Raw genomic sequence first — 116,132 nt, 5'->3', positions numbered from 1 at the left:
GTGTCGTTAAACAAAACAAACTAAAACATATTACGTAATTAAACAGAAATGATGATCGATTTAATATTGTTCTTGTTTTATCGACAAAATTATAAGAGATGTCAAAGATGATGTATATATGTAATATTATTTTCAGATGTTTCTATTCGATTTAAAAACAATGTACACATCACAAAGTAACATTTTAATAATGCACGTCTGGAAACAATACCCGCCTACTGCCAGAATATGTTTGTTGTATACTCTTTATTTTCTACTTCAGCAACAACTATACCACCTCCTACTGTCACAACCACAGACGCACCATCGACTTTGTCACCACTTGAATCAGCAAATTCCAATATGTCTGCTCTTCCAACATCAACTGTTAAATCGAAGTTAGAAAATAGTAATACAAATGTATTTACTCGTTCTACATCTGTATCAACTTCTTTACTCTTCCAGTCAATGAATGCCGATGTATCTACTCGTTCAATACCAACTATTATGTCACAGGCAGTACATACAGATGTAGCTATCCCTTCAGCATCCGCTCCATCACCACTCGAGTTACAACACAAATATGCATTTGTTCCTTCAACATCAACTTCGTTACCGCTCCAGTCTGTGTTGTCCAGCGATATATTCGAAAACCACGCCCTGCAATCTCTACACAACGCCAGCAAGATCCTGACATCAAAGTCTAACCCAAGGAATCCAGGCTTTGATTCTGTGCCAAAGACTCCTTCTGTTAAACCTGACAGGCCTTTAGCAAACAGACACCCAGCTACTGTCGTGTCATCTAGAACCTTTCCTTGGATACGTAAGCACGTTTGGGAGACTGTTATTACAACCGGCAGGACTATTTCTAGCACTCAGTCAACATTGTTCTCCACTACAGAACCAAGAAATACTGTCATGATTAGTTTACAAACTACTGTACCAGCAAACAATCCCGTGACAAATACTAAACTACTGAGCATCGATGTTACAGCTATAACGCCTACAACGCCGGTTATATATGTGTCAGGCAAGGACATTCCCTCAACAAGCATATCAAACAAAGAAATTCCAAAAATGAAGGTGTCACACAAAGAAATCCCAAAGACAGACATATTACGCTCAGAAATTCCTATATCACGCAAGGAAGTCTCCAAAATGAATGTATTACGTACAGAAATCCCAAAGACACCAATGTTACGTTCGGAAATCCCCATACTGCGCCACAAAATCTCCAAAACCAAAATATCACTAAGTCCCCAAGTCCCTGACTACAGAATCGAATCTTCTCCTACTGAACGAGGATCTGCAGGACAGAGAGTTTCTGTTGACAAGTTACCTACTTTTCGTCACAATTTGCTAGCTATGTTAAAGAAATACAACTTCGCGAGGTCTGCGAAACCCAGAGTGGCGAAATCACCAATCGAGAACGTGATGCCCTCACAAGGTGGATCTCTGAGGTCCCAGTGTCAACACACGGGGTGTGTTAATGGAGTCTGTCAACAGGTGATGTCAGGTCTCTTCAAATGCAGGTGTTATGCAGGATTTCAGCTATCCACCACAACCAATATTTGTGTACCACGTGAGTCTTTTACACAGGAAGATAGGGACGTTTTTCGGCACATTTTAAACTACAGCGGTTAGATTGTAGTATATGTTTATTTCAACACTTGGTCGATAGAGATAAAGATAGGTAAATCGCTTCTGCCGCATAACGGTCCTCAGTGGTGCCGCGGTTAAGCCACTGTACATAAGGCTGGTAGGTACAGGGTTGACGGCCCGGCACCGGCTCCCACCAGAACGAGTTTTAACGACTCAGTGGGTAGGTGTAAGACCACTACACCTTCTTCTCTCTCACTAACCACTAACAATTAACAGCTAACCCGCTGTCCCGGACAGACAGCCCAGATAGCTGAGGTGTGTGCCCAGGACAGCGTGATTGAACCTCAATTGGATATAAGCACGAAAAATAAGTGGAAATGAAATGAATGTTGCCGCATGGTCTACTGCTACCGATAAAATAGTTTTGATTTAGTGAACTACTCTGTGAGTGACAGTCCTCTTTGTGGTAGTCAAAAGGGTGTATTCGCCAATATAGAATCTCCTCGAGAGTGGCTGTCCTCTTATAGATTCTTGAGATTCACGGAATCGACCAATATTTTTACAAATGCCCATTTGACTCTGCATTGTGCAGGGATACGGTTGTGATAACGGATAACGGTTGTGTCGTTCAGATTTTATATACTTTCTCATAGACAGGACAATAGTCGCCAGGCCTTTCATATGCCAGTCGTACATAAGTATTAGTCTTTATACTGTATCGTCATTAAAAGTCATCAAGGTAGTTCCACTGTGCAGTGCTTATAGTCTTGAATAAATAATATATGAAGTGTTTGTTTTGTACAATTTTTATTACAATTTGTTAAATGACATAATTATCGTTCACCATCAATAATATAGCACCAAACAAAATCCCCACAAACAGTATAGTTTATGCATTGAATTATTGTACTCACTTAAGCAGAGCCAGTGCTAGCGGGGAGGGGGGGGGGGGGAAATCCGGAAAAAAATATAGAAACTTAAAGAAAATTCTTTTCTTAACCGTTTAAGGAGTTTTAGACTATTAACTACTTAGTCCCCCCCCCCCCCCCCAACTAAATATCCTAGCTACGGCCCTGTTAGGTATGCATCGAACTATTTTATTTACTTACTTACTTAAATACGTACTTACTTACTTAGTTTATTTATTTATTGTGTCTGTTTATATCTCACAGATAAATATGGCATATCTAGCTGTAGCTTGGATAGTACGTGTATCAATGGTCGGTGTGTCCTTCGCGGTGGTGTGTCTGTCTGTCAGTGTAACCCAGGCTATAAGTACATCGCATGGGCCTGTGTAGGTATGTGATTTATGTGTTGTTGTCGTTTGTAGTTGGTGTTGTTGTTGGGTGTTGTTTTGTTGTTTATTTGTTTGTTTGTTTGTTTGTTTTTTTGTTTTGTTTTTTGGGTGGGTGGGTGGAGGGTATGTAACCAGAAATAATTGTCATCAGGTGATAATTAATACTTCAAAATTTATTAATATAGATTTATATTTGATGAATTTGTTATTCTTGTTTAACAATTATGAAAGTATTAACGATAATACTAAGTGTAATAGTAGAACCAGCAATATCAATAACAACAGTAATAGTTGTCTCTGCTTTGTTTCGTGATAATTCAAGATAGTTTCTCTTTTTCTTCTCCAATAATTAGGATCAACCAATTACTTCATATATTTTAATATAAAAGAATACATTATTTTAGACATCAACGAATGCATGGACGAGTCTGCGTGTCGCGATGGATTTTGTTATAACTACCAAGGAGGATACAACTGCAATTGTTACCCTGGTTACTATTTGCACAGACACAGGATTGGCCGACAATGCAAGAAAAAAGGTATGTAAAATATTTAACCTTTTCAGCTGCATTTTAGCGTACCGACAGTCAGACATAGACATCGAAAACGAAGTAGGGGCAGCAACTCTGCAGAGAATGCATTTATTAATGTACCATCCACAGCCTACATCCCCCACCCCCACATGTTGACATTTTTTAGCAACATGTTATATAATCACAGTAAATTTTCATTACTGATGCATGTGCTACATATTTCATACTGATTAATTAATAATGAAGCCAAAACCAGGTCTGCCTAAATGGTTCACTTCTAATTAAATTGTCAATAATCACATGTTATCACTGTGCATATATTAAATATGTAAAAGACACTCATCGATGTGTTTTGTTTATGCGATATAAAGAAAGAAAGAAAGAAAGAAAGACGTGTTTTATTTAACGACGCACTCAACACATTTTATTTACGGTTATATGGCGTCAGACATATGGTTAAGGACCACACAGATTTTGAGAGGAAACCCGCTGTCGCCACTACATGGGCTACTCTTCCGATTGGCAGCAAGGGATCTTTTATTTGCGCTTCCCACAGGCAGGACAGCACAAACCATGGCCTTTGTTGAACCAGTTATGGATCACTGGTCGGTGCAAGTGGTTTACACCTACCCATTGAGCCTTGCGGAGCACTCACTCAGGGTTTGGAGTCGGTATCTGGATTAAAAATCCCATGCCTCGACTGGGATCCGAACCCTGTACCTACCAGCCTGTAGACCGATGGCCTGCCACGACGATGTGATATAAATAAAATTCACAATAAAAGTGTTATAGGCTAATGTCTTGTGATAATACTAAAGTTGTATTAATGTCCTGTGATAATCCTAAAGTTGTATTAAAGGGACATTCCTGAGTTTGCTGAAGTTTTTAAGATGTTATCGACTAACAGAGACTTTTTGATGATTGTAATTACATATCAAATATATTTTTCTGTATAATATATTAGTGGCTGTATATTAAACGTGTTTCTGATTGATCTAATATTTGTACTAGCGTAAAGTTCATTTTATTTCCTAAAATGTATTTTTTCGTACGTACGAAATTATTTGAAGACAAAATCCGGTTTGGGCTTCCTACAAATATTAAAACGACGATAAACACATTGAATCTACAGACACTGATATTCTAAACAAGAAAATATATTTAATATGTAAGTTTAATCGTAGAAATATTTTATTAGTCGGAAACATCTTACAATGCAGCAAACTCGGGAATGTCCCTTTAATTTAGCCAGATGTGTACATTTTGTTGTTGCAGAAACGCCGATCACTGTTATAAGTTTACGTCTTATTTTTTAACAATAGTATACCGTTAGGTCTTGTTTTCTTTTATCACAGTAATCTGTTCTTTAATAGGGCATCAGTTGCTAGGATCAGTGTGTATATTACACGACATGTTTATCACAATTATTTGTTTTCTTTGACAGGGAATCTGTTTTTAGGATCAATGTATATTTTACATAAAATGAAATGTTTATAAATAATTGTTTGTTCTCTCTGACTGGAAATCTCTTTCTAGGATCAATGTGTATATTACATAACATGAAAAGTTTATAATAATTGTTTGTTTTCTTTGACAGGGAATCTGTTTCTAGGATCTTTGTGTGTATATTACATAACATGAAATGTTATAAATAATTGTTTGTTCTCTCTGACTGGGAATCTTTTTTCTAGAATCAGTGTGTATATTACATAATATAAAATGTTTATAACAATTGTTTGTTCTCTTTGACAGGGAATCTGTTTCTAGAATCAGTGTGTATATTACATAGTATAAAATGTTTATAACAATTGTTTGTTCTCTTTGACAGGGAATCTGTTTCTAGAATCAGTTTGTATATTATATAATAAAAAATGTTTATAACAATTGTTTGTTCTCTTTGACAGGGAATCTGTTTCTAGAATCAGTGTGTATATTACATAACATGAAAAGTTTATAATAATTGTTTGTTTTCTTTGACAGGGAATCTGTTTCTAGGATCTTTGTGTGTATATTACATAACATGAAATGTTATAAATAATTGTTTGTTCTCTCTGACTGGGAATCTTTTTTCTAGAATCAGTGTGTATATTACATAATATAAAATGTTTATAACAATTGTTTGTTCTCTTTGACAGGGAATCTGTTTCTAGAATCAGTGTGTATATTACATAGTATAAAATGTTTATAACAATTGTTTGTTCTCTTTGACAGGGAATCTGTTTCTTGAATCAGTGTGTATATTACATAATATAAAATGTTTATAACAATTGTTTGTTCTCTTTGACAGGGAATCTGTTTCTTGGATCAGTCGGTTGGTTATGGTTGCTGTTCATGGGAGATGTACTGTGAGATAAGACAACAAGGAGTGAGAAAAACATTCTCAGTTGGAGCCACGAAATTCTCACGAAATCGTCTGATTCTCGGCACTGCCAGTACTAGCCAAATATTGTTTACAAGGCTATAAATTATAACCGTCCCGATACTATACGATTTGCTCAATAGTGAATGGATGACGCCACTAAAGACTGAATGTAACAAAATGAAGAAAATGACATCACTACAGAGGACAAAATAAATAATGTCTGTGTGTTCTGCTTGCATTGTTAATATGTTTCAAAATTAGAACAATGTTATACAAACCGTGACCGTTCTGTGTAAATTAGTTCTTATTTCAAAAACAATGTATACACTGCATACTTTACGCCAACCTGCGAAGTTGAAAAACAAATGTTATTATAGTTCAAAGAAAATCTAATGTTATGTTTAGATATGTTGTAAAGATCGCGCTGGTAACAAATAAAATGTCTGGTAGTTCTGTACGAGCCAACAATAAACTGATCTCGAGTACAAATCAAACGTGGTGATACCAGGGTTTCAAACTCCTATTACATACATGCTCTTAAGGGGACATTCTTGAAATTGCTGCAATTTTTTATGATGTTATCGACTAACGAGACTTTTTAACGATTGTAATTACATATTAAATATATTTTACTGCATAAAATATTAGTGTCTGTATATTAAACGTGTTTCTGATCGTTCTAATATTTGTACTAAGTTAAATTTCATTTTATTGCCTAAAATATATTTTTTTCGTATGTACAAAATTATTTGAAGACAAAATCCAGTTTGGGCTTCTTACAAATATTAAGACGACCTGAAACACATTGAATATACAGACACTGATATTCTAAATAAGAAAATATATTTATTATATAAGTTTAATCGTAGAAATATTTTAGTTTTCGGAAACATCTTACAATGTAGCAAACTAAGGAATGTCCCTTTAAGTGAAACAAAATGTGCATATGATATTATTAATAATACATGTTTAAAACACCCGCCTTAGTATTTCTTCAGGATGTTCCATAACCAACGGTGAATAAACAAATTATTTCAATCAATCATAGTCAACATTTATGATACCAGGTGTTAGTCAAAGGTTAGCATACCATATCCCTCCTAAATGTCATGGAAACGCGACGGATAAAAAGATATTCCGCAGTAAATGTATGCGTTTGTTGTGGGTTTTTTTTTTCTATCTTTGTTCTTAAGTTTTATTACCAATTGCAGGATTGGTAGTCTGAACTGTGGGATGAAACGTTGGGTGCACCTCGAACTTTGACCTTTTGAGATATTGTTTGATGTACGGCTACCTAAAGAAAACCTTGGATATTTTTGTGTCTCACCTATACTAAATAACAAACGGAAAGCGAATTGTTTAAAGGGACATTCCTGAGTTTGCTGCAATTTTTAAGATGTTATCGACTGATAAAATGTTTCTACGATTAAACTTACATATTAAATATAATATTTTCTTGTTTCGAATTTTATTGGCTGTATATTAAGCGTGTTTTTGATCGTTCTAATATTTGTACTAGGTTAATTTTCATTTTATTTCCCTTTTTTTTTTTCTTTTTTTCGTACGTACGAAATTATTTTAAGACAAAATCCAGTTTGGGCTTCTTACGAATATTAAGACGACCAGAAACGCACTGAATATACAGACACTGATATTCTAAACAAGAAAATATATTTAATATGTAAGTTTAATCGTAAAAATATTTTATTAGTCGGAAACATCTTATAATGCAGCAAACTTAGGAATGTCCCTTTAATGTATATGATATGTTTTATTGATAAAATTAATTCGATAGAGTTTTAATGTGTATATGTTTTATTGATAAAATTAATTCCTCAAATAGATTGTAAAACTTGGCCTAACAATGATAATTTTAATAGACACAAAAACTAATAATTTAAAATAAATTAAAGAAAATTAAATTAACATTCATGTTTCTTTTGTTGTTCAGTATATACAAAACAGTTAGGTCGAAGGCATATCTGGATCGATCCCCGTCGGTGGGCACATTGGGCTATTTCTCGTGCACCGACAGTGGTATATCAAAGGCCGTAGTATGTGTTATCCTGTCTGTGTGATGGTTCAAATAAAAGATCCTTTGAAACATTTAGCGGGTTTCCTCTCTAAGACTGTATTCCAAAATAACCTAATGTTTCACATCCAATAGCCGATGACTAATAACTCAGTGAGCTCTAGCGGTGTCGTTAACAAAACAAACTTTAAAGCATATATGTTTAATGACATTTCAAAGCTATGGGTATTTGGTGTCTAACATATGATTATTTTTACGCTTGGTCGAAAGAGAGAAAAAGAAACCCGCTACATAAGCTATTCCCACTACAAACCCACTTTCCAACAGACACGACCGTATATACCACGGTCTTTGGTGTATCACTCCCGGAGAACTGGTCGGGGATTATTTCTTGACTGGTGTGACGCGATATAAATATTGATGAAAGTGCGTGCAGGTCAGGATGTGACGCCAATAGTGTGACATTCGTTGAGATTTATGGTTTGTCTTATTGACGTTAATGAAACGTTTGTCAGTCAAGCAGGTACGAGATAGTTCGAAAAGTAGGTGAGACAGGTGAGGGTTGTGTTATAAAGCAAACAAAACATCAGCACCACAATGTCAATCAAAATGTCACCACGTCCATAATAAAAAGTTAAAAGTTTGTTTTGTTTTACGACACCACTAGAGCATATTGCAGACATATCAGGAATGCTGCTTGGTCGTGTGGAGTGGCAGAACACATGGCAGTGGAGTTTTTTTAATTTCATAATATTGTTGAAACGACATTTTGACTCTCCTTTGTACAGACATACAATTTTGATTTGTAGTAACGGTTGTGTCGATCAAATTTAAAGATCGATGGCTTAATAATAAATATGAATTTTTAAATTTCGTAAAATTATTCCACACAAACGTGCTGGGATGATATTTTTAATACAATAAAAGGCTACTCCGTGCGACCTTTTATAGAACATATCTAACCATGTGTACCGAACGCAGGAACGGCGGAAGCAAGTAGACATTGGGAGAGGGGGTTAACAGATCGAGGGTGCAACGCAACGTTTCTAGGAGGATTCGGGGGTATGCTCCCCATTAAAATTTCGAAAACTACATTGTAGATGTTCTGAAATGCAATCAGTCACCCCAACCCCCACCCCTGCTCCGCAACTGTATGGAGGAAGATAAGTAATGTCAAGTTTTTTCATATTTTAATTTAGTGTAGAACATAATGAAAACTGACTAGTGCAGGCACGTAGGAATTCTATGTGGAGTGTGGGGGAACACACACTTTAGTGGCCGGTTCACAGTCTCAAGCGGGGGAGGCAGAAACCGTATTTTTATCATTATTTATATAGAGTTGAATAAACCAAAACGTACATTTTCGCCCTGAAGTGTGTGTGGGGTGGCACAGGCCCCTAACGCTCCCCCCCCCCCCCCCCCTGCCGGTTTCTACAGGTTTGTAGTGTACTGATTTTAATTATAATTAAACAGTTATACATTATCCAACCAATTCAGATTATCATATCACAAAACGTTTATCACATTCCAAATCGGATACATCTGTATAAAATATAATCCTGGGGATCATTCAACAGATATAGAACAATAAAAACATTTCGCGGAGGAATGTCTACAATGCAACTCTACATTATTTCAACTCCAAATAACTACGGTTACAAGGCAATTATGTGTTCAGTGTTAGTGATTGCCGTATTATTTAATTTTATATGAATAAGAACCGGTTTTTCAGAGTCCTCGCAACTCTAGTGTTATTTATTTCACGTGTACATCTGTTGAATATTTTGTTGAAACGTGTCACTTCCCCGGTAAACACAAAGACGATATTAATGAGATATGACAGTAACCCAGTTGTTTTCAGATTAAGACGTCATAAACACAGACCAACAGATTTGACCGACACGAATTCCAAAATATTTAACAAATATCATGACAACCGTTGTGGTTGTCTGTGTTGTTTTATTACTCTTAAAATACAAACACCCCATGGATACTGCCACTTAGTTATCTAAAACTCTGGCAAGTGTTTAGGTCATATTGTAATTTCATTTCTAAAACTGAAACTAAAACTATGATTGCAGATAATTTTGTGGCACTATTTGCTTGTGTTTTGAGTTCAACTTTTAAAGGTAAGGCATTTATTTTTTAGTGCTAAACATGTCTGACAAACTTTACTGAATTTTACTTTAGTATTTTGTGATAAAATGAAGTTAAAACAGGTGTATGTACTGAATGAGCAGGTTTTATATAGCAGTATATAGAACTGGATGTAGATAAATGCACAGAGCGCCACTAAAGCACATTGATTAATTAATAAGCAGTCACTGGATGGCAAACGTTTGGTAATTCTGACCTGTATATCAGTCGTGGGGCTATGATTTGATTTTATTCGTCCCGATCATGGTCCTGGTATGGGTCCACATAGGCTTTCGATCCTATTACCCCAACACCTCAGTCATTTTCATTTATTTATTTTATTTCAACTTATTTTCGTGCTTATATCCAATTAAAGTTCAAGCACGCTGTCCTGGGCACACATCTCAGCTATCTGGGCTGTCTGTCCAGGACAGTGGTTTAATTGTTAGTTGGTTAGTGAGAGAGAAGAGGGTGTAGTGGCCTTTCACCTACCCATTGAGCCCTTAAAGGGACATTCCTGAGTTTGCTGCATTGTAAGATCTTTCCGACTAATAAAATAGTTCTACGATTAAACTTACATATTTAATATATTTTCTTTTTTAGAATATCAGTGTCTGTAGATTCAATGTGTTTATCGTCGTTTTAATATTTGTAAGAAGCCCAAATCGGATTTTGTCTTCAAATAATGTCGTACGTACGAAAAAATACATTTGAGGAAATACAATGAAATTTTACCTAGTACAAATATTAGAATGGTCAGAAACACGTATAATATACAGCCACTAATATATTATGCAGAAAAATATATTTGATATGTAATTACAATCGCCAAAAAGTCTCTGTTAGTCGATAATATCTTAAAAATTGCAGCAAACTCAGGAATGTCCCTTTAAGAACTCGTTCTGGGTTGGGGCCGGAACCCTGAACCTACCAGCCTATAGTCCGATGGCTTAACCACTGCGCCGGTCACCTCAGTCACGCGCTTTACCGACTGAGCTAGATCGGCATGTTTATGTAACGGTACATTGGCACATTTCTAAACTTATGATTATTTGATGTTCAACATATAGGGTTACTTGGAAAGAGAGAACGCATATACGTTGCCGTCACATAGGCTACTCCTACGGGAAAAGGAGGTGAGGGATAAATTTATATGTACCATCCCATAGTTAAACAATATACATGTACTATTATCACGGCCACTGATATGCCAGTCGACGGGGCACTGGTTGGTATTGGGGGAAAACGAGTCCATTGATTCTGTGACCCATGACACCTGCCGCCTCGTGGGGTGGGTGTTTTTGTTTGTTTGTTTGTTAGTTGTTGGTGGTGGTGGGTGTTTTTTGTTTTGTTTTGTTTTGTGTGGTTTTTTTCTTGCTTTTTTTGGAGGTGTTTGTTTGCTAATGACGCAGCAAGGGATCTTCTATATTCACCAATTTACAGACAGGATATTATATACCATGGCCTTTGTTACACCGGTTGTCGAGCACTGGCTATAACGAGAAATAGCCCAATGGGTCCACCGACGGGTATCGATCCTAGACCACTGAGCTATGTCCCGACTCACCTGTTTCGACAAATTGAAACCCGTATGAGAGAAAGAAAGAGAGAGGGGGGGGAGAGGCATGCATGTAGTGACGTTAGTAGTTAGTAAGAGCGAAAGACAGGGGAGAGAGAGAGAGAGAGAGAGAGAGAGAGAGAGAGAGAGAGAGAGAGAGAGAGAGAGAGAGAGAGAGAGAGGAGAGAGAGAGAGGGAGGGAGAGGGAGAGACATGCACGTAGTGACGTTAGTAGTTAGTAAGAGAGAAAGACGGGGGAGAGAGAGAGACAGAGAGAGAGAGAGGGGGGGGAGTGGCAGGCTAGGACATGCACGTAGTGACGTAAGTAGTTAGTAAGTAGAGAGAAGAGACGGGGAGAGAGAGAGAGACAGAGAGAGAGAAGAGAGAGAGAGAGAGAGAAGAGAGGAGAGAGAGAAGACATGCACGTAGTGACGTTTAGTAGTTAGTAGAGAGAGAGAAAGACAGGGAGAGAGAGTGAGAGAGAGAGAGAGAGAGGGAGAGAGAGAGAGAGGAGGAGAGAGAGAGAGAGAGAGAGAGGGGGGAGAGACATGCACGTAGTGACGTTAGTAGTGAGTTAGTAGTGAGTTAGAGAAAGACAGGGGGAGAGAGAGAGAGAGAGAGAGAGAGAGAGAGAGAGAGAGAGGGGGAGACATGCACGTATAGTGACGTTAGTAAGAGAGAAAGAGAGACAGGGGAGAGAGAGAGAGGGAGAGAGAGAGAGAGAGAGAGAGAGAGAGGAGACGGAGAGAGAGAGAGGAGGGGAGGGATAAGAGAGAGAAGAGAGACGGAGAGAGGAGACGAGAGACCAGAGAGAGAGAGAAGACACAGAGACACAGACCACCCGAGAGAGAGACGAGAGAGAGAGAGGATGGAGAACGAAAGCCGCAACACACACACATGTTTGTTGGGTTACGTTTACCAAACCCGGGTCACATTTTCTTGTTTTATAACCAGTTTTAAAGGATGGCAGTTACCCAGTATTCTACATTTTATATTAATTTTTAAACCGGACTATATATTACACTCATCACAAGTAATACCGACATACAACTACTGAATTTTGTTTATGTCCATATCTCAGGACCGGATGAAGAAACAGAAAGCGTAATGATATTTCTGTATCCTCTGCTAGAACTAATTTACTTCAATCGTCATTTATCCATTCGACAATAAAACTATGGAACAACCTACGAGCTGAAATTCGAAATTGTCAAAACATATCTTCATTTACAAAAAGCAATAAAACCCAATGTCCCATGCGTTGCACCATACTATTCATTTGGCAATAGAAGAGAAATTGTATTGCATACCAATTTAAGTCACGGGTGTAGTAATTTGAAAGCACATGTATATCGAGTTGGCCTTAGCATCGACTTTTCGTGTAGTTCTGAAAATCATTTCCAAAACAATTTTCTTTTTTTTCTGTGAATACAGTTTATATGAAAGACAAAGAAAGAAAGAAATGTTTTATTTAACGACGCACTCAACACATTTTATTTACGGTGATATGGCGTCAGACATATGGTTAAGGACCACACAGATTTTGAGAGGAAATCCTCTGTCGCCACTAACTGGGCTAGTCTTTCCGATTAGCAGCAAGGGATAGCACAAACCACCTACTGCTTTCTACTTCGGGTTTGGAGTCGGTATCTGGATTAAAAATCTCATGCCTCGACTGGGATCCGAACCCAGTACCTACCAGCCTGTAGACCGATGTCCTAACCACGACGCCGCTGAGGCCGGTATGAAAGACAAAGATGCATTCTCTGGAATTTATTGCAAATATTTCAGCCTATAAATTGACATGTCATTTTTAATGGCAAACATGCTCGTAGAAGTGAAAAAGGCAATAAAGACAGTTTTTCATGTACATAAATGTATAAATAAAACAAAAGGTTTCCCTAAATTAGCAAATAACGTATGAAAGTGTTTGGGTTTGTTGTTGTTGTTTTTTGTGGGGGTTTTTTTGGGGGGTGTGTTTTTTATTGCTTCATTTATCTCTTTCCTTCACTCATTCTTTCTTTCTCTCTTTCAATAATACTTATTTGTGTTCAAATTTAAACTGCATAAATATATTACTGTTATGACATGTATGTATTATGGAGAAGGCCTTGTAAGTTATATAACGTGTGCTTAAAGGGACATTCCTGAGTTTGCTGCATTGTAAGATGTTTCCGACTAATAAAATATTTCTACGATTAAACTTACATATTAAATATATTTTCTTGTTTAGAATATCAGTTTCTGTATATTTAGTGCGTTTCTGATCGACTTAATATTTGTAAGAAGCCCAAACTAGATTTTTTAGGAAATAAAATGAAAATTAACCAAGTACAAATATTAGAACGATCAGAAACACGTTTAATACACAGCCCCTAAAATTCGAAACAAGAAAATATATTTAATATGTAATTTTAATCGTAGAAACATTTTATTAGTCGATAACATCAAATTGCAGCAAACTCAGGAATGTCCCTTTAATTCATTTGTTGTTGTTTTAAAATGCAATAAAATATATTTTTTTAAAAACAATTATCGGATGCAACCAGTGATGTGTTCGCTAACAATTCGACTGGTACCATCGTCATTTAGCCTATCTAATTCATCCAGCGTCAGGTGCAAAAATCAGTGTAGCTCGCCCTCCTTAACATGCCTCAGAATGCAAAACGCCTACGTTGAATTATTAAATACAACCTTACTGACATCGATTCTGGAAAAACAGACTAGACAACTGAAATCTGTGACCAGCAGAGCGTACTTCAAGCGTCAGTGGATATAAACATAATACTATGTTGAAGTCAAAGAGGGATTGCCATAAGAAGTGTCAAAAGGTTAGGTCAGTTTTTTTTCTAAATTTTTACTTTTTTACACTTTTTTTTACCCGAAACACACAAGTTTTATTTAGGCTAGGATGGTGGTACGAAAGTGTGTCTTTTTATCCTTTGCCAATAAAGATATTGTATTTTGTTGGGTGCCCAGCCATGTTGGCATCAGGGGTAATGAAAAGACGGATTCAGCTGCCAAGTCTGCTTTGGATTTGCCTCATGCCAGGGTTGGTGTACCGTATACTGATTTTAAATATAGTATTAACAAATTTATCTTTTCGACTTGGCAACATGATTGGGACGGTGCGGTTGCAAACAAGGTTCATGCCATCAAGCCGGTCTCGGGAGAGTGCCCGCATCGGTCATACTTACTTGACCCGTTCATTTATCTTGAAGAAAGATCCTCCACCTCAGTGTCAGCACTGTCGGTGTACTCTGACGGTGCGACACATTGTGGTGGAGTGTAAGCATTTGTCAGCAACTCGAAAAGATGTATTTAGACAAAGAAATGTGATGGATTCATTTCGATTCCATCCAGAACTTTTATTGCAGTTTTTAAGTGATACTGACTTTTATTCTAAATTTTAATTTTACATATCTGTGATATTTGTATTTTTACAGTTCTTTTCACAGTGTTTTTATTTAACTGTTGGATTTTATATTGATGGGTTTTTTAGATTTGCGTTTACCATAGTTTGACACCCAATAGTCGATGTATTTTTCGTGCTGGGGTGTCGTTAAAGGGACATTCCCGAGTTTGCTCCATTGTAAGATGTTTCCGACTAATAAAATATTCCTACGATTAAACTTACATATTAAATATGTTTTCTTTCTCAGAATATCAGTGTCTGCATATTCAATGTGTTTCTGGTCGTCTTAATATTTGTAAGAAGACCAATCTGGAATTTGTCTTCAAATAATTTCGTACGTACGAAAAAACAATATTTTAGGAAATAAAATGAAATTTAACCTAGTACGAATATTAGAACGATCAGAAACACGTTTAATATACAGCCACTAATATTTTGTGCCGAATTTTTTTTTTATATGTAATTACAATCGTTAAAAAGTCTCTGTTAGTCGATAACATCTTAAAAACTGCAGCAAACTCGGGAATGTCCCTTTAAACATTCATTCATTCATTCATTCATTCATTATCGTTAGGAGTAACCATGTGGTGGCCGCGGGTTTCCTCTTTCTTTCGACCGCGTATCGAAATAAATATAATAGTATATGCATAATAGTTGTAGCCGTGGGGCAGGATTTTCTCACCTTCGCGAACACCTAATACCAGCACTGCTATGACAGTGATTCATGAGTGCATGTTATCACAGCTGCCCGGTGCTAGTTGGCGGTGCAAGAGGGATGAAATTTCCCGAAAAAGATCTACTCTGGTGTGGCTGACCTCCTATATATGAGGCAGTTCACTTACATATAAAGGGCACTAGAAAAACATTCATGGAATCGACCATTATTTTGCCAAATGCTCATTCGATACTGCACTGTGCAGAAATACGGCCCTGATCATGTATTACGGTTTTGTCGTTTAGAAAGAAGTGTTTTATTTAACGACGCACTCAACACATTTTATTTACGGTTATATGGCGTCAGACATATGGTTAATGACCACACATGTTTTTTTAGAGGAAACCCGCTGTCGCCACATAGGCTACTCTTTTACGACAGGCAACAAGGGATCTTTTATTTGCGCTTCCCACAGGCAGAATAGCACAAACCATGGCCTTTGTTGAACCAGTTATGGATCACTGGTCGGTGCAAGTGGTTTACACCTAACCAATGAGCCTTGCGGAGCACTCACTCAGGGTTTGGAGTCGGTATCTGGGTTAAAAATCCCATGCCTCGACTGGGATCCGAACCCAGTACCTACCAGCCTGTAGACCGATGGCCTAACCACTACGCCACCGAGGCCGGTTTGTCGTTCAGATTACTGTTATTTTATTAAAGTGCCTATATCCAAAAGAGGTTCAGGCACGTCGTTCAGACTAAATGTGCCGAGGTGTCGTTAGGCAAACATTCCTTTCCTTTCTTTGTCTTTTCCACGGTCCATTGACAAAACAATAACACGATCTGCACAAGTGACGCAATTGCTCGACGTCTCATTCATTATGTGGGTGTACTGGGTAACGCCCGGCTGTCCCGGGTTTGTGTCGTGAACACAGACAATCTGAATCAGAGTCTGGTACGTATTAATAATACATATGATGATGACTGATGGCGTCTGAACGTTTGGCTGGTTTCGTTAATTATACAAGCATGTCGCTGTAATTCATGTTGGTGAGTAGTTCATGTTAGTGTAATCGGCGTGAAAGAGTAATATAACCACGAAAGTTTATACACACACAATGTGTGGATGGATGTTAAAAGCAACTTTTAAAAGGAAGTTGAATAATAGCAGTGAATGCACTTTAAATATTTTTTCGTGCTTAGAACACACCCAGTCTCTACCTGGATTTAAATCTACTTCCTCTGAGGGGATTCGAAACAGGGTCCATCTGTGCATGAGCTTAACGCTTTGTTAACTGAGATAATAAGAAACTTCCGACTAGATACTGATAGTAACGGACACTTTTTATGAACACTATAGCTAGTTAAATGTGCTAGATGGTGTACTGTTAAAATTGGAACACATGAACTGTGTGAAGCTTATGTCTGATCGGTGGTTCTGTCTATTTTTGCAGCTTAAATAGGATTATCTGACGGGGTCGATGCATATCATCTTCATGCCATAATTTAAGTTTACTAGTACCAATATCCACTTACAATAGTATGTCGCAATATATTAAAGTAGTTTGCTTCTTTGTTTCTTTTTCTTCCTTACTGTGCTTTTAAGGAATGGTCAGTATCATTAATTACTGATTAATCTCGCTTACTGTATATTTTATAGCACCGTCCTGTGACTAATTACTGACTAACCTCGATTACTGTGTATTGTAGAGACTTGACCTTGTGACTAATTACTGACTAACCTCGATTACCGTGTATTTTAGAGACTTGACCTTGTGACTAATCACTGACTAACCTCGATTACCGTGTATTGTAGAGACTTGACCTTGTGACTAATTACTGACTAACCTCGATTACTGTGTATTGTAGAGACTTGACCTTGTGACTAATTACTGACTAACCTCGATTACTGTGTATTGTAGAGACTTGACCTTGTGACTAATCACTGACTAACCTCGATTACTGTGTATTGTAGAGACTTGACCTTGTGACTAATTACTGACTAACCTCGATTACTGTGTATTGTAGAGACTTGACCCTGTGACTAATCACTGACTAACCTCGATTACTGTGTATTGTAGAGACTTGACCTTGTGACTAATTACTGACTAACCTCGATTACTGTGTATTGTAGAGACTTGACCTTGTGACTAATTACTGACTAACCTCGATTACCGTGTATTTTGGAGACTTGACCTTGTGACTAATCACTGACTAACCTCGATTACTGTGTATTGTAGAGACTTGACCTTGTGACTAATTACTGACTAACCTCGATTACCGTGTATTTTGGAGACTTGTCCCTGTGACTAATTACTGACTAACCTCGATTATCGTGTATTTTAGAGACTTGACCTTGTGACTAATTACTGACTAACCTCGATTACCGTGTATTTTGGAGACTTGTCCCTGTGACTAATTACTGACTAACCTCGATTATCGTGTATTTTAGAGACTTGACCTTGTGACTAATTACTGGTTAACCTCGATTACTGTGTATTTTAGAGACTTGACCTTGTGACTAATTACTGACTAACCTCGACTACTGTGTATTTTAGAGACTTGACCGTGTGACTAATTACTGACTAACCTCGACTACTGTGTATTTTAGAGACTTGACCTTGTGACTAATTACTGACTAACCTCGATTATCGTGTATTTTAGAGACTTGACCTTGTGACTAATTACTGACTAACCTCGATAACCGTGTATTTTAGAGACTTGACCTTGTGACTAATTACTGGTTAACCTCGATTACCGTGTATTTTAGAGACTTGACAGTTTGACTAATTACTGACTAACCTCGATTATTGTATATTTCTCAGTCGCAGTTGGCTCCACGGACCGTCAGCAGGTATGGAACGCGGGTACCTCTGCCGTGACGTCAAACAGCTGGCGAAGTGGTGGCGAGTATATCATCAAACAAGCAAACACAGGTAACCAGGTTTCTAGTGTTTAATTAACCAAAACACTGGTGTTTATAGGCAGTCTACTTACAAAACCAATGTTTGTGTTTGTAACATGAGGGCAAAACTTATAGAACTGAGTTAAGGAAAGACTGAAATATGTTAAAGACACCATTACAGCATGTTGGTTCATTTCTCATTGGCTATTGGATATTAAACATTTGATAATTCTGACATATAGTCTAAAAGGAAACCCGCTACATTTTTTCATGAGGAGAAAGAACTCTTTTATATACAGCATCCAACAGATAGGACAGACGGCCTTTGATATACCACTGGCGACTGAGATGGAAAAATAAGTATTGTATTGCTAAAACAATACATGCCCCCTACCGGGTCCAACAAAACTTCGTATCTCTTAAGTTAAAGGGTCATAACTCTGTGAAAAATGGATAAATCGCTATGAATGTTAAACTTTATCTGTAACAGAACATGATAAAGCTAAATAAAACATTTCAGCTCGGTATCTTGAGGTATTGCAAAAACATTTATACAAAAACAAAACAAATTTTCGTATCTCCTAAGTTCAAGGGCCATAACTCTGTCAAACATGTACATACATATGTATATCGATAATTAGTTGCCAGATAAATGATCAGTTGAGAAATTTTAAATTCACTAGACAAATGCGCACCCGACTTGTGAAAAAAGGAAATACATGCTCATCATTTATTTTCAGAATGAAATCGAAAGTACAGTTGTAAATATATGTTGACAAATCTCTTTGGTTCTCTAGCTCCTCGGTTCCTCACACTGGTGGAATGAATGATTGAATGAATGAATGAATGAATGAATTATAGCTACTAATAATTTTTCGTTCGAATCTCCATGGTGTGATTAATTACAATTATTAATTTTCTTTGTCTCCATTTTCTAAACTTTACGATAAAACTCAGATGCATGCCAACGCACACACATACCGCACTCGTCACATTCGCATTGCAAACAAAATGCACACTCAAACTCACACACAACATATCCAAACACGCGCGCGCGCACACACACACACACACACACATACGCCATAAAATAATGAAACGCGATAGCTCAAACGCACGACATCTATAACGTACACAAATGGTTTTTAGTTTTAAATCTGTATTCATTTAACATGGTTATGTTTTGTTTTTCAGTTGACAAACGTGGTTGGTTAGGCGGTGATGAATTTGTTGTTGGTAAACCAATAGGTGGGAATTTTTATCCTTTGTATAATCTGAATAAACTCGGACACACATCCATAGCAACACTAATACAGTCAAACACTGGATAAACTCGCACGAATGCGCGCGCACACAAACACACATAAATTGTACACACACATACATTGGTTTAAAAAAATAACCTTAAACTAATAAAAGTTTGTTTTGTTTAACAATACCACGAGAGCACATTAATTTATTATTATGTGTTTGTATTTGTAACTGTATTTTACTGTGTATTTGTAACTGCTTTATTGTGTATTTTTAAGTATGTTTTACTGTGTATTTTTATCTATGTTTTACTGTGTATTTTTAACTATGTTTTAATGTGTGTTTGTAACTGTTTTACCGTGTGTTTGTAACTGTTTTACTGTGTATTTGTAACTATGTTTTACTGTGTATTTGTAACTGTTTTAATGTGTATTTGTAACTATGTTTTACTGTGTATTTCTAACTATGTTTTAAAATGTATATGTAACTATGTTTTAATGTGTATTTGTAACTATGTTTTAATGAGTATATGTAACTGTTTTACTGTGTATTTGTAACTATGTTTTAATATGTATTTGTAACTATGTTTTAATGTGTATTTGTAACTATGTTTTACTGTGTATTTGTATCTATGTTTTTACTGTGTATTTGTAACTATGTTTTACTGTGTATTTGTAATTATGTTTTACTGTGTATTTGTATCTAGGTTTTACTGTGTATTTGTAACTAGGTTTTACTGTGTATTTGTATCTATGTTTTTACTGTGTATTTGTAACTATGTTTTACTGTGTATTTGTATCTATGTTTTTACTGTGTATTTGTAACTATGTGTTACTGTGTATTTGTAACCAAGTTTTATTGTGTATTTGTATCTATGTTTTACTGTGTATTTGTATCTATGTTTTACTGTGTATTTGTAACTAGGTTTTACTGTGTATTTGTATGTATTCAGCCACTAGGAGCTGTGCTACTCTGTCCTGTGAGAATGGCAAGTGTCGTGAGATGGGTAACGGTTACGCCCAGTGCGTCTGTAACCCTGGTTTCTACATATCCCCGACAGACCGCACCAAGTGCATACACAGCGGTGAGTCGTGTTGTTATACATTTACTTTAAAGCTGCAGTCTTTGTTATTTTCTTAATATTAAAATTTAAACATTTACAATAAGTCATCTAGTTTAATGTTGCAGACTCTAGTATTTTTAATATTAAAAGTAAACATTTATAATAAGTCATCCAGTTATGTTTTCTTCGTGTCACTCACCATTCTTCGATTTTCTATACATCATGTGTACTTATTTTCGTGGCTATGTCCAATTAAGGTTCAAGCATGCTGTCCGGGGCAGACACCTCAGCTATCTAGGCTGTCTGTCTAGGACAGTGGGTTAGTGGTTAGTGAGAGACAAGATGGTGTAGTGGTCTTACATCTACCTAATGAGTCATTAAAACTTGCTCTGGGTGGGAGCCGGTACCGGGTTTTGAACCCAGTACCTACCAGCCTTATGTCCGATGGCTTAACCACGACACCACCGAGGCCGGTTGTACTATCTATGTGAATCTATTCTAAAACAGTTTAGTTAAATAGACAATGCTTGGCGGGACGCCACAATGGGATGCGATTGCTGAATTCCCATGCAACAGGCGTCGGAAGACGCCATCAACTGGTGGGGCCAGTAATATTAGCATATGTTCGTTTCCTTGCTTTAATCTATCGAGATACAAGGGACATAACCCTTATAAGCAAATCATACTGTCAATTAACAGACAGACAGACAGATAATGTATTAACTTCTCACCTTATGTATATCACACATTTACAAAATAAAACAAACATAAAAGTACATAAGCCATTCCTTATGGATTTATGAGAGACAGTATAGTTAAATAATACAAGTATGTATCAATTAAAATAATAATAATAATAACACTAACACTAATGTGTATATAAAATCTCTGCGACGTTGTCAAATATAAAACGAGGTTTTGGCTGTTACAAATACAAGGTTAGGCTCTGACATTAAAACACATAACTTTTCTAAATCAGGTAGCAGCATAAACGTTTTACAACATAAATAAGCATGTTCGAACAAATTAAAACGAAGATCCTCATACATGAATTTCATCCTCAACAGATTGGTTATCACATATGGACAGAATCATTGTTTCGCCGGCAAATTCTCATATCGGCCGGTCTCTAACCGTGTCTGTAGGCCTACTGGACTGTTTGGCACAAAAGAGCTAATAGAGTTTTGGGATATATCAAAATGTAAGAAAGAATAAAAGTGGGTGGATGGGTGAATTTTAACATGCTCATATACCACTACGGTTTCCAGCATGAAGGTTCCGAGTCCCGTCTCTGATAGCCAGAGGCCCGATCAGGAACAGAAGAATAAAAGTGGGTGGATGGGTGAATTTTAACATGCTCATATACCACTACGGTTTCCAGCATGAAGGTTCCGAGTCCCGTCTCTGATAGCCAGAGGCCCGATCAGGAACAGAAGAATAAAAGTAGTTGATTTTTCAAATCACATTTCAGTCAGGTCGGTTAACTTTATTGTATTTATTACGACAAGAACGGCATAAGGGAGATAACTCCAAGCAAATCTGAAAGTTTACAAGCACAGCGTGAAGTATATGTGACATATCACTGTAATATACCAGTATGTAGTAATAATAATGATACACTTCGATATGTAACGTTTCTCGTGTTGTCTTTTAACAATTTATGATAATAATAGGTGTGTCCTAGTAGAAATTACTGCAGGGACATGGAGAGTGTTTAAGTGTGATGCTTTTTTTGGAGGCCTGTCTATTTCTTCTTTTTTTTTTCTTCTTTTTTTTTGCTGTTGCTCGCTAGACCAGATGACGTTAAATGAATGTGAAAAATGCTACTGAAGGTAGTTTAATTATTCACGAGCATTAGATCCTGAACACTCCTGTATATCCCCAACCCACCCCCATCCACCCCACAAATGAATATAATTATGTTGATAAAATTTCCTTTAATATTGAGATATGACTGGTTTTAGGATGTTTGTTGACGGGTTGTAAGAATGGCAGGTGTTACAGGGAGGTGGACGGAAAATACAAGTGTCAGTGTCTGCCCGGATATCAGCTGGCCGTATTATCGAAGTTCGTCTGTGAAGCCAAATGTAAGTTTGATTAATATAAAAAACCCACAATGAAAATGGTGTGTGGAAAAACTCAACCAATGGTGTGTGTGTGTGTGTGTGTTTCTGTGTGTGTGTGTGTGTGTGTGTGTGTGTTTCTGTGTGTGTGTGTGTGTGTGTGTGTGTGTGTGTCTGTGTGTGTGTGTGTTTCTGTGTGTGTGTGTGTGTGTGTGTTTGTGTACTTATTACCTACATACATTTTGTAACTTTCCCCAATCTAAAACCACCTGCATATATTATTTTATCCTTTAGATCTTTTATATGCACCATTCCACGTACTGGATAGTACATACCACGGCCTTTAATACCAGTCGTGGTGTCTTCATACACTGGTTAACATCACTAATCTAAAACCATTTATATACATTGAGTAACATTTCTAATAATAGCAACTGGGATTTGGGGGGGGGGGGGGCACAATTTTCATCGAGGGAACAGTGTATTATCTTCAGAGTTGGAACAAGTGCTTTCCTAACCCGCAATGTTTCCACAAGTATGTACCATCTACATTCACGGTTTAAGATCCCTATATTAACATTTCGCATAAATGTCTCGCCTACAACCTACATCAAGGGTTAACACCAATTGTCTTCCTTTTTGTTTGACGTCTTAGCGACAACATCACCACAGGTCTCCACGTGTTCTGTGTGCATCAACGGACGCTGTGTTGATCTAGACGGCGACGGGAACACAGATTTTTGTCATTGTAACGACGGCTTCCGGAAAGACCGCAGCGACCCCTACAAATGCGTCAGGGCTCAAAGTTAGTGTTGATTTTACGTAGCAATTTGAGAATGGCAGGCCTCTTATATGCGATGCAGGAAGGATGAAATAGTATTTCTTGTGACTGCATCGGTCATATATATATATATATATATATATATATATATGTTATCCCACTGTCCCGATTCCTTTCTCTCCTTTTAATTCTGTCTCATTTCTTCTCGATCTGGTGACTCCTCATATCTTTCAACTTCTTTTGTGTCCACCTGCACATCCCAGTCCTTGTCTCTCGAACCGCGACAGGTGCTTGTCTCCTGTGGCTATCTGTGCCACACACCTGCCATTCCCATCAGCTTTTAGCTGTGGGCTTAGTCTGATCACTTCGGGGAGAGTTCAGTAGTTACTTCTGGCATTATTAAGAGGCACTTACTCTACACCCCTACTACCGGCGGTCGTTAGTTAGTACTGTGGGTCAGACCAGCTTTATTAGCGGCAGCGGAGACGAGGATACCAGATGGGTGCAATGGTCATATATATTTGACTCATTCATATATCTTGAAGAAGAATCCTCCACCGCAGTATGCGCAGTCTCGGTATACTCTCATGGTGCGTCACATTTTGGTGGAGAGCAATCATCTTAAACTAGAAAACATATGTTTGGTAGCGGAAATGTAATGGAATCATTTCGAGTTCATCCTGAACTTTCGTTGGAATTTTTTCGCGATACTGAATTTGTTTGTAAATTTAAATTTTATCTATCAGTGAATATTTGACGTTTTTTGCACATGTTTTTACACTGTGTTTTAATTTAATTCTTTAATTTTTGTATCGATGTTGATCATCAATTCATTTACGCACTTACCTTGATTTAACACCCAATAGCCGATGTCGTTAAACTTTCATTCATTCATACGTACCAGTTTGAAAAATACACCTTAGAAATTTGTTAGGTTCAAAATTGATTAGATGAATTATGTGTGGACATACCAACAAAAGATGAATCTTTATACAACTTGATGCTACTTTGTTTAATAAATAGCTAATATGTCAGTTATGTTTGCAGATGTGGACGCCATATTTTGTTTCAATAAAGAACTATTTCAAAATATGATTTTTGCTACCAGATGCATTAACAAATCAGAGTTTTCAGCACTTATAAAAGATACAAAATGCGTACACACTTTGAAAATGTTTTCCTAGAATAAATAAATTTTAAAAGTAACGAAATAGTTTACTTAATGCAAGATGGCTGCTACACGCACTCATAGGTGATCCAAAATGTTATATAATGATAGTGATAATGACGATGATGGTGATGACGATGATGATGATCGTTCTAATGATGATGATAATGATGATGATGATGATGATGATGAAGGAGATCCAACATTCTCCATAATGATAATGATGATGATGATGATGATGATTTGATTTGTGTATATGAGCAGAACTCCCTAGTGAGTATTATTAATTTGTTTTATAAAACAGTCACCCGTGATTATTTAATTTCAGCTATCATATCAGTTTGTCAGCGACTAGGAAGAGGTGTGTGCTTGAACGGCCAGTGTGTCGATATAGGTCCCACATACAGGTGTATTTGTAACCAAGGCTACACTCTGTCCAGAAACGGAAAACATTGCACACGTGAGTCAATTGAAATGTATTACTGATTTCATGAATTATTAAATTAAGTTTAGGTTTCAATTTCCCTTTTCTATCATTCGGGTACGAGACTCCTCTTTTTGCTAAGCAAATGAAGCTCTCTATTTTAAATCAAGTATCTGTCTATTATCTCTGACTATAGTTGCCCCCCCCCCCCCCACCAAAAAAAATAAATAAAATCAACACACACACACACACACACACACACACACACACACACACACACACACACACACACACACACATACACACACATACACACACACGCATTGGTGATTCACAAAAAATGTCCAAAGGTTCAATAGCGAAAACATTGTGCTATACAGAACATTGACGTTTCGCTCAAAACCATTTCAAACATAGCTTACTTTTAAAATGGTGCGTTGATGCAAAACGGGGCGTGGCGTAGCCCAGTGGTAAAGGGCTCGCTTGATGCGCAGTCGGTAGGCCCACTGGGCTATTCCTCGTTCCAGCCAGTGCACCACGACTGGTATATCAAATGTCGTGGTATGTGCTATCCTGTCTGTGGGATGGTGGATATAAAAGATCTCTTGCTACTAATGGAAAAATGTAGCGGGTTTCCTTTCTTAGACTTGGTCAAAATTACCAACTGTTTGACATCCAATAGCCGATGATTAATAAACCAATGTGCTCTAGTGGTGTCGTTAAACAAAACATTTTTTTAGATGCAAAACGGGGACGGGATTTAGCTCAGTCGGTTGAGTGCTCGCTTGAGGTGCTTGCGTCGCAGGATCGAACCACCTAGGTGGATCCATTCAGCTGATTGGGGTTTTCCTCGATCCAACCAGTGCACTACAACTTGTCAAAAGCCGTGGTATGTACTTTTTGTCTGTGGGAAAGTGCATGTAAAAGATCTCTTGCTGCATTAGAAAAAAATGTAGCGCGTTTCCTCTGATGACTACGAGTCAGAATGACTAAATGTTTGACATTCATTAGCCGATGATTAATTAATCAATGTGCTCTTGTGTCCTATAAACCGGCCTCGGTGGCTTAGTGGTTAGGCCATCGGTCTACAGGCTGGTAGATACTGGGTTCGGATCCCAGTCGAGGCATGGGATTTTTAATCCATATACCGACTCCAAACCCTGAGTGAATGTTCCGCAAGGCTCAATGGGTAGGTGTAAACCACTTGCACCGACCAGTGACCCATAACTGCTTCAACAAAGGCCATGGTTTGTGCTATCCTGCCTGTGGGAAGCACAAATAAAAGATCCCTTACTGCTAATCGGAAAGAGTAGCCCATGTAGTGGTGACAGCGGGTTTCCTCTCAAAATCTGTGTGGTCCTTAACCATATGTCTGACGCCATATAACCGTAAATAAAATGTGTTGAGTGCGTCGTTAAATAAAACATTTCTTTCTTGTGTCCTATAAATATTAATTTTAAAATATAGTTCATTGGTCCACTATCCCGAAGTGTTTCTTCTTTTATATTTTATACATACATACACATATACAGATACATATTCACATACACAACATACCCATACACACACACACACACACGCACGCACACACACACACACACACACACACACACACACACACACACACACACATATATATATATATATATATATATATATATCAGACATGGGGTAATCGTAATCAGTAATCGTAATCGATTACAATCGATTACATATTTTCATGTAATCGTAATCGTAATCGATTACTCTGTTTGAGAATACCATGTAATCGTAATCATAATCGATTACATTGCTAATGTAATCATAATTTATGATTACTTCCGTGATTACTACACTAGGATTAAAGTTTCAAACCGTATGGACTTGCACTTTTTTATGATTATACATTAGTAATTATTATAGCATCCTTCAATATACATGTATCTTTAAAGTAATAAAGTTATTACCTACTAGCAATGTAAACAAAGTATGTAAGTTAGGAAAATATTGATACAAAATAATAAGAAGGCGTGAATCTATGGTTACGTAGTTTTAAATAGAGTTCTGTACACATATTATCATATTCTCCTTAGCTGGTTTATACCAACACCTTCCATTATGTCTGTAAATGGTTATATTATGTACCATATGTTATGTACACCTGGTAAGCTATAAAACTTCAAAGGAAATGAAGAAGGAAAAAGTAAATTGAATATAACGTACATAAGCTTTTGAAAACATGCCTATTAACCAAACCTTTTTGATATGCTTGGTAACAACTCAAGTAACAGTGCTAGCAGTTGGGTGCAGCACTGAGCAATCAGTGTAGACAATAGAGCAGACTTCCCATTGTTTTCTATTATAATAAGTAGAACTATAATTTGACTTGGAAACGACCAAACTAATATCGAAAGAAACTAGGAGTTAGTTACACATTGCCTAATATATTTTTTTAATTAAAAGTTGTGACTTTTTTTCCTCTGACGTTTTGTCCTGTGTGGGGTTTTTTTTAATGGCTTTTTACCTGTCAAGTGAATCAGTTAATTTACAAGTTGACTGAAATAATTGATTCTCCAGAAGTCACGTGGCAAGAAAGTGCTGGAGCAAAATATTTTCTGAACCGGTAGAACACTAGAAAAATATCCTATTCTTTTAATCTTTCGTTTTTTAATTTGTGGGTTATATTACTTTATACCAATGGTTACCTAAAATTGTAACGATTGTAGTGATGCTTTGGAGGGAGGGGTTATATATGTTAAATAACTTATTGCTGTGTGTAGATTTGGCTGCCCAGTCAAGCTTACAGACAAGAGATTATGGTTGTGCGCTGTCTGTCTGCAGTCATTTAGACTAACAAAAGCAAAGAGTTTGCCACAGTACAACCGATCGCATTTAACACTTTTGATGTGTTGTCAAATGATCATAGTTGACAACTCGGACCTTTGATAACTGTAAACTATATGTCTTGTTTTATGTGACACTGAACTAGAACAGTTCGGCGATTAAAGGGGCGTGCTTTGGTTTCTTTTAGCAGCTTGGGGATTAACACACATGTAATTACATTTTGTCGTTAAATATAATAATATGTTTTAAATATTCATGTAATAAGTAAAGTTTGTTTTGTTTAACGACACTACTATAGTACATTGCTTAATTAATTATGGACTACTGGATGTCAAACATTTGGTAAATTTGACACATACTCATCAGATGAAACCCGCTACAGGTTTTCCATTAGCAGCAGGATAGCACATACCATGGCCTTTGATATACCAGTCATGGTGCACTGGTTGTAAGAGAAAAACTATAAGTTGAACTAGTCCACCGAGGGGTTTTGAAAATACAATTACATGTTTTAACTATAATATATGATGTAATAAATAATCTACAATTATCCATTATTTGTTCTTATAATTAATGAAATCAAGTGAACAATTTCATGTTGGTAACATCACCTCAAAAATAGTTCATATTTGTGAAAATGTAATCATGATTGTAATCATGATTACTGGGCAGTGTAATCGCAATCATAATCGATTACTTTCATTTTCCTTGTAATCGTAATCGTAATCGTAATCATGACATTCTGAAGTAATCGTAATCGTAATCGATTACTTTTGTCATGTAATCGCCCCATGTCTGATAGATATATATATATATATATGCATTGTTATTTCGCTATTTTACATTATTTCCTTTTGGATATCTTGTTTTGTAGCGAAGCAGCAAACGCAGTCCCCATCGCCGTGGTGGAACTTATTTGGAAGTAAGAACTGTTCCAAATAATCACTCTTATACATATTTTAAAGGTGCTATGTCAAAGTTGAAATTACAGTGTTTCGTTATTTTCACATTTATTTGTAATAAATAACTATAAATTAATCGATACCACACATAATATTTCAGTAATTAACTCAAGAATGATATTTTGTTAAAAGTCTTATACTGGACAACAAGAGGGGTTCCAGAATAATTGTTGGCTAACTACAGCATGGTCACCATCTTTATTTGTTTGTAAGTTGTCTGCAAAGAATACTGCAAAACCATTAGTATGTTGAATGCGTACGCGTAAAACAGTGACGTCACTAGTTAATTCGTGTGACACACTCTCAAGGTACCCCCATAAAATGAAACATTTTCTAGTAGTAAATGGAATTATTTAGTTGTAATTTTTTACAGGCACATAGGTGAAGGTATAAACTTTATGTTTCAAAGCAAAACGTAATAAATATACTCTTCAAAAAAAGAAACGCATAACTGGTATATGTTAGGATTGGATTGCAAATTTATAGTCTTTGCTCAATACCAGAGCAGTAAAATTGAAACTTGTTAAACATGATCAGATCATCACTTGGAATGAAATCGTCTATCAAATCAACAGGATTAGGCCACCGTATCAAGGTCACGGTCATGGACACTAACATCGAGTATGAGCCCCATGAGCAGCAATGACGGCTTGGCACCTCCTACGCATGGAATCAAATAATGCTTGAATCACAGGCTGGGGAATTGTAGCCCATGTTTGTTGCAAAGCCTGAAGCAGCTGGGGTAGCGTTTGTGGCGCAGGGTTACGTTGCCGTAAACGTCGATCTAGTTCATCCCACAGATGCTCGATGGGGTTAAGATCAGGTGATCTTGAAGGCCATGGCATCACTTCGACATTGTGTTGATTCAGGAAGTCTGTTGTTATACGTGCGCTATGTGATCGTGCATTGTCGTGCTGGAAGATGACATTTTCTGCGTTGATGAAAGGTATGGCGTGACGCTGGAGAATTTCGTTGCAGTAACGTTGGGCTGTTAGATGACCTGGGACATGTACAAGGTCTGTTCTTCCAGTGTAAGTGATGGCCGCCCATACCATAACACTCCCCCCTCCATATCTGTCCACCTGTCGCACACAATTATTGGCATAACGCTCGTTACGTCGTCTGTAAACTCTGCCGTCGGCGCGTTGAAGCAAAAAACGCGACTCGTCGCTGAAAGCCACTCTTCGCCACTGCTGTCGACGCCATATCAAACAATGTCTGCACCATGTAAGCCGTAGACATCTATGTTGCGCGGTTAAAATTATCCGTCTAGCTGGTCTTCTAGCTCGGATATTGGCTTCACGTAAACGGTTTCTTACGGTCTGGTCCGAAATTCTTCGCATCCCAGGTATGGCAGAAGTTGATGATGAAGCAGTTAGGAATCTGTCACGTAAATGTCGTAGACGTATGTATCTGTCGTGCGCCGGTGTGGTAACTCTGGGACGACCGGATCTGGGGCGGTCACGTGACACTCCAGTTTGCTGATAATGGTGCTAAAGCCTAGATATTGTACTTTGAGATGTGTTGAAAAGACATGCAACTGTTGATTGCGATTCCCCGGCTTCCATCCGGCCAATTGCGTTGTTACGTTGTGGTTCTGTCAGCCTGGGCATAATTTCAACGTTACGTAGCGACACTATCGATAATGCGTGTGTGAATGTAACTCAATTTTCTGTCAAGGGGTAGTGCACGTGCTGTACGTGCATGATTTGTACGTGATAAATGTGAGCTTTGCAACCATTATTATGGATATTGTGAAAAACATATTTGCACGTGCTGACGTCAAATCATGCGTTTTGTCAGCTTCAGAATTGCATGATATCATATCCACTAGTTATAGAATAAGATAATACTAAAACATTCACTATTGTGTTATTTCAAAATTAATGTTATGAAAAATATGCTCTATGCGTTTCTTTTTTTGAAGAGTATATTTTGGCGGAACTGCCATTATTGTAACTTTGGCATAGCACCGTTAAAGGGACATTCCTGAGTTTCCTGAAATTTTTAAGATGTTATCGACTAACAGAGACTTTTTAATTATTGTAATTACATATATTTGTCTGCATAAAATATTAGTGGTTGTATATTAAACGTGTTTCTGATCGTTCTAGGTTAAATTTCATTTTATTTCCTAAAATATATTTTTGAAATTATTTGAAGACAAAATCCAGTTTGGGCTTCTTACAAATATTAAGACAACTAGAAACACATTAAATATACAGACACTGATATTCTAAACAAGAAAATATATTTAATATGTAAGTTTAATCGTAGAAATATTTTATTAGTCGGAAACATGTTACAATGCAACAAACTTAGGAATGTCCCTTTAATTTAACGCCCATATTGCACAAAATATTACTTTGTTCTGTATTGAATTTCAACCTCTTTTTATTTCGTTATAAACTTGTTTAACCTCAGAATGAATGCCATTTAGGCTCTTCTTTAACTGTTTATATGAATGAGACCCAAGGATAAGGTACGATTGTTGTGAAACTGGCTAAGGTCCGTCTGAAACTTGTTTAACTAAATACTTAAAATTATGAACGTCAAAACCGTTATTGACAATACAGAGTCGAATGGGCATTTGCCAGCTAGTGGGGGCGTGACGTAACCCAGTGGTAAAGTGCTCACTTGATGCGCGGTCGGTTTAGAATCGATCCCTGTCGGTGGGCCCATTGGGCTATTTCTCGTTCCAGCCAGTGCATCATGACTGGTATATCAAAGGCCGTGATATGTGCTATCCTGTCTGTGAGATGGTGCATATAAATATCCCTTGCTACTAATTGAAAAAACAATATAGCGGGTCTCCTTTCTAAGACTATATGTCAAAATTACCAACTGTATGACATCCATTAGCCGAAGATTAATAAATCAATGTGCTCTAGTAGTGTCGTTAAACAAAATAAAGTTTATTTTATTGCAAACTAGAGGTTGATTCCATGAACATCTATCTAGTGCTTTGTCACTAGGATGACAGCCACACCCAAGCGGGATCCTCTATTGGACAATAATTCCTTCCGCCAAGAGGACGTAATGTTATATCATTTACTTAGTGGTTTCTAAATGATCAGCTCATGAGAACTCAAACATTGTGATGAGCTCCAAACTGTTCCACCCAGCAGCTAGTGCCGGACAGTAACATATCAAAGCATCAAAGAATGAAAGTCATTTCAGTAAGTGGTGGATGTTAAAGGCATACTGTCACGGATTTAAGGACCTTATTTCTCTAAAAATGGATAATAAATAAAAATTACATTAATTGTTGAAAACCAAATCTAGCTATCGAATTACCTTAACTGAACCATGATGGAGTGAACTCCATGTCATCCCTCTCGGCAATTTTAGTTTTTGAATTATGGACCATTGCCATAATTCAATTATTTTTACAAAATGTCATTAATAAATGGAGTATGGTGATTATGAAGATGGTTGAATAAAGTACATTTAGGTACAAATCAAATTATTTTTGTTCAGGTAATACTTTGTTAGACCATTAAATAGGTCAGTTGTCTGTGACAATATGCCTTTAAACCAATATTTCACCTCTCGTATCCACCCTTATTTGTGAACTGTTCGACACGAAATTTGGTTTCTTTGATCGTTTTACTATCATTATGTAACGTGGTAGCAACCATAGTGTTTTATTGATTTGAATATACAGTGTGTATTATTCACTCCTGGGCATAATAACTACACTTTCGTCAGATTACAATAAATACTTAAGAATAACAAATATTCGTATATTTGTATTCTCACGAAATATGTTTTACTTGTTCGTATATTGCAGGTAATAGCGGCCAATTGATGAATATGATGTTTTGGTACATGTTCATGGACCGATGATGCGAACAACAGCAAGTCAAATGTGGAACGGGACATGTTAAATTAGTAACAAAATAATTGAAATCCATTAACCAGATTTAATAAAAAAAATTCAGTGCATGCTGGCTCCATGACCAGATTGTGCTATAGTAAAATGTACGAAGCGAATTTTTATATATCACAAAATACAACTTTGCTCAACATCACTTCTATCCCTTAAATCGAAATTTGTTTAATGTATACATATTGTGCATAATTTTGTTTATCGCGTTTAACAAATTAAACACAATGTGTATATTTTGATGCGTTTGTTATCCTTGCTATTTATCTGCCAATTTTGTTTCTGTGTAATGTGGTTGAATTAAGGGTCTCAATATCACTAACATCGTTGTTTTTACGTAAATGTGAAGTACAAATTGATTAAGTCCTCCTTAAAAATATATTCAGATGTTAGACATTCATATTTCACACTACTGTTTATATATATATATATATATATATATATATATATATATATATATATATATATCGCTCTCTCACTCTTTCTCTCTCCCTGTCTCTCTCTCTCTCTCTCTCTCTCTCTGTCTCTCTCTCTCTCTCTCTCTCTCTCTCTCTCTCTCTCTCTCTCTCTCTCTCTCTCTCTCTCTCTCTCTCTCTCTCTCTCTCTCTCTCTCTCTCTGTATGCAATGTTCCTAAAATGTATGGTAGGGACCTCAATATCGGTTTTTAATTAAATCAATACTATTGTACAGTTTAATATTATGTAACTAACGAACTAGCGAGAAGACGGTGTTTGATTAAATTCATTTGTGCTTTTTTCATAATGGTGTTTAACTAAATAATAATTTTTCCGGTAACATAACAATAACTGTAGACAAACAAGAGGATAATAAAACTTCATTTATTTTCCTAATGATGATATTTTGTACAGACGGAATGCCAAATAAATCAAACGACTGTCTTACAGTAGAGTTCATATCTAACAGATAGATGTCAGCACGACGACAGGTAACTAACTCGAGTCTTACTGACGGCCGACCGTGTCAATTCCTACCTTTACAAAGGTGTGAACAATAATAGTTTTATCATATACGCATTTTAAGTCATCTCTTTTGTCTTGAAATTGCATTCGAAGCACATTATGGAATCGTGATGCCACCTTTTAGATGATGTTTACTCTTAAGAGATACACTGCACTTATATAACTCGGTAACACAGGACTGTTCTAGCAGATAGATCTACAGAACGAAACACAGGTTTCCGGGTATTCTAATAATGTAAAAACAATTGATAACTCTAAACGTGAATCTCAGATGCAAACACAAATCGTGGGTAATAGTAGTCTAGTCCGTTGATTTCCTTCTCTGCCTCCTCTTATGTACACGTGATATCGTCTCTTGAGTAGTTTCACCAGAGCCAGTCGCCCATAAACATGTATGGCCAGAACGAGTTACCAGAAAACATGTCATAAGGTTTCTCTGAAAAATAACAAATTAATAATTAAATAATTAAACTAAACGATTTAAACATTACTCATGCAATGGAGTACGTCATGGTAAAAAGTAGCTCGAATGTTTTCTGACCGTAATCTGTTCAGATTTGAGAACTCTGGTGTTTATGGGTCAATATCAAAAATGGTAACATTTCAGGTCCCGGCTCTAAATGAAACAACATATATTTGTAATATATTTCACACATTATTTTTAAAAAATCATTATTTTATTTCAGAAATTATGCCGAAATCTCATATCCCTTGCAAGGTTATATACATTTTAATATTTTGTTAAAAAATATATTACTCTTTAACATTTTCATGATTAACAGTATAAGACTATAAGACAATTTTACAATATTTTAGCAATTATGTAAACAAGGTCAAGGTCAAATGTAGAATGCCTGGTTGGTACACGGTGTGCTCTTAGACAACATAATTTACTTAAATGTTTTAAAATGTAATTTCTAATTTTGGCATATGCAAAGACAGTAACAGTATGGATGCTCAAAATTTGTATGCAAAGAAATATACATTCAGACAGGAAGTGAAGATCCTTTGTAGGAAGTACAACAAGACCAAGTTCATGGGGCATCAGTTATGAACATTTTATGATGGAGGTTATCAGTATGGACATATATATACATGTATGAGAATTCTGATATTTTTATGTGCTAATACGTATAAATAGAATGTAGCCTGAGGAATCTTCAGCTAGGTTAAGAGGAATGCATCGATGTTTTTCAAGTACTTTCCAGATAACAACTGGCTACGCTGCGATTAGCAAGGAACTTCTGTTATGCATATCACAGTTTGATATACAAGACGTGGATCATTTGTTGGAATGGGAATATAACGTGTCCTACGGGGTGACCAATCCCACCACTGGTCACATCTGAATGAATGAATGAATGAACGAATGAATGTTTAACGACACCCCAGCACGAAAAATACATCGGCTATTGGGTGTCAAACTATGGTAAAGGTCACATCTGAAGAAAGCACTCTACCATAGAGCTATAAAGGACTCCTGCGTGTATGAGCTATGAAGGACTCCTGCGTGTATGAGCTATAAAGGACTCCTGCGTGTATGAGCTATGAAGGACTCCTGCGTGTATGAGCTATGAAGGACTCCTGCGTGTATGAGCTATAAAGGACTCCTGCGTGTATCTATGTACAAGGCTGCCTGTATATCTGTACAAGGCAGAGTCAAACGGATGTTTGGCAATGTCTTGATTGCACCCACGTATTTAATAGAAGGACTGCAACTTCCTAGGACTAAGCACCATTTATACTTAGCCTGCTGGAGTAATGTCACTTTTTAGGATGATGCATCCTTTGAATTTTGCTTACAGGACTGCAAATTCTCAGAACTGTATTATTTGTTGTTTGTCTATAAGAGGACTGCAACTATCTAGGATGAAGCATCCTTTCTCGTTTCTCTATAGGAAGACTGCCCCTCTTACGATTAGTCGGACAAATCTAACCCTACGCAAAAAGAGCTCATTTGATAGTTAAACAATTGTTTGTCATGTGTTAAATAGAGAATACTACATGAGCGGCCGTTATCTACCGTGTATCTTACAAAGAGTTGTTTAAAAACGTATCGAACGAGCAAAAGCGAGTTGGATACGTTTTGAAACAAGGAGTTACCAGACACGAATGTAGTATTCTGTTTCTTACATTTCTTCAGAAAACAGTTTTAAAATAAATTTAAACGCCTATTCCAACAGAAACGTAAGTATGGCCCTAGCGCTTATAGTTAACGTGTGTGTCACAGACAATTAAATTTCAGGTTAATTTGTACGTCACAGATTTATTGATTGGACCGTGCTTTTGTTTTCATTTGATGGTATGACATTCGTGACCTGGTCGTCACCTAGAAGCAGCCAGTCGTATTTCTTTAAAATGTTATTGCACGTATGTGTGTTAACGAAAATAACGAATGATATTCTCACCAAAGAAAGATAATATACGTGTGTGTGTGTGTGTGTGTGTGTGTGTATGTGTGTGCGTGTGTGTGTGTGTGTGTGTGTCTCTCTCTCTCTCTCTCTCTCTCTCTCTCTCTCTCTCTCTCTCTCTATATATATATATATATATATATATATATATATATATATATATATATATATATATATATATATATCAATTATTGACCGTCATTGAGGAAAATATCATGTTTTATGGGCCGAAAAAGTTGATATTGACGAGGCCAACGGCCGAGGTCAATATCAATTTCTTCGGTCCATAAAACATGATATTGCCCGAAATGTGGTCAATAATTGTTTTATTACATAATGTTATCCATAAGACTCGTACATTCCTGCTTTGTTTATCAGAATCTAAATACGCCAATGCTTATAATTTCCCGCAATGCGTTAAAACTGATGGGATTTAGTGACGTCACGTAATCCTATGACGTTGTATGACACGCAGAGGAATGCGGAAATAAACAGTTGAAACGTTACCAAGACAAAAAATCAAATTCGAGACATTATAACCAGCAAGAGTGCCAAAATCATATTAATAGCAAAATAAAACACAAAATGTGATAAATCTGAACATATATTTATACTGAACAGTTACCGATTACCTTCAAATGCATTTTTATTTGTAACATAAAATACTGAGAGTGCCGATTCCAAATGCATTTTGATGTATCGTGTACTTTTCTAAATCTGCGATATATTCCATACACAATTTGACGATTACTGACCTTGTTTTTGTCGTATTTGCGGAATTAAACTCGGTATGACTAAAGATGTTATCTTTTTGCTGAAGAACAGCAAAGCGTTTTATCACAAGTTTGTGCTTGTTTACATTAGAATTAGCAGTTGACGTTGCATTGCGTTACCTACTCATTAATTGGATAAAATTTTGTCTCATCTTTATTTTCACTGGTCAGGGCAATATCACTTTTGATGGACCGGTGAGACCGTCTCAGGGCAATATCACTATTTACGGACGGTCATGTGACTGGTTTTTGACCAATAAGAATACAGATATATTTTCATTATGTAATAAATAAATAAATAAATAAATATATATATATATATATATATATATATATATATATATAATGTACATTGTCCCACACAGTAGTGTTATGTAACATTCACTTACCTACACACTTCTGTGTGAAGAAATCGAGCTGGGCGTTGGTGTAACATTGACACTGGTAAGTACCAGTGGTCGTAAAAATACACCGCCCAAACTGCGGGTCTCCGCACCCGATATACCTGCACCCATTAAACTTGGGGGCACTCGCTGAAAAATAAACAGATTAATTCGTTATAAATATAAATTATATTTTCTGTTGCAGCCATGAACCGTTTCGGTTAAGGATAAAGTTGTTTTGTTTTGTATAACAACATCACTAGTTGACATTAATTAATAATCGGCTATTACATTTGGTAATCCAGATGCACAGACTTAAGACGAAACCCGCTACAGTTTATTTTTCCATTAGTAGCAAGGGATCTTTAATATGCATTTTCCCACAGGCAGTACAGTACATACCACTTCTTTTAATATACCAGTCGTAAAGCACTGACTGGAGCGGGAACAAACGCAATGGGTCCGTCGAGAAAGCGTGATCCGACAATCCAAGCACCTTGGGTGACGAGCGCTCTGCCGACTAAGTTAAATCCCACACCTAAACGGTATCTGTGGTGTTTCGCACCAGGAAATAATTCATAAAAATATGATCGACAAACTTATTATATTTAAGTGTGCATGTGCAAGATACATATATTCAAAATGGGACCAGTCATGTTCTATGATTTATAATAGGGAGAAGTCACTGTTCCAAATTAACACTGATACACTACAGTATCGGAAAATAGTTCACAGAGTATAGAAAATGCTAGATCCGCCTCAGATATGACGTGTTAATTACCTTTACTACGAATACATTCCGAGTTCTTGTTCGGGTTCTTCTCGAAACCGGCTTGACACATGCATTCATACTTCCCAGTCAATTTGTTTTCCTTGCAGTCCGCATGGGCTCCACATCCCATGAAGCGACACCCTGACGTCACGAGGATAGCTGCAGTTTGATAGCAATGTAGTAAGATAATATTATATATAAGATAATATTATATAACACACCAGGTGTAGAGCAATAGTGTCGGTATGGAAGTCATAGGAATAGACAGATATAGACAAAATTCATATATTTGTTTATAGAACATTTTTTTATAGAGTAAAGATTGAGAAACAGAACTCATACGGTGCGGATTCAGGGTCTGGAGGGTCTCGACTGCCCCCCCCCACCCCCCCCCCCCCCCCCCCCCCCCCCCCCCCCCCCCCCCCCCCCCTCCCTCCTCGCTCCACAATTCACATTTATTTGCATTTATTTTTAGCGCAAAACGTGTTTATTTTTGGTTTTGATTTTATTTTTGTTTTTGATTTTTGTTTTGTTTCGTTATTGGGGTTTTTGTTGGGGGTTTTGTCATGTACATGTGTATAAGTACTTTTGGACACACACATGCACACACACAGAGAGAGAGAGAGAGAGAGAGAGAGAGAGAGAGAGAGAGAGAGAGAGAGAGAGAGAGAGAGAGAGAGAGAGAGAGAGAGAGAGAGAGAGACACAGACAGACAGACAGACAGAGAGACGTACCTGTTGATTATGTCCAAAGTCATGTTACTGAGGTATTATAGGTAATATATCTTTGCATCATTTTTATTAAATGTATGTACCCTAAAATATACATTATTAAAACGACCCTAAAACAATACAAAAGAGTGGATCATTCGCATTTTCGCAAAAACTGGACAAAGCAAATTATAGTTAACTTAGGTGCCATACAAGTCGAAACGTGTAGTACCGAATTCTATAGTTTCCCTCTTTTCCTTTTTTCTCTCACCTTCTTTCCCATATCTATCGTTCTATAACGTCTATGGGCTTCCTATGATTAGTGTTAGTTATTAGTCCCCTATCGTCCTTCTGTCTGTCGGTTTGTCCGTCCGTCTGTCCCACTTATAATTTTCCGGATGTTTTTTACGCAATGCCTTGATATTTTGAGCAGAAATTGTGCGCGACGCTTTATCATATACTATTTTATGACAATTTACCCATATTTGACAGAGTTATGACCCTTGAACTTAGGCGGTACGGAAATTTTCCCCCAATGCCTCAAGATATCGATCCAAAATTTTGTTTGTGGATTTAGAATGTACTATTACAGATAAAGTTTGACTTTCATGACAATTTACCCATTTTTCACAGTTAAGGGCTTTGAACTTGCCAATGTTTTACAGAGTTATGACCCTTGAACTTAGGATATACGAAAATGTGCAGGGGGACATGTATTGCTTTATCAGTACTCTCAGAATGTCTGTTATATTTTACGTGTTCACGCGTTTAATCAAGAGTACCGGTGCCTTAAATGGCAAACTCACAGGATGCAACACACGAGGTGGGATCTCCTGGTGCTTGTGAGAATCCAGCTGAACAGGAGCAGTACATAGAACCCTGACCATCGTCTACACAGATCCCTTTCGTCGCCTGGCAGGCTGCACCACACTGAGCTGAAATAGAGATTAGAATAATACACCTATCCCTTTAGTCGTCTGGCAGGCTGCACCACACTGAGCTGAAATAGAGATTAGTATAATACACCTATCCCTTTAGTCGTCTGGCAGGCTGCACCACACTGAGCTGAAATAGAGATTAGTATAATACACCTATCCCTTTAGTCGTCTGGCAGGCTAAACCACACTGAGCTGAAATAGAGATTAGTATAATATACCTATCCCTTTAGTCGTCTGGCAGGCTAAACCACACTGAGCTGAAATAGAGATTAGTATAATACACTTATCCCTTTAGTCGTCTGGCAGGCTGCACCACACTGAGCTGAAATAGAGATTAGTATAATACACAGATCCCTTTAGTCATCTGGCAGGCTGCACCACACTGAGCTGAAATAGAGATTAGTATAATACACCTATCCCTTTAGTCGTCTGGCAGGCTGCACCACACTGAGCTGAAATAGCGATTAGTATAATACACAGATCCCTTTAGTCGTCTGGCAGGCTGCACCACACTGAGCTGAAATAGAGATTAGTATAATACATAGATCCCTTTAGTCGTCTGGCAGGCTGCACCGCACTGAGCTGAAATAGAGATTAGTATAATACACAGATCCCTTTCGTCGCCTGAGTTGAAATAGAGATTAGTATAATACACAGATCCCTTTAGTCGTCTGGCAGGCTAAACCACACTGAGCTGAAATAGAGATTAGTATAATACATAGATCCCTTTCGTCGCCTGGCAGGCTAAAACACGCTGAGCTGAAATAGAGATTAGTATGATACATATATATTTGACACTATCTGAAATATAGATTATTATAATACACAGATCTCTTTAGTCGCCTGACTGTGCTAAAATGTAGATTAATATAATACACAGATATAGATTATTATAAAACTCACATCCCTATAGTCTCCCGACAGGCAGCACAACACTGGAATATAGATTATTATTAATAGTAGTAGTAGTAGTAGGTAGTAGTAGTAGTAGTAGTAGTAGTAGTAGTAGTAGTAGTAGTAGTAGTAGTAGTAGCAGTAGCAGTAGCAGTAGTAGTAGTATGCCAATACTTAAATTGTTGCAAGATGTTAACCCACCATAATATATGAAACAAAAACACATATGTAGATATGTATGTGCATGCATGCGTGCGTGCGTGCGTGCGTGCGTACACAATTGCTACTTGGACACTGACACTGTTAGCCAAACACTAACAGGACCAACACAACCTTGTGGTATAACTGCATGAATACTAATATGACTAGATATTGTAGTGCTGTTATCTGGAACCTCGAGAGACGACCATACAATTGAAGTCAATGCTGTATGTTGGAATCCGGTCAATAGACAATTTGTTCGGTTTTTGTTACCCATACCGGGTCTGTATTGCATACTGGGTCTGTATTGCTGCTGATAGATTGCCTAATTGTAGGGAGCTGAACAAACATTGACGCAACTCATTGATTGCTGAATACTGTGTCTTGCATTGCGTTTTAACTGAATGTTTGGAAATACAAATTTACGCTACAATTAATTGATTAACTCATTGATTGCTGAATACTGTATCTTGCATTGCTTTTGAAATGAGTGTTTGGAAATATAACTTTACGCTACAATTAATTGATTAACTGACTGATTGCTGAATACTGTATCTTGCATTGCTTTTGAAATGAGTGTTTGGAAATACAAATTTACGCTACAATTAATTGATTAACTGACTGATTGCTGAATACTGTGTCTTGCATTGCTTTTGAAATGAGTGTTTGGAAATATAACTTTACGCTAAGATTAACTGATTAACGGACTCGTGAATTGCTGAATACTATGTCTTGTCTTGTTTTTGGTAATACTAAGCTGCGCTAGGATTAACAGATTAACTGACTCATTGATGCCCTGCATTGATTTTCAACTGAGTGTTTGGAAATACGCGTTATGGTTAACTTTTAACTAATTAATTGCTGAATATTATATTTTGCATTGCTTTCGAACTTAGTGTTTTGAAGTACAACGCTACGTTAGAATTAACTGATAACTTATTTTTGTGGATTAACAGGTTGGTGATGTGCTCACGGGCTATCAAATGCTATTCACAGTAGGTTCGAATCTAGTCTATGTACATCTTGTTGGGTTGGTTTTTTTCATACTTCCGGTAATTTAAATCATCTAACATGACATTATCTGCCAGTATAAACTAGCTGTGAAAATTATTAATATTTAATGACTTACCCTGTGATCTGGTCGACCCGAACAAAGCTGCAAAAATCAGTAAGAATACCTTCATTATTTGACCACTAGGAAGAAGAACGTCTAGTAGTGAAGCGAGGTTTGTAAACACTAAAATTGTTTTCGTGGGTTTTTGTTAACAAGAAAACAATACAAAACTTCTCGCACTCTAGACACCGTGTTAAACGTCAACACGGAGACATATGTTGTCTACCCACGACGCTGCCAGCATATATTATCTCCTGCCACACGTCTTCTTTATAGTTGTTTAGTAGCGCCAACAACAAGAAGATGACATTCCTCCCTTTGATGTCAGCCAATTTGAAAAGTATGAAATATGAAACGCTGCGTAGTAAATCAGCTCGTTTCGGATATTAGATGAAATATGGTGATTGGTTGTGTGGAAGGTGAACACCTAACAGCAAGGTTTTGAAAGCAAGATAATGTTACATTTTATTAATGAAATAATGTTTCATTTCATCTTATTTTGAGTTACCTTCTTCCTTATATCTAATTAACGTTCATGCACACTGCCCTGGGTTGATCATCGCTTCATTGAAACATTTACCTCAGTTTGACACCCAATAGCTGGGGTGTCGTTAAACATTCATTCATTTATTCATTCATTAAAATATCAGTTATCTGGGCTGTCTGTCCAGGACAGAGGGTTAGTGGTTAGGTGCTAGTGATTAGCCAGAGAGAAGTCGGTGTAGTGGACTTAAGCCTAGACCTACTAATTGTGTCGTTAAAACCTGCTCTGGGTTGGAGCCGGAACTGGACTCGACCAAGTATCTACCAGCTTTAAAACCGATTGCTTAACCACTACATCATCAAGACAGTTATATTGTTTTAAAGTGACAGACCCTAGTTTTTAAATAATAAATGGTATTCTTTTTCTATTAAAATCGTTTTTGATAATTGAAATCAAACATTACTTAGATTTTATTCTTTTAAATATCTGTATTCTTACACAATATATTGATATGTGTAATTGTATTTGTTTGTGTATGTGTGTATGTACTGCAATTAATGTATTTATTGTCAACCATTTAGAATTTGTTACAGATCGTCCAATATGAGTATCATTCAACGTAAGTTGCAGCTTTACTTGAATAAACATCATCAGTGGGCAACTGACAATGGCTTTCGATTCTCAAAGGCAAAAACGGTTTCTATGCATATCTGCCAGAAAATAGGTCTCCACTTAGATCCACAGTTGTTTTTGGACAAAAATCCAATTCCAGTTGTGGAGGAGACTAAATTTCTGGGGTTTATATTTGACAGGAAGCTATCGTTTGTGCCTCATCTTAAATATGTTAAAAAGAAGGGCTTAAAAGCTCTCAATATTTTAAAAGTTATTGGTAATACGGAATGGGGAGCAGACCGAAAGGTTATGCTCAGTCTGTATAGATCTCTTGTGAGGTAAAAATTAGATTATGGAAGGAAGGAAATGTTTTATTTAACGACGCACTCAACACATTTTATTTACGGTTATATGGCGTCGGACTAGATTATGGATGCATTGTGTATGGGTCGGCACGCAAGTCTTACTTGCAGATGCTAGATCCTATACATAACCAGGGACTTAGGCTTTGTCTTGGTGCATTTCGAACATCACCTGTGGAGAGCTTGTACGTTGATGCACACGAACTTTGTTTGGGTGTTAGGCGTGTAAAGCTTTCTCTACAGTATGCTACCAAGATTACATCATTACCGAAACATCCAACACATCGAGCGATGTTTGATAACAAATATATGAAGTTGTTTGATGCAAGGCCAAATGCTATTCATCATTTGGTCTTCACATTCAGCGTTTTTGTCGCTTTCCAACATTGATTTAACTGACACTTTGGAAACTCCTTCATATTTTGTTTTACCGTCTTGGTGTATTACACCACCTACAATTGTGTTTGATCTTGCGCATCTGAAGAAAGATCTTACACATGCTGTTGTCTATAAACAACTTTTCATGGAAATTCAAGACATATACCGTGATTACATTCCTGTTTATACAGACGGATCACGGAATGGGAATTATGTGGCTTATGCTACAGTTTTTCCTTCAGACACAATCATTTACATGAGATTGCCTGACTCAGCATCGATCTTTAATGCTGAAGTTTGGGCAGTCATTAAAGCCTTAGAAGAAATCAAGCATTCAATTGCATCCAAATTTATTATTTTTACCGACTCACTTTCGTGTCTCCAAGCTTTACGAAATATCAAGCTGGACCATCCCTTAATTGAGATGGTGATACGAAAGTGTGTCTTTTTATCCATTGCCAATAAAGATATTGTATTTTGTTGGGTGCCCAGCCATGTTGGCATCAGGGGTAATGAAAAGGTAGATTCAGCTGCCAAGTCTGCTTTGGATTTGCCTCATGCCAAAAATATAGTATCAACCAATTTATATTTTTGACTTGGCACCATGATTGAGATGGTGCAGTTGCGAACAAGCTTCAGGCCATCAAGCCGGTCTTGGTAGAGTGTCAGTCCTTCTATAGGCAGTGCAGGAAGGATGAAATAGTCTTGTATCGTGCTCGTATCGGCCATACTTACTTGACCCATTCATTTATCAGATCTTCATTGCAAACTGTTTAAAATATACTTTGCATTAAAATATTGTCCGCAAGTACTAAATAAAAGAGACCCTCCAGTATTCGGAAAAACTTTCTTTAATACATAGGGTCGGGTTTGTCTGATGTTTTACATGCAATGTCATTTTCTTGTTATAATTATTAACTTTCTTTCTGTTTGTAAAATAAACCCAGGATGGATCCAGTAATTGGCAAAAGAATGCCCTCGTTTGCTTTTCCTCTCCTTCTGTGCAATAAAGTTATATATTAATTAATTTACCTGGATTTAGCCGTGAAGCTGCCAGACTGGTATTTGCTCATTTCTATTGACAGACAAATCTCGTGCCATTTATATATGACATGCACGATCACCTATATAATTCGGTTAACCTGTTCAGGCGCACATTCAGGAGTAGGGGTCATGGGGGAGCCCCCTCCCCAAATAACAATTGAATCCCCTTCAAATTTGCTAATGTATGTGCTTTATCTATGTCCCCCTTAAAATGTAACATCCGACCCCCCCCCCCCCCCACCCCCATCCCAAGTGGCATCAATTAACTATGTTCTTTGGTTTGTTGCAGAGTTAAACTTTGTTTTGTTTAACGACACCACGAGAGCATATTGATTATTAACCATCGGCTATTGGAATGAATGAATGAATGAATGAATGAATGTTTAACGACATCCCAGCACGAAAAATACATCGGCTATTGGGTGTCAAACTATGGTAATGGAAACAATGGTGATGATCAACATCAACTGAAAAATTCAAGATATAAATAAAAACAGTGTAAAGAACTGTGCAAAAATACAAATACAAATATCACAAATAAGATACTGACTTTTACTCTAAACTTCAATTTGTGCTGTATTGGCCATTCTCGACGAGAATGTTACACCCCTGCACCACGGTGAGGTTACAGCACGCACAGGGGACGGCTGTTGGATGTCAAACTTAGATAGGAAATCCGCTGCATTTTTCCATCAGTATTAAGTTATATGTTATATTCACCATACAACAGACAGGATAGCACATACCACGGCCTTTAATATACCAAACGTGGTGCACTGGCAAAATTGTTGCAGAGATTGTTGTAAGTTTGGTTTTATTGTTAATATGTTTTCCTTTCGACTAACAGGTCCTTTTACGACCACAATTAATGAACGAATGAATAAATGAATCAATGAATGAATCAATGAATGAATGAATGAATGAATGAATGAATGAATGAATGAATTAATTAATTAATTAATGTTTAACGACAACCCAGCATGAAAAATACATCGGCTATTGGGTGTCAAACTTTGGTATATGCAAACATTAAGTGATGATCAACATCAATATAAAAATGCAACTGTTAAATTAAAACACAATAGAACGACCACGATTACGTATTAATTACATTGTGTTGCTCAGAATATCAGTATCTCTATATTTCAATGTGTTTCTAATCATCGTACTTTTTGTGGTAGCTCAAATTTCATTTTATTTTTCCAATCATATTTTTAATTCGTACGAAATACTCGGAGATACAATTGAGTTTAGGCTACAAGAAGCAACAGAACAACAATAAACACCGACACTGATATTGTAAACAGGAAAATAGTCCTATATGTAATATGTAATTTTAGTTGTTAAACCGGCCTCGGTGGTGTAGGGGTTAACCCATCGTATTTAAGCCTGTTAGGTATTGGGTTCGTCTCCCGGTATCGGCTCCCACCCAGAGCGAGTTTAACGACTCAGCGGGTTGGTGTAAGTTCACTGCACCGAAGTCTCTCTAACTAGCCATTAACAACTAACCCACTAACTCACTGTCCTGGACAGACAGCCCAGATAGCTGACGTGTGTGCCCAGGCCAGCGTGCTTGAACCTTAATTGGATATAAGCACGAAAATAAGTTGAAATGAATGAATTAGTTGTTAAGATGCCTCTGTTGGTCGGAAGGGCGGGGTTTAGCTCGGTGGGTCGAGTGCACGCTTGAGGTGCTTGCGTCGCACGATTGAACCACCTCGGTGGATCCATTCAACTGATTGTTTTCTTTTGCTCGTTCCAACCAATGCACTACAACTGGTCAAAGGCCGTGGTATGTGCTTTCCTGTCTGTGCGAAAGTGCATATACAAGATTGCTGTATTAGGAAAAAGGTAGAGGGTTTCCTCTCATGATTACGAGTCAGAATTACCAAATGTTTGACATTCAATAGCCGATGATTAATTAATCAATGTGTTCTAGTGGTGTCGTTAAACAAAACAAACTGTTAGTTGGGAAAATGTTACTATTACAACTAACTCAGGAATGCATCTTTAAAGGGACACGCCCTAGTTGTTAACCATTACGCCGTTGTTTTTCGCTATTAAACCCATTTTTCACAAATAAAATTACATTTTATTTACATTTTATTATTCAGAATATACGTTTCCATTCTCCTGAAGTATTTTTTGGTAATTCTGATGTTTGTAATACCACGAAATGCATTTTTTGTATTTCTTAAAAAGGCACGCGCCACTGAGAAAAAACCGTTGAGCAGACGAGGTCCAATCTATTTTTAGAGGGGATCTTCCCGTTTCAACGTCACAGATGTCGGTATACCACGTGACCGTTATCATTTTGGTTCGGTTTGTTTTCTCGTGCACGGTTCGCGCAATCAACATCCGATTTGTTGTCGTTTGCTTGTCGTTCATTTGTGAGGTTTTTCTTCACAGTTCGTGCACATTTTCATTAACAATAAAGTTCAGACAAGTAAGTATCTCAATACAAAATGTTACAAACTCTTAAAACCAATAAGTCTTACGATATCTGGAGAGGACAGAACAGTTGGAACATGCCCAGGAGAGGTGAAAGGAACGCACCCCAAGTCTGTGTGCACTCTGAGAAATTTGTCGCGACATAGGCATTTATGTGCTTCGAGTGACATCTACCGGTGACATCAGAATACTAACTTTCAAAATTATTTCAAGTAATTGAGTCACGGGGATTCCCATGGTATTTATCGATATAAAATCTTCCTTTTTACTCCATTTTATAAAAACGTGATCTAAGTGTGTTACAGGTTTGTAGATTAACAAGAATTATAATTAATTTTCGCGGGCTGAAAATAGGGTGTGCGACTTTAACGACAAACAGCAGAAACACATTGAAATACAAATTGTAATATTTTATTTTATTTTGATTATAATCAATAACAGTAGCAACAACATGTGTGGAATGAGAATAAAGTACAGTGACAGTTTAAAGAAATCACGTGATCATCCACTCCCAGAATGCCAGTCTGTCACGTGATTTTCATGCGCAATGCTACTTGAATATGTCCATCATCAAGTTGCATCTCATTTGCTGCATTCTCATTCTGTAACAAACAAATATATAGAGAGAAAAAACGAACACAGCATTTGTCTGATGCAATATAACACACAATGTGCGTAAAGTAACGTATATAACACAGTTTTCCTGTAACGTACAATATAATACACAATGTGCGTAACGTATATAACACAGTTTTCCTGTAACGTACAATATAACACACAATGTGCGTAACGTATATAACACAGTTTTCCTGTAACGTACAATATAACACACAATGTGCGTAACGTATATAACACAGTTTTCCTGTAACGTACAATATAACACACAATATGCGTAACGTATATAACACAGTTTTCCTGTAACGTACAATATAACACACAGTGTGCGTAACGTATATAACACAGTTTTCCTGTAACGTACAATGAACATTATTCTCGTACATCAAAATAAAAATTTTGCATAACGTAAACTAGGTTTTGTAACGAATAGTATACAGTAGCCTTAAATAAAACATCTACAGTATTGTTAGCTGATACAGCAATGTATGTGAACAAACGTAATTAATACATTTACTTAATAAGTGCATATGTAAAATAATAATTTTAAAATGTGTTTGCGATATGTATGGTATGTAAGCAACAGGATATAATTTATTTTAGTTGATATAAATGCAAATAAATCAACAGCTTTTGTATAGCCTAAAATTATGGATTATGTCATATTGGCCGTTTGCACTTTATGTTCTAGAGTGTTTGAGAATGCCACCATGGGTAACAGCTGGATGTTGTTTAACACAAGAGAGAGAAACAGACAGACAGACAGACAAAGACAGAAAGAGATAGAAACAGACAGACAGACAAAAACAGAAAGAGAGACAGATATGAAAACGATTGTATATACATTCGAATAAAATGTATGTAAAAACTGTAGTCAGAATGAGTGTACTTACTGCATCATGCCGTTCATTAGACCGCCTCCCATCCCTCTTCCCATACCGCCCATGCCGCCACCTCTCATACCGCCCATTTGGCCAAGAGATGCCAACGCCATCATTGCTGTAAGAAACAAGAATGAATGAGTGTTCAATAACACTCCAGCGCAAAAACACATCGCCTATTGACACCCCAGCACAAAAACACATCGGCTATTGACAGCCCAGCACAAAAACGTATCGGCTATTGACAGCCTAGCACAAAAACATATCGGCTATTGATACCCCAGAACAAAAACATATCGCCTATTGACACCCCAGCACAAAAACATATCGGCTATTGACACCCCAGCACAAAAACACATCGCCTATTGACAGCCTAGCACAAAAACATATCGGCTATTGACACCCCAGCACAAAAACACATCAGCTATTGACAGTCCAGCACAAAAACATATCGGCTTGACACCTCAGCGCAAAAACATATCGGTTATTAAAACCTCAGCACAAAAACATATCGGCTATTGACACCCCAGCACAAAAACATATCGGCTACTGACACCCTAGCACAAAAATACATCTGCTACTGGAGGTTAAAAGCAACAAAACTCCATCAGTGGTGTAGCAAAACGGTTGTAATTATAATGGATCATATCAGACATGGGTGTGCATGCTCGTGTGCTCAATAACCGATATACCACACAAAAACTTACTTTGGAACAAATATTACTTCACATACCTCTCTTCACACAAAACTTACATTGGAAAAAATATTACGTCACATACACATACACACACACACACACACACACACACACGCACACGCACACACACCACCACCACCACCAACAACACCACCCCACCACCACCAATAAAAGCTAAAAAAAAAAACATGACGTATTAAGTTATATGTTATATTCACCATACAACAGACAGGATAGCACATACCACGGCCTTTAATATACCAAACGTGGTGCACTGGCAAAATTGTTGCAGAGATTGTTGTAAGTTTGGTTTTATTGTTAATATGTTTTCCTTTCGACTAACAGGTCCTTTTACGACCACAATTAATGAACGAATGAATAAATGAATCAATGAATGAATCAATGAATGAATGAATGAATGAATGAATGAATGAATGAATGAATGAATTAATTAATTAATTAATTAATGTTTAACGACAACCCAGCATGAAAAATACATCGGCTATTGGGTGTCAAACTTTGGTATATGCAAACATTAAGTGATGATCAACATCAATATAAAAATGCAACTGTTAAATTAAAACACAATAGAACGACCACGATTACGTATTAATTACATTGTGTTGCTCAGAATATCAGTATCTCTATATTTCAATGTGTTTCTAATCATCGTACTTTTTGTGGTAGCTCAAATTTCATTTTATTTTTCCAATCATATTTTTAATTCGTACGAAATACTCGGAGATACAATTGAGTTTAGGCTACAAGAAGCAACAGAACAACAATAAACACCGACACTGATATTGTAAACAGGAAAATAGTCCTATATGTAATATGTAATTTTAGTTGTTAAACCGGCCTCGGTGGTGTAGGGGTTAACCCATCGTATTTAAGCCTGTTAGGTATTGGGTTCGTCTCCCGGTATCGGCTCCCACCCAGAGCGAGTTTAACGACTCAGCGGGTTGGTGTAAGTTCACTGCACCGAAGTCTCTCTAACTAGCCATTAACAACTAACCCACTAACTCACTGTCCTGGACAGACAGCCCAGATAGCTGACGTGTGTGCCCAGGCCAGCGTGCTTGAACCTTAATTGGATATAAGCACGAAAATAAGTTGAAATGAATGAATTAGTTGTTAAGATGCCTCTGTTGGTCGGAAGGGCGGGGTTTAGCTCGGTGGGTCGAGTGCACGCTTGAGGTGCTTGCGTCGCACGATTGAACCACCTCGGTGGATCCATTCAACTGATTGTTTTCTTTTGCTCGTTCCAACCAATGCACTACAACTGGTCAAAGGCCGTGGTATGTGCTTTCCTGTCTGTGCGAAAGTGCATATACAAGATTGCTGTATTAGGAAAAAGGTAGCGGGTTTCCTCTCATGATTACGAGTCAGAATTACCAAATGTTTGACATTCAATAGCCGATGATTAATTAATCAATGTGTTCTAGTGGTGTCGTTAAACAAAACAAACTGTTAGTTGGGAAAATGTTACTACTATTACAACTAACTCAGGAATGCATCTTTAAAGGGACACGCCCTAGTTGTTAACCATTACGCCGTTGTTTTTCGCTATTAAACCCATTTTTCACAAATAAAATTACACTTTATTTACATTTTATTATTCAGAATATACGTTTCCATTCTCCTGAAGTATTTTTTGGTAATTCTGATGTTTGTAATACCACGAAATGCATTTTTTGTATTTCTTAAAAAGGCACGCGCCACTGAGAAAAAACCGTTGAGCAGACGAGGTCCAATCTATTTTTAGAGGGGATCTTCCCGTTTCAACGTCACAGATGTCGGTATACCACGTGACCGTTATCATTTTGGTTCGGTTTGTTTTCTCGTGCACGGTTCGCGCAATCAACATCCGATTTGTTGTCGTTTGCTTGTCGTTTATTTGTGAGGTTTTTCTTCACAGTTCGTGCACATTTTCATTAACAATAAAGTTCAGACAAGTAAGTATCTCAATACAAAATGTTACAAACTCTTAAAACCAATAAGTCTTACGATATCTGGAGAGGACAGAACAGTTGGAACATGCCCAGGAGAGGTGAAAGGAACGCACCCCAAGTCTGTGTGCACTCTGAGAAATTTGTCGCGACATAGGCATTTATGTGCTTCGAGCGACATCTACCGGTGACATCAGAATACTAACTTTCAAAATTATTTCAAGTAATTGAGTCACGGGGATTCCCATGGTATTTATCGATATAAAATCTTCCTTTTTACTCCATTTTATAAAAACGTGATCTAAGTGTGTTACAGGTTTGTAGATTAACAAGAATTATAATTAATTTTCGCGGGCTGAAAATAGGGTGTGCGACTTTAACGACAAACAGCAGAAACACATTGAAATACAAATTGTAATATTTTATTTTATTTTGATTATAATCAATAACAGTAGCAACAACATGTGTGGAATGAGAATAAAGTACAGTGACAGTTTAAAGAAATCACGTGATTATCCACTCCCAGAATGCCATTCTGTCACGTGATTTTCATGCGCAATGCTACTTGAATATGTCCATCATCAAGTTGCATCTCATTTGCTGCATTCTCATTCTGTAACAAACAAATATATAGAGAGAAAAAACGAACACAGCATTTGTCTGATGCAATATAACACACAATGTGCGTAACGTATATAACACAGTTTTCCTGTAACGTACAATATAATACACAATGTGCGTAACGTATATAACACAGTTTTCCTGTAACGTACAATATAACACACAATGTGCGTAACGTATATAACACAGTTTTCCTGTAACGTACAATATAACACACAATGTGCGTAACGTATATAACACAGTTTTCCTGTAACGTACAATATAACACACAATATGCGTAACGTATATAACACAGTTTTCCTGTAACGTACAATATAACACACAGTGTGCGTAACGTATATAACACAGTTTTCCTGTAACGTACAATGAACATTATTCTCGTACATCAAAATAAAAATTTTGCATAACGTAAACTAGGTTTTGTAACGAATAGTATACAGTAGCCTTAAATAAAACATCTACAGTATTGTTAGCTGATACAGCAATGTATGTGAACAAACGTAATTAATACATTTACTTAATAAGTGCATATGTAAAATAATAATTTTAAAATGTGTTTGCGATATGTATGGTATGTAAGCAACAGGATATAATTTATTTTAGTTGATATAAATGCAAATAAATCAACAGCTTTTGTATAGCCTAAAATTATGGATTATGTCATCTTGGCCGTTTGCACTTTATGTTCTAGAGTGTTTGAGAATGCCACCATGGGTAACAGCTGGATGTTGTTTAACACAAGAGAGAGAAACAGACAGACAGACAGACAAAGACAGAAAGAGATAGAAACAGACAGACAGACAAAAACAGAAAGAGAGACAGATATGAAAACGATTGTATATACATTCGAATAAAATGTATGTAAAAACTGTAGTCAGAATGAGTGTACTTACTGCATCATGCCGTTCATTAGACCGCCTCCCATCCCTCTTCCCATACCGCCCATGCCGCCACCTCTCATACCGCCCATTTGGCCAAGAGATGCCAACGCCATCATTGCTGTAAGAAACAAGAATGAATGAGTGTTCAATAACACTCCAGCGCAAAAACACATCGCCTATTGACACCCCAGCACAAAAACACATCGGCTATTGACAGCCCAGCACACGTATCGGCTATTGACAGCCTAGCACAAAAACATATCGGCTATTGATACCCCAGAACAAAAACATATCGCCTATTGACACCCCAGCACAAAAACATATCGGCTATTGACACCCCAGCACAAAAACACATCGCCTATTGACAGCCTAGCACAAAAACATATCGGCTATTGACACCCCAGCACAAAAACACATCAGCTATTGACAGTCCAGCACAAAAACATATCGGCTTGACACCTCAGCGCAAAAACATATCGGTTATTAAAACCTCAGCACAAAAACATATCGGCTATTGACACCCCAGCACAAAAACATATCGGCTACTGACACCCTAGCACAAAAATACATCTGCTACTGGAGGTTAAAAGCAACAAAACTCCATCAGTGGTGTAGCAAAACGGTTGTAATTATAATGGATCATATCAGACATGGGTGTGCATGCTCGTGTGCTCAATAACCGATATACCACACAAAAACTTACTTTGGAACAAATATTACTTCACATACCTCTCTTCACACAAAACTTACATTGGAAAAAATATTACGTCACATACACATACACACACACACACACACACACACACACGCACACGCACACACACCACCACCACCACCAACAACACCACCCCACCACCACCAATAAAAGCTAAAAAAAAAAACATGACGTAGCGAACTAGCTATGAGAGTAAGTCAGACGAATAGATAACATACACGCAGACATTCATACACAGGGACGGACAGACACAGACATACAAACAGATAGATAGAGTATAGACGGGCAAATACACAGAGATATACCTCGGCGGCGCAGTGGTTAAGCCATCGGACTACAGGCTGGTAGGTACAGTGTTCGCAGCCCGGTACCAGCTCCAACTCCGAGCGAGTTCTTAAGGGCTTAATAGGTACGTGTAAGGCTACTATACCCTCTTCTCTCTTACTAACCACTAACCAACTAACAACTAACCCACTGTCCTGGACAGACATCCCAGATAGCTGAGGTGTGTGCCCAGGACAGCGTGCTTGAACCTTAATTGGATATAAGCACGAAAATAAGTTGAAAGAAAGAAAGAAAAAGAGATACATACTGTCATACCTACATCAGACAGGTGGACCTGCATACATAAAGACAGGAAGATGACCAGGCATACAGACAGACAGACAGACAGACAGACAGATAGATAGACATACAAACAAACGTTTAGACAGATACATGTAGACAAATGGAATGACAGAACGATAAATAGGTAGGTGATTAGTCAGACAAACAAACAGACAGGCGTAGATGAACATATGAAGATGAAATAAATAAACGTTATGGCACACATATTATATTTTATCATATCCGGTGTGTAGTTTTACTAAGACAAGACAATGCAAGACAATGATTTATTTATACTCGGTTCACTGAACAAGGGCAAAGAGGATATATATATATATATATATATATATATATATATATATACGTACGTACATGCGTGAGTGCGTGGGTGTGGGTGTGCGTGCGTACGTACGTACGTACGTTCATACATACATACATATATATATACATACATTGTATTATGCGAGCATAATGCATTATTTTTATTCCTAATTTACGATATTGACGATATCGAAACACACGGGGGTAATCTGTTTATCATATAATTCCAAGCTTAATACAACGTGTTTTTGTCAAATGTATACTCAACTTTAATTCCAGTCAACCATTACTCCATATTCAAATGTGACGCGGTGTCTTTTTGAATGGAAATGACGTCAAACTTGGATATTTTTGCATAAAAAATAAAAATAGTGCTTAACGTTTTTTTGTTTTCTGAACGCCGGACAGCTTTCAGTGTAAAGTTGCTATTGAAATGTTTTTGTTTGATGGTTATGAATACATATGTCAATTATGGTGTGGCACCATAGTACGTTTGCTTAAATGTCAATTAACGTAGCGTCGTGACCTCGATTAATTTACATATAATTTGCAAACTTATACTATAATGACAATGGATATGTATGTATCTCTCTTATGAAGAAAATTTTAATTCATTTTCCATGGTGGTACGAAGAAAAATGATGGCGAAATGAGTTTCTAGGTGATGGTTGACAATAAATACGTTAATTTCAATATCAAAAAATATCTACAAATACATACATACATATTCATATGTCATACAAAAACGTAATGCAGATATATGGATAACCAAACGTATTTTGGATAACCAAATATTGCAACACAAGCCAATACTCACATGCCAAACCCTGTGCTGATATTGTTGACAAGACCATTGCAGCAAACATTAGAGTTATCAGAGTCTTGTTCATATTGAAGTTCGAGCTGTTTGGATAATCAGGTCCGATGAAGTACTCACATGTATTTTATACCCATACCCACACCTAAAACCCATTACCCTAAATACAGGGGTGCGTGCTCTAGCGGTCACTCCGAGAGTCAACACAGAATCGATGAATTCATTGGGTTCGATTTCTTGATGACCGCGGGGACATTGGCCGTCGAATACTGTAACACTCCACGCTTGTTGCGACTACGTGCTGGGTCAGTGACGGAAAGAATGACAGACAAAACATCATAATTGTTTTTTGTTTCTTTGTGTTTGTGTGTTTGTAGTCTGATCACGGCTGTTGGGCGGGTGTAGCGCATTAAGGGAGGGAATGACCACTGAGTCATGAGGTTCTCGTATTCTAATTGAATAAACAGGTTAACAGTTTCGATAGGTGTAAAATGGGTAGGCAACTGCATTGCCAGAGATGACGTCACGTCATTTGGGTGACAGTTGGTTATCAGACTCAATTAAATATTATTCATATTTTTTTTATTGTTTGTCATGATAAAGGGTTTGACAATGTAGGCTGTGGTCGTGACTTTTTTTTAAACAAACCTGTACTTATTCATATATACGATCATGTATATGCTAATGTTTTATCATTCAGATTTTGGGTTGATCAATTACCAAAGCCACAATAAAGGACGTCTTTAAAAACATGTGGGATGCTAAACAGGTTTAGATCTGACAAATTGTTCACCTATTCACTCATATACTTTTGTGAAATCTATTTTATTATATGACCTGATCACCTCAATCTCTTGACGAATCTACCGTCAAACAATCTATTGTTTTATAACGTACACAAGGTAGCATTTTAGGTGTTTTATGGGAAACAACAAAAATACCATGATCATTGTTTGTTCTTCGCTCGCTCCACAACACACACACGAAATACTAAAATACCCCGATATGGCCACTGCTACTCTATAACTGTATTCTAATTAAGAAACAGGTGATAATAAAACCTGTGTCACCTGTTACTTTGACATTTTGTTCTGTTAACATTATGATTGCCATCATCATTGTCTTTATCATCACCACCATCGTCATTATACTGACAAGTAACGTGAGTGTGATGATGATGATTATTATGATGATACTACTGATTTATCAGATGATTGTGGTGATGGTGTTGGTATCGATGCTAATCGTAATGTTGCTGACCATGCTGCTGCTATTGGTGCCGATGGACACGCAACATGACTATTCGGGCTAGTTCCAGCTTGTGCATCACGAGTGGTGTATCAAAGACCATGGTATGTGTTATCATGTCTGTGGGATGGTGGATATAAATGATTCGTTGCTTTTAATGGAAAATGTAGCGGGTTCCCTCTCTAAGACTATATGTCAAAATTACCAAATGTTTGACATCCAATAGCCGATGATTGATAAATCAGTGTGTCCTAGTGATGTCATTAAAGAAATCAAATTTTAACTTTAACATGTGCTAGTTGTTGAGACATAGATTATTAGTAAAACGTCATTAGCACCCGATTCACGTTTTATATCAGTGGTTCCCTCCCATTCTGCCTACAGCCCACTTTGCCTACACCCATTCTGCCTACAACCCACTTTGCCTACACCCATGTTGCCCAAAACCCAGTATGCCTACACTCAGTTTGCCTACAGTATGAAAAAATGACATGCCCAGTTAATAAATGGACAGTCCCTATTATTTTGTGTCTCAAACCAATATAAAAACATTGTATTATATAAACAATTAAGATTATAATGAACTTAAGTAAAGTAATTGGGGCTTAATAGCGCAAAGGTGATTTCATGCTCTTTATGATGAGTAGTATTAGACCAATGATCCCATTTTAATAGTTTAATTGTTTTTGTTGTGTAATGTTATTTTTATGCACAGGGAGCATACATGGAATGTTCCATTTTTAACTGGGGATGTCATCTTTTCATAATGAGTGTAGGCAAATTGGGTTGTAGGCAAACTGAGTGTAGGCAAAGTGGGTTGTAGGCAAAATGGGAGGACACCATATCAGTCGTAGAGCACCTCTGATGGCCACCCTGTTTGCAAATATGAATGTGGGTTTGTTTCTTAAAGTGACAGACACCAGGTTTAAACACTACAACATATTTTTCACTATTAAAGACGTCTTTCATCATCTAAATTAGAAGTACTTACATTTTATTATTTAAAATATTCATTTCCGTTCACATGAAGTGGTTCTAGTCATCCACATTTTTACAATACACTGAAATGCATTTTTTATCATTCTAAAAATGCACGTTCGTCTGAGACGTAATGCTTATTGAGACAAGCTTAAGTTATCTCTAGACGGATTTTCTGTTTAATCATCAAATACTTCAACTTCAACCTGTTACAACCTTATCCAAATGTATTGCATATTTGTAGATTAACTAAACTTAGTTTCCATTTTCACAGGCTGAAACTAGGGTCTGCACCTTTAAATATACTATACTGATATTCGTATTGGTCGTTAAAGATTAATAACCATTGGGGTCCGTGGGTATGGATCTTAAAGATATTTGTTAATTAATGTAGCGGATATCCCAATTACTGACGAGTTAAGTGCATGGTCGGCTTCATAACATATAAATCAACGAAATCAATGTGGTCATTTCTAATCCATTAAATCTGAATCATATGTCGCTCGTGGTTCAATACCCGAATGTCATACATTTCACATTTAGCAAAGCATGTCGTGGAGAGTTTGTTATTTTACAGAAAGGTGTTCACACCAGCACACATGCATGCATGCACGCACGCACACACACACACACACTTAAACACTCACAAACACTATTTTGTTATAATACGCTCCAAGGCCTAATTCCTGGAATGTTGGATAGTGTCACTTATCATCTATATTAAACTCACAAACTAGACGTTTCGTGACGATACTCTTTAACACACGCGGAAACGTCAAACTTAGATAAGACATATTGAATATCTTAAATCATTGCAATTTCGCAAAGAGCTCTAAAACCACCAGACAGATTAATATCCATTATGCTATATTAGCAACAGGTTGATGTCCTAGCAAGATAAACATGCCATATTATAGAGTCATGTGATATTCCTGTTTACGACAATGTAATTTACGACATAATTGTCGTAAATAGGTCTTTCTCTTTGCTATTTTGAAGCAGCTTTATATATATATATAGATTTATGTAATTGTGATATATTAATTTTGTCATGTTCTTCGTTTTGTATTTAGTAACATTTAAATATTTGTGGTATAATATAATAAATCGTAAAATGACGTGAGGTATTTTTTATTTCTTGAATATTAACAGTAAAATATTTGTGTACTGGTATGTGATGTTTAAAGATACTATACTCAATTTACCGTCATTGTGACAATTTTCTGATTAACACCAGTGCCAGGTTTGCCCACTGTGTCATGCACGTAAGCGGGATCGACCGCGTAGATTGTAGGCGCCATGCATATGGTTGAGTTAAAGAACTTCATTTTTATGGAAGCTTCGATAGCTCAGAGCGTATCGTGGTTAGTCTTTCAATTTGCGGGCGATTCGGTGCCACAGGTTCGAGTCCCTGCAACGGCATGGGACAATTTGTGAGGCCAGAAGGATTTAATTATCCCCTGCGCCAGTGCGTTAATATCTATGTATGTAACAGTCAACCTCGACATACATACAATATATAGATATTGATACATCAATACATACATACACACATACATACATACATACATACATACATACATACATACATATATACATTGTTATTGTTAGTTTTAAAAAAGGCAAAAATGCTGAAACATGTTATTAAACTGTTGGTGGTGGTGTTTTATTTAACATTAGATATATACACATGTATTATGAATTAGAAAGAGGTTTGGGCTGTGTTTGTTCGATACACCTTATTTAACAAAGGCAACAAACTCGGGAGAGTCTCTTTAATTGAATACAGGTTTACAAATGTCGTTGTTTGAACTTGTACACATTGACAAGTGTATTTAGTAACTCGATCGCTGGTGGTCACTCTCCGATCAAAAGTATTTTGTAGCCTACAGCCAAACAAGAACCAAATTAATAGACTTTGGTAACGCGGTCAACGGTCGCATTTATGTCAGAAAGGCCCAGAACCTGAAATTATTTAGAACCAAACCTGCAATGACCGATAAAACAGACACCCCAGTGTTTGTGTTGGGTTTGGGAGTGTGACAAAGATTGTGTATAAAAAGGGAAGGAGTTGTCAGGTGGGATATCACTCTTAAGTCATCTCCACCATTTCGACATGAACACTGTTGTTATTGTTTGCATCGTCCTCACGGCTCTGGTGTCTGTTGTTTCGGCACAAGGTAAGGGAGTAGTTTTAATGTTCCATGTCAAAGGCATGTTAGTAATTGTTAAACCTGAGTACTACACTCGACACACCCAGCATTGTTAATAACTCTTGTTTTGGGGAAAAGATGTAGAAACGGAATAATTACCTCCATTTGTTTCTAAGTTGCGTTAAGCAAGTTTAATAACGTGCCTCTGTCCATATATGGTCCAGTCACGTCTATCTATAGTTCTATCTCTGGCTAAGTAGCGACCGGCCTCGGTGGCGTCGTGGTTAGGCCATTGGTCTACAGGCTGGTAGGTACTGGGTTAGGATCCCAGTCGAAGCATGGGATTTTTAATCCAGATACCGACTCCAAATCCTGAGTGTGTGCTCCGCAAGGCTCAATGGGTAGGTGTAAACCACTTGCACCGACCAGTGATCCATAACTGGTTCAACAAAGGCCATGGTTTGTGCTATTCTGCCTGTGGGAAGCGCAAATAAAAGATCCCTTGTTGCCTGTCGTAAAATAGTAGCCTATGTGGTGACAGCGGGTTTCCTCTAAAAACAATCAATGTCAGAATGACCAATTGTTTGACGTCTAATAACCGATGATAAGATAAAAAAAAATCAATGTGCTCTGGTGGCGTCATTAAATAAAACAAACCTTTTTTTCTGGCTAAGTAGCGAACATAATTTGTTTCTAAATAGTCTTTCATTAACCGTCTATTATACGTTTCACATATTACTACATGTATTATATTCAAAATTTTACTGTGTGGCCTAATTCTGTGTGCTATAGAAATTAAAGCAACCTAAATATGTTTTGCAATGGAAACAATTACAAACGTGCCAATACATTATTATCTTGACGAAATGTTGCAATTATTGTATTCTCGATATATTGTATTCTAAACGAATTATAGCAATTACTATATTGTAGAAATCATTATAGTGTAACAATTATTGTATTCTAGACATCATTATCTCGACAAAGTTTTGCAACTACTATATTCCAGACATCATTATCTAGACAGGGTGTAACAATAATTGTATTTCAGACATCATTATCTCGACAAAGTGTTGCAACAACTATATTCCAGAAATCATTATCTAGACAAAGTGTTGCAATTACTATATTCCAGACATCATTATCTCGACAAAGTGTTGCAACTACTATATTCCAGACATCATTATCCAGACAGGGTGTAACAATAATTGTATTTCAGACATCATTATCTCGACAAAGTGTTGCAACTACTATATTCCAGACATCATTATCTAGACAGGGTGTAACAATTATTGTATTTCAGACATCATTATCTCGACAAAGTGTTGCAACTACTATATTCCAGACATCATTATCTAGACAGGGTGTAACAATAATTGTATTTCAGACATCATTATCTCGACAAAGTGTTGCAACAACTATATTCCAGAAATCATTATCTAGACAAAGTGTTGCAATTATTATATTCCAGACATCATTATCTCGACAAAGTGTTGCAACTACTATATTCCAGACATCATTATCTAGACAGGGTGTAACAATTATTGTATTTCAGACATCATTATCTCGACAAAGTGTTGCAACTACTATATTCCAGACATCATTATCTAGACAGGGTGTAACAATTATTGTATTTCAGACATCATTATCTAGACAAAGTGTTGCAACTACTATATTCCAGACATCATTATCTAGACAGGGTGTAACAATAATTGTATTTCAGACATCATTATCTCGACAAAGTGTTGCAACAACTATATTCCAGAAATCATTATCTAGACAAAGTGTTGCAATTACTATATTCCAGACATCATTATCTCAACAAAGTGTTGCAACTACTATATTCCAGACATCATTATCTAGACAGGGTGTAACAATTATTGTATTTCAGACATCATTATCTCGACAAAGTGTTGCAACTACTATATTCCAGACATCATTATCTAGACAGGGTGTAACAATAATTGTATTTCAGACATCATTATCTCGACAAAGTGTTGCAACTACTATATTCCAGACATCATTATCTAGACAAAGTGTTGCAATTATTATATTCCAGACATCATTATCTCGACAAAGTGTTGCAACTACTATATTCCAGACATCATTATCTAGACAGGGTGTAACAATTATTGTATTTCAGACATCATTATCTAGACAAAGTGTTGCAACTACTATATTCCAGACATCATTATCTAGACAGGGTGTAACAATTATTGTATTTCAGACATCATTATCTCGACAAAGTGTTGCAACTACTATATTCCAGACATCATTATCTAGACAGGGTGTAACAATTATTGTATTTCAGACATCATTATCTAGACAAAGTGTTGCAACTACTATATTCCAGACATCATTATCTAGACAGGGTGTAACAATAATTGTATTTCAGACATCATTATCTCGACAAAGTGTTGCAACAACTATATTCCAGAAATCATTATCTAGACAAAGTGTTGCATTCCAGACATCATTATCTCAACAAAGTGTTGCAACTACTATATTCCAGACATTTATCACAGACAGGGTGTAACAAGATTGTATCAGACATCATTAGACAAAGTGTTGCAATTACTATATTCCAGACATCATTATCTAGACGATGTGTAACAATAACTGTATTTCAGACATGATTCTCTAAACGAAGTGTAGCAACTCTAGTATTCTAGAAACTATTATCTAAATGAAAGTGTTGCAATTACTATATTCCAGACATCATTATCTAGACAAAGTGTGCAACTACTATATTCCAGACATCATTATCTAGAATGTAACAATTATTGTATTTCAGACATCATTATCTAACAAAGTGTTGCAACTACTATATTCCAGACATCATTATCTAGACAGGGTGTAACAAATTGTATTTCAGACATCATTATCTAGACAAAGTGTTGCAACTACTATATTCCAGACATCAATCTAGACAAATAATTGTATTTCAGAATCATTATCTCGACAAAGTGTTGCAACAACTATATTCCAAAATCATTCTAGAAGTGTTTACTATATTCCAGACATCATTATCTCGAAAAGTGTTGCAACTACTATATTCCAAATCAATCTATGTTGTATTCCAGAAATAATTATCTAGACAGGGTGTATCAATAATTGTATTTCAGACATCATTACGACACAACTACCCAGCACGACAATTAAAGACACATCGACTATTGGGTATCAAACTATTGTGTTGCAAATAAATAAAGTGATGATCAATTAACATAAAGATTCAAGGTTTAAACAATCAATTACTAACAGTGTAAAGAACTGTGCAAAAATGAATATCACAGAAATGTAGACACCGAATTTTACTCTAAACTTCAATTTGTGCTGTATTGGCCATTCTCAAAGAGAATGTTACACCCCTGCACCACGGTGAGGTTAAAGCACGCGCAGGGGCGTTCGCTTTGATGTAGGTTTTTGGTATATTTAGCCAATCTCTTTAATTAATGAAAAAAAATCGCTGGCGTATCAAATACACAACACAATTACATTTGTGTGTGCGTTAAACTCGTTTCAAGAAATAGTCTAGTATTTTACACTTCGATTCAACAGATCCTGGACGTAGCCCAGTGGTAAAGCGCTTGCTTGATGTGCGGTCGATTTGAGATCGACCCCCGTCGGTGGGCCTATTGGGCTATTTCACGTTCCATCAAGTGCACCATGGCTGGTATATATTAAAGGCCGCGGTATGTGCTACCCTGTCTGAGGAATGGTGTATGCAAAACATATTTAACTTTCATGTAGCTTTTTGGTGTATTTTAGCCAATTTCATTAATTAATCAAGAAAATATGTGGCGCATTAAATGCATTACATTTATGTGTGCTTTAAACTCGTTTCAAGAAATGGCCTAGTCTTTTTCAAAGACTTCGATCCAATATTTTTGAAAATTCTATGGATGTTGTATAGGGCACACACGCACAACTAACGAAATAATCAAAGTGTTTAATAATGACTTGACATTTGATGACAATGACACACGCATGAATCTAATCATATAATGTGTCTTTTATGCACTTATTATTTTGCTAAATATAAAATAAGTAAATGTTCAGCAGAAATGTATATTGGTGTAAACGGGGGTTTTATGGGATAGCTTGAAGGATTTGTAAATGAATGAATTAATTATAATAGGTTTGTTTTGTTTAACGACACCACTAGAGCACATTGACTTATTAATCATCAGCTTTTGGATTTCAAACATTTCGTAATTTTGACCTGTAGTTTTAGAGGGGAAACCCACAACATTTTTTTTCATTAAGGGATATTTTATATGCACCATCCTATAGCAGGATAGCACATACCACGGCCTTTCATATACTAGTCATGGTGCACTGGCTGGAACGCGATATAGACCAATGAGCCCACCGACGGGGGAATGAATGAATGAATTAACGAATTAACGAATTAATTGATTAATGTTTAACGAATCTCCAGCACAGGTTGTAAATGTCTCAGCCATTATGTATATTATAATGATTTTCTAATTTTGTTTCAATTTATTGTTTCAGGAGCGTCTCCGACTTCAGGGATGCCCCCTCCATTGGTCGGAATGCCCGGTATGGGCGGCATGGGTGGCATGGGCGGCATGGGAGGCATGGGTGGCATGATGAGAGGCATGGGCGGCATGGGCGGCATGGGCGGCATGAGCGGCATGGGCGGTATAGGCGGCATGGGCGGCATGATGGGTGGAATGTAAGTTGATGCACATCGTGTTTTTCTATTAATATAAATTTACTTCATACACAGTGACCCAAGACGACATCATTTGCGTGAAATACAGACATATCAGCAGTTACTCCATACACAGTGACCCACTTGACGCAGTGTGCGTGAAATACGGACACGTTAACAATTACGTCATGCACTGTGATCCGTCTCGACGCAAGTTGCGTGAAACACAGACACATTAACATAAAGGCCCATCTCGATGCATTGTACATGAAATACTGACACATTAAGTTACAGGATACACAAGGATACAACTTAAGGCAATTTGCGGGGTGGGATTTAGGTCAGTCGGTTGAGTGCTCGTCTGAGGTGCTTGCGTCGCAGGATCGAACCACTAAGGTGAATCCATTCAACTGATCTGAGGTTTTTTCTCCTTCCAACCAGTGCACCACAACTGGTCAAAGGCCGTGGTATGTGCTATTCTGCTTGTGGGGAAAGTGCATATAAAAGATCTCTTGCTGCTAATGGAAAAATGTAGCGGGTTTCTTGATCACTACGTGTCAGAATTACCAAATATTTGACATCCAATGGTCAATGTGCTCTAGTGGCGTTAAACAAAACAAACGTTTGATGCAATTTGCTTGAAATACAGACACATTAACAGCTACTTGCAAACAATGATCCAGCTTGATGCACCTTGCAAGAAATAAAAACACGTAAACAGTTACATCATAACTATTGATATAACCAAACGCAATTTGGGAGAACAACAGATGCCAATGTCAATACACTCTGTATTTTGATTTTGAGTCAAGTACAGACACTGTAACAAGTAGGCTTGCCTTGAATCATCTGCATTATTTATGTCTGCACAAAAATCTAAAATAAGATTAATTAATGTTATAAATGTTTTATTTGTTTTGTTTTCGTGTTTTTTGTTAAACTAGTGATAATGCGCTCGCTTGATGCGCGGTCGGTTTGGGATCGATCCCTGTCGGTGGGCCCATTGGGCTATTTCTCGCTCCATCCAGTGCACCACGACTGGTATTCGCTATCCTGTCTGTGGGATGATGCATATAAAAGATCCCTTGCTACTAATGAAAAGAAGTAGCGTGTTTCCTCTCTAAGACTATATGTCAAAATTACCCAATGTTTGACATCCAATAGCCTATGATTATTAAATCAGTGTGCTCTAGTGATGTTGTTAAACAAAATATACTTTAACTTTCTCTTTCTCTTTCTTTCTCTCTCGTTCTCTAACTCATTATTTTTAAAATTTTACTCTTATTGTCTTCACTTTTTCTTTTCTTTTCTTCTGTGTATTGTTTTGAGTTACTATTGTCTTCTATATTTTATTTATTTATTTATTATTTTGTTGTAGATTTGGCCAGCAGATAAAGTGCCGAATGATGATGCCTCTGTTTGAAATGTTCAACTGATTGATGTCCGTCCGTCCATTCGTCCGTCAGCTGGTCCGTGTGGGACACGGGTTACTGGTGTTGTACCGGACACGTAGCATAGAACTCGTTACACAAAACATGTTCAACATCCGTCTCATGTATTAAAACATCAGTTCAATTTTACCAGCTTTTTGTTGTTTGTAGCTTATAATTTGGCATTGAAAATGTTGCAATCAAAATATATGTACTACATGTATAATACGTTTGCGTCAAGAGGGAGCCAATGAATTGGCATGTAGTTCTATAATGAATAAAGTTGAAATTCATTTAAAAACATATTATTAAGCTTCAAAGACATACCAACTTATATAGCCTTTTTTTAACCAAAGTTTAGTATAAATGGAAAAAAAATCTTTACAAATTATTATCAAATTGCATGACCTGACCTAATATCTTTGGGCATAGTCATTACGATTTTATAATAATTTCATACTATTCTGGTAAAGAATTCGTTCCATCATGGGGATTTCAAAAAGTTTCAGGGTGGGCATTTTGAGGCTATTTTTCAATATGACTTACGATTGACAAACATTTATCTCTGATGGTATATTTTATTTCGACCTTGTATATGCTATTTTATCTTTTCTATGAAAATTATCTGTATTTATTGTTTATATAAAAACAACAGCGTTTACAACTACTGGCTGTGCTCATGACACATTTGGATAAAGTTACAATTGAGTAAAACATGAGTCTGTGACTTTGAAATGGTGAAATAACCTATAAAAAAAAGACTAAACCTCGACTCCATAACTGTTACCTTTCAGACGCACGTGCGTGTTCAAAAATATGACAAATGCATTTTGTGATATTAACAACACTAGGATGACCAAAAACATTTCGAATGTACGGAGATGGATAGTCTAACCAATACAATCTAAGTAAAATATGATTTCAGTTATCATAAACGGCTCTAATAGTAAAAAATGTGGCTTAGTGTTTAAAAACTAGGCTATGTCCCTTTAATATCCACCAAGTTCTGTCTTGTGCCGGTGCTTTTGCCTGCTCTTCCTCTATTGGAGTTGGTATATAGCTCACAAGAAGAGTACTTGTCTCGGATATTAGATTCATTGCCATCTGTAGACCTGTCAGCCTCTACTGGAGTTGGGATATAGCTCACAAGAAGAGTACTTGTCTCGGGTATTAGATTCATTGCCATCTGTAGACCTGTCAGCCTCTACTGGAGTTGGGATATAGCTCACAAGAAGAGTACTTGTCTCGGGTATTAGATTCATTGCCATCTGTAGACCTGTCAGCCTCTACTGGAGTTGGGATATAGCTCACAAGAAGAGTACTTGTCTCGGGTATTAGATTCATTGCCATCTGTAGACCTGTCAGCCTCTACTGGAGTTGGGATATAGCTCACAAGAAGAGTACTTGTCTCGGGTAGCTTCGATAGCTCAGAGCGTATCGTGGTTAGTCTTGCAATTTGCGGGCGAATCGGTGCCACGGGTTCGAGTCCCAGCAACGGCATGGGACAATTTGTGAGGCCAGAAAGGATTTAATTATTCCCTGCGCCAGTGCGTTAATATCTATGTATGTAATAGTCAACCTCGACATACATACAATATATAGATATTCATACATCAATACATACTAGCCAGTGCCAGATCTGCCCACTGTTTCATGCACGTAAGCGGGATCGACCGCGTAGATTGTAGGCCCCATGCATATGGTTGAGTTAAAGAGCTTCCTTTTTATGGAAGCTTCGATAGCTCAGAGCGTATCGTGGTTAGTCTTGCAATTTGCGGGCGAATCGGTGCCACAGGTTCGAGTCCCAGCAACGACATGGGACAATTTGTGAGGCCAGAAAGGATTTAATTATTCCCTGCGCCAGTGCGTTAATATCTATGTATGTAATAGTCAACCTCGACATACATACAATATATAGATATTCATACATCAATACATACTAGCCAGTGCCAGGTCTGCCCACTGTTTCATGCACGTAAGCGGGATCGACCGCGTAGATTGTAGGCCCCATGCATATGGTTGAGTTAAAGAGCTTCCTTTTTATGGAAGCTTCGATAGCTCAGAGCGTATCGTGGTTAGTCTTGCAATTTGCGGGCGAATCGGTGCCACAGGTTCGAGTCCCAGCAACGGCATGGGACAATTTGTGAGGCCAGAAAGGATTTAATTATTCCCTGCGCCAGTGCGTTAATATCTATGTATGTAATAGTCAACCTCGACATACATACAATATATAGATATTCATACATCAATACATACTAGCCAGTGCCAGGTCTGCCCACTGTTTCATGCACGTAAGCGGGATCGACCGCGTAGATTGTAGGCCCCATGCATATGGTTGAGTTAAAGAGCTTCCTTTTTATGGAAGCTTCGATAGCTCAGAGCGTATCGTGGTTAGTCTTGCAATTTGCGGGCGAATCGGTGCCACAGGTTCGAGTCCCAGCAACGGCATGGAACAATTTGTGAGGCCAGAAAGGATTTAATTATTCCCTGCGCCAGTGCGTTAATATCTATGTATGTAATAGTCAACCTCGACATACATACAATATATAGATATTCATACATCAATACATACTAGCCAGTGCCAGGTCTGCCCACTGTTTCATGCACGTAAGCGGGATCGACCGCGTAGATTGTAGGCCCCATGCATATGGTTGAGTTAAAGAGCTTCCTTTTTATGGAAGCTTCGATAGCTCAGAGCGTATCGTGGTTAGTCTTGCAATTTGCGGGCGAATCGGTGCCACAGGTTCGAGTCCCAGCAACGGCATGGGACAATTTGTGAGGCCAGAAAGGATTTAATTATTCCCTGCGCCAGTGCGTTAATATCTATGTATGTAATAGTCAACCTCGACATACATACAATATATAGATATTCATACATCAATACATACTAGCCAGTGCCAGGTCTGCCCACTGTTTCATGCACGTAAGCGGGATCGACCGCGTAGATTGTAGGCCCCATGCATATGGTTGAGTTAAAGAGCTTCCTCTTTATGGAAGCTTCGATAGCTCAGAGCGTATCGTGGTTAGTCTTGCAATTTGCGGGCGAATCGGTGCCACAGGTTCGAGTCCCAGCAACGGCATGGGACAAGTTGTGAGGCCAGAAAGAATTTAATTATTCCCTGCGCCAGTGCGTTAATATCTATGTATGTAATAGTCAACCTCGACATACATACAATATATAGATATTCATACATCAATACATACTAGCCAGTGCCAGGTCTGCCCACTGTTTCATGCACGTAAGCGGGATCGACCGCGTAGATTGTAGGCCCCATGCATATGGTTGAGTTAAAGAGCTTCCTTTTTATGGAAGATTCGATAGCTCAGAGCGTATCGTGGTTAGTCTTGCAATTTGCGGGCGAATCGGTGCCACAGGTTCGAGTCCCAGCAATGGCATGGGACAATTTGTGAGGCCAGAAAGGATTTAATTATTCCCTGCGCCAGTGCGTTAATATCTATGTATGTAATAGTCAACCTCGACATACATACAATATATAGATATTCATACATCAATACATACTAGCCAGTGCCAGGTCTGCCCGCTGTTTCATGCACGTAAGCGAGATCGACCGCGTAGATTGTAGGCCCCATGCATATGGTTGAGTTAAAGAGCTTCCTTTTTATGGAAGCTTCGATAGCTCAGAGCGTATCGTGGTTAGTCTTGCAATTTGCGGGCGAATCGGTGCCACAGGTTCGAGTCCCAGCAACGGCATGGGACAATTTGTGAGGCCAGAAAGGATTTAATTATTCCCTGCGCCAGTGCGTTAATATCTATGTATGTAATAGTCAACCTCGACATACATACAATATATAGATATTCATACATCAATACATACTAGCCAGTGCCAGGTCTGCCCGCTGTTTCATGCACGTAAGCGGGATCGACCGCGTAGATTGTAGGCCCCATGCATATGGTTGAGTTAAAGAGCTTCCTTTTTATGGAAGCTTCGATAGCTCAGAGCGTATCGTGGTTAGTCTTGCAATTTGCGGGCGAATCGGTGCCACAGGTTCGAGTCCCAGCAACGGCATGGGACAATTTGTGAGGCCAGAAAGGATTTAATTATTCCCTGCGCCAGTGCGTTAATATCTATGTATGTAATAGTCAACCTCGACATACATACAATATATAGATATTCATACATCAATACATACTAGCCAGTGCCAGGTCTGCCCACTGTTTCATGCACGTAAGCGGGATCGACCGCGTAGATTGTAGGCCCCATGCATATGGTTGAGTTAAAGAGCTTCCTTTTTATGGAAGCTTCGATAGCTCAGAGCGTATCGTGGTTAGTCTTGCAATTTGCGGGCGAATCGGTGCCACAGGTTCGAGTCCCAGCAACGGCATGGGACAATTTGTGAGGCCAGAAAGGATTTAATTATTCCCTGCGCCAGTGCGTTAATATCTATGTATGTAATAGTCAACCTCGACATACATACAATATATAGATATTCATACATCAATACATACTAGCCAGTGCCAGGTCTGCCCACTGTTTCATGCACGTAAGCGGGATCGACCGCGTAGATTGTAGGCCCCATGCATATGGTTGAGTTAAAGAGCTTCCTTTTTATGGAAGCTTCGATAGCTCAGAGCGTATCGTGGTTAGTCTTGCAATTTGCGGGCGAATCGGTGCCACAGGTTCGAGTCCCAGCAACGGCATGGGACAATTTGTGAGGCCAGAAAGGATTTAATTATTCCCTGCGCCAGTGCGTTAATATCTATGTATGTAATAGTCAACCTCGACATACATACAATATATAGATATTCATACATCAATACATACTAGCCAGTGCCAGGTCTGCCCACTGTTTCATGCACGTAAGCGGGATCGACCGCGTAGATTGTAGGCCCCATGCATATGGTTGAGTTAAAGAGCTTCCTTTTTATGGAAGCTTCGATAGCTCAGAGCGTATCGTGGTTAGTCTTGCAATTTGCGGGCGAATCGGTGCCACAGGTTCGAGTCCCAGCAACGGCATGGGACAATTTGTGAGGCCAGAAAGGATTTAATTATTCCCTGCGCCAGTGCGTTAATATCTATGTATGTAATAGTCAACCTCGACATACATACAATATATAGATATTCATACATCAATACATACTAGCCAGTGCCAGGTCTGCCCACTGTTTCATGCACGTAAGCGGGATCGACCGCGTAGATTGTAGGCCCCATGCATATGGTTGAGTTAAAGAGCTTCCTTTTTATGGAAGCTTCGATAGCTCAGAGCGTATCGTGGTTAGTCTTGCAATTTGCGGGCGAATCGGTGCAACAGGTTCGAGTCCCAGCAACGGCATGGGACAATTTGTGAGGCCAGAAAGGATTTAATTATTCCCTGCGCCAGTGCGTTAATATCTATGTATGTAATAGTCAACCTCGACATACATACAATATATAGATATTCATACATCAATACATACTAGCCAGTGCCAGGTCTGCCCGCTGTTTCATGCACGTAAGCGAGATCGACCGCGTAGATTGTAGGCCCCATGCATATGGTTGAGTTAAAGAGCTTCCTTTTTATGGAAGCTTCGATAGCTCAGAGCGTATCGTGGTTAGTCTTGCAATTTGCGGGCGAATCGGTGCCACAGGTTCGAGTCCCAGCAACGACATGGGACAATTTGTGAGGCCAGAAAGGATTTAATTATTCCCTGCGCCAGTGCGTTAATATCTATGTATGTAATAGTCAACCTCGACATACATACAATATATAGATATTCATACATCAATACATACTAGCCAGTGCCAGGTCTGCCCACTGTTTCATGCACGTAAGCGGGATCGACCGCGTAGATTGTAGGCCCCATGCATATGGTTGAGTTAAAGAGCTTCCTTTTTATGGAAGCTTCGATAGCTCAGAGCGTATCGTGGTTAGTCTTGCAATTTGCGGGCGAATCGGTGCCACAGGTTCGAGTCCCAGCAACGGCATGGGACAATTTGTGAGGCCAGAAAGGATTTAATTATTCCCTGCGCCAGTGCGTTAATATCTATGTATGTAATAGTCAACCTCGACATACATACAATATATAGATATTCATACATCAATACATACTAGCCAGTGCCAGGTCTGCCCACTGTTTCATGCACGTAAGCGGGATCGACCGCGTAGATTGTAGGCCCCATGCATATGGTTGAGTTAAAGAGCTTCCTATTTATGGAAGCTTCGATAGCTCAGAGCGTATCGTGGTTAGTCTTGCAATTTGCGGGCGAATCGGTGCCACAGGTTCGAGTCCCAGCAACGGCATGGGACAATTTGTGAGGCCAGAAAGGATTTAATTATTCCCTGTGCCAGTGCGTTAATATCTATGTATGTAATAGTCAACCTCGACATACATACAATATATAGATATTCATACATCAATACATACTAGCCAGTGCCAGGTCTGCCCACTGTTTCATGCACGTAAGCGGGATCGACCGCGTAGATTGTAGGCCCCATGCATATGGTTGAGTTAAAGAGCTTCCTTTTTATGGAAGCTTCGATAGCTCAGAGCGTATCGTGGTTAGTCTTGCAATCTGCGGGCGAATCGGTGCAACTGGTTCGAGTCCCAGCAACGGCATGGGACAATTTGTGAGGCCAGAAAGGATTTAATTATTCCCTGCGCCAGTGCGTTAATATCTATGTATGTAATAGTCAACCTCGACATACATACAATATATAGATATTCATACATCAATACATACTAGCCAGTGCCAGGTCTGCCCACTGTTTCATGCACGTAAGCGGGATGGACCGCGTAGATTGTAGGCCCCATGCATATGGTTGAGTTAAAGAGCTTCCTTTTTATGGAAGCTTCGATAGCTCAGAGCGTATCGTGGTTAGTCTTGCAATTTGCGGGCGAATCGGTGCCACAGGTTCGAGTCCCAGCAACGGCATGGGACAATTTGTGAGGCCAGAAAGGATTTAATTATTCCCTGCGCCAGTGCGTTAATATCTATGTATGTAATAGTCAACCTCGACATACATACAATATATAGATATTCATACATCAATACATACATACATTGTTATTGTTAGTTTTAAAAAAGGCAAAAATGCTTAAACATGTTATTAAACTGTTGGTGGTGGTGTTTCATTTAGATATATATACATGTATTATGAATTAGAAAGAGGTTTGGGCTGTGTTTGTTCGATACACCTTACTTAACAAAGGCAACAAACTCGGGAGAGTCTCTTTAATTGAATACAGGTTTACAAATGTCGTTGTTTGAACTTGTACACATTGACAAGTGTATTTAGTAACTCGATCGCTGGTGGTCACTCTCCGATCAAAAGTATTTTGTAGCCTACAGCCAAACAAGAACCAAATTAATAGACTTTGGTAACGCGGTCAACGGTCGCATTTATGTCAGAAAGGCCCAGAACCTGAAATTATTTAGAGCCAAACCTGCAATGACCGATAAAACAGACACCCCAGTGTTTGTGTTGGGTTTGGGAGTGTGACAAAGATTGTGTATAAAAAGGGAAGGAGTTGTCAGGTGGGATATCACTCTTAAGTCATCTCCACCATTTCGACATGAACACTGTTGTTATTGTTTGCATCGTCCTCACGGCTCTGGTGTCTGTTGTTTCGGCACAAGGTAAGGGAGTAGTTTTAATGTTCCATGTCAAAGGCATGTCAGTAATTGTTAAACCTGAGTACTACACTCGACACACCCAGCATTGTTAATAACTCTTGTTTTGGGGAAAAGATGTAGAAACGGAATAATTACCTCCATTTGTTTCTAAGTTGCGTTAAGCAAGTTTAATAACGTGCCTCTGTCCATATATGGTCCAGTCACGTCTATCTATAGTTCTATCTCTGGCTAAGTAGCGACCGGCCTCGGTGGCGTCGTGGTTAGGCCATTGGTCTACAGGCTGGTAGGTACTGGGTTAGGATCCCAGTCGAGGCATGGGATTTTTAATCCAGATACCGACTCCAAATCCTGAGTGTGTGCTCCGCAAGGCTCAATGGGTAGGTGTAAACCACTTGCACCGACCAGTGATCCATAACTGGTTCAACAAAGGCCATGGTTTGTGCTATTCTGCCTGTGGGAAGCGCAAATAAAAGATCCCTTGTTGCCTGTCGTAAAATAGTAGCCTATGTGGTGACAGCGGGTTTCCTCTAAAAAAAATCAGTGTCAGAATGACCAATTGTTTGACGTCCAATAACCGATGATAAGATAAAAAAAAATCAATGTGCTCTGGTGGCGTCATTAAATAAAACAAACCTTTTTTTCTGGCTAAGTAGCGAACATAATTTGTTTCTAAATAGTCTTTCATTAACCGTATATTATACGTTTCACATATTACTACATGTATTATATTCAAAATTTTACTGTGTGGCCTAATTCTGTGTGCTATAGAAATTAAAGCAACCTAAATATGTTTTGCAATGGAAACAATTACAAACGTGCCAATCCATTATTATCTTGACGAAATGTTGCAATTATTGTATTCTCGATATATTGTATTCTAAACGAATTATAGCAATTACTATATTGTAGAAATCATTATAGTGTAACAATTATTGTATTCTGGACATCATTATCTCGACAAAGTGTTGCAACTACTATATTCCAGACATCATTATCTAGACAGGGTGTAACAATAATTGTATTTCAGACATCATTATCTCGACAAAGTGTTGCAACAACTATATTCCAGAAATCATTATCTAGACAAAGTGTTGTAATTATTATATTCCAGACATCATTATCTCGACAAAGTGTTGCAACTACTATATTCCAGAAATCATTATCTAGACAGGGTGTAACAATTATTGTATTTCAGACATCATTATCTAGACAAAGTGTTGCAACTACTATATTCCAGACATCATTATCTAGACAGGGTGTAACAATTATTGTATTTCAGACATCATTATCTAGACAAAGTGTTGCAACTACTATATTCCAGACATCATTATCTAGACAGGGTGTAACAATAATTGTATTTCAGACATCATTATCTCGACAAAGTGTTGCAACAACTATATTCCAGAAATCATTATCTAGACAAAGTGTTGCAATTACTATATTCCAAACATTATCTAGACAGAGGTTGTTTGTTTGTTTTGTTTTTTAAACCTACCACAAACATTTAACACAGAGACAAAGACATTATTTAGACAAACTGTATCAATTACTGTTTTACAAACCATTATCTAGACGATGTTTAGCGATTACTGTATCGTAGAAATGATTCTCTAAACGAAATGTAGCAACTCTAGTATTCTAGACACTATTTTCTAAATGAAATGTAGCATTTACTATATTATATACATTATTATCTAGTCGCTGTGTAGCATTTACTACAATATTATTCCAATAATACGCTATTTGACATATAATAATTGCGATTTAATAATGTACGAAGATATAAACCAAGGCCTTCGATAAACGCCAAGGTGGATGTTCTAATATGCGGACTAAACGTTCGCTTTGAATGAATGAATGAATTAATGTTTAACGACACCCCAGCACGAAAAATACATCGGCTATTGGGTGTCAAACTATGGTAATGCAAATAAATAAAGTGAATGAATGAATGAATGAATGTTTAACGACACCCCAGCACAAAAAATACATCGGCTATTGGGTGTCAAACTATGGTAATGCAAATAAATAAAGTGATGATCAACATCAACATAAAAATTCAAGGTTTAAACAAAAACAGTGTAAAGAACTGTGCAAAAATACAAATATCACAGAATTTTACGGACACCGAATTTTACTCTAAACTTCAATTTGTGCTGTATTGGCCATTCTCAAAGAGAATGTTACACCCCTGCACCACGGTGAGGTTACAGCACGCGCAGGGGCGTTCGCTTTGATGTAGGTTTTTGGTGTATTTAGCCAATCTTTTTAATTAATGAAAAAAAATCGCTGGCGTATCAAATACACAACACAATTACATTTGTGTGTGCGTTAAACTCGTTTTAAGAAATAGTCTAGTATTTTACACTTCGATTCAACAGATCCTGGACGTAGCCCAGTGGTAAAGCGCTTGCTTGATGTGCGGTCGATTTGAGATCTATCCCCGTCGGTGGGCCTATTGGGCTATTTCACGTTCCATCAAGTGCACCATGGCTGGTATATATTAAAGGCCGCGGTATGTGCTACCCTGTCTGAGGAATGGTGTATGCAAAACATCTTTAACTTTCATGTAGCTTTTTGGTGTATTTTAGCCAATTTCATTAATTAATCAAGAAAATATGTGGCGCATCAAATGCATTACATTTATGTGTGCTTTAAACTCGTTTCAAGAAATGGCCTAGTCTTTTCAAAGACTTCGATCCAATATTTTTGAAAATTCTATGGATGTTGTATAGGGCACACACGCACAACTAACGAAATAATCAAAGTGTTTAATAATGACTTGACATTTGATGACAATGACACACGCATGAATCTAATCATATAATGTGTCTTTTATGCACTTATTATTTTGCTAAATATAAAATAAGTAAATCTTCAGCAGAAATGTATATTGGTGTAAACGGGGGTTTTATGGGATAGCTTGAAGGATTTGTAAATGAATGAATTAATTATAATAGGTTTGTTTTGTTTAACGACACCACTAGAGCACATTGACTTATTAATCATCAGCTTTTGGATTTCAAACATTTCGTAATTTTGACCTGTAGTTTTAGAGGGGAAACCCACAACATTTTTTTTCATTAAGGGATATTTTATATACACCATCCTATAGCAGGATAGCACATACCACGGCCTTTCATATACTAGTCATGGTGCACTGGCTGGAACGCGATATAGACCAATGAGCCCACCGACGGGGGAATGAATGAATGAATTAACGAATTAACGAATTAATTGATTAATGTTTAACGAATCTCCAGCACAGGTTGTAAATGTCTCAGCCATTATGTATATTATAATGATTTTCTATTTTTGTTTCAATTTATTGTTTCAGGAGCGTCTCCGACTTCAGGGATGCCCCCTCCATTGGTCGGAATGCCCGGTATGGGCGGCATGGGTGGCATGGGCGGCATGGGAGGCATGGGTGGCATGATGAGAGGCATGGGCGGCATGGGCGGCATGGGCGGTATGAGCGGCATGGGCGGTATGGGCGGCATGGGCGGCATGATGGGTGGAATGTAAGTTGATGCACATCGTGTTTTTCGATTAATATAAATTTACTTCATACACAGTGACCCAAGACGACATCATTTGCGTGAAATACAGACATATCAGCAGTTACTCCATACACAGTGACCCACTTGACGCAGTGTGCGTGAAATACGGACACGTTAACAATTACGTCATGCACTGTGATCCGTCTCGACGCAAGTTGCGTGAAACACAGACACATTAACATAAAGGCCCATCTCGATGCATTGTACATGAAATACTGACACATTAAGTTCAAGCATACACAAGGATACAACTTAAGGCAATTTGCGGGGTGGGATTTAGGTCAGTCGGTTGAGTGCTCGTCTGAGGTGCTTGCGTCGCAGGATCGAACCACTAAGGTGAATCCATTCAACTGATCTGAGGTTTTTTCTCCTTCCAACCAGTGCACCACAACTGGTCAAAGGCCGTGGTATGTGCTATTCTGCTTGTGGGGAAAGTGCATATAAAAGATCTCTTGCTGCTAATGGAAAAATGTAGCGGGTTTCTTGATCACTACGTGTCAGAATTACCAAATATTTGACATCCAATGGCCAATGTGCTCTAGTGGCGTTAAACAAAACAAACGTTTGATGCAATTTGCTTGAAATACAGACACATTAACAGCTACTTGCAAACAATGATCCAGCTTGATGCACCTTGCAAGAAATAAAAACACGTAAACAGTTACATCATACCCATTGATATAACCAAACGCAATTTGGGAGAACAACAGATGCCAATGTCAATACACTCTGTATTTTGATTTTGAGTCAAGTACAGACACTGTAACAAGTAGGCTAGTCTTGAATCATCTGCATTATTTATGTCTGCACAAAAATCTAAAATAAGATTAATTAATGTTATAAATGTTTTATTTGTTTTGTTTTCGTGTTTTTTGTTAAACTAGTGATAATGCGCTTGCTTGATGCGCGGTCGGTTTGGGATCGATTCCTGTCGGTGGGCCCATTGGGCTATTTCTCGCTCCATCCAGTGCACCACGACTGGTATTCGCTATCCTGTCTGTGGGATGATGCATATAAAAGATCCCTTGCTACTAATGAAAAGAAGTAGCGTGTTTCCTCTCTAAGACTATATGTCAAAATTACCAAATGTTTGACATCCAATAGCCTATGATTATTAAATCAGTGTGCTCTAGTGATGTTGTTAAACAAAATATACTTTAACTTTCTCTTTCTCTTTCTTTCTCTCTCGTTCTCTAACTCATAATTTTAAAATTTTTAGTCTTATTGTCTTCACTTTTTCTTTTCTTTTCTTCTGTGTATTGTTTTGAGTTACTATTGTCTTCTATATTTTATTTATTTATTTATTATTTTGTTGTAGATTTGGCCAGCAGATAAAGTGCCGAATGATGATGCCTCTGTTTGAAATGTTCAACTGATTGATGTCCGTCCGTCCATTCGTCCGTTAGCTGGTCCGTGTGGGACACGGGTTACTGGTGTTGTACCGGACACGTAGCATAGAACTCGTTACACAAAACATGTTCAACATCCGTCTCATGTATTAAAACATCAGTTCAATTTTACCAGCTTTTTGTTGTTTGTAGCTTATAATTTGGCATTGAAAATGTTGCAATCAAAATATATGTACTACATGTATAATACGTTTGCGTCAAGAGGGAGCCAATGAATTGGCATGTAGTTCTATAATGAATAAAGTTGAAATTCATTTAAAAACATATTATTAAGCTTCAAAGACATACCAACTTATATAGCCTTTTTTTTACCAAAGTTTAGTGTAAATGGAAAAACAATCTTTACAAATTATTATCAAATTGCATGACCTGACCTAATATCTTTGGGCATAGTCATTACGATTTTATAATAATTTCATACTATTCTGGTAAAGAATTCGTTCCATCATGGGGATTTCAAAAAGTTTCAGGGTGGGCATTTTGAGGCTATTTTTCAATATGACTTACGATTGACAAACATTTATCTCTGATGGTATACTTTATTGCGACCTTGTATATGCTATTTTATCTTTTCTATGAAAATTATCTGTATTTATTGTTTATATAAAAACAACAGCGTTTACAACTACTGGCTGTGCTCATGACAAGTGTTACTGGTGGGGTAGAAAATGCTTTTCTTCCACAAACACTTGCAATTACAGTGATTTGTGAGTGTATATTGTCTTAGTTGACTTCATGGGACAGACCTTTGTTTCAGCCCATGAAAATTAACACTAAGTTTAGTTAATCTACAACATGTAACACATTTGGATAAAGTTACAATTGAGTAAAACATGAGTCTGTGACTTTGAAATGGTGAAATAACCTATAAAAAAAGACTAAACCTCGACTCCATAACTGTTACCTCTCAGACGCGCGTGCGTGTTCAAAAATATGACAAATGCATTTTGTGATATTAACAACACTAGGATGACCAAAAACATTTCGAATGTACGGAGATGGATAGTCTAACCAATACAATCTAAGTAAAATATGATTTCAGTTATCATAAACGACTCTAATAGTAAAAAATGTGCCTTAGTGTTTAAAAACTAGGCTGTGTCCCTTTAATATCCACCAAGTTCTGTCTTGTGCCGGTGCTTTTGCCTGCTCTTCCTCTATTGAAACTCTTGCACATTTGTTTCAACGTTTTAGATGAAGTGACTGTGTTGACAGCTGTGATGGCAGTCAGTACTCATGGCGAGTGCCACATTTCGCCTGATATTATCACGGTTTTGACAGTGATTCACGAGTGTATGTCCTCGTAGCTGTATCTATTCCAATGAGCTCTGACCTAGTAAACTAGTCTAGGAATGCCGGTCATCTGTATAGTAGTCAAAAGGTTGTATTGTCTAGTACAGAAGTGGCTGTCCTCCTATAGATGATACACTAGATAGAAATTCGTGGAATTTCCGGTTGTTTTGCAAAAAAAATTCCATTCGACTGCATTGTGCAGAGATGCGATCTTGATCAGGGATAGCGGTTTCCTCGTTCAGATTTATATGGATTTTTCGATAGGCATGACAGCACATATCACGGTTTTTGGTTCACTACTTAGTTACTTCTCGACAAGTATTTAATTCTTGGGAGACAGACGCTTTCAAAAGAGATCATAAACTATTATAATGATCAGTTTTTTCTCCATATTTAACTGGTCATTTATGCTTTTTCATAAAATATTTGTTCTCCTGCGTAACGTATCAAAACTATCTAATGTCTTGAGATTTATTAATATATATAATTATAAATATAATAAAAACAGAGAGATAAAGTATTTATTTACATCTCACACGGTGTACAGCTTTAATACAGTTCAATAATATTAAAGACTTTTAAATGATGAAACTCGAAATGTAACAACCCGTTCGATGATTTCCAAACCCTACACCAAAAAAAAGAAATACATTACAATAGCAAACAATAAATTTTTTTTAAATGTATAGTCGATAATGGAGTTTTATAAAGAAAGAAAACAAAATTTTACTTTTCAAACAATACGCGGTTTTAATAACGCATGGTAGACAAAACAGCATTTCACCTAAGAGCGGGACCTAGCCCTGTGGTAATGCGTTCGCTTGAAGCGCGGTCGGTTTAGGGTCGATCCCCGTCGGTGGGCATACTGAACTATTTCTCGTTCTAGCCAGTGCACCACGATTAGTATTTAAAATGCCTTGGCATGTGCTGTCCTGTCTGTGGGATGGTGCATATAAAAAATCCCTTGCTACTAATGGACAAATTAGTGGGTTTTCTCTCTAAGACTATATGTCAAAATTACGACATTCAATAGCCGATTATTAATAAATCATTGTGCTCTAGAGGTATATACAGCAATGCAAATGCATGTACTACACGATTGTATAATCCGTTTGTGTCAAAAGGTAACCAATGAATTGGCATAGAGCTCTACAATGAATTAAGTTAAAGTTAATTTAAAAACATATTATTAAGTTTCAAAAACATACCAACTCAAAAATACTTTTGGGACCAAATTTCAGTGTAAATAAAAAGGTTTCTTGACACATTACCATCAAATTGCATAGGTTAAATCTTACCTTTGATATAGATATGAAGACAACTGGCGGAACAGCCAAGGTAAATGTTTGACATCCAATAGCCGATGATTAATAAATAAACGTGCTCTAGTGGTGTCGTTAAACAACACAAACTTTAACTTTCAAACACCTATAGTAACCAGCGGAAGGTATTCAATGGAGAGTTTCTCAATATTATGTAGTCAATAATTGAAAGTTTCAAACATTTTAACCACAAAACAGTTATTCATGATTGAAATCCTATCTCTGCACAGTGCAAGACTCGAATGGCCGTTTTGCAAAATAGTGGTTGATTAAGTGAATTGTTATCTAGTACCTTGTCTATGGGAGGCCAGCCACTACAGAGGAGATCATTTACTGGACAACTAAAAGAAGACTGCCACACTTTGTTAAATCAAAACTAGCACACGACGGAGCTCATTTGAATAAATATAGTTGATGACATGCACTCATGAATCACTGTCAAAACAATTTGCAGTAGATATAATTACATGCATATATGAAACAGCTTTTTCACCGTGTTAGTTTGCATCTGCTGTTGGTTGGGTTTGACCGGACGCCCTGCCATAAGCTGTGCCCCCTACAATTGGATTTGAACTAGTATCGATGTCCCGGGTACTACACGCAATATATATATATATATATATATATATGTATATGTATATGTATATGTATATGTATCTGTATCTGTATCTGTATCTGTATATGTATATGTATATATATATATATATATATATATATATATATATATATATATATATATATATATATATATATATATGTGTGTGTATATGTGTATATATATATGTATGTATGTATATATGTATGTATATATGTATGTATGTATGTATGTATATATGTATGTATATATGTGGATGGGTGGATGTATATATGTGGATGGGTGGGTGTGTAGCTAGCTAGCTAGCTAGCTAGCTAGATAGATATACACACACATACACTCAAAGCAGTATGTTTCCACGCGCATCATTGCCTTGTCGCTTTGAATATCTATACACCAAAACGAAATAGTTCTTATGCAAATAATAAATGTTATAATACTAAATATATTGTTACTATTGCTATTGTTACAGACATAGAGAGAGAGAGAGAGAGAGAGAGAGAGAGAGAGAGAGAGAGAGAGAGAGAGAGAGAGAGAGAGAGAGAGAGAGAGAGAGAGAGAGAGAGAGAGAGAGAGAGAGAGAGAGGGGGTATTAACAGAGTGTGTTTCGGTATTGTCAATATCATATATTAGGAATAAAATTGTATTATGCGAGCCTCTGGAGAAAATAATACATTATATTTATTGCTAATATATGATATTGACAATACCTAAACACACGAGGGTAATAATCTTTTTAACACATAATCTCTAGCTTAATACGAAGTGTTTTGTAAACTGAATGCGCAACTTTAATTCAAGTCAGCCATTACCCGACATTCAAATGACGTAACAATATGTGACGCGGTGTCCTTTTGAATGAAAATGAGCTTAGACTTGAATTCATTTCAACTTATTTTCGTGCTTATATCCAATGAAAATTCACGAACGCTGTCCTGGGCACAAAGCTCAGCTATTTGGGCTGTCTGTCCAGGACAGTGGGTGCTTTGTTAATTGGTTAGTGAGAAAGAAGAGAGTGTAGTGGCCTTACACCTACCCACTGAGCCCTTAAGAGAGATTTCGTGTTTGTTTTCTTGAATACGATGTTTATGTCAACGAGTCATCTACATCTTTCATAATTTTTGACAATATTTCGCTTATCCTGTTGAAAAAACGTAACGCCATGATATATTTGTTCCGTTCAAACTTTTGCTGAACGTTTACTTGACCGTCGACTTATTAAATGAAATATGAATGAAAAGTATCTGTATTTAGTTAGTAAATTAATATGTATTTATATCATACTGCTGTGCAAACATACCTGACAAAGCAATCATCCGAAAACACCACAAAAACAAAACATAATTCAAACAGATGTTAAACGTGAACTTACACTCAACGACACGACAGTGTGTCATCATTATCCAGCTTCGTACTCAATCAGTTTTACATATTTTACCATAATTGCACTTCATGTCCATTTTTTTTTATATGTACAATTGTTTAAATGGCATTTTTTTTTCTCCATAAGCGTACGAAACAGGGGGCAGGGGCAACTGTCCCCACCCCATCCCAGTGCTGGAGCAAAACCTCAAATTCGGACAAAATGATAGATATTCGGGGGAAATGTGCTAACCCGAGATCTTTTTTACCATGTGTTTCCATCATTCGACCCTCAAAATTAGTTGTGAAAATGCGTAGTGATTCTTTTGCAACCCTATATAGCTGTTTGGTAGTAATGCTTAATATGATTAAATGATTCTTTTTTTCAGATACGGGCATTTTCGTTTAATTCGGGCAAAACCCAGCCTTACCCCCTACAAAATTGGGAGCCCATACGTCTAGGTGTTTCTTATTTTTCACATACGATCAGCTGCATTAGTAATCATCAAACTAAACAATGACGAAGCAACACTGACCTCAATAATTAGAACGTAATAATATACAAGGTAGATAATTAAATTATGAACTTTAATTTCACAGTAACTAAAATACAGTGAAAATATGATTTTTCACCGAATATCATTTTTATAGTTTCTTTAGATAGATACATTACATAAAGAAATTATTACCAGAGTGTTTTTCGGTATCGTCAATATTATATATTTTAGGAATAATTTTTTTTATTATGCGAGCCTTATTTATAATTCTTCCTTTCTGTGAAATAATTTGTTCTTAGACATTGTGTTTCAATATTACATGTTCAGTGTCTTCCGTTTCAAACCTGTGTTATAACATTCCGGAATTCCCTACATCGCAATGAAAAGGTACAAGGCCACTACACGGAGCTTACATTCATTATCTATTAACCACCAACCTGTGTCATAGACGGACATTCCGGAACTTAATTGAAATTAACCACAACTATAACTTTAACTGAATGAACAAACTGCAAATATATGAAAATAACATTGTCACAAGCAGTATATTGCAGTGTGCCGCAACGTGACTCGAATAGGAATGTGTATAATATTATTTTAACACGCTCACGAACGGATACCGGTACGCCAGTCTATTTAAGAGTGGTTTGCTAGCTACGGACACGCGCGCCGTTTGGGAGCGGGTGTGACTCAATGTGAGCTTATGACTGACAGTGCGTGGATTTACGTGGCATTAAACCTGACACACGTTCTGTTTTCTCTCTTCTTTTTTTAAATATTCAGACGGTTTATGGGAAGGATTTCGTTAGGCAGCAGTATACCATATTTAATAACATATCACCGGGTCAAAGTTCGAAGGGTTCCTAACTTTAAAGGGACATTCCTGAGTTTGCTGCATTGTAAGATGTTTCCGACTAATAAAATATTTTCTATGATTAAACTTACATATTAAATATATTTTCTTGTTTAGAATATCAGTGTTTGTATATTCAGTGCGTTTCTGGTCGTCTTAATATTTGTAATAAGCCCAAACTGGATTTTGTCTGGAAATAATTTCGTACGTATGAAAAAATATTTTTTAGGAAATAAAATGAAAATTATCCTAGTACAAATATTAGAACGATCAGAAACACGTTTAATATACAGCCACTAAAATTCGAAACAAGAAAATATATTTAATATGTAAGTTTAATCGTAGAAACATTTTATTAGTCGATGACATCTTAAAAATTGCAGCAAACTCAGGAATGCCCCTTTAAATCAACCACTGAATACTATCAAGGTTGCCATCTGCGAGATATGCATAGGCGCGTGTGTAGAGAGGTTGAGGTTCGGGGTCGAATCTCCACCCATGCTAAAAATATGTTTTAATGTATTAGCCGGGGAACTTTGACCTGAAACCTAGAAAACTCGCTAGCCACAGTCAAGAACTCCACCATCAACCCCCGCCGCATAATATCGCCTGATATTTGGCCGGACTAGTCATAAGTGTTGTCTCGTCTAGCCAGATTCGTGTAATTTAATTTAAATAAATATCGGGTACTATTATGCCTGAAACATGAGCGCAGTTCTACTCATGGCTTAACACTACATAACTCTCAAGGAATGACGTCACCATTCCAACCGGTCTCGATCGTTGGCAGATACTGGGTTCACATCCCGGTACCGGCTACCAGAGCTATTTTAGTCACTTACTCTGGCTTCTCTCAAACAAACTACTTCTAATAACTAACTATTAAGCCATTAACTATTAACTCTGGACAGATAGCTGAGGTGTGCCCTTGATAGCGTACTTGAACATTAGTTGGATATAAGCACGACAATCAAGTTAAAAAGAATATACCACCATTCGCCGTACCAGTACTACTATATCCTTTTTTCTTTCTTTTCGTTTTCCTTTTTGGTTTTTTTACTACAATATCAATTACTACTATATCGGTCCGGTTTCGGAAATAAACGTCCCTCAAATAATGTGTTTTATAAAATACAAAAAATGCCTTTCCAAATCTTTCTTTGAAAATTACAATAATATTGATTGACCTTGGTATTAATTAACCCAATTTTTAGAGGATATACATGTACATTTATTTTTACTGCTAAAATACCAACAATTGTACGTGTAGTATGTGGTCACTGATAAAGCCTTAAAAATGTATTTCCCGGAACGTGCCAAAAAACATTAGGTAGTATAAATCTACTATAAGAAACCCATACTTTTTTTTCTCTTTTCGCATACATATTAATAAAAATAAAAAAATAAAAAATTTAAATACTACATAAACTTAATTAGGGTCGACACCTTTTTCTAAATATGTTTCACGCCTAATAAATTTTTCTAGATATGTTTCACGCCTAATAAATCACTTATATATTGAACATGATCATTATATTATTTTATCAGTATCAAGTATGAAATACAGACCCGCTTTACACACTATGAACGGCGTAGTGTGTTAACGCGAAGTCGTTCATGCAGGAGTTTGTAAACGGTTATGTGGTTCATACTTGCATGAGCGTAAAACATTATCATATTCAATTTTTATCATTCTAAGACCAAGTCAATTATAATTTCAATTCAGGACATTAATACATAGAATATGGGGAATCTCCATTCTGTGGCTCAGTTTTTTCCACCAGTAGCTAAACGAGTGAATTCCGTAAGCGTACGAGACAGAGGGCGGGGACGGGCAACTGTCCCCTAGTGCTGGAACAAATCCTCAAATTCGGGCAAATATTATAGAAATATTCAGGCAAAATGTGCTAACCTGAAACCTTTTTACCTGCAAAATTAGTTGTAATCATGTGAAAATGCGTAGTGATTCGTTTGCAACCCTATATGACTGTTTGGCAGTAGTGTTAATATAAATAAATGCTGTTATCCAGATTAGTGCATTTTCGTTTAATTCTGGCAAAAACCAGCCTGCCCCACTAAAACAATGAGAGCCTGTACGACGACGAGGAATTCTCACATTCGTTCATACATCAATATGAACAATTTTAAACAATAAATAACATTTACTGATACAACATTAACAGCTAACGTAAACAGTCATTTTATTAAAGTGAAACAAAGAAAAAACTGGAATGATCTATTTTGTTTTTTAAGCATTGCCAAAAGAAGTGCAAAATCACGATTCATGCAGTCTTGCAGTCGGGGGGGGGGGGGGGGGGGGGGGGGCGGTTGTTGTTTGTGGGTTTTTGCTGCCTTTTTTTTTTGTTTTGTTTTTTTGTTAAGTCATATGATTTTATTGGCACAATCCAAGCAGTTAAAACGAGAGTATTTACATATTGGAATTATAGCAACATTAATTGGCATGTAGTTAGCTCAGTCCGTAATTCCTTGACCCATGTTGATTATTTGCATGTCAGTTACCTTGTAATTGTCTTTACAAATATCGTGTTCATGTATTATATGCTACTAAATGAAACTGGTCTATGTTTTGAAGCTATATTGGCTGAAAATGTCGTCAGATAAACCCACTGATATTAATGTAGTTTTTATACACTACGACGTAGTTTTCACTATTAAAGCCGGTTTTTATAATTTAAATTAGAAGTACTTATATTTTATTATTTAGAATATTCATTTTCATACACCTGAAGTGGTTCTGATCATTCAGGTTTTTGTAATACCCTAAAATGAATTTTTAATAATTATAAAAGCACAAGTTCGTTTGAGAAGTAATGGTTATCAACACAAGCTCTAGTCTATTTTTAGACGGTAAGTCCCCGTTTAAACATCAAATACTTCCGTTTTCCTCCGTTATAACGTTATCCAAATGTGTTGCAGGTGTGTAGATGAACTCATCTTAGTGTCCATTTTCAAGGGCTGGAATTACAGTCTGCTCCTTTAATCTTCTCTATGTACAAACCACGAGTACAAACGTGCATTATAAGTACCGTATATAAATCAAAGAAACACACTAAATAATGTCATGTGAAAGCGAACCGAACTAGAAAATGCAATTTGCATGCGCCAAAGTTTATGTTGTTATGGTGTGGTTGTGTATTTTGTAAACTCCGTGAAATTATGACAGCTTAAATATATGTCGCTGCTTAATTGTCGCGTGTTTTGTCAAATCTATTGCGACTGTTAATATGACTATGATATGGTCGTATGTTTCATGAACAGTTTATGCCCCCAAACTGGTTTGTTAGTCTTTCTTGTAAATCTTATAATTGTTACTGCTGTGGTGGGGTACAGTGTTTTGTAAGTCTTATCATGACAGTTCATTTTGCTATGATGTGATCGTGTGTTTTGTAAATCACATTACAGTTTATTCTGTTAACGAATGGTCATGTTTTTGTGTTACAATAACAGGAAATTGAGGTAGTCTTTTTAATTATCTAATCAAATCATGTTTGTACACCGATCCTGTGTAGACTTTGAATATGATGCTATCTACAAAGAAGTTAAAATAAGGCTTGTTTCGTTTAACTACACCACTAGATCACATTGATTGATTAATTATCGGCTATTGGATGTCAAACATTTGGTGATATTGACATATAGTCTTGTAGTAGAGGAAACCCGCTACATGTTTACATTAGTAGCACCGGCCTAGGTGGTGTCATGGTTAAGCCATCTGACATAAGGCTGGTAGGTACAGGGTTCGCAGCCCGGTACCGGCTCCCATCCAGAGCGAGTTTTAACGACTCAATGGGTAAAGTGTAAGACCACAACACTCTCTACTCTCTCACTAACCACTAACAACTAGCAACTAACTCTCTGTCCTGGACAGACAGCACAGATAGCTGAGGTGTGTTCCCAGAACAGTGTGCTTGTACCTTAATTTGATATAAGCACGAAAATAAGTGTAATTGAAACGAACATTAGTAGCAAGGGATCTATTTTATATGCATCATCCTACGGACAGGATAGCACATTCCACGACCGTTGATATACCAGTCGAGGTGCAGTGGCTGCAACGAGAAATAGCCCAATGAGGTCGATTCGAAACCGACCGCACATCAAGTGAGTGCTTTACCACTGGGCTATGTCCAGCCTCTGAAGAAGACAAAGAAGACAACGTTTGTGTATTTTGAAGAAGACAAAGAAGACAACGTTTGTGTATTTTGAAGAAGACAAAGCAATGCCCAAAAGAGGAAGAGACTGCAGAAAGCTAACACCCGATGACATAATGTGAACCGTGTCCCAACAGGGCTGCTAGAACATGAGAGAATGGAACAGATCAGAACATGGGCCAAAGTTAATAAGCTATCGCAACTTTGTAACCTTACATTGCAACATAAAAAGACTACTAAGGTCGATACGATATTGTTTAAGAGAGCTGGAACCTAACTCTCGCAAACAAACCCAAATTACAGCATATTTATATTCTCACTTTCTATTCTTTAGATAGTCTATTTACGATTATAATCGATCATTGGATTGACTATCACTAGTTCAAACAGCCTCTGATTAAAATCAGGGATTGGTCCCATAGTAAAAGGGGAGGGTAAGGGGGGAATTCGATGGGCAGACATTTACAATACGTTTTGTTACCCAACACATAATATCCACTAGTTTAAAATTTGAATGATTAACCAAAATTAAAACGCAGACTATTGATAGATTTTAGAAAGGTAATCTAAAATTTGTCCGTCAAAAATAACTCAAAATTATCCCGAAAGCTGAGTTGCCTTTGCTCACAAATTTGTAAAGCGGCTGTATGAAGCATGCTCAAACAGATATAATTTATGCTCTCTTTTCAATTTGTGACATCAGTAAATCCACCGACTATATAATAATGTTAATTTTATTGTTATAATAGATAGATTGGTGATGGACTGACAGCGTAACTATGACATCTCACTCAGTGCCTCGAGCTCCTGACCTCGCGACGACACAAGGTGGCGCTGTTGTTGTTCAATTCTGAGTCTGAATCTCTCATAGAGTGATCGGGAATAGAACCCCGGGATCAGGAAATGTCAGCTGTGGTTCACGATAATGGCGACTGTGGGTGACCTGACAATCACTAAGAGGCTTGAGTTATAGACGTCCATTGTAATGGATTGCTGGACAGAACCATCAGTGCTAATGCGTGCAGTGGGACTTTGTGTGACATGAATCATAACTGTGACAAGTATTCATTACAAGGTCACACCAAGGGACAGCTTCTTGTATACTCGTCAGTTCCCGTGTTTCTGTTTGTAATATCTTGGAAGGGGGGGGGGGGGGGGGGGGGGGGGTATGGACATGCATACATACATACATACATACATACATATATACATATATACATATGGATTTCTGGATAGCTCAGAACGCATCGTGGTTACTCAGCAATTTGCAGGCGATTAGGTGCTATAGGTTCGAGTCCCAGCAACGGCATTGGACAATTTGTGAGGCCAGAAAGGATTTAATTATCCCCTGCGCCAGTACGTTAATATCTATGTATGTAACAGTCAACCTCGACACACATAAAATATAATTATAGATATTCATACATACATACATACATACATAACATACATAGACTTATTTATACAATCGATTTCTCTCTCTCTCTCTCTCTCTCTCTCTCTCTCTCTCTCTCTCTCTCTCTCTCTCTCTCTCTCTCTCTCTCTCTCTCTCTCTCGTTCTCTCTCTCTCTCTCATTCTTTCTTTCTTTCTAACACACTTAAAATCAATTTCGAATCCGTCGGCAAAATTAGCAAATAATAACTTGTTTGGGTTTTTAAAAATTCCTGATTCAGTGTGTTTATTCATAAATACATCAGTACATACATACATACATACATGTTTATTGTGTTGTAAAATTGTGTCATAGTTATTGTTATTCTTAGTTTTATTCTTATCCTTGCATACATACTTTTTATTCTATCCATCCATCCATTCAAGGTTACTTACAAATGTTACTCGTTCGCTTCTAAAAATTTACCGTGTTCCGCCAACATTCAATTAATTACTTTCATTGTTTTTACCACCCGTGAGAACGAAAAGTGGCACTGACACATACATACACAGTGCCGTGGAAACTGAGAGCAATCTAAAACTAGTCAAACGTTTTTAATAAATCAAGTTCGGGTAAGCTTAACGAAGAACAATAACAAATACACAGCTTATTTTTGTGGAGTTGGGATATTCAAATGTTTTTGTTTTTGAAAATCCCACAAGTGCCATATTTAGTGTCATTATTGGTATTTTTACATGCATGCATCTTTCTATCCATCCAGGGTTGATTACAAATGTTACACTAATAAATATACAGCTTAATTTTGAGTCGGGACATTCAACATTTTCTCTTTTTTGAAAATCCCATAAGTGCCATCATTAGTGTCATTATTCTTATTCTTAAATACATGCATCTTTCTATCCATCCAGGACTATTAACAAATGTTACACTAATAAATATACAGCTTAATTGTTGAGTCTGGACATTCAACATTTTCATTTTTGAAAATCCCATAAGTGCCATCATTAGTGTCATCAGAGCTCAATGCACCAAGTCAGCGGACAATGTCCGGAAGTGATTTATTCAAGACGCATGCACAACAGACAATAAAGACTTCGTCAAGGATTTGTTTTAGAGCAAACATTATAGCAAAACAACTTGCACTAGGAAGAGTGACCAATTCAACGTCCTCAAATTTCCATTTCAAACAATGCGAATATGATCCCATAAATTTGTGTGGGTGTGTTTTAAGTACCATCATGCCACGTTTCGAAATTTTACGGAATGTCAGTGTACTGCTTGGTGTATCACCGTTTTTCTTTACTGCTTTATTGTTCTGCACAACCTCCCGAACTCTTGAAGTGTCACAGATAAAGTCTTTTTAATGGATTTAATGTACTTTTACTTCCCTTTTATTGTCCCGTAAAGCTAATGTGATGACAACATTTGCATTCAAATGCAAGTGTTGTTAACCTCGTGTTTCGTTTTTAGTTACCTTTTTTTCCCATCGAATGCCTTATTCGTATAGACGTTTTATTTTTAAAACGTTTTAAATATATCGTTTGGTGATTTATCCCGACTTAAAGCTGATGTTACTCAATGATGATGAAAGCAGTAATAATATAAACTGTCGCCACTATCAGAAGCCCGTGATATCAACACTCGATTCTGTGACATTCACTTAGTGGTTTTTAGTTTGTATTATTAATGTACGCCTTGTTCATGCTGTTCTAATATACCTTACAGCAGAATTGAAGTTAAAGAATTCCAAGAGTAAACACTTTGTGTGCTTTTAATTATGATTGTTATGCATTGTTCAATGTATCTTTTCATGACGTATCCTTAGATTAAATTGAGCATCTGGTCTGTAAATCAAAAGTAATTTAACGAAACAAATGTTTGAAATACGTACATGTAACAAAAATGATAACCGCCTCACTTGGTGATGTCACATTCCATCACCTAATTCCGTGGATATCGTTGTGGCCGACACTAATATAGATCTCTAACTGGTGTAACCAGTTATGTAACCGATTGTCTTATCAAATACTCCAGGAATGCAAAATATTTACACTGAACTCCGGTACGAGAGATGTCCATACCTCGCTCGTTACTTGAGAGAGAGAGAGAGAGAGAGAGAGAGAGAGAGAGAGAGAGAGAGAGAGAGAGAGAGAGGGGGGGGGGGCAGGGGAGAGAGGGAGAGGCAGAGAGAGGAAAGAGAGGTCGTAATAATTTGTCAAGGGAATGGAATTCGGATCCATGCCGTAATTGATCGACTTCGACCAGTAAAAAATTTTGTTCCTCGTTATGATTAACTTTTATTATTTACAAGTCATTACAGTTTCAACATAATTTGTTTATAAACATAATATAGTTCAGATGCGATTCACAAAAGTTAAGTCATGAAAGCTGCATCAAAATAATTGCAGTTTTTCTTTTCTTTTCTTCTTGACACTGTGACTGTGTTAATATCAGCAAATTTTGTGGTATTCCATTTATTTTACGATATACATGATATTGTTTCCATCTTCTGGTACAGTAAACAGAAACACTTAACATGAAGACAAATGTATCACATGTCTAAAGCAAGATGGATCGACGGCAAGTTCAGAGGAACATGCCAGGTGTGTTGATGGTCATGTTGGTAGCAATCATGTGCTTGCTCGCCTAATCATTCGGGTGTAATCGCTGTTTAATGGTGACACATTCCGTGTATTGTACATCCAAACGTCGTGGTAAAAACAAGATGTTTGCTTTCCCAAAGATTGCCTCAATCGTTTTAGACGCATGACGTGTCCACCTCTCACCGTGATACATCGCTTCCAGTACTTCCGGGTTTGCATTTAGGTTTTTATTGGACAAGGTCTCAATCAGCAGTTCTTTTTTTCACTTCTCTCAGAACGAAGAGTTGTGGGTGTACCTAGAGAAAGTAAGAGAGACGATATTCCCAACGATACCACACAGTTCTCAGTCTGGACTTCACTCAGGTTTGTACTAATCCTCCGTGTTAGCTTTTAACAGTTTAAATTGTTTCTTTATGTTCAAGGATCGGAAAGATAAACCAAATGAATATTCTGGGCAATGTTTGAGTATCGAACTTAACATTATCATTAGGGATTAAAGTTGTTATCATATATCTACAATGTTTAATATTTGTTTAAAACAAAAATATAGGTCCTATCTATTTAATCGCCATTGGTTATTGTTAACACATTTTATTTGCATCAGTAGTGATATTGTTATCAGTCTGCAAGCAAACAACGTCAACTTACTGAACGTTTTTTAAGTGACAGTTTTCTTTTAACAAAATGTAACTTTGTATTTCATGCTAGTTTTTGAAATTTTTATTTCATGTCGCTTACAGTACTGGCGATAGTCACTGAAATGCCTGGGAGTGTGCGTATGGTAGACCCCCCCCCCCCCCCCCCCTCCTGCATCACGCGTGGTTTTATATGTGCCTGTCGCTCCATTACAGTTGTAAACCCGTTGGCGAGAACGCGATATGGTATTACACGGCTATATCACACATGTGTATGGCATGCATTTGAAGCATGCATGATGCATGATGATGAAATACATGTCAAAGCCAAAATATCTACCGACACTTACACTAACATTATTGATTGTTATCTGGGGTTATATGCAAGAACTACAGAACTACACTCATGTCTGTTAAATACCATGTATTTCCTTGTCTCAAAGAGCCGAGACTTAGCCCAGTGGTAAAGTGCTTGTTTGATGTGCGGTCGGATTGGGATCGATCCGCATCAATGGGCCCATTGGGCTATTTCTCGCTCCAGCCAGTGCACCACGACTGGTACATCAAAGACCGTGGTCTGTGCTATCCTGTCTCTGGGATGGTGCATATAAAGATCCCTTGCTTGCTAATCGAAAATAGTATCCCATGAAGTGGAGACAGCGGGTTTCCTTCGTCAATATCTGTGTGGTCCTTAATCATATGCCCGACGCCATATAACCGTAAATAAAATGTGTTGAGTGCGTCGTTAAATAAACCATTTCCTTCCTTCATTGTCTGAAAAACAATATTCTATTCGCTTACACTCATCAGGTACGTCTCATTCTAAGACAAATGGTAACTACGGGCCACCAATGTAGTATTGTCCATTATTCAGTGTGTGTATTCAGCGTGAGTTATCTATTTTTAAAATTAAATAATCGACTGTATAACATCTACATTAACAGTAATCCCCACGCGGTGATGTATCACACATATATCAATCATCATAACAATCATCTGTACGAACTCTGGAAGACTGGTTTAACAAACTATTCATTTGCTGTGTTTCGGTCTACAAACGAGGCTGCCTCTTACACTATCTCATTACGTAAAAAGTAAGGTATGGTTTTGTACCTTCCGCGTCATATTTGACCTCTCTCGCGCGCCGTCAGCTGACCCCCATGTCATTTCAAAATGTCTGTAGGCTGTCGAGCACATCAACTCTTAAGACTTTAATAAGCAGCCGAGGCGCCAGGACTTGTTATTTACAGCTTGTTTGTATTTTATTGTAGGTTTGCTGCTCCAACATGCACGCTCGCAGGGAATTACTCGTATTTTGGCTACTTTCGTTTGTACCAATCATTTTAACTCAAGGTAAGTACACACATTCTTCGGAATAATTTATTACGTTTGTGTTTTATAGAAGCCACTAGTTTCAATCGGTATTAGGCTATATATATATATTACATATTATGTAAATAAAGTCATACTGATAAAGCAATATTAAAAGTTTGCTTATAGTAGTCTTGCTCGATGCAAAGAAAAGAATCGTTTAGGAATTAAAAAGAGTTCTATTTCCTTCTGTACATTTAACTAAATTCGTGCTTTTTGGTTATCATGTGAACCATACAGTGCCACAATATATACTGTGTATATTTTTACTAAACATTCATTAATAATTCACTCATTTTTTCATTCATTCATTCATTCATTTAGTGTAAACTAAAACTATTGCCAATAAAGTCTTCGTAAAAATGTGATAGTTTGTAAAATCTATGAATATACATGTATAACAATTTAGGTCTTTTTTTTCTATTATTTTACTTTTATGTTTTTCCAAATATGTCAAAAAATCTACGGAGGTGATTTGCTTAATGCGAAGTCCAAATGTGCGAGTGGCATTTGGCTTCTCCTTGAAACAACTTCATATATGTATTATCTAAAACTGCATTGCGTGCTACATTTCTTGGCAACTACTTAATAATGGTGGCATAATGCAGAGAAAGCTTTGTACTTCTAGCACCCAAACGTACAAACTATCTACATGAGATGTTCTAAAAGCACCAAGACAAAGCCTAAGTCCCTGATTGTGTATAGGATTTAGCATCTGCAACCTAGACTTGCGTGCTGACCTATACACAATGCATCTATAATCAAGTTTAGATCTAACTAAAGATCTTACAGACGGAGCTTAACCTTTCGGTCTGCTCTCCATTCTGTATTACTAATAACCTTTAACATGTTAAGGGCCTTTAAGTCCTTCCTTTTAACATATTACAGATGGGGCACAAAAGGTAATTTCCTGTCAAATATAACCCCCACAAATGTATCCTCTTTTACCACTGGAATCGGACTTTTGTCCAGAAACAGCTGTGGGTCTAAATGGCGACCTCTTTCCTGGCAGGTATGCATACAAACAGTCTTTGACTTTGAGAATCGAAAGTCATTGTCAGTCGGAACCCATTGTTGAAGTTTATTCAAACAAAACTGCAACTGACGTTCGATAATACACATGTTGGATGATCTGTAGCACATCTGAAAATCATCGACATACAACAAGTAATCACCGCTAAGTTTTAAACACTGGGTGATGTTGTTAATGTTTACAGAAAATAGATTAACTGACAGGATGCCACCTTGAGGTACACCCATCTCTTTTGGGTGGGAATCTGATAAAGAGTATATACTCCTTCTATATACTCTCTTTTGCCGGTATGATTCCTAATATGTACATTGAATCCTTTTCTATTTTGTTTTGTCTTCTTCTTAGCCCCTGAAAGCAAAATAAGTTAACCACACATATTTTTATACATACACATGTGTGAATATATACATAATCATAAGAAACTTAGGTGTGTGTTTATAGTTGTTTGCAATTTGTATGGTATGTATGTATATAAACTATTTACAGTGTATCAAGAATATTGCGAAAATGTGATTCTGAACACCACAACACTGTCACTGTCACATTTTGATTTTGGAATACTAAATGTGTTAGCTTAAATGGACTATCCATTTTTAAAAGTTTTCGGCAAAAAACATAGTTTTTACATTATTAAAATTTACTTGCATTTTCTTGCTTACAATATGAATATGTCTATAACATTTGTGGACATCGTAATGTTTTGTAATATATCAATATCGATTTATTTTGGTCTAAATTAATTTTGTATGTAAGAATTCGGCAAAGGTCATTCCGTACAATTATTTACATTTAAAACGTATTAAAGTAAGATAGTGTTTATAAAAAGAGAAGAAAAAAGATGTTTTATTTTTGTGTAGAACGAACGGAAGTCTTACTAAGCCTGAAAACTCGGAGTAGTCCCTTTAATATACATGAAATGACATTTCTGTAAAGAAATATTCAATGTAATACCCACTGCGTAATTTATAATTATAATTACATATGTATGTCAAAATTCCTGTGCACAGTTTTGTTTGTTAATCTAAGAAAACTGAATATAAATGTATGCTATTCCATGATTTTTGTCTTTATCTGTTTGCAGGATACGGACAGGACCCGACTGGCGGCGAGAACTGCCGAGTTGTGGGATGTGGAACGAATGCCTACTGTACTAACGACTACAACAACCGCGTCACCATGTGCAGGTGCAGAGTGGGTTTCGAGATTTCGTCTACAAACACATCTAACTGTGTGGGTGAGTTGACGAGTTTCGATCATATATATCGTTCACGTGGCAGTGTATTTGTGTTGTATAACACTGAGTCTGCGGGTGTAGAGTGGGTTTCGAGGTTTCGTCTACAAACACGTCTAACTGTGTGGGTGAGTTGACAAGTCTCGATCATACACATCGTTCACGTGGCAGTGTATTTGTGTTGTATAACACAGAGTGTTTTCCCGTTCCAACAAATGATCTACAACAGGTAGTATATGTATTCGAACGTGGTGGTATATATTCTTCTTTTTCTTCGAAATCTCCGACAGGGACTCTAGTAACTTGAACAAATGTTGTTGTGCGCTGTAGGTTCTTCTTAGTTTCTTCTTCTTCTTCTTCTTCTTCTTCTTCGAACGCTCAGACAGGAACCCCGGTAGCTCGAACAAATATTCTCATGCAGATGTTCATTTGAAGGCCAGACTGCTTTCTTCTGGTCCTGGTAGTCAGGACAATGCTGCAGGAAATGATTGGCAGTCATAGAGGCTGTGTCATCATCACATGTTCGAATTTCTCCCACTCTGAATTTTGTGTACATGTTTTACTAGAGTTTACAGTACTCAATTCTAAGCCGTATCATTATCACTTAGTGTTTTCTTGAAAGTGTCGGTGGGCCCATTGGGCAATTTAGTGTTCCAGCCAGTGTACCAAAGAAAGAAACAAAGAAAGAAAGAAAGAAAGATTTTATTTATTATTAATGAAAATAATGTAGCGGGTTTCCTCACTAAGACTATATGTAAAAATTACCAAATGTTTGACATCCAACAGCCGACGATTAATAAATAAAATTGCTCTAGTGGTGTCGTTAAACAAAACAAACTATATTGAATCAGTCCGCCGCCAGAATGGCGAATTCTCTTGTTTTAACCTACGCTTCCTACCACCCGGCAAAAACATCAACTGCTCATCGGAAGCGTCGAAAGTATTCGTTTTGGCCAAGAAATCCAACGTTTGAAAGCCGAAAATGTACACTCCATTCCTACGCTATGGGCGCCGCCATCTTGGATAAATGCGATGTGGCGGTTCGTCGAGAGGAGATATCGCGGTTAGGTATAAAACGGGCATGTTGATTATCGCGGTATGGAACGAAACTGTACTTTGTAGTTTATATACAGGGATATATCGCGAATTGGAAGAAAACAAAGACGGAGTGTTGTAGAGTGATCTAGGTACTTGCCATTGGTATTGCAAACTCAATTTGTTTGGATTTGGCGCTTATCGAGTTTTGGAAAAGAGCTCTTCATATAGAAATCATATCCATATTATTGTGAACATTCATGATTCAATTATATCTAATGTAAATAGCCCCTGCGTGTGCTGTAACCTCACCGTGGTGCAGGGGTGTAACATTCTCTTTGAGAATGGCCAATACAGCACAAAATTGAAGTTTTGAGTAAAATTCAGTATCCGTAAAATTCTGTGATATTTGTGTTTTTGCACAGTTCTTTACACTGTTTTTTGTTTGTCTTGAATTTTTATATTGATGTTGATCATCACTTTATTTATTTGCATTACCATAGTTTGACACCCAATAGCCGATGTATTTTTCGTGCCGGGGTGTCGTTAAACATGCATTCATTCATTCATTCATTCATTCATTCATTCTAATGTAAATAGTTACGTTTCTAAGTTTTATGATTTACCAATGCATTTGGTCGAATTGAAAATTTAAAAAAAGTAATTTAAACAATTGTACCTATAAAAAATGGACATGGAGTGAAATTACGATACAATATCTAAAACTGATTGAATACGAAGCTAAATAATGATGACACAATGGACTGTCGTTGAGTGTAAGTTAAGTTAAACTCGGCGTTCGATTATTTTCGCTTGTGTGGGGTTAATTTTGGGGGCTTGGTGGATTTTTTGTGAGGATCGCTTTGTCAGGGTATATTTGCACAGCAGTATTATTAAATAACTATTAATTTAATAATTAAAGAAAGATAATTTTGATTTGTATTTCTTTTAAAAATTCCATGGTCAAGTAAATTTGCAGAAAAAGTTCAAATGGAAAAACATATATCAAGGTGTTACGTATTTTCGATAGAACAAGGGGAAACTATTAATAAAAAGCGAAAGATATTGTCCAAAATTATGAAAGGTGTATATAATAAATATACCATTCGCAATTCGTGAAAATATGGTTTTCACACATCACTCGTTGACATAAAAATTGTATTCGAAAAACACCATGAAATAGCCTTTATTTATTAAATTAATGCAATGTAATATTGGCCCCAACTGTGAAAGGCACAGCTTAATGGATTAGTTTTCTGAAATGTCTGTAACCATTATTTGTCCAGACAGACAGACCAAATAGCAGACGTGAGTGCCCTATTAACGTTAATTATATTATAGGGTCAGAAAGGCTACGAACTAAAATAACATTATATACAGTTTGAATATATATTTCGTATTGTAAAAAAATCGAAACTATTTGAGTTATAGCGTTAAAAATGATTATTAAATTAAACAATCATTTTTATTTAAATCTCGAATTTTTATATTGATGTTAATCATCACTTTATTTGTTTGCATTACCATAGTTTGACACCCAATTGCCGATGTATTTTTCGTGCTGGGGTGTCGTTAAACATTCATTCATTCATTAACAATCACAGAGTATGAGATAACTTCGGAACGTCTTAAACTAGTTCAAAGCGTGCATGTACATCTACCATTGGTCGTTCTAATTTGAAATTTTTCAACACAGAAAAATGCAATTTCAATAGCTGCGTACACGTACACGTACACGTACAATAACCGTTATAATTTGAATAATATCTACACATAAAAATGAAATTTTAATAATTGTGTACACGTACAAAAACGGTTATAATTTGAAAAACGCCCACACAAGAATGCAATGTCAATAACTGCGTACACGTATACGTACACGTACAGTAACCGTTATAATTTGAATAAACCCCGCACATAAAAATCCAATTTCAATAACTGCGTACACGTACGCGTACAATAACCGTTATAATTTGAATAATACCCACACAAAAATGCAATTTCAATGACTGTGTATACGTACACTTCGTACCAATGACTGTTATCAAAAAAGCAATTAAATGCTCACACAGAAAAATGCAATGTACACGTGCAGGTTCAATGACCTTTATAATTCGAAACAATGAACGAATGAATGAATGAATGAATGAATGAATGAATGTTTAACGACACCCCAGCACGAAAAATACATCGGCTATTGGGTGTCAAACTATGGTAATGCAAATAAATAAAGTGATGATCAACATCAATATAAAAATTCAAGGTTTAAACAAAAACAGTGTAAAGAACTGTGCAAAAATACAAATACAAATATCACAGAATTTTACGGACACCGAATTTTACTCTAAACTTCAATTTGTGCTGTATTGGCCATTCTCAAAGAGAATGTTACACCCCTGCACCACGATGAGGTTACAGCACGCGCAGGGGAATTCGAAACAATGCTCACAGATATTAATACCATTTCAATAATGAATGAATGAATGAATGAATGAATGAATGTTTAACGACACCCCAGCACGAAAAATACATCGGCTATTGGGTGTCAAACTATGGTAATGCAAATAAATAAAGTGATGATCAACATCAATATAAAAATTCAAGGTTTAAACAAAAACACCTGTGCAAAAATACAAATACAATATCACAGACGGAACCGAATTTTACTCTAAACTTCAATTTGTGCTGTATTGGCCATTCTCAAAGAGATGTTACACCCCTGCACCCGGTGAGGTTACAGCACGCGCAGGGGCATTTCATAACTGCGTATATATATATATATATATATATATATATATATATATATATATATATATATATATATATACAGGTACCAATAACCGTTGTAATAATTTTTTAAATGCCCACACATAAAAATGCCATTTGGTGAAGTTTTACCAAAAACAAAATTCCTCTGGAGAAATATTTGGTGTGTGAGTTGCGCTTGGGGCGTAATTGTGACACGGGATGACATGAAGGGTCTTTGAAGAGTCGTGACGTGGGAAACAAAGATGGACTGTCTGACAGTCTCAATCAGAATAAGTAATGAGTGAATTCCATTGTTCATAGGCGTCGCGCTTCACACTTAAGTCTCGCATTATCACGTGACACTGTGAGTCAGAAGAAAGGAATGTCTGTTGAACGACACCATAGCGGGTCATAATTTTAGTAAGCGGGTCTTATGTGCCAACACACGGTTATTCAGATTTCTTTGGTAATATTAATGGCTCCTATGCCTTAGATTATTGGAATCCTTTTACTTTTTTTAAAGAAATATTTTATTTAACGACGCATTGAACACATTTTAATTACGGTTATAATATGGCGTCGGATGGAAGCCTTGCCTATTATGATACTGATATCACCACATTCAACTTTTTTTTCTTTTTTTTCTTTTTTTTATATACTTTTTAAAATATATATATCCTTTCGTTTGGCGTTCTGAGTGTACCAAAATAAAGTTTCAAAGAATTGCCAGTGGAACGAAAGTAACAAAATAACAATTGAAAAAATATCCTTTCGACTTGTGCGGGGACACGATTTTAATTTATCGTTCACATTGTATAATTTATGTTCATCTTTTTCTTTTTTTTAATAATGGTGTATCTTTTTCACATTTCTATCAAATATATCTAATGACCATTAACGTGCGACAATGAGGACGCAACAACAATATTCAAACTCAAAACACTGAAATGGATTTAAAATATTTCGTTGGAACTTTAAGGGAAAACGCATGATACATGTATATCAAACGTTCACGCATAAGCGTGCTAGACGGGAGGCGGGGGTGCCTCCCCCCAGTCCTGAAGAAAATCCTAAAATTTGGGCAAAAAAAAGACACAAGAAGTCGACCAAAATGAGCCGGCCTGAACACTTTTCACCATGTATTTCCATCATTCTACCCACAATATTACGTGTAATCCATGTAAAAATGCGTGGCGATTCGTTTGCAACCCCTTTAGCAGTAGAAGTTTGTTTTGTTTAACGACACCACTAAAGCACATTCATTAATTAATCATCGGCTATTTGGATGTCAAACATTTAGTAATTTTGACACGTAGTCATCAGAGGAAACCCGATACATTTTTCCTAATGCAGCAAGGGATATTTTATATGCATTTTCTCTCAGACAGGAAAGCACAGTTGTGGTGCACTGGTTGGAACGAGAGAAAAAAACAATCAGCTGAATGGATCCACTGACGTGGTTCGATCCTGCGACGCAAGTACCCCAAGCGAGCACTTAACCGACTGAGCTAAATCCCGCCCACCTGTTTGGCATTAATGCTATTATAAATAAATGTTGCAATCTAGATTCGGGCATGTTTGTTTAATTCGGTCAAAAACCAGCCGGCCCCCTACAAAAATAGGAACCCGTACGCCAATGAGTTCACATAATTATCAAGCTACTTTAACTGATCGAATTACTCCCATCTTTGGTAGCGTAGTGGTTAAGACATCGGAAAGTCATGGAACCCGTACGCCAATGAGTTCACATAATTATCAAGCTACTTTAACTGATCGAATTACTCCCATCTTTGGTAGCGTAGTGGTTAAGACATCGGAAAGTCATGGAACCCGTACGCCAATGAGTTCACATAATTATCAAGCTACTTTAACTGATCGAATTACTCCCATCTTGGTAGCGTAGTGGTTAAGACATCGGACAGTCATGGAACCCGTACGCCAATGAGTTCACATAATTATCAATCTACTTTAACTGATCGAATTACTCCCATCTTTGGTAGCGTAGTGGTTAAGACATCGGACAGTCATGGAACCCGTACGCCAATGAGTTCACATAATTATCAATCTACTTTAACTGATCGAATTACTCCCAGCTTTGGTAGCGTAGTGGTTAAGACATCGGAAAGTCATGGAACCCGTACGCCAATGAGTTCACGTAATTATCAATCTACTTTAACTGATCGAATTACTCCCATCTTTGGTAGCGTAGTGGTTAAGACATCGGACAGTCATAGGCTCCCATTTTTGTAGAGGGGCAGGCTGGTTTTTGCCCGAATTAAACGAAAATGTCCGAATCTGAATAACAACATTCATTCATATTGGCATGACTACCAAACAGCTATATAGGGTTACAAACGAATCACTACGCATTTTTGCATGGGTTACAACTAGTTTTGTGTGTAAAATGATGGAAATAAATGGTAAAAACGTCTCAGGTTACCACATTTTGTCCGAATTTGAGGATTTGCTCCAGCACTAGAGGGGCAGTTGTCTAAAATTCTGATAATCAATTTCACAACCTGTTTTTGCTTTCGTTTTCAGTTTTGATTGTAAAGCGACACCAAAGCGATAATTCCTCTTTTCGGAATCATAATATAAATAATAATATTTTATTCGTGTTTGTTACAAGTATTTTGAAATTAATGTTTGGACTGCTTTTCAATTTTTAACATTTGCTTCCATCATGAAAATAACGGACATTTTAAACTGTGAAGAACACGTATGCATTACATTGAAGCGTTTATATTTACAGATATTTACGAGTGTAGTCATTGCCTGGTGTCTGAACATGGGCAATGTATCAATACATTGGTGTGTTTATATTTCAGATATTTACTAGTGTAATCATTGCGAGGTGTCTGGACATGGGCAGTGTATCAATACATTGGTGTGTTTATATTTTCAGATATTTACGAGTGTAGTCATTGCGAGGTGTCTGAATATGGGCAATGTATCAATACATTGGTGTGTTTATATTTATAGATATTTACTAGTGTAGTCATTGCGAGGTGTCTGAACATGGGCAATGTATCAATACATTGGTGTGTTTATATTTACAGATATTTACGAGTGTAGTCATTGCGAGGTGTCTGGACATGGGCAATGTATCAATACATTGGTGTGTTTATATTTTCAGATATTTACGTTTGTAGTCACCGCAAGGTGTGCGAACATGGGGAATATATCAATACATTGGTGTGTTTATATTTTTCGATATTTATGAATGCAGTCACCGCGAGGTGTGCGAACATGGGGAGTATATCAATACATTGGGGTGTTTATATTTTCAGATATTTACGAGTGCAGTCACCGCGAAGTGTGCGAACATGGGGAGTGTATCAACACATTTGGCGGGTTTCACTGCAGATGTTTCCCCGGATACATACCTGCCGCTGACAGTACCTTTTGTCTCTGTAAGTAGGACTCCTCCTTCAACTGTGTTCTTACGAGTAGTTAAATGACTTCTACAATCAACAGAATTAAAAATCATAATCACTGACATATAATTACTGCAAAGAGAATAAATATCACTGATATGATACTCTTGAACCGCCATCAAAATATGATTGGTTATACATGTATATGTAACAATGACTATTATAACAGTCTCTTTTTTATTAAAACTATTCTAGCGCATAGCAGTCAATTAAAACAATTTTTGATATGTCGCCTTTTTTTTCTCTTCTGTTTTTTTTTTTCTGACACCATATAACCGTAAATAAAATGTGTTGAGTGCGTCGTTAAATAAAACATTTCCTTCCTTCCTTCCTTCCTTCTGGTTTTGTTTTTGTTTTGTTTGTGTGTATAATTTGCATGAATTTGAATTTACAAGTAAACCCCGTTCGTGTGCACTTATTTGTGGGACCGTGACTTCGTCCTGGTATAATTTAACTACGTGTGTTGTAAGCAAATTCGTTCTTATATAATTTATACATGTTTTGTTATGAGTGTACTGGTTCGTGTATAATGTACATAAGTAGGGGGATTATTATTGTATAATTTTACATGGAGATTTTGTCACGAGCGACATCGCCGGTTAATAATTTACATATGAGCTTTGTGTTAAGCAACCTCGTTCGTGTATAATTTACATAAACGTTTTGTTGTAAATGGTCTCGTTCATATAAATATACATATATGTATATGTGCATGTGGATCCCAACTAAACTTATTAAATTATTCGATAAGTGTCCATCTGGTTCGTCTTGTTAATCATATAATTCAACTAAACTTGTTAAACTATTCGATAAGTGTCCATCTGGTTCGTCTTGTTAATCATATAATTCAACTAAACTTGTTAAACTATTCGATAAGTGTCCATCTGGTTCGTCTTGTTAATCATATAATTCAACTAAACTTATTAAACTATTCGATAAGTGTCCATCTGGTTCGTCTTTTTAGACATATTATTAAACTAAACTTGTCATTGTTTTTTGTTACAGTATCCATCTAGTTCTTCTTATTAATCATATAATTCAACTAAACTTGTTAAATTATTTGTTAAATATGGACCTGTTTCTTCGTACAATTTAACTAAGCTTTATTTAATTATTTGTTAAATTGTTGACCTCAGTGTTGTATAATTACCTAACTTGTTAAATAATTTGTTGATATATGGGCATGCTTCAAACCAATACCACAAAACATAGTACGTTTACGTTTGCGACTAACAGTTATACCTGTTTGGAATCTATTTAACGCAGACATTTACATGATTACGGAAGATGGAGCATTTTAAGGACAAAAATAAAAGAAATATGTGTACTTCAAACTATATTAGTTGTACTGTTAATAGTAATACGAATTGACATTTACGTTTACGTGCAAAACTAGGCTTGAGAAATTAGACACTGGTTCTTGTATAATTCAACTAAGATTGTTTCCACGTTGTTCTTTAGTGGCAGACTGGGCTCCACAGACTGATCCATGGGCTGATTTCTGGGGATTCATGGGACCAAGCAGCAAACAAAGCGAGCCAGCTTTCGACTACAACAACCCGTGGGGATACAACGGTCCGCTGAGCCCCAACTACATCGACAGCAGTTATCATGCCCCGTCGAATTACCAAGACCAGGGGAGCAAATACACCATCCCATCGAGAGGCCCTTCGGCTGCCAACAACAGAGACATGTTTGGAGCATCACAGCAAAACAGCGTCCAGCAAGGAAGAGGTTTAGACCGTGCTTCACAGTACCTTCCCCAGGGTCAGTCTTTCGTTGATCCTATGACTCAGGGAAATACCAACACTCAAGGGTCTGGCTTCACCACGAAACAGGATCCGTGGCTGACGTCTAGTTTCTCAGACACTGTGAAGACATCACTGATGGAGCCGCATGTCCTGGATCCAGCTGTAACGGGGAGCTCTACTGGACTAGATCCTTGGAATACTCCAACAAATCCTCAAGGACCTACACAGTCTGGAAAGTCCACATCGTTTTCGACCGGTCCCACTCTGTCCACGGGGGCGTCAGGAGGTGGACTACCAGTCAACACTCTGGACACTGCTGCTTCCAAGCAGTGGGCTAACGACCCGTGGAACACCCAGACCAACCCACTGGATCCTCTGGGTCAATCCCAGGTTGTAGATGTACCGCAGACTCTTCTGACCGAGGGAACGATTGACCGACACATGGGAATTGACAAAAACACTCTGAACTCCAACAGTATTACGTCTGGAGCCGCCGCCGTCCCTCAGTCGTCCAACTTCCCGCGAGATCCCAACTCCATTTCGTACCAGAAGGATGCGCAGTGGCTCAATTTCGGACAGTCTAGCGTCAACTCGGAACCCGCTGTGAGGACAACGTGGGAAGCGACGTCACCCATGTCTCGGAAGCAGTCGAGCCAGACCTCTGTAAGCGCAACATCACAGAATCAAGTGGCATCCAAGAACGCTGAACTGATGCCACCGCCAGACAATCTAACTGGTCACCCCTTGTTGCTCTATCTCATATTGCAAAACATGTGGCAATAGGTGGATCAAATACACATTTAGGCTTAGTTTTCATTGACACATTATTATTTTATTTTTTGTGGGACCCAAATCCATAAATATTACGTCATTCTTGGGCATGCCATTTCATCTTCAGCTATGTTTGAACAATAATTTGCAAGTGATTTGACTGAGAAGCACATTGAATTGGTCAGGGATAATTTGTTACTGTACATTCTTCAAACGTTCATAAGAAAATAAGTGAGAGGGCCAATATCATGTGTATCAGGTATCAGGTGTTTGTTTGTTGCTGTCTTTTTTTTTTTGCTGTCTTTTTTTTTCTTTCCTTTTTTCTAGGTTTTGCAGAAGTCGTAGTAACAATAAGAACTTATTACACACAATTGGTGAAGTATTTTGAAGTAGAGAGAAATAATATAAGCTATAACAATGAGGTCAATAGGTGAAGAATGAATCGCATACCATCAGTTTCGTTCTTTAACAAAATCCCTCCAACGGAAAGGTACTACAGAGGTGCGCACTGCTGGGGGGAAAAAAACAAAAACAAACAAAACAACGCGTCAATGAAAACTAAGCCTGAAACGGGGGATTAATATCGGATACATCCTCGTCTGATAACAACAGGTACACAATTAAATATATATTGTCATAATGTCACATACTGTACACACACACACACACACACACACACACACACACACACACACACACACACATGAGACTGTTAATCATACCAGACATATACAGATATTGTTTGATAACACCAAACAATATACACGTGTTGTGTGGCAAATTAATTGGGTACATATTGTTCACAATTCTTCTCGTATAAGCGTGTTGAATAATACCCTACACGGAACACGTGCTGTTTGATAATAGTTAATACCAGACACGTAACTCGTTGTTAAATGATGTCAGGTAAGAGAATACCTGGAATTTCTGTGTATAATATTAAGAAGCCCGGGTTATCGTGCACTGAGTCTACAGGATTGGTGTAATTATTTACAAAGAGGCGTCCAAATGGATGTGCATAGAATAATATTTGAAGTATGGAACTGTTAATATATTTTTGATATGGCTCAAGTTATTTTGAAGAGAAGCCCAGATAAGTGTCTAAATATTTAAGTTAACATAGACAAATAAACTGTATAATTTTAATTGTTGGTTGCAAGGCCTTTTTCAGACAGTGTTAACATAGACAAATAAACTGTATAATTTTAATTTTTGGTTGCAAGGCCTTTTCCAGAAACTGTTAATAAATCTCACTGAACTAAATTATATTTATATTTGCTGATGCGTGTTAACTAACAAAACGTAAAAGAGTATATAAAAACAAGAATATTTATTATCGAAAATGTTCAGTAACTGAATTATGAATAAACGAAAATCCGAACAAAACAAAAAGCTGGAGAATAATTGAACGAAACTTTTACGTGTTTAGCTATTGAACTGTGCAACATCTGAAGACTTTAAAAATTGAGATCTAGTGAACAAAACTATTATAATATTATAATATATGGTGTCTTTAAATGTTGAACAATAAGTGCATAAATATCGGAGATTTTCAAACATTGAACAACAGGCGAACAATAATTAGCCGTTCCCAAGCATTGAAATGTATAGAAAAAAAACGTTTGAAGAAATGAAATATTGAAATGTACATGGACCATTTGACTCTTTAACTGTTTCACTTTAAATTAACGAAATGTCGGATCTTGATATGCTTAATTGTACATTTGACATCTGAGTCTACTGTTTGTCGGTGGAAATATCGACCGTATGTATTGTAATAAAGATACAAATGTTACTTTGTTGGCGATTTTGATTACTTTTTTATGTTGTTGTTTTCTTAAAACTAAACTACATGTATAACTTAAAGAAGGTTCCTAGGTGAAGAACAAACAAAATACCCCTAACTACAGGAGCCAATCCAAGAGTATGATCCTGGGGTGCACACCTCTCCTCCAAAATTCGAAGTGCTTGTAAAATTCAGTGTTAGGCAGATGAATTCAATGTATTTATTGTTTTTTAATGGGGATCATGCAATGTCTTGGTCAACATGATATCATATTTGTGTGGAAGATTATAATATAGATTATGATAATATATATTAGTGTACTTTTAAATACTATAACTGCCATTTATAAATGTTGCATCCACTTGAATACTGTAAATGCCCTATTTAAACAACGTTTCACCAGGCACGGTAAAAGCACGTAGACATTGGGGGGGCTGACTGATATTGGGGAGGGGGGCTGATTGAGATTGGGGAGAGGGCTGACTGAGATCAAGGGCGCAAAGCAAAGTCTCTTGCATTCTACAAGTAAAATTCATCTCTGCCTTACGATTTACTACCAGTAATATGTTTTTATTCATAATTATTCGGGGCCTACAGCCCCCCCCCCCCCTCCCCTCCTGTTCCGCCGTGTCTGTGCACCCAATTTTCATAGAAAACTCTGCATTTGTCCCTGTATTAACAGAGAAAAGATTACATATTTTCATCTCATGGTTTTGATGATCGATCACCATTTCTCTTTTTCAAACTTAAAAACTTATAAAATTCCTGTTAACCGATAACTGCTACTGTACGCATGAGTATGATAAGAATGTCTGCCAGATCTGTATATCAAAGGATGCGTATTTGCGTGTCCCTGCGTTTTATTCAAGCACTGATGAAAACAGAGGAATGAATATATGTTCATTTAACAATTAGATACATTGTATCAGCACATTTCAGAGGTTGTCATCTCGTATCCTTCGGAGTCGGGCCCGTCCGCACCACTATACAAACCCATGACGACTGGACTATACCCTAGTCTGATACTCTCTCTCGTTCAGACGGATCCGGCTTCTCAAGATCTGTATTTCAGCACAGCACTACACCTTCAACGTCTATCGACTGTCAATCTAGGGGTTTTCTTGACGGGATGCAACCCATCTCGTCCCTTTAAGCTGTGCACCCAAAGGGCCTTAACGAGGCCTTAACGCGTGGACATATCGATCGGACTTTAAACTTTTAGATCTGCGTTCAAAATTTTATGTCGAAATTACTTCTTTATTTTAATATTATTAAATAGTCCGATCCTCTCTTCTTTCTCTTATTTAATTTTGGACTGTCCCTAAAATGCTCCAAATTATATAAATATTCGGCCGAGCAGTCAATTCTTTTTTATTTTTGGCTTGTAACGTTTTTTTTATTTTTTATTTATTCTATTAACTTTGCCCATTTTCAACATCCAAACTCTCACTCACCCACCCACCCACCCTCCATCCCGAGTAAGGCCACCGATCTTATCGGAGGTCGGACTCGGGATGGGCGTGTTCGAAACCCTAGTGGTATATGGCCGTTAAATTAGTTATCATCATCATCATCATCATCATCATCATCAGAGGTTGTACTATATCAAATAGAATCCCATAGCCGACAATACTAATGTATGTGGCTAAAATACTATATGCAATATATATGAACCAAATGTTGACTCATAAAGATGAGTAGTTCAACCCCTTCTCCAAAGGTCTTAACTGAAGAAAGTGGAACCTTTTAATGGCTCATGTTTTGATATGACGGGATGTTTATACAATGACTCTATGTTTTGCACAAAACTGACTGCCATGACCTTTCTTTGAAGTGTATTTACCACAGTAATAAATCTCGTGCGTATGACAAACATATTTTCGGTGGCCGTGTTACATCTAAGATAAAAGAACTGTTTTCTTCCAACAATGTGTTGTGTACTATTTTTGTCATCCAGATGGTACCTTGTCACGTTTATCATGCAAATAGGTGAGAGCTGAAAGAAAAGGAAAGGTATATATCAATTTGTTTAACCACTAAATATTTATTTAAAGGGACTATCGACAACCGGCCTCGGTGGTGTCGTGATTAAGCCACCGGACATAAGGCTGGTAGATATTGAGTTCGCAGCCCCGTACCGGCTCCTGTCCATTGCGTTTTAACGACTCATTGGGTATGTGTGTAAGACCACTACACCCACCCCTCTCTCTCTCAATCTCTCTCTGTCTGTGTCTGTCTATCTCTCTCTCTCTCTCTCTCTCTCTCTCTCTCTCTCTCTCTCTCTCTCTCTCTCTCTCTCTCTCTCTCTCTCTCTCTCTCTCTCTCTCTCTCTCTCTCTCTCACAAACCACTAACAACTAACCCACTGTCCTGGACAGATAGCTTAGGTGTGTGCCCAGAACAACGTGCTTGACTCTTAATTCGATATAAAAAAACCAAGTTGAAATTAATGAATGAATGAAAGTTTTCGGCGATTGTTGGAGATGATGTCGACCAACATAGACTTTTTTAAACGAAAGTAATTGAATATTAAAAAAAACATTTTTTCTAAATTAAATATTTCTTTCTGATCTTCCTGATGTTTGCACTAGAAGAAGCGTCATTTATTTGCCTAAAATATAAGTTTTCGTGCGTACGAAATTATTGGGATACCAAATCCAGTTTGGGCAAATTACAAATATTAGGACGACCAGAAACACATTCAATATACAAGAAAATATGTTTAATGTGTACTACTAGTCGTTACAAAATGTTATAAATAAAAAGCATTATTTTAATTTTGGCGTTCACTATATATAGAGAACTGGTTACCGTCTCGAGATATCGGCTTTATCCTTCGACGGTTTGAATGGCGAATGACGCGAGGCTCTGTCGTGTGGCACTTGCCATTCAAGCTGGATAGGAAAAAACCGATATCTTAAGACAGTAAGCAGTTATTTTATTTATGCTGCAATCTACATCAAACGAAATATTATTTTAATGAAGTGTTTTGTTTCACAACTTTATCGTTTTTCAGAGTAGTATGTCAACATCTGTCGAACGCCTTGCCGCCTACAATATCTCTACACCAAAACTAAATAAACATCTTACAATGCAGCAAACTCAGGAATGTCCCTTTAGTAACAACAGTATATTTCTTATTTTTACAATAACAAAATTGTCTTTTAAAAATTACAACATTCAACTGAAAAGTAAAGAATAACTTTCAACAATACAACATAACTTTGCTGATCATAACTAGCGTCCCAAAAGGCTGTATAGAAATTTATCTTGTCAACATATCTCGACAATACATACAGAAATTGCAAGATAAATTATTATATAGGGCTGGATGAAACCCCGGAGCCGCAGGCAAAGCGTTTCATGCAGGACACGTTCAAGAGCAATAAAGAAACCAAAAATACTCATGAAATACATACATATATATATATATACGTGACATTGTATTTATTACTTGCTGTACACCGAGAGATGGATGAGACATATATTTAACACGAATTTAGCTCATTTTAAACCACGAACGGGCGGGACGTAGCCCAGTGGTAAAGCGCTTACTTGATGCGCGGTCGGTTTCGGATCGATCCCCGTCGGTGGACACATTGAGCTAATTCTCGTTCCAGCCAGTGCACCATGACTGGTATATCAAAGGCTATGGTATGTGCCATCCTGTCTGTGGGATGGTGCATATAAAAGATCCTTTGCTAGTAATGGAAAAATTTAGCGGGCTTCCTCTCTAAGATTATGTGTCAAAATTACCAAATGTTTGACATCCAGTAGCCGATGATTAATAAATCAATGTGCTCTGGTGGTGTCAATAAAAGAACCCAAAACTTTTTTTTATCTCAACTGTGGTTATTTTGGTGTGCAGGAATATATGCACGGGGTGGTCTTTGGTGTGGCGAGCGAAGTTTATAGGGTAGGGGGGTGTCGAGTCATGCTCCCCGCTAAATATCTTTTAAACAATTTGTTAGAGCAGCTCCTGAGAGAGAGAGAGAGAGAGAGAGAGAGAGAGAGAGAGAGAGAGAGAGAGAGAGAGAGAGAGAGAGAGAGAGAGAGAGAGAGAGAGAGAGAGAGAGAGACAGACAGACAGACAGACAGACAGACAGACAGACAGAGAGACAGAGAGAGAGATGAACAGACATACACAGAACAGAGAGAGTAAGACGGACAGAGAAAAATACGGAGCGAAAAGAGAGAGTATATCATGGCCATTCTACCTCATCACGACATGTTTCCCGGGCTATTACCACTTAAACATGACTAATTCCATCGCGTATGTTTCACTGTCAAACAATCACAAGCTTCTGCTTCTGTGAGGAGCCGGGATGAAATGTGATGTCGCAAGCCAACTCTTTAAAGATAATTCTCATAAGGTTTTCTTCTTTTTTATACTGTGAGAGTAGTATCCATAGTACATGCACGGATTATTGATAGTAAATCTTAAGGCAGAGATGAATTTTATTTGTAGAATGCAGGAAATTTGATTTCAGGACATCTAGTTTTTACAATGTTACGTCCTCGATCTCATTGAGCCCTCCCCAATCCCAATATCTACTTGCTTCCGCCGTGCCTGTAGTAAGGGATATATTCCGTTCACTTCCTTGGTTGTACCAGGTCTTCTGTTCTTTACCCAAAACACTGTACACCTGTCAAAGACAAAAATATAATATACACCAACATATACAATAAAATATACACTAAATATACACCTTCAAAATTTGTACTTTAGAAATGTCTTCTTTAGCCATGCTTTGTTGTTATTTGGTGGGGGGTTATGGGTTTTGTGGGGGGGGGGGGGGGGGGGGTTGGGTTTTTAAATATTTTGTGGTGATATTTATTTTAGGATTTGGTTTTCGTTTTTGTTGTTTATCTTTTTTACACCTGACTTCGGAGCTATGTGATATGATCACAATTTCTTGATGTCTGTTGTTTCAAGAGAACTAATTGGAAGGCATTATTTGGCTTGTCAAAACACGATCGTGGTGTTGAACATCATTGTTGTACCAATTTCCACGTACTTAGAATTGTTCAGGAGCGAGTGCAGGGAATAGTGTTGAGTGTCGAACACCCATCGCTCCCCCCCCCCCCCCCCCCCAACTAAGAATTGTTTAGGCGCGAGGGCAGGGGTGGAGTTCAAAGTCAAAAACCCATCCCTCACTAAAATTCTTTAGGCGCGAGTGCAGGGGTAGGGTTGAGGGTCGAACACCCATCCCCCCACTAAGAATTGTTCTGGCGCGAGTGCAGGGGTGGGATTGAGAGTCAAATTACATACCCAACTATTATTTCAAGCTAAAGGGGTTTTTTTTAATGTATTTTTCGGGAGAGCATGACGTAACGTAATGTGCTTGCCCAAAACCGTATTCACCGTGACCCATCCATTATGAAATACATCGATCCTAACTACAGAGAGAATATTACGTCGCGCTGCCTTTAAGATTTAATATATAAATATGTATATGTATATGTATATGTATATGTATATGTATATGTATATGTATATGTATATGTATATGTATATGTATATGTATATGTATATGCACACACACACACACACACACACACACACACACACACACACACACACACACAGATATATACATACACAGATATATACATACACACACACACACACAGATATATACAATATATATATATATATATATATATATATATATATATATATATATATATATATATATATATAATGTTGCTAATATTAAGCCCTTCACTGAGACTCAAACATGTGCCTTCACCAAACAACTAGACAATATGGCCTCAGACCACAATTAATTACACTGTTTTCTCATATAGCCCCAGTGGCTGTAGCACTTTTATTAATTTCACCAGGCCATTGGCATTTCACAAGAAACCGTACCAGCCTGGGGCAAATGAACACGCAAAAGGACGACCCCTGTTGTCCACCTCTTGTTCACGTCATATCAATGTAAACAAACACACGTGGGCTAAGGGACTGAATCACACCCATTTCTGTGTATTTTATACAAATGTTGCATGACTTCAAGGTACTGTGGGGGACAGTATGCAGTATCCAGTGTAAACCAAGTGCACATATTCACTAACCGCATTCTCTTCCCTGTCAAACCCAGTGTAACAATTCGGCATACAAAGCAGCTACCTAGCCATTAATCACATAACAAGAAAACTTTATTTTCTCGCATTCGTTTCCGTATTTTGGGCAACCAAATGGGTGGATAACTCTAGTCTGATGCCATATAATCGCTGCACAAGGGGAATAACCGTAGGTTCTTTGCGTAAGGGAGCTAGCTATAGTCGTGTTTACAAAAACCTGCACTTCTCCAAGCAAAATGCTTACAAATAAGTATGTGACAAAGAGTTCAGTTATTGCTTAATGTCACGCGACAACGAAACAATGAACACCAAATTATGAAAATCTACTAATATATAAAGTCAGTTTGTAGTTATATCGTTGGGATTAATTTTTTGACAGGAAAAGAAAGAAAGAAATGTTATATTTAATGACGAACTCAACACATTTTATTTACGGTTATAAGGCGTCAAACATATGGTTAAGGACCACACAGATAATGAGACAGGAAACCCGCTGTCGCCACTTCATGGGCTACTCTTTTCGATTAGCAGCAAGGGATCTTTTATATGCACCATCCCACAGACAGGGTAGTACATACCACGGCCTCTGATATACCAGTTGTGGTGCAATGGCTGGAACGATTTTTGACAGGAATTGAATAATTCGAGAGTGAACCCTATTTCGCTTCAACTTATTTTGTTTATTTCAGAACCAGTTCTTAACGTTACTAATATCAGTTACTTTTGTCAAGCAATTTCAAATAAAAACAAGCCCCCTCATTGGCAGTTGCGGATTCAGGATTTTGTAAAGGGGGTAACAACATTGTTTACAAATGGGCAAGTTTATGTATCTTGAAAGCAAATGAGCCGAGCTCCTAAATACATGCAGGTCTGTAGGGTGTTTCGGGGACAGGCTCCTGGAAATATTTAAAATAAAGATGTTCAGAGACGCATTTTGAGAGCAATTTAGTGCTGTATATTGTGGAGTATGAATTTAAAAAAAAGTAATTAAACCTGAACAACAAAACCGTAAAACATGATCAGGGCCGTATCTCTGCACAATGCAGAGTCGAATGGGCATTTGGCAAAATAGTGTTTGATTCCATGATTCTCTTTCTGGTGTCTCTTCTATAGGAGGGCTGCCAGTCTCAAGGAGATCATTTATTGGAGATGTCATCCCTCGTTCAAGGCCACAAAGAGGACTGCCACTCCCAGACTAGTCTACTACATCAAAACTAGCATCGGACATAACTCATTAGAATAAGTACAGCTGTGATGTCATGCACTGATATCAGGTGTTCCGGCTCTTCAGACGGGAGAGGGGAGGACGTAGTCCAGTGGTAAAGCGCTCGCTTGATGCGCGGTCGGTTTAGGATCGATCCTTGTCGGTGGCCCCATATGTCTATTTCTAGTTTCAGCCACTGTTCTATAACTGGTGTAACAAAGGCTGTTGTATGTACTATCCTGTCTTTGGGAAGGAAATGTTTTATTTAACAACGCACTCAACACATTTTATTTACGATTATATGGCGTCAGACATATGGTTAGGGACCACACAGATATTGAGAGAGGAAACCCGCTGTCGCCACTTTATGGGCTACTCTTTTCGATTAGCAGCAAGGGATCTTTTAT

General features: G+C 37.3%; 6 protein-coding genes and 1 long non-coding RNA gene across 9 annotated transcripts; 5 read left to right on the top strand and 2 right to left on the bottom strand.

Annotated features, from left to right (window-relative positions):
* Nucleotides 1–320: 320 nt before the first annotated feature.
* Nucleotides 321–5,960, top strand: LOC121380472. Its single transcript, XM_041509292.1, has 4 exons — nucleotides 321–1,561; nucleotides 2,754–2,879; nucleotides 3,283–3,417; nucleotides 5,699–5,960. Exons 1-4 carry the CDS (start codon nucleotides 343–345, stop codon nucleotides 5,758–5,760), a joined length of 1,542 nt encoding a protein of 513 aa, XP_041365226.1. The 5' UTR covers nucleotides 321–342; the 3' UTR covers nucleotides 5,761–5,960.
* Nucleotides 5,961–9,744: 3,784 nt separating this feature from the next.
* LOC121381920 (latent-transforming growth factor beta-binding protein 2-like) lies at nucleotides 9,745–33,134 on the top strand. Of its 3 annotated transcripts, XM_041511343.1 has the most exons (9): nucleotides 9,748–9,934; nucleotides 18,395–18,505; nucleotides 19,669–19,722; nucleotides 20,678–20,809; nucleotides 22,753–22,875; nucleotides 23,507–23,656; nucleotides 25,129–25,260; nucleotides 28,922–28,969; nucleotides 32,803–33,134. In XM_041511343.1, the coding sequence occupies exons 1-9, from the start codon at nucleotides 9,877–9,879 to the stop codon at nucleotides 32,856–32,858; spliced, it is 864 nt and encodes a 287-aa protein (XP_041367277.1). In that variant the 5' UTR covers nucleotides 9,748–9,876; the 3' UTR covers nucleotides 32,859–33,134. The 3 variants fall into 3 exon arrangements, with proteins under 3 accessions (XP_041367279.1, XP_041367278.1, XP_041367277.1); XM_041511345.1 differs by lacking the exon at nucleotides 19,669–19,722 and having other exon boundaries at nucleotides 9,745–9,934; XM_041511344.1 differs by lacking the exon at nucleotides 28,922–28,969 and having other exon boundaries at nucleotides 9,747–9,934.
* Nucleotides 33,135–33,724: 590 nt separating this feature from the next.
* LOC121381380 (matrilin-3-like) lies at nucleotides 33,725–42,324 on the bottom strand. The gene is made up of 5 exons (XM_041510669.1): nucleotides 42,091–42,324; nucleotides 39,735–39,863; nucleotides 38,228–38,377; nucleotides 37,453–37,596; nucleotides 33,725–34,315 (listed from the first exon to the last, which is right to left on the bottom strand). Exons 1-5 carry the CDS (start codon nucleotides 42,143–42,145, stop codon nucleotides 34,245–34,247), a joined length of 549 nt encoding a protein of 182 aa, XP_041366603.1. The 5' UTR covers nucleotides 42,146–42,324; the 3' UTR covers nucleotides 33,725–34,244.
* Nucleotides 42,325–47,801: 5,477 nt separating this feature from the next.
* On the bottom strand, nucleotides 47,802–49,708 carry LOC121380487. The gene is made up of 2 exons (XR_005958948.1): nucleotides 48,915–49,708; nucleotides 47,802–48,008 (listed from the first exon to the last, which is right to left on the bottom strand). It is a non-coding gene; the product is annotated as an uncharacterized LOC121380487 (long non-coding RNA).
* A 10,089-nt stretch (nucleotides 49,709–59,797) lies between these two features.
* On the top strand, nucleotides 59,798–66,150 carry LOC121380814 (co-chaperone protein p23-1-like). Its single transcript, XM_041509795.1, has 3 exons — nucleotides 59,798–59,916; nucleotides 64,408–64,591; nucleotides 65,949–66,150. Exons 1-3 carry the CDS (start codon nucleotides 59,853–59,855, stop codon nucleotides 66,004–66,006), a joined length of 306 nt encoding a protein of 101 aa, XP_041365729.1. The 5' UTR covers nucleotides 59,798–59,852; the 3' UTR covers nucleotides 66,007–66,150.
* Nucleotides 66,151–73,458: 7,308 nt separating this feature from the next.
* LOC121380633 (co-chaperone protein p23-1-like) lies at nucleotides 73,459–78,654 on the top strand. Its single transcript, XM_041509540.1, has 3 exons — nucleotides 73,459–73,577; nucleotides 76,912–77,095; nucleotides 78,453–78,654. Exons 1-3 carry the CDS (start codon nucleotides 73,514–73,516, stop codon nucleotides 78,508–78,510), a joined length of 306 nt encoding a protein of 101 aa, XP_041365474.1. The 5' UTR covers nucleotides 73,459–73,513; the 3' UTR covers nucleotides 78,511–78,654.
* A 15,672-nt stretch (nucleotides 78,655–94,326) lies between these two features.
* Nucleotides 94,327–108,441, top strand: LOC121381363. The gene is made up of 5 exons (XM_041510648.1): nucleotides 94,327–94,368; nucleotides 94,541–94,622; nucleotides 96,755–96,907; nucleotides 103,978–104,100; nucleotides 105,586–108,441. The coding sequence occupies exons 2-5, from the start codon at nucleotides 94,556–94,558 to the stop codon at nucleotides 106,656–106,658; spliced, it is 1,416 nt and encodes a 471-aa protein (XP_041366582.1). The 5' UTR covers nucleotides 94,327–94,368; nucleotides 94,541–94,555; the 3' UTR covers nucleotides 106,659–108,441.
* Nucleotides 108,442–116,132: the final 7,691 nt, after the last annotated feature.

Source organism: Gigantopelta aegis, chromosome 9 (genome assembly GCF_016097555.1).
Source record: "Gigantopelta aegis isolate Gae_Host chromosome 9, Gae_host_genome, whole genome shotgun sequence".
Lineage (NCBI taxonomy): Eukaryota > Metazoa > Mollusca > Gastropoda > Neomphalida > Peltospiridae > Gigantopelta > Gigantopelta aegis.
This window is presented reverse-complemented; position numbering and strand designations above follow the sequence as displayed.

What these genes read in the sequence shown, in the direction of transcription:
- LOC121380472 (XM_041509292.1), top strand. Translation starts at nt 343, where the DNA reads ATGTCTGCTCTTCCAACATCAACTGTTAAATCGAAGTTAGAAAATAGT. An exon ending in AACCAATATTTGTGTACCAC is followed by an intron (nt 1,562 to 2,753) that starts GTGAGTCTTTTA and finishes TATATCTCACAG; the next exon opens with ATAAATATGGCATATCTAGC. An exon ending in CCGACAATGCAAGAAAAAAG is followed by an intron (nt 3,418 to 5,698) that starts GTATGTAAAATA and finishes TCTCTTTGACAG; the next exon opens with GGAATCTGTTTCTTGGATCA.
- LOC121381920 (XM_041511343.1), top strand. Translation starts at nt 9,877, where the DNA reads ATGATTGCAGATAATTTTGTGGCACTATTTGCTTGTGTTTTGAGTTCA. An exon ending in CACCAAGTGCATACACAGCG is followed by an intron (nt 20,810 to 22,752) that starts GTGAGTCGTGTT and finishes GACTGGTTTTAG; the next exon opens with GATGTTTGTTGACGGGTTGT. An exon ending in GTTCGTCTGTGAAGCCAAAT is followed by an intron (nt 22,876 to 23,506) that starts GTAAGTTTGATT and finishes TTGACGTCTTAG; the next exon opens with CGACAACATCACCACAGGTC.
- LOC121381380 (XM_041510669.1), bottom strand. Translation starts at nt 42,145, where the DNA reads ATGAAGGTATTCTTACTGATTTTTGCAGCTTTGTTCGGGTCGACCAGA. An exon ending in CGGGTCGACCAGATCACAGG is followed by an intron (nt 39,864 to 42,090) that starts GTAAGTCATTAA and finishes TCTCTATTTCAG; the next exon opens with CTCAGTGTGGTGCAGCCTGC. An exon ending in CTTCACACAGAAGTGTGTAG is followed by an intron (nt 34,316 to 37,452) that starts GTAAGTGAATGT and finishes GTTATTTTTCAG; the next exon opens with AGAAACCTTATGACATGTTT.
- LOC121380814 (XM_041509795.1), top strand. Translation starts at nt 59,853, where the DNA reads ATGAACACTGTTGTTATTGTTTGCATCGTCCTCACGGCTCTGGTGTCT. An exon ending in GTCTGTTGTTTCGGCACAAG is followed by an intron (nt 59,917 to 64,407) that starts GTAAGGGAGTAG and finishes TTATTGTTTCAG; the next exon opens with GAGCGTCTCCGACTTCAGGG. An exon ending in GGCGGCATGATGGGTGGAAT is followed by an intron (nt 64,592 to 65,948) that starts GTAAGTTGATGC and finishes ATTTTGTTGTAG; the next exon opens with ATTTGGCCAGCAGATAAAGT.
- LOC121380633 (XM_041509540.1), top strand. Translation starts at nt 73,514, where the DNA reads ATGAACACTGTTGTTATTGTTTGCATCGTCCTCACGGCTCTGGTGTCT. An exon ending in GTCTGTTGTTTCGGCACAAG is followed by an intron (nt 73,578 to 76,911) that starts GTAAGGGAGTAG and finishes TTATTGTTTCAG; the next exon opens with GAGCGTCTCCGACTTCAGGG. An exon ending in GGCGGCATGATGGGTGGAAT is followed by an intron (nt 77,096 to 78,452) that starts GTAAGTTGATGC and finishes ATTTTGTTGTAG; the next exon opens with ATTTGGCCAGCAGATAAAGT.
- LOC121381363 (XM_041510648.1), top strand. Translation starts at nt 94,556, where the DNA reads ATGCACGCTCGCAGGGAATTACTCGTATTTTGGCTACTTTCGTTTGTA. An exon ending in AAACACATCTAACTGTGTGG is followed by an intron (nt 96,908 to 103,977) that starts GTGAGTTGACGA and finishes TTATATTTTCAG; the next exon opens with ATATTTACGAGTGCAGTCAC. An exon ending in TGACAGTACCTTTTGTCTCT is followed by an intron (nt 104,101 to 105,585) that starts GTAAGTAGGACT and finishes GTTGTTCTTTAG; the next exon opens with TGGCAGACTGGGCTCCACAG.